The sequence below is a fragment of the Ascaphus truei genome, chromosome 9, assembly GCF_040206685.1.
Source record: "Ascaphus truei isolate aAscTru1 chromosome 9, aAscTru1.hap1, whole genome shotgun sequence".
NCBI classification, from domain to species: Eukaryota; Metazoa; Chordata; class Amphibia; order Anura; family Ascaphidae; genus Ascaphus; species Ascaphus truei.
The window spans coordinates 59,890,778-60,006,371 of record NC_134491.1 but is presented as its reverse complement, the minus strand read 5'-3'; the positions used below and the strand labels follow the sequence as shown (position 1 = coordinate 60,006,371).

The window sequence follows — 115,594 nt, the reverse complement described above, 5'->3', positions numbered from 1 at the left end:
GAGGCGCCGTGCGGACGCGCGCAGCGGGTCCTCAGCCTGACACGAGGCGGCGTGCGGACGCGCGCAGCGGGTCCTCAGCCTGACACAAGGCGGCGTGCGGACGCGCGCAGCGGGTCCTCAGCCTGACACGAGGCGGCGTGCGGACGCGCGCAGCGGGTCCTCAGCCTGACACGAGGCGTCGTGCGGACGCGCGCAGCGGGTCCTCAGCCTGACACAAGGCGGCGTGCGGACGCGTGCAGCGGGTCCTCAGCCTGACACAAGGTGCCGTGCGGACGCGCGCAGCGGGTCCTCAGCCTGACACGAGGCGGCGTGCGGACGCGTGCAGCGGGTCCTCAGCCTGACACGAGGCGTCGTGCGGACGCGCGCAGCGGGTCCTCAGCCTGACACAAGGCGGCGTGCGGACGCGTGCAGCGGGTCCTCAGCCTGACACAAGGCGCCGTGCGGACGCTGCAGCGGGTCCTCAGCCTGACACACGGCGCCGTGCGGACGCGTGCAGCGGGTCCTCAGCCTGACACAAGGAGTCGTGCGGACGCGTGCAGCGGGTCCTCAGCCTGACACAAGGCGCCGTTCGGACGCGCGCAGCGGGTCCTCAGCCTGACACAAGGCGCCGTGCGGACGCGTGCAGCGGGTCCTCAGCCTGACACAAGGCGCCGTGCGGACGCGTGCAGCGGGTCCTCAGCCTGACACAAGGCGCCGTGCGGACGCGTGCAGCGGGTCCTCAGCCTGACACAAGGCGCCGTGCGGACGCGCGCAGCGGGTCCTCAGCCTGACACAAGGCGCCGTGCGGACGCGTGCAGCGGGTCCTCAGCCTGACACAAGGCGTCGTGCGGACGCGTGCAGCGGGTCCTCAGCCTGACACAAGGCGCTGTGCGGACGCGTGCAGCGGGTCCTCAGCCTGACACAAGGCGCCGTGCGGACGCGTGCAGCGGGTCCTCAGCCTGACACAAGGCGCCGTGCGGACGCGTGCAGCGGGTCCTCAGCCTGACACAAGGCGCCGTGCGGACGCGCGCAGCGGGTCCTCAGCCTGACACAAGGCGCCGTGCGGACGCACGCAGCGGGTCCTCAGCCTGACACAAGGCGTCGTGCGGACGCGTGCAGCGGGTCCTCAGCCTGACACAAGGCGGCGTGCGGGCGCGTGCAGCGGGTCCTCAGCCTGACACAAGGCGCCGTGCGGACGCGTGCAGCGGGTCCTCAGCCTGACACAAGGCGCCGTGCGGACGCGTGCAGCGGGTCCTCAGCCTGACACAAGGCGCCGTGCGGACGCGTGCAGCGGGTCCTCAGCCTGACACAAGGCGCCGTGCGGACGCGCGCAGCGGGTCCTCAGCCTGACACAGGGCGTCGTGCGGACGCGTGCAGCGGGTCCTCAGCCTGACACAAGGCGCTGTGCGGACGCGTGCAGCGGGTCCTCAGCCTGACACAAGGCGCCGTGCGTACGCGTGCAGCGGGTCCTCAGCCTGACACACGGCGCCGTGCGGACGCGCGCAGCGGGTCCTCAGCCTGACACACGGCGCCGTGCGGATGCGTGCAGCGGGTCCTCAGCCTGACACGAGGCGCCGTGCGGACGCGCGCAGCGGGTCCTCAGCCTGACACGAGGCGCCGTGCGGACGCGCGCAGCGGGTCCTCAGCCTGACACAAGGCGTCGTGCGGACGCGTGCAGCGGGTCCTCAGCCTGACACAAGGCGCCGTGCGGACGCGCGCAGCGGGTCCTCAGCCTGACACAAGGCGCCGTGCGGACGCGCGCAACGGGTCCTCAGCCTGACACAAGGCGTAGTGCGGACGCGTGCAGCGGGCCCTCAGCCTGACACAAGGCGCCGTGCGGACGCGCGCAGCGGGTCCTCAGCCTGACACAAGGCGTCGTGCGGACGCGTGCAGCGGGTCCTCAGCCTGACACAAGGCGCCGTGCGGACGCGTGCAGCGGGTCCTCAGCCTGACACGAGGCGCCGTGCGGACGCGCGCAGCGGGTCCTCAGCCTGACACGAGGCGTCGTGCGGACGCGCGCAGCGGGTCCTCAGCCTGACACAAGGCGCCGTGCGGACGCGTGCAGCGGGTCCTCAGCCTGACACAAGGCGCCGTGCGGACGCGTGCAGCGGGTCCTCAGCCTGACACAAGGCGTCGTGCGGAAGCGAGCAGCGGGTCCTCAGCCTGACACAAGGCGCCGTGCGGACGCGTGCAGCGGGTCCTCAGCCTGACACAAGGCGCCGTGCGGACGCGCGCAGCGGGTCCTCAGCCTGACACAAGGCGGCGTGCGGACGCGTGCAGCGGGTCCTCAGCCTGACACAAGGCGTCGTGCGGACGCGTGCAGCGGGTCCTCAGCCTGACACAAGGCGTCGTGCGGACGCGTGCAGCGGGTCCTCAGCCTGACACAAGGCGCCGTGCGGACGCGTGCAGCGGGTCCTCAGCCTGACACAAGGCGCCGTGCGGACGCGTGCAGCGGGTCCTCAGCCTGACACAAGGCGTCGTGCGGACGCGTGCAGCGGGTCCTCAGCCTGACACAAGGCGCTGTGCGGACGCGTGCAGCGGGTCCTCAGCCTGACACAAGGCGCCGTGCGGACGCGTGCAGCGGGTCCTCAGCCTGACACAAGGCGCCGTGCGGACGCGTGCAGCGGGTCCTCAGCCTGACACAAGGCGCCGTGCGGACGCACGCAGCGGGTCCTCAGCCTGACACAAGGCGTCGTGCGGACGCGCGCAGCGGGTCCTCAGCCTGACACACGGCGCCATGCGGACGCGTGCAGCGGGTCCTCAGCCTGACACAAGGCGTCGTGCGGACGCGCGCAGCGGGTCCTCAGCCTGACACAAGGCGCCATGCGGACGCGCGCAGCGGGTCCTCAGCCTGACACAAGGCGCCGTGCGGACGCGCGCAGCGGGTCCTCAGCCTGACACAAGGCGCCGTGCGGACGCGCGCAGCGGGTCCTCAGCCTGACACAAGGCGCCGTGCGTACGCGCGCAGCGGGTCCTCAGCCTGACACAAGGCGCTGTGCGGACGCGCGCAGCGGGTCCTCAGCCTGACACAAGGCGCCGTGCGGACGCGCGCAGCGGGTCCTCAGCCTGACACAAGGCGCCGTGCGGACGCGCGCAGCGGGTCCTCAGCCTGACACAAGGCGCCATGCGGACGCGCGCAGCGGGTCCTCAGCCTGACACACGGTGCCGTGCGGACGCGTGCAGCGGGTCCTCAGCCTGACACAAGGCGCCGTGCGGACGCGTGCAGCGGGTCCTCAGCCTGACACAAGGCGCCGTGCGGACGCGCGCAGCGGGTCCTCAGCCTGACACAAGGCGCCGTGCGGACGCGCGCAGCGGGTCCTCAGCCTGACACAAGGCGCCGTGCGGAAGCGAGCAGCGGGTCCTCAGCCTGACACAAGGCGCCGTGCGGACGCGCACAGCGGGTCCTCAGCCTGACACAAGGCGCCGTGCGGACGCGCGCAGCGGGTCCTCAGCCTAACACAAGGCGCCGTGCGGACGTGCGCAGCGGGTCCTCAGCCTGACACGAGGCGCCGTGCGGACGCGCGCAGCGGGTCCTCAGCCTGACACGAGGCGCCGTGCGGACGCGTGCAGCGGGTCCTCAGCCTGACACGAGGCGCCGTGCGGACGCGTGCAGCGGGTCCTCAGCCTGACACAAGGCGCCGTGCGGACGCGTGCAGCGGGTCCTCAGCCTGACACAAGGCGCCGTGCGGACGCGCGCAGCGGGTCCTCAGCCTGACACGAGGTGCCGTGCGGACGCGCGCAGCGGGTCCTCAGCCTGACACAAGGCGCCGTGCGGACGCGTGCAGCGGGTCCTCAGTCTGACACGAGGCGCCGTGCGGACGCGTGCAGCGGGTCCTCAGCCTGACACGAGGCGCCGTGCGGACGCGCGCAGCGGGTCCTCAGCCTGACACAAGGCGCCGTGCGGACGCGCGCAGCGGGTCCTCAGCCTGACACAAGGCGCCGTGCGGACGCGTGCAGCGGGTCCTCAGCCTGACACAAGGCGCCGTGCGGACGCGCGCAGCGGGTCCTCAGCCTGACACAAGGCGCCGTGCGGACGTGCGCAGCGGGTACTCAGCCTGACACGAGGCGCCGTGCGGACGCGTGCAGCGGGTCCTCAGCCTGACACAAGGCGGCCGCTATGTTTTGTCTTCTCCGTCAGCGTTGGACCACAAAGCTCAGACAGACGTCATTAACAAATAACAAAACGTTTGATTGTATTTTTCTTTTAATCGGGTACCAGAAATGTGCCCTCACCAGTCTGCAAGGGGAGTGTAATAGTTTGGCAGGGGCTTGTGTTTGGAGCTTTGTCCCATACCGAAACTCGAAGCTTAACTGGAAATGATAACCGAATTCTACAGAGGTCAGAGGGTAAGGATGATAAACCAGAGCGCTCGTACTGTACGCTGCCCGTCTTTCTGGGCAGACTGCGATGTACCCTGCTTAGGTAACTATATCCCACCCTGGCATATCCAAGAGCTCTTAAACAAGTTGCTTCCTAACAAGGTTTCTGCCCCCCCCACCCCCCGTGTATCCTGTTTCTTATGCTCTTGCGAACAATGAAAGCTAAGGCTGAGTCCATAGAAGGGCCGACAGTGCTGAGCCGTGCGGATGCTCCGCGATGAGCCCCATCATAGTCAATGAGGATGTCTTGAGATGGGGCTCCTGCGAGCTTCCGCAGGCGTGCTGAGGCGCAGGGATTTGCAGCCGACATCAGAAATTGTATCTGAGGGCGCTGTCGGCTGAAAACCTCCAATCACAGCGAATCAGCGTCACAACGTCGGCTCCATGATGTTGGCGCTGTGATGTTGACGTCGGCGCTTCGCGGGCTATTGGCCCCATGACGTCGGTGCTCCGCCTCCCGATCGCGCACGGCGGCTCGCCTGCAAGTCCATACAATCGCTCCTGCGTCAGCGCGGAGGGGCGCTGCCGGTGCTTATATGGACGCAGCCTAACTTGTTAACCAATGTAACCCGGCGCCACGTGCCGTGTGCCACTGTGGCAGCGCCGTAGGGGCGAGGAAAAGAATGATTGGCTGCCCTCCCGGCAGTGAAAGGGTTAATAGCGTGGCATTGCGTTTCGGTGTGTCACTCGGCTGAGACACAAGAGCTCAGTGTCACTGTGTTAAACAAAAAATAAAAATCCCCGTTTCTCTGTTTTCATACCTGTCCCACTGCTAAATCCCATCGTCTGAGGATTATCCTGACACGGACACATTCCAGGTCAGTGAGTCAGGGAGCAGTCCCCAAAACTATCAAGGACCGGAATGGACTGACCTCACTCTGGGGGTTCTCAACCTCAATCCCTGCCCTCCCCCTCACCCAACAGGTCAGGGTTTCAGGATATCCCTGCTTCAGCACAGGTGGCACAAGTAGTGGCTCAGTCTTCGGTGTGTGTGTGTCAGTGTGTCTGTACGTGTGTCAGTGTAATAGTCTGTGCACTGTGTATTAGTGTCCGGGATATATCTTCATGGGAATATTAAAAAGATGGGGGCTATTTAATTTAACAGTTTCACACTTCAGCGATAACACCATGTAACAGCAAAAATGCTATGGGGGGGAGGAGAGGGGGAGGAGAGGGGGAGGAGAGGGGAGGGAGGGGGTGGGGGAGAATCCATTAAGGCTATCAACCCTTTCACCGTCAAAGGATTACAAATAAACAGAGACGGAGGTGCACAATATTTGCTATTCTGATTAATAGGTACTAGTGTGTGCATGAAAGCAATTGAGTATTATTAATGAGTATTAGTGACCTGGTTAACTGCCTCTAAGTAGTTCCTGTTTTTCATATTTAATTCTGTTTTAATTTCTTTACCTTCCATATAAATGAAAAAAAAAGTGAATTAATGATGTTTACTAAAATAAATACCTCTCTAAATGATGGTTTGGAAAAGCAGAGGACTTCTGCTTTCGTTATTGATTAGGCCGGTATCGGTAATTAATAGCTGGGAATCAATGTTATTAATAGGACGTATAATTAATGGCATTTTCCCAGGACCTGGAAATGTTGATGCCCGTGGGTACCCATATTGAAGGAGTTAAGGGGATCTGTCATATAGTTCAGGATAGAAAATAAAAAGGATGTAAATAGATTGTAAGCTCTTCGGGGCAGGGGCTCCTTTACCTATTGTTTTATGTCTGATGCGCTTATTCCCATTGTGTTATAATATGATGTCACGTGTATTGTAAAGCGCCGTGTACCAGGATGGCGCTAAATAAATAAAGTCAAACATACATATGTGGCTCTTTCTGTTTTATGGAGAAGTGGAGAACATTTGTGAATATCAGACTTTGTCACACTAGGGAAATTGAGTGAAAATGTCAATATTTAAAGATAAACTAAATAATAAGTGCCACAATTTAACAACAAGCGTAGGGTAAAAGTGATACATTCAATGCCTAACTAATGGTTAAAAAGGAGTGCAAGCTCTGAGGATCACTCATGTCACTTTTTCAGGCAGATTTTTACATAAATCTGCCTAAACAAAGGAGTCCTGAAAGCTTGCACTCATTTTATCCATTAAAGTATCACTTTGACTTTACAGTTGTTCTGTCTATTCTTCGGGATAATACTGTATCAACCTCTATCTGTCTTCACAATGTATGTATGTATATCTTTATTTATATAGCGCCATTAATGTACATAGCGCTTCACAGCAGTAATACACGTGACAATCATATAAATAACACATAATATAAATAACACATAAAGGGGAGACGTGCTTCAGACATAAAAGTTACATTTAGGAGAAGGAGTCCCTGCCCCGAAGAGCTTACAATCTAATTAGTTGGTAGGAAGAATCTTATATCTTCAATCTTATAAATGGTTTGAAATTGAACCCCAAACCTTTCATTTGCCAAAACTATAAATATGGTACGAGTGAGTCACCACAGGGTTTTAGGCAACCTTTGATGTGACATCAAAGCTGCAGTCCATGCTCACCGCCATTTTTATTGCAATGTATTATTCGCCTACTCTAAGAGATCTCTCCCTGCCTGTTCCAACGCTGTTTTTATTTTTAACATCTGATGCTCCCTTCAGGAGATATAAGTGTTTGGATTATTCAGTGCCTGGGATGTTAAAATGAAGCTCTCCCCAGAGTCCAGTGTGGGCTACAGACAATCAGGATTTCTAACAGGAAATGCTCAGGGGCAATATACTAACAATATATAGTTAACCTCTAATGGTCTTCTTGGGGGGGGGAGGGAGCGATTGCTGCTTTCATCTCTTCCCTGCCTCCCACTACACCCCCACTTCCAACCTCTAGGATTTAGCCCTATCTCGCCCGCAATAGATTCTCCCTGATTGATCTGGGAAGACTGACCAGCATGTATGTATTTATGTATGTATGTATGTCTTTATTTACATAGCGCCAAAAGTGTACTCAGCGCTTCACAAAGCAGACAGCACAGGGAATTATAATAAAATAATAATATAATAAGTGCAGCAAAATCAGACAATAGGAAAGGAAATCCCTGCCCCGAAGAGCTTACAATCTGAACTAAGGTCAACCCCCTTCAAAGGACAGAGTGTCAACCACTTCGCTTCACTGCACAATGCCCCTACTGGGTGTCCTCACTGGGAACGGCTCCTCGCACCATGGCCAGGGAGCTTTCTGTGGGGTCCCCTCACAAACTGTCACAATGACCTCTGTAGGATGCTATAGAAGAGGAAACTCAAGTGTGTCCACAGCTTGGGGAGAGATGGGGGTGGGGGGGGGGGGGGGGAGAGAGAGTTGACAGCACCCCTCTACGCCTTGATCCCAATCCCTAACCCTCTCCCCCCCACCATGGAAGAAATGAAGCAATACAAGCAGCTCTTGCCTGGAGTTCAAGCCTTGGGAAACCTTTGGCTTTCTCAATGTGCTCTATTGTCCCAGGGGGGCGTATTTAGGAAATATCAGAATCAGATCAAGGTAGAAAAGGAAGCAAAGAGAGGGGGGTGGGTGGGGAGGAGGTGAGTTGGGGGGGGGGGAACAAAAAAAGGGCTGTTCTCCCCTCCAACTTCTCTTTAACACCCCCCCCTCCCCTCTTATCAGCCTCTCCTATCTCCTGGATTGAGACCTGCTATACCATTCATAATCACACAGTCAGCCAATCGGTGGCCTCTCTCCCCCCCCCCCCTAGCTGCCACTGTTTATATATGAGTCACTTTGAGATGTGAATAGGAATCATTTGCACTTTTATTTGATTTTTTTTCTCCACTTTCTCAAGTACTTCCACTTAAATCTCCTCTCGCCACGCACCTACAGAGCTGCTAGGGAGATCACGCCTCGGACACCAGGCTGCCAGGTAAGAGCCTAGCCAGGTGCCTTATTGCGCTGTGATAACAATACTCCTATTTGGCAGGGTTCGACCTGTTTATAGAGCCAAAAGCATACTGGCGACAGAGTAGGGGGTCTTTAAACCTGAATCCTGCTGGGGGATATTTGGCCAAGCTTTTCTGCTGTTCCTCCTGTCCTGTTTGTCCTTTTTTTTGTGCAAAGTTGTGCAAACCGTGATTGTCCTGCCTAGTCCAGGACAGTGGCTCTATTACCATATATTAGGATTTTTCAGCATTTTATCCCCGAAAAGGAGCCCTTATTTATTTGAACCGGTTAGTTTATCAACCTGTTCATTAATATATGCGTATTTCATCAAACAACGTAATTTTTAACTTTTTTCCGATTCCGTATACAATGACGGCGTCAGGAACGGTCATATTTGAAAATGTCACTGTAATATTTTCAATGCATTAGCTGTAATATCAGGTCCAAAATGTTTACCGGGGCAGCCTACTGATATCCCATAATGTCCGCCCCTTGGCTGTGCTACCGGCAGCCGCGACCCCCAACTTCTGCGTATGTGTCTGCGGCGTGACAATTAACCCCTTCGTTCCCAGTGCGCCCCGTGCCGCCGAGCGCTGCTTCTCCCTTACGCAGGGGAGTGGTTGAAGACCGACTTCCTGCCACCAATTTGGTAATGTCAGAAACAAATCCCAGATACTTTGCGTTGTGTTTACGCTGCGTCGCCATTTATTTGACTACATTATTGCCGTCCAGTTATACAAAAAAAAGACCATTTCATTTATTTATTTTATTTATTTATAAAAATGTTTTACCAGGAAGTAATACATTGAGAGTTACCTCTCGTTTTCAAGTATGTCCTGGGCATAGAGTTTAAGACAAATAATACATGGTTACAAATACAGTTACATAAGTGATCAGGGTATACATTATATACAAGACATTGCGTGCACAGTTAGAGAAAATATATATTATGAGCGTATGAAACAGTTACAGACCAGATTAAAGTGTGAGACAGCCTTAGATTTGAAAGAACTTAAACTGGTGGTGGCTGTGAGAGTCTCCGGTAGGTTGTTCCAGTTTTGGGGTGCACGGTAAGAGAAGGAGGAGCGGCCGGATACTTTGTTGAGCCTTGGGATTTCATGGAATCATGTACTTATTTTCTCTTTGTGTATCCCAAATGCAGAACTTGCCTTGGGGTGTATAATGCTTGTGTTAGGATACACTACCCTGCAGGTGTGTGTATATATATCATTGTATTACAAGCTTCAACCCTGGCAGTGAAAGGGTTAAGATATGCTGGGCTAAATTGGGAGTTTCTTGGGGGAGTTCGTTGGAATAGATGTCCCCTAAAATGTGGTGGCTAGCGACTTCAAATTGAGGGATTTTTACAGAGGGGTGGCCAGAGAGGAGTGACACGGAAGGGGACACAGTAAGAATTAGAGGGACAATTCTAGGAGATGCTGCCAGACACAGGGACAGGCACGGTGGGTATAAGTGCATAATGGACAGAGACAGGAGATGCCTACAGCTATGGAGTGACAGACTGCTGTGTTGTGCCCCTTAGAATAAAAATTAGATTGTTAGCTCTTGAGAACATTCATTTATTGGACCACCTGGATCCAGATTAAAGGATTCAGCAAATGCTGTTATTTCACACTGGGATAAAGGGATCTAAATTCAGAACTGGCTTAGATGATTAAATCTCCAACCCAGCGTAAACTTCATACTGGCCAAAGTTGCTGCTGTAACCCTTTGGCTGGTAGATGAGCCAAGAACATGTTGCACTGCATGCTCCCTCCTAATACATAGGACACGTACATCTCACCCCCTCCTAATACACAGGATATGTACCTTTCACCTCCTCCTAATACAAAGGACACATACCTCTCACCCTCTCCTAATCCACACACATCAGGACACATACAGTACCTCTCACCCCCTCTGCTAATATACAGACACCAGGGACACATACCTCTCACCTCCTATGCTAATATAGAGACATCAGGGACACATACCTCTCATCTCCTCCTAATACACAGATATGAGGGCCACATATCTCTCACATCCTTCTAATACACAGTAATCAGAGGCACATACCTCTTACCCCCCTCTGCTAATATACAGACATAAGGGACACATGCCTCTAACCTCCTCCTAATACACAGATATGAGGGCCACTTACATCTCACATAACACACAGAGATCAGGGACCCATACCTCTCATCTCTCTACAGAGACCCCCACTCGTCCTAACACAGAGATCAGCGGTGAGTGGGTTAACACACAGTTAGCACAAAGTCTTTCCCCGGAAGGACTGTGAAAGTGACTTCTATACAGGACAGAATCTTATCAAAGAGCAGAACACTCACATTACTGTGGAAAAAACTGATAGGACAGATGTGATAGGGAGCGGTGGCATTAACCCTTTGCTTACCTAGCCAGGGGACATGATGAGGTCATTGCACAAGTATACAGGGAGCAGAGAACGCAGGGTCTACGTGAGTGTCTCCGAGCCCACGCAAACTGCACTGACTGGCACGTGGGAGCCACCCGCGCACTGCGCTGTGAGGGTATAACGTACCTGGTTCTGTTGACCTTGAAGCTTGAAAGGTTAAACTTGTCATAGTTAGGGGGGATCGCGGTGCATCAGCACTAAAGATGTTAACCCCTTCCCTGCCAGGGGGGCCTGCAACGTTTTGCTGCTCAATGTGCCCCAGTCACCTTTTGCTAATTTGCCGTTACATCGTAATAAAGTTGGAAGTTTAAACTCTCACACATACGCGGCATGGTGCTGTCTCCTTTTTGTCCTCGATATTTATCTGTACGGGGCCTTTCCAAACCTCACAGGTCTCTTCTTCACATGTAAAAGATTTCCAAACATTGCAGGTCTCTTCTTCATGTTCACAGATCTTTCCAAACCTCACGTCTCTTCTTCATATGTACAGAGATTTCCAAACCTCACAGGTCTCTTCTTCATATGTACAGAGATTTCCAAACCTCACAGGTCTCTTCATGATATTTAAAGAGATTTCCAAACTTCACTTCTCTTCTTCATGTGTACAGGACTTTTCAAACCTCACAGGTATCTTCTTCACGTGTACAGAGCTTCCCACACCTTGCAGGTCTCTTCTTTACATATTCAGAGCTTTCCAAACCTCACATGTCTCTTCTTCAAATATAGAGATTTCCAAACCTCACAGGTCACTTCTTTATTTGTACTGAGATTTCCAAATCTCACAGGTCTCCCCTTTACGTATACTAAGCTTTCCCAACCTCAGATTTCTATTCTTCAATTGTGTACAGAGATTTTCAAACCTTGCAGGTCTCTTCTTGATGTGTATAGAACTTTCCAAACGTCAATTCTATTCTTCATTTGTACAGAGCTTTCCAAACCTCACAGGTCTCTTCTTCACGTGTACAGAGCTTTGCACACCTCACAGATTTCAGTACACTTGAAGAATATTACTGTGAGCCCATTGCTAAGGAAGGTTTTTTTCAAACTTGTATGGAAGTAGTATTTGGACCCTTTTAAAAATGGATTACTTTATACTGTACTTCTACTTAAAGGGAGGGGTAATTTTTAATGCAAATACATTTTTATTCAAGTGAAAAATGAAAAGTTTGTAAATGATAAAGTAGTGATCGTGCTTATCTGTACCATCTCACAGTAACTGACTGCAGTAAGTCTCTGAGTGTTGTTAATTCAGGTTCTGGTTACGTTGTAATCTGTTTATATCCTAGATCTACTGTACACTCAAGACATGACCTAATAGGATAGTTAACAACTCCTAAACTATGCAATTGTGAGACTTTATGACTCAGATACTGTATACATTAGGGATGGAGCTTGTGGGGGCTAATCACCCCCTTCAGTGCCTGAACACGTAACAGAGGGTTGATATATGTTAGAGTGTAATGTCCCAGAAGTTTAGACAGAGCTATTTTCGGATTGTCACTGTCCTACACTTCTCCGCATCCCTCTCCCTGCAAACCCCTTTTACTTCCTCTATAATAATCCTTTAGTGTCTGTTTCTCTGAAGAAATTGCAGAACCTGGCCATTATAGCACACTTCTAATTACTTGGTTGCATTTTATCCTCCACTTTTCTGTATCTGGGTCTTTTCAAAAACTGTTGCTATAGTAGGAGACCTGTCTTTGCAAAACCATTTTCAGATCGCAAAGTAGTTATAAAGTCTCATTGCAAGAGAAGCAGCCTTTAATACCTAAGACGATCCAACTTTATCTGGAACTGCACAGTGCACGTGAGGAGTTAATATCACAAAGAGTTGGTGAGAAGAGGCACTTGTGTTATATTGGGAAATGTTTCAGTTATCCAGAAATAGGAGCCACTCCCTGGGGAAAGGAAGGACAGGGAAGTGCCCCAAATTGAAAGGTTGGGAAAGGAGCCATTACTTTCAAAGGCAAATTAAGTACCCAGTGCACAAACTCATGTGAAGAGGGTGTCAAATCATATAACCTACAGTTGAATACAGTATATTTATATGTATGTTATATTGGTTGTCGCTAGGTCTATAGATGTTCTGTAAGTCATTTTGTCTCTGCAATGCAGTAATACTCAACTGAAGATAGTCTCACTCATTTGCAGACAGCTTCACTCATTGGAAGGGAGACTCTCTTATTTGGAGAATGTTTCACTCATTATAAAGTACAATTCCAAAGTGCGGGGAAACAGCCTCAGGTGAGGAGAAACCTACTTGTGAAGCCAACACAACACAGACAGACCATTTTGTCAAAGTACAGGTCTCCTCAAAGACAGAGATACCAAGTAGAGGTCTACTCAGAAGTTCATAATGAAGTTCTGCATTTAATGTGACAGCCAAGAACAGTGGAATAACAATGTTTCAGGCCCATGTGGACCTTTCATCAGGGGAAGGAAAGCTAATGAAATGTCCAAATGGGACCTGAAACTTTGTCTTTCCTCTGTTCTTGGCTGTCACTTTAAATGGAGAATTGCATTATGAACGTGTGAGTAGAGCTGCACTTTGTATCTCTGTCTTAGAGGAGACCTGAACTTTGAAGAAATTGTCACTCCTTAGGCCGTGCCTATAGTGCCGTTGATGGCGACGGCGACACAACGGGTGTTGTCACCCGTTGCCGTCGCCACCGGCGAAAGTTATATTTCGCCGGGCGGTGGCGTCGCGTAATTCCGGCAATTTGATTGGTTCAAGGGCCGTCACGTGACGCGACAGCCCTTGAAAAATCTAATTTTGCCGGCTACCAGTTTTTGCTCCGTTGATTTGTCGTCGTCGCGCACACTATAAGCGCACGCGGCAGCGGCAAAGCTTTTGTTTTCGGCACTATAAGCACGGCCTTATAAAGCAATCTTTCTTATTTGTAGTAAGTATTATTCATTGGAGGGCAGTCTAACTCATTAGGAGTGAGTCTCATTCATTGGAAGGCAGTCTAAGTCATTGAAAGGCAGTCTTAATGCAGTGTCAATCATTGAAAGGCAGTCTTCCTCACTAGAAGGCAGTCTCACTCATTGAAAGGTAGTCTCACGTACTGGAAGGCAGTATCACTCATTGAAAGGTAGTCTTACGTACTGGAAGGCAGTCTCACTCATTGAAAGGTAGTCTCACGTACTGGAAGGCAGTCTCACTCATTGAAAGGTAGTCTCACGTACTGGAAGTCAGTCTCACTCATTGAAAGGTAGTCTCACGTACTGGAAGGCAGTCTCACTCATTGAAAGGTAGTCTCACGTACTGGAATGCAGTCTCACTCATTGAAAGGTAGTCTCACGTACTGGAAGGCAGTCTCACTCATTGAAAGGTAGTCTCACGTACTGGAAGGCAGTCTCACTCATTGAAAGGTAGTCTCACGTACTGGAAGGCAGTATCGCTCACTGGATAGCAATCTCCCTCATTGGAAGAGTGTCACTCATTGAAAGGCAGTGTCACTCGCTAGAAGGCAGTGTCACTTACTAGAAGGAGCTCTCACTCATTGGTAGGCAGCCTCACACATTGTTACAGTAATGGTCACGCTAAGTGAGCTCCTTATCTGATTCTGCTGGTGCAAAAATATGTACTCAGTTTACAAAGAGATGATTGCACTGATTATTCTACATGCCCTGTGGGTTGTATAACTCCGCTTTTAGAGCTCAAGATAGGACTGCTTGATCAGTGTTTACTTCTCTCAATGTCTGCACCTTCCACCCTGTGTATGTACGCGGCCGGCGATGGGGTCTGTGTGTGCGGGGAAACCACGAGTTACCACTGACTTAGGTAGCAAAAAAACAGGGTGAGATAAGACATTGAAGTGGCAGTTCCACCTACTTGGCCACTGCAGATACATTTCTTACTAAGTAACACTGTGCTTGTCCATGTCAATGTGCACACAGAAGAGAAAGTGACCCAAATGAAGCACTCTGGCTCACGCGCTGATGGAATGTGGTCACTTTCTCTTCTGTGTCCACATCGCTGTATACTCAACAGCACCGCTCACACACAATTTATAGCAGTAGCGGGGGCTCCCTACTAGTGTTCACTTGTCCATGTTAATCCTGTCAAATCCACTCTGGTTCTGACATAGTTTAGGGCTAGAATTTTCCGGTTAGTATATTTAGAATACGTCACCAACAGGCTGAGAATTTTTGAGGAGGGATAAATAAATATTCTCAATTTTGTCGTGCTCACTATGAGTGAGTGTCCCTCATTGGAAGGCAGTGATGCTCCTTAGGCTGGACTTATAGTGCCGGCGACGCGACATCACGGCAAAACAAATGTATTGGCGCCGTCGCGTGCGCTTATAGTAAGCACGATGTAACGGAGCGACGGGAGCGACGCTGGTGGCGCGAATTTTTGAAGCCGGCAAATTTAATTTTTTTTCAGAGGCTGTCGCCACATGTGACAGCCTCTGAACCAATCAAAGACCTGGTCGCCCGCAAAGTCGCCAGGAAGCGAATTACAACTTTCGCTAGCGGCGATGGGTGACGTCATCCAACGCCGTCGCCATCATGCGCACTATAAGCGCGGCTTTAGCGTGCATAGCAGTGGCTACACTTCTCTAGCATACACAAGTGCAAAAGATTTCCGACAGTCGCACTTTTTCTGTGACTTTAGACAATGAAGAGAGAACCTGAGGAAGGTCCTGTGTGATAAGACCCAAACATGGGCTCTGCTTGGACTATAATATATCTCTTCATATTCACTGAATCCATGTGCTGTTTCATTTCTTCAGACTTCTGGTTTGGGTGATGTATGGCTTAGCCAATGTACGTGCAAACGCATTATTTACTTTTCTTCATTTTAAGGAGTGCTACTGTTCTTGCATTGTGTCTAACCATTAATTATTAGTTGAACACCCCATTTCTTGCATTGTGTGTGTGTGTATATATATATATATATATATATATATATATATATATATATATATATATTTCCTGCAAGTCATCCTTAACCCCTTCACCACGACACAATGCTTAGCATTCACCTCCGGCACTGGAGAGGTTAAGAAGCCCTGGTTGCCTCCGGTTTGGGGTTGTTTTGGGATTAGGGAAGTCTACGTCAGATTATTGCACGGTGTGGAGCTGTGACGTGGTGCAGTGAGATAATCCTCAACAGGATGAGGTCTGGATAACTTGTCAGAACAAGTGTAAATCTGCAACCTGGTGCGTCTGATAGGGCAAATCCTTCTGAAAGCGACCCTCTGTGCTGATCTGGGTCTGCTTAATGATGTCACTTTAACCCATTTGGTACTGGAAGATCGGCAGTGTATAGCATACATAGATACCTGACAAATAGATATAAGTAGATAGGTAGATAGATAGATACCCAGACAGACGTGTGGATGGACAGACAGACAGACAGACAGACAGACAGACAGACAGACAGACAGACAGACAGACAGATAGATAGATAGATAGATAGATAGATAGATAGATCAGGGCTCTTGATGGCGGCCTTGATGTGGCCCTTAGACTCTCTGCTCCTGCTAATTTCATGCTTGCTGCGTAGGCAGCTGAAGTGCAGTTTTTTTTACACTGAAACTCGCTTAAGTTAAATATAAATGTATGTGGTATAACGCTTGCAAAATGTTGAGATATAATAAATTGTATTTAGACTTTAAATACATCTAACATGACTTTACAATGAGCTGGTGGCCCTTCAACTTCTAAATGTTTTCTGATCCGACCCCTTTGGAGAACTGCTTGATGAGGCCTGTTATAGATGATAGATAGAAGACACACAGACAGGTAGATAGGTGATAGATAGTCAGATAGATAATAGCCAGATACACAGATATATATGGATAGATAAATAGACAGACAGACAGACAGACAGAAACTGTGGATAGATAGATAGATAGATAGATAGATAGATAGATAGATAGATAGATAGATAGATAGATAGATAGATACATAAACGATAGGCTGACAGACTGACATACTGATGCAGTAGCTAGATACACTGATATAAAGATACACTGATATAAAGATACACAAAGATAGATAGATAGATAGATAGATAGATAGATAGATAGATAGATAGATAGATAGATAGATACAGTAGACAGATACAGTAGATAGATACAGTAGATAGATAGCTAGATAGATACAGTAGATAGATAGCTAGATAGATACAGTAGATAGATAGATATAGTAGATAGATAGATACACAGATAGATACAGTAGATAGATAGATAGATACACAGATAGATACAGTAGATAGATAGATACACAGATAGATATGTAGATAGACAAAAATAGATAGATAGATAGATAGATAGATAATAGATAGATACACAGATAGATATGTGGATAGACAGAGCTAAACTATAGACAGATAAATAGATATATGGATAGACAGATAGATAATAGATAGACGTGCACAGATCACACTTTCTGTCTCGTGTTGCTGTATACAATGACTTGCGTCTTGCACAGTCTAGAACAAACCTCCCATAAGAGTCGGTGTTTTTGCCCTTATTATCTGCGCTTTGTACGATGACTTCACCTGTTTGCCTAACTTGGAATTTAATTTGCTGCCTTTTATCCCTGTTTGCTCAGAGTGTTTATTTATATTATTTCCCTTTCTGCGCAGGACAGCATTACCCAATGAGACAGAGGGCACGAGCTCTGCTGGGTGTGCAGGTACAGTAGGCTTTAGAATGAGGCCATGAGCTGGGCTAGTGGGTGAGAAGTCATAATGAGGCAAAAAGGCACACTGAGGAAGTGATAGCCCAACTCTTTGAGTGCATCAATGTTCTGTTCATTGGCTACATTGGTTGTAGAGCCACAGAGTGAGGGAATGCACAAAGGACAGAGAGATAAGCAAAGATAACATACATAGAGGGAAAGGGTTATATGTAGAGGGAGAGATAAAGATGGAGACAGAGAGATGGAGATGGAGGAATAGAGATATGGTGATGAGAGAGAGAGAGAGAGAGAGAGAGAGAGAGAGAGAGAGGGAGAGGGAGAGGGAGAGGGAGAGGGAGAGGGAGAGGGAGAGGGAGAGGGAGAGGGAGAGGGAGAGGGAGAGGGAGAGGGAGAGGGAGAGGGAGAGGGAGAGGGAGATTTAAAAATGAAGAGAGGGAGAGAGATGGAGATGGAGAGAGAGAAAAAGAGAGGGAAATTGAGGGAGATTAAAACGGAGAGAGATGGCGAGAAAGAGACATACAGTAGGGGCAGATTTGCTGTGGTCCGTTGCGGGTTAACACACACAAATGGGTGTTAACTGCTGTTTACTTGATTGGGAGTTATCACCCCTGTTCTGTTGTGGTAATAACCAGTAACAAAGCTTGACGAATAACCCATCCGACCTTTATTTAAATAAAAGTTGGCTTTGAAGAACACACTTTTCTTTTAATGCTCTTTTTTTCCGTGGCTGCAATAATTATAAGCAGCTTGTTAATTAGGTATCTTGCTTCTGACTCAGATTGTTAACCAGACAGGTTTTACACCACCTCACACCCGGCTCAGTTATCTGACCCTTATAAGATGGGAATTAGATGATGGAGTGAGATGCCGAATTTGATACATCCCCCTATAATATGTGAACCTCGGAGCTCCTGCTATACCCAGCTCACACGCTGCTGCACAAAGCCAAGGTGCCTGGGCAGATTCATGCACTAATAGTTCGATTGTAAGCTCTTGGGGGCAAGGATTCCCTTGTCCTGCTATGTATAGAACACCCCACGCAATGGTTTAAGCCAAAGTAATGTTGTGGGTGTCATTAACTCCTTCATCAAGGGGGTACATGCCATCATCACTCACATCTGTCAGAATCCGCAGTGTCCCTGCATAGAAACATACAATTTGACAGCAAGAACCACCTGGCTGCCCCCTCAATCAGCCTATTCTCCCATCTGCTGTTCAATCTTAGACACGATTTGATCCTTGGCTTTCTTAGATATTTAGGATAGCCTTGTGTCTCTCCCAAACATTTTTTAAATTCCCTTTCTATATTAGACCATTTCTGTTGGGAGGCTTTTTCTATTGATCTACTACCCATTCCACGAAGAAGTACTTTGTCACATGTCCCCCCAGCCTCCCACTGTCCTGCTTCAGAGAATGAGCTCTTGCTCTAACACTTCTCTTTGTCTAAAATATGCCCCCCTCCTGTACCTAGTTGAAATCCCGTATATATCTGAAATTTTCTTTTTATTTATTTCAATATTTTTTTTATTATTTTTACTTAATTAAATTAACATCTTACTTACATGTGCAATTTTGATAAAGGAACAATATCTATCTTAGTAAAAACAATTATCTTCATAACCATTTTTCTTTACTATTTTCTGTATGTTGCATATCAATATATAAATCTCTTTGGATTCTTTTAATTTCAAATTATTTGTACTTTTTAACATAGAAAAGATAAAGAAAATGTCATCTCCCTGCTATGCCTTCTGTCCTTTAAGCTGTATATATTAAGGTCATTTAGTCTTACCTGATAAGCATTGGGTTGTAGACCAGTGGTGCTCAACTCCAAGACCCCCCCAACAGGTCAGGTTTTAAGGATATCCCAGTTTAGCACAGGTGGCTCAGTCGAAGACTGAACCACTGATTGAGCCACTTGTGCAGAAGCTGGGATGTCCTAAAAGCCTAACCTGTTGGGGGGTCTTGAGGACTGGAGTTGAGCCCCCCTGTTGTTCACCATTTTAGTAGCTCTTCATTGCACAATCTCCAATTTATTTACGTCCTTGGTCTCCAGAACCGAACACTGTACTCTCAGTGAGGTTTCACCAATGATGTGTAACGTGGCATCACCACCTCTCTCTGTTGCTAATGCCTCTCCCTATAGAAGCCACATGTTGCTGGCTCTCCCCATTGCTGTGTTTTTGGCATACTTCTCCTGTGCCAGCCTGAAGCAGAGCTGTTATTTCTGGTGCTCATATCTACCTCTGTACGCAGGGTGCAGAAAACTGAGAGAGACACAACGCTGTCACAGAGCAGACGGATAAAAGGAGAGCGGGTGCCACAAGATGATCATTTCTTGTTTGAAGGGATAGTCGGTGATGGGGCTGTGATAAGGAGCTGGCACTGAGCCTGTTCCAGAGCTTGGCACAATGTGTGTGGAAGGACAATGGTGCTTTGTTTGAAAGGAACAGGAGGGGGGGGGGTTTGGAGAGAGGTAAAGTTCTAGGGTGAGCCCAATTCCTAATGTTACTATAATATAACACAACACAACATAAAAAGCCAGGGAATCTGCATCTTGTATGATACATCATATCTACACTGACCCTGCCCATCTCTGGCACTGCCCTGTTGCAACCTCTGTCCACAATATGAAATTGCCAGTGGTCAATCTGTGTTGGTATTAGAGCAGGGGTGGGCAACTCCAGTCCGCAAGGGCCATGAACGGGTCAGGTTTAAGGATATTCCTGCTTCAGCACAGGTGGCTCAATCAGTGGCTCAGTCTAAGGCCGCGCTTATAGTGCGCACAACGGCGACGCGACAGATGATGTCACCCATCGCTGTCGCTGCTAGCGAAAGTTGTAATTCGCTTTCCGGCGACGTCGCGAGCGATCAGGTCTTTGATTGAAAATCAAATTTGACCGGCTTCAGAAATTCGCGCTACCAGCGTCGCTCCCGTCGCGTCACGCTTACTATAAGCGCACGCAATGGCATCAATACATTTGTTTTGCCGCGACGTCGCGTCACCGGCACTATAAGCGCAGCCTAACACTATCACCTGTGCTGAAGCAAGGATATCCTGCAAACCTGACCTGACGGCGGCCCTTGAAGACTGGAGTTGCGCGCCGGTGTACTAGGGGGTACAGAGCCGGCATGCGAATGTCCCAGGCACCTGGTTGCCGAGTAGTGAAAATGTAACCCCTGCACCTGGGCGAAGCGCCAAGTGTTCTGCGCTCCAGGACTCTGCCCACCCGTGCTCTCTATTCAGACCGTGTGGCAGGGAGGAGGCGTGTGACAGTGTGTGTGTGTCAGTGTGTCACAGATTTACACTGACACACACACTGACACACAAAGCCCCCTCCCACTTACCAAAACGCTGGCTCCTAACATTTCTGCCAGGCTCCTAAGTATTTTATATTTTTGTCGACCCCTGGACTATCACTAATTTAGGATTTACAACCCCAAAATCCCACTCTTTTTTCATCAGCAGACTTACAGCTCCACTTTCTTGTTCAAGAAATCAGGGAATTGATTGTAACGTTCCTGTTTTTTTAAGTCTAAATACTGTATAATTTCTCTCTAGCTCAGTCCCACTGCCTTTTTTTTAACCCCTTCGCTGTCAGAGGGGCTGATTATTCCCCCCACAGCTCTGTCACTGCACCCTATTCTTCCCCTCATTCCAGTTAGAGCAACTATATTCCAGTATTAACGAACCAGGGCTCCGAAATGCGTCTTAATATTGCTCTGAACACACCTATGTATATAAACACACGCTCGTAATCCCACACACACAGACACGCACAGTACCCACGCCACAAAAACAAAAAAAAACCCAAGCAAACACCGTCCCTTATTTATGTCCCTACCACGCTCCGCACGGACATCCGCACAGGATATGGTGCAATCTGAGACACAGCAGGGAATAAAAGTCCTGATGCTTCCTCAAGCCTGTTTGCTGAGGGTGTGCCCAGGGGCACCCTGGGATTCTGCAGGGAGCAGCAGCTCAGGTTCCCAGTGTAACTACCATAACCCACTGAGCGCAGGGATCCAATAACCCCATTAAAAAATCATTATATATATATATATATAATAATTTTTTAATAATATACATACATACATATATATGCACACAAGGCAGAGGACACTCAACGGATATAAGAAAAGCGTAGTTGCCTATAAACAAAGACTACTGTGTCATGGATGGTCACGTTATGCACCAGAACTTTGTTGCTGTCCACTTAGGTCAGGGGTGGCCAACTCCAGTCCTCACGGGCCACCAACACGTCGGGTTTTAAGGATATCCCTGCTTCAGCACAGGTGGCTCAATCAGTGGCTCAGTTGAAAACAGTTGAAAACTGAGCCACTGATTGAGCCACCTGTGCTGAAGCAGGGACTGATTGAGCCACCTGTGCTGAAGCAGGGACTGAATGAAATGTGAAACGGGAAGATGTGCTGCGCTACTAAATAATAAACGTGATCAAGTGATAAATAAACACTAAAAATACATTGACACAGTGTATCGTGATGGCTGTGTAACAAATGTAACTGCCGCAGCACCTCGCGAATATAATGTAACAGTCCACTTCCGGATTTGAAACAAACAAGTTGCCAATACAGCCGTATAGCGTCCCGGATATATTAATTCTGGCCACTCCAATATAGAATAGTGAACGGATGATGGTCACAGCACATGGAATGAGAAAAACATAGAAAACATAGCATAATACTGCGTGGTATCAAAAATTCATATAACCTTGTGCATAAATGGTACTACGCATACTAGAAAATATACAGTGCCTCAGAGGTAGGTGTACTCAGGGAAATAGAGTGAAAAATGTACAATTATTAAAACAATTAAAAACAAAACACATGAAAAAATACACTTCAGATGGCGGTCCAATCCGCAAACGTGGCAACAAAAATTGGAATCCTACTTCCAGGACGTAGGTAGGACATGCGCCTTAAGATCAATATCTGTTCGGAAGCAGTTGTCTCTTCTTGAAGGCTGAAACAGCTGAGGTCCTAGATGTTAAACCGCGTCCCAGACCAGCTGGCACGTGCGGATGTCCTCCGCTGAGGCCGAAGAGATTCCGGTATCTTTTTCCCATCCTACCGACGTCTCACTGACTCACTGCTTCCTTGTCCGAAATCTTGTCCGGATGATTGGGAAGCCGGTTCCGGCGCACCGAAAATCCACGGAGAGTGAGATCCAGAAAGGTGGTATACACTCATGTACAGAGTGAGTTGAGTTGTGTGGGGAATGGTGATCTTTGAACCCTACGCATTTCACTATTACTGTTGCTTCATCAGCGACTGATTGAGCCACCTGTGCTGATGCAGTAACTGATTGAGCCACCTGTGCTGAAGCAGGGATATCCCTAATACCTGGCCCATGTTGAAAGGAGTTGGCCACCCCTGATGTAGGCATTTGTAATAAAAGTAAGCCTATATAAAGCATATACAACTTTATATTTAAGTCTGAACTCAACCTGACATGGTATCATCTTTAGGATAGAGTGTACAAAATCCTGTAGATACAGTTATGATTCTTTTGACCATCCATGTGGGTGAAAACAGTTGATGGGATGGACCGTTACAGTCTGTTGTCTTAGTACGTAGATCGTTTTCTAATAATAACAATAATTTAATAGACCATAAGGTGTCTTTTGGAGCTGGAAGGTGACGTATAAGAGTAAATATTGACCTGTATGTTATTTGACCAGTCCTTATAATTAAATGCTGGTTCCATAACTCCATTATTCTTTAGGTATATATAATGTTATTTGATGGCAATAATGAGTCTACAGAATTTCCTAATTCTCTCCAGGTAATCAGATCTTAAAGGTGAAGGAGCAGCTGTCACTGGGCTCACTCACCCCATACCAACCAAGCTGCACCCAGACATGAGTCAGCCCCGACCTCGGTATATAGTAGATCGCTCCACGTATTCGCTTGAACTCTTCAACGAGGAATATGAGAAGAAGAGCCGCAGTTACCCCGTTGGGGGAAAAGCCAGGAAGCTGTTCAGGTAAATACCCACTTGGCTAACTGTGCCCATATGCAGAAGAAGAAATTGAAATGGGGGGTTTAGGATCATTATTAGGAGTGTTCTACTATCTCACTGTATTGCTAGAGATCTTCCATTGGAACTTAATATCACTAGAACAATTCCATTGTATCTTCGTATCATTACAACTGTCCAGTTGTGTCTTTGTATCATCTGAACTGTCCCACTGAGTCCCTGTGCCACTAAAACGTCTAGAGTATATCTGTCATTAAAAGTGTCTGAATATCTTTAGAAATTATCATTTCATTCCATGTTATTGCCACGGCTACAGTGTCATTTTAACTCCTTATTTGTTCCTTGTGTCAGTGTCATTGTTCCATTGGTACAGGTCCGCCAGCAGCATTACAAGGGCCCAGGTCAGAAGTCTGCACCTGGGTCCCGGCTTGGTTAGCAGGAGCTGAGGGATGTGGGAAGAAAGGGACCGGTAGTCAGGCCCTCCTTGGCCAACTGTCCCGGCGCTCCCCCATTGATGGCGGACCAGATTGTGTCTATGTATCATGACAAGTGTTATATTGGGGATTATGTGTCAAAGTATCCTGGTTACAAAACTGGAGCAAATAAAAACTGCACTAAATATATTAAAGCAATAAAATCCTATTGCCTCTCATGGGAAGTTTTGATTTTTTTAATTCCAACTTTGTCTTGATTTGGCAGACGAGAGACTTATCCCTGTATTATCCAGGGGTTATCAGGAAAGTTATTTTGTTTGTTCTTCCATTCCTCTTATATGCCACTAGAACTGTTCTGTTGTGTCCATGTGTCCCAATGGTTCCATCCATCACTTGGACTGTCCCACTGTTTCAGGTCCGTCATTTCAAGTGTTTCTTTTTTTCAGTTGCTCCCCATCCAAGCTCAAGGCTTTCATCTTCGGGCTCTTTCCCATCCTCACCTGGCTGCCCAAGTATAAACTCAAGGAGTATGCCCTGCCCGATGTCCTTGGGGGGGTCAGTGCTGGCACCATCCAAGTGCCCCAAGGTGAGAGGTAGTTCTGTCACTGAATCAGAGAAAAAAAGAGATTGAGTGAGTAGTAGAGAGACGGGTTGATATTTTTTTATTTCTTGTCACAGGTATGGCCTTCGCCCTTCTTGCGAACCTCCCCCCAGTGAATGGCCTTTACTCCTCATTCTTCCCACTTGTGGTGTATTTCTTCTTGGGAGGAATTCCACAGATGGTACCAGGTAAGGAGACACACTCCCAGGACTCTGCTGTCCACCAGTGTGAGCAAATTGATGTAGACTCCTTTATGTGCTACACAATTGTTGTGTTCATCCTACATTTCAGGATGAAATGAGTCCATCAGTTTGCAATGTAGGTGGTGGTAATCAGGAGAGAGTAAACAGTGCTCATATTAGAATGGGGTGAATTAAACTGGGTGTCACTGTCACTTCTGTCCCTTTCCTAACACCACCCAGTCTGTCTCAATTCTTCTGACTAATTATTTGGTGCTTGTCAAATGTAAGATTCTTTATCAATAGAGTTCTTATATTTTAGATTTTTTTGCATTGCATCTGGACTTCTCAGTAGCTTTATATATGTGGTTTATTCTGTACACACCAAAGCTGTCAGTCTGAGACCTTCTTAGCCGAAATTCCCCAATAAAATCAATGGGGAATTCAATCTAAACGGCCGCTTCGGTGGATATAGAATAAGCCCCATAGGGCTTAAAGTCTGTCAACTCTAGGACTGTAGGTCTCAGGAGATTGAAAATAAACACACAGATACCCAGAAAGCTCTAAGAAACCCCAACAATTACCACATAATATATATATATGTATATAAGTGTCAATTGGAGTGCTACTGGGCATGGCTAAATGTATACAACAACAAAAAAGAAGCCCAAAGCTACATCCAATATGACAAAAATATACAATGAAATACAGGAGGGCCCCGGGCAAGCGGCGGCTTCCGTTCTAAGGACCCGCCGCAAAGCGAAAATTGCCGGAAAGAGGAACCGGCGATTTTCGGCGTGTGTGCATGCGCAAACCGGCAATTCCCCATTTCTGTGCATGCGCTACCTCCGTTCGGCGCACGCAACCTTTGTTCTGCACATGCGCACCCTCGGAAACCACCCGTTCCATGTATGCGTGACCTCTGACTTCCCTGTTCTGCGCATGCGCAGACATGGCGGCCCCATTCTCGATACCGCCGTATCAGCTGAGCGCCGAAAAGCGGGTCGCCGAGAAGCGGGGCCTTGCTGTACCTATATATCTCTTGATAAAAGGGTAATTTAGTTAAACCCTTTGGCGAAAGCATTTTAAGCCTGCAAGCCACTTCAAGGCATGACCAAATATTGCAGGTCCTAACACGAACTTATTAAAATTCTTATTTACCTCTATAGTTAGAGGAAGAATGATCGCATTGGATCTGTCACAACCAGCTGCATGAAAGAGCCTAACATCAATAGGCTAGTATATTTTAGGAGATGCCGGGTGGAGGGACTCTCATCCTCTCACCTGTTGGACAATGCATGATGTTACAAGACTATGCATGATGTTACACACTAAAGGCAGTGGCAGCTGCCACTTTCCATCCTCCCATCATGCTCCTCTCTTTAAAGGGACATTTGCAGTCATCAGCATCATAGTTGGGAATGTGGCCCTGCAGATGGCTCCGGAGTCCAACTTCCAGCATGTGAACGAGACCACGAATAGGAACATCACGGACACAGAGGCAATGAATGCGGCACGGATGCAAATCTCGGCCACACTGGCGTGTCTGACAGCTATCATACAGGTCAGGGGTCAGCAATGTCATTATTGTGCCACGGCCAGGCCGGTTTAACTATTAAGCAAACTAGGCGGCCACCTAGGGTGGAAGAGTTTTAGGGGGCAGCCGCCCCTTAGTTTGCCAAATGCAGTTTCTTAACCAGGCAGGAATACCCAAGCAGGGATGTTCCTAGGGGGCTGGGCAGTGTCTTCTATTCTAATTGGTTTCGATTGGATAATGTAGCCAATTAAGAGGAGGTGTCAGGAGCCTGGGGGCGCGGCCAAGAAGAGCAGACAGAAGCCTGGACTGGGGAGGGAGGATTGAGTGTCAGTGGTGGTGGGGGGGGGGAGAGTGCAGTGGGGGGCAGAGAGAAAGTGTCAGTGTGGGGAGAGAAAGTCTCAGTGGGAGGGGGAGAAAGAGTGTCAGTGTCAGTGGGGGGAGAGAGAGTGTCAGTGTCAGTTGGGGGAGAGAGTCAATGAGGGGAGAGAGTCAGTGGAGGGAGAAAGCGTGTCAGTGGGGGAGAGAGCCAATGGGGGGAGAAAGTGTCAGTGCGGGTAGGGAGAGGGGGAGAAAGTGTGTCAGGAAGAGGGTGGGGGGGGGGAGTGTATGAATGTTAGAAAAAATCTATTAGGTATAATATTGTAATTTGTCAGTTAGAATAAAGAATTCCGAAAGTGAATTGGTTGGGAGGGGGAGCAAGGCCGGCCAGGGCCGTATATCCTTACACCAGCCCTGGTAACGGCGGCCATGAGCTCAGAGTCAGGACACAGACTGGGTAAATACAGGGGGGGGGGGGCAGATACAATATAGGGATAAGAGCAGCAGGATGTGGTAGAAAAGTTTTACAATCTAAGGGATGTGATGGTAATATAAGTAACTGTATGACTCTCACTAGTGAGTTCCCTCACTCTCTCTCACACACCTGTCCTGTCACATTCATCTTTTCCCTTTACTGTTTCTCATTTTACCTCTCTCTCTCTCTCTCTCTCTCTCTCTCTCTCTCTCTCTCTCTCTCTCTCTCTCTCTCTCTCTCTCTCTCTCCTGCCTCTCTCCTTTTCTGCCCCTCTTCCCTCACTCTGCCCATCACCTCTCCCTCTCAGATTGCCCTGAGCTTCGTGCAGTTTGGCTTTGTTGCCATTTACCTGTCTGAGTCCTTCATCCGAGGTTTCATGACAGCCGCTGGCCTGCAGATCCTCATCTCTGTGCTCAAGTACATCTTTGGCCTCAGAGTCCCACCTTACAGCGGCCCCCTGGCCATCATTTATGTGAGTATATGTGATACCAGCCTGCGGCAGCTGGGGAAAAAAGTGGATGCTCCTCCTGTCCATGTGCCATATTTTGTTTTCCCTTCCAGACCTTCATAGACATCTGTAAGAACCTCCCACATACCAATGTGGCATCTCTGATCTTCGCTCTGGTCACCACGGTGCTACTCATCATCGTCAAGGAGCTGAACCTCAAATATATGCACAAGATTCGCTTTCCTATCCCCATGGAGATCATCATTGTACGTTAGCTTCCATCTTTGTTTCCTTCTATGTATCTCTCTCTCTCTCTCTCTCTCTCTCTCTCTCTCTCTCTTTCTCTCTCATTCTTTTTTTATTTCCCTCTCTCTCTCTCTCTCTCTTTCTCTCTCATTCTTTTTTTATTTCCCTCTCTTTTTGGGGATTATTTACAAAAGTCTTCCGGCTGCAAAACTGGAGCAAAATCAGATTTATCAAAGGAAAGACTCTAACTGCTTTCAATGGGATTCGTTTTCTTTAATACACCCTGTGCTGTTTTGCTCTCTTTAACCATTTCTTCCTTCCTTCCTCCTCTATCTTATTTTGCCTTGCAAATTCCTGCAACAAAAACCCAACTTGATTCAGTATAGAAACAGTTGCTGTGCTGTGTAAGCATTACTCTGGCTCTGCCACTGGCCCTTTTGGTGATCACGATCACATTCTGGCTCTGCCACGGGTCCTCTTTGTGACCGCAGACACTGCATCTTATGTATATCCCTACCTTCTTCTTTCAGGTTATAATCGCTACAGCTATTTCTGGCTTCCTAAACCTTCCTGAAAAGTATCACATGAATATAGTAGGGCAGATTCCCCTGGGGTAAGTGCCTTCCAATGATCTTTCAGGAGACATTAAAATATGAAGTAAAGTATTAATGGATGGTAGATTTTATCCCTTCATAGCTCCATGTCTTTAATGCTTCCTAAAGGCCTGTCTAGCAGAGGGTGGCGTATAATTGGGTATGCAGTGGTGTCACCTCCTGTATCCTCCTTCACAGGTTCCCGGCCCCCACATTACCCACTGTAAGTCAGTGGGGTGATATGGTTGGTACTGCTTTCTCTCTGGCTATCGTTGGCTATGTAATTAACCTAGCCATGGGCAGGACGCTGGGAGCCAAACATGGGTATGACATTGACCCAAACCAGGTGAGACCTCCCCTCACTCCCAGTCTGAACACATCGGTCCTCTCTTTTTCGCCAGAATTTAGCACAATGACAGTATATAAAGGGCCACGTACCCTTCCACATTGACATTTAACCATTGCAGTGCCCTACTGACGTACCAGGTCCGTCATGGGCACTTGCTAGTTTTCTTGGGGCAGATCGGGCTGACTGCTCTGATGGGGCACCCATCCTGACCCAAACAGAAGTGGAGCCCAGTCCACATGTTTCCGGCATCCAGGCACCAGCTGCGCCCTGGCATCGCTCCAGGAGTGATCACATGACGTGGTAGTGCCAGTGCTCTGGTGGCACTTTGGTGAAATTATATCTCTACTAAGTTGGACTGGTGCCTTGACCCTTTGGGTACCCAAGGACATAGCTACTACGTGATGCGGTCTGGCACTCCAAGGGTCCCACAATGTAGTACAGATGTAGGAAGACTATTTTTGATGTCGCGATCGCATGCAGCCCATGGACCACACAACAGAAGCTCGCGATCCCGGCACCAAAAACAATAAGTAGTCCAGGAGGTTCAACTTTTCAGATTCCATGCTTCTGAATGGGATCATACAATGTTAATCCTGTTGGGCCATCAAGAAACTGATACTAACCTTGTGGATGAGCTGAGCAGCTGTCTCTGTCTCCGTCCCCTGCAACTCTGAAGGTAAGAAGCAGTGTCTGGTCTGTCCCAAACTCCTGGAAGACATAGATGCCCGAATATGGGTCTCTACATCATGAGGGGATACTATAGGACCATATTCGGTCATCTACATCATCAAGGAGGCTGGACAGTGTTAAATGTCCTGTCAGCCTCCTTGATGATGGAGGTGACAGCATATGGTCCTATAGTATCTCCTCATGATGTAGAGACCCATATTCAGGCATCTACGTCATCCAGGGGGTTGAGACAGACCAGACACTGCTTCATACCTTCAGAGTTGGTGCGGACAGCACACGAAGATGGAGACAGCTGCTTGCTGATCCATAAGGTTAGTATCGGTTTCTTGATGGCCCATCACGTAAAGGCTGAATGCTGCAGGTCCCATTCAGAAGCATGGACCACTGCAGCGGTAACCCTCCCGGGCCGCAAACCTTACTGTTTTTGGTGCCGTGGATTTCATCATGTTGGTCTACGACACCGTAAACAGTAAGTCTTACTACATCTGTAGCTCCGTCATAATCGGATGGCTCGTTTTTGTAGGGGCAATAGCATTCCGTGCTCCACAGAAGGATCCCACAGGAACAGGAATGGAAGAAGAGGACAGCTCCTCTTCCGTTTCATCATCAGTGACAGAGTGATCATGTGATCGCTTCAGCGAAGCAGTCACGTGATCGTGAGTGCTCTTCCGGCACTCAAAGGGTTTAACTTAAGAATCTCTGTAGTTGTGTTGCCTCTGGAGAGATGTAGGTTCTTCTGACTTTTATATATCTCCATAGTGCTTTTATTACGACGTAGTGTCAGCATCCTCCGGTGGTCTGCATGCTTAGACTGTAACGTGTTTGGTGCCAAATCCCAAATAATCCTCTCCCCCGCAGGAAATGCTGGCCCTCGGCTGCAGTAATTTCTTTGGCTCGTTCTTTTTTATCCATGTGATTTGCTGCGCGTTGTCTGTCACGCTGGCGGTGGATGGGGCAGGAGGCAAATCCCAGGTAAGACAGGATGCCCCTCCACGTATTGGTCTCCCTCACTTGTGTTCCGCTGGGTCCTCGCTCCCGGGATCAGAGTAATAAGACCTTCATCAGTAGTCTGTAAACATGTTCCCAATTATACTCCATATCTCAATAATGCTGGGAATAACGCTATGTTAGTTAAATCATAACTAACTGACCTGTCCAGACCCTGTAAAAGCCCTATTTCAGTGTCTGGGGGTGAGTAATGCCACTTTTAGGAAGGCACGCAGACAGGGGGGTGAGAGCCAAGACAACTGTCCTGGGACCACCAGCAGAGGGGAGCCCGAAATTAACATGGGAGTCAGGCACAGCCTCTGCTACCGGCCTGGTCCGGGGTCCCCCCTGCTGAAAAGTCCTTACATACCCCCTGCCATCTGCTCAACAGACCTTAACAACACCCCTCCACCCCCCCTGCTTAACAGCCACAGGAGTGCAGGTCAAGACTTTAGTACTGGTCCCTGGGCAAGTTGCCAGACTTTCTGAATTTAGGTATGACCCAATGTAATGTTAATTCCCTGCGGTAACTAAAACAGACTGTGGTGGATATGGGATGTTAGGATGACACCTCATTTGAATGTTATTATCAGTAACTGCCATTATACTTCATGCAAAGGCTCTGGGCCTGTCCTGGAACAGGAGTGTTTATTTCTCTGTGTTTTTCCTGCCAGCCCTTCCCAGCGAAGTTGCATGTTTCCCCCTGCTCTGAAGCAGCCAGAGCTGTGTATATTGCAACATTATTATTACAAATAATAATCCCCTTTACACAGCCATTAGCCAGTTGTCATGGCAACCTACCAATGCTCATATTTGAGATTGGTTTAGTCCTCTCCCCCTGCCTTTATCTGCATATTGTTATGACCCTTAACTTGTTCCTGTCTGACAGGAAAGAGTGCTTTCTCTTTTCCATCAGCAGACACAGTGAGTAAGACACATCTTCCACTGCTCCCTTAGAAAGGAAATCCTTTTCACCTTCCCTCAGAGAAGCACTTCCCCATAGCAGAACACCTTCCTCTCATAGGTTATTCTCCTGACAAGAGAAATCTGCTCGCACAATCCACATACTAGAAAATTAATATTTCTGTTAACTCCCCTCAATAAAGTTGAAGAAAATAGAAGGACTTTGTGTGCTTTTAAAAGGGGACGAGTTAAGCTACATGGACTTACTCACATGCTACAAGTGAGCCTGGGTGCAGAATAGGGCCTTTATCACTCCACTGATTCAGAGACATTTAGGGAGCGGTTGTATGGAACAGTTGGAGGTGTTATATGGAGCAATAGGAGGAGTTATAACGATCGGTTATATGGAGCAATAATCGGAGTTGTAGGGAGTGGTTATATGGAGCAATAGGAGTTATAAGGGTGGGTTAAATGGGGCAATAGGAGGAGTTATATAGGGTAATAGGAGTTATGGGGATGGATTATATGGGGCAATAGGTTCAGTTATAGGGAGAAGTTATATGGGGCAATAGGAAGAGTTATAGGGAGAGTTTATATAGAGTGATAAAAGGAGCTATAGGAAGCAACTATATAGAGCAATAGGAGGAGTTATATGGAGTGGCTGTATGGGGTAATAGGAAGCATTAAAGGGAGCAAGTATATAGAAGGAGTTTTGCACATCAGATAAGCTGCCTGCTGTGTGCAGGTAGTGACCGTCGCTGTGTTCAGGTAGTGACCGCGGCTGTGTGCAGGTAGTGACCGTGGCTGTGTGCAGGTAGTGACCGCGGCTGTGTGCAGGTAGTGACCGTGGCTGTGTGCAGGTAGTGACCGCGGCTGTGTGCAGGTAGTGACCGCGGCTGTGTGCAGGTAGTGACCGCGGCTGTGTGCAGGTAGTAACCGCGGCTGTGTGCAGGTAGTAACCGCGGCTGTGTGCAGGTAGTGACTGCGGCTGTGTGCAGGTAGTGACCGCGGCTGTGTGCAGGTAGTGACCGTGGCTGTGTGCAGGTAGTGACCGCGGCTGTGTGCAGGTAGTGACCGCGGCTGTGTGCAGGTAGTGACCGCGGCTGTGTGCAGGTAGTGACCGCGGCTGTGTGCAGGTAGTGACCGCGGCTGTGTGCAGGTAGTAACCGCGGCTGTGTGCAGGTAGTGACCGCGGCTGTGTGCAGGTAGTGACCGCGGCTGTGTGCAGGTAGTGACCGCGGCTGTGTGCAGGTAGTGACCGCGGCTGTGTGCAGGTAGTGACCGCGGCTGTGTGCAGGTAGTGACCGCGGCTGTGTGCAGGTAGTGACCGCGGCTGTGTGCAGGTAGTGACCGCGGCTGTGTGCAGGTAGTGACCGCGGCTGTGTGCAGGTAGTGACCGCGGCTGTGTGCAGGTAGTGACCGCGGCTGTGTGCAGGTAGTGACCGCGGCTGTGTGCAGGTAGTGACCGTGGCTGTGTGCAGGTAGTGACCGCGGCTGTGTGCAGGTAGTGACCGCGGCTGTGTGCAGGTAGTGACCGCGGCTGTGTGCAGGTAGTGACCGCGGCTGTGTGCAGGTAGTGACCGCGGCTGTGTGCAGGTAGTGACCGCGGCTGTGTGCAGGTAGTGACCGCGGCTGTGTGCAGGTAGTGACCGCGGCTGTGTGCAGGTAGTGACCGCGGCTGTGTGCAGCTAGTGACCGCAGCTGTGTGCAGGTAGTGACCGCGGCTGTGTGCAGGTAGTGACCGTGGCTGTGTGCAGGTAGTGACCGCGGCTGTGTGCAGGTAGTGACCGCGGCTGTGTGCAGGTAGTGACCGCGGCTGTGTGCAGGTAGTGACCGCGGCTGTGTGCAGGTAGTGACCGCGGCTGTGTGCAGGTAGTGACCGCGGCTGTGTGCAGGTAGTGACCGCGGCTGTGTGCAGGTAGTGACCGCGGCTGTGTGCAGGTAGTGACCGCGGCTGTGTGCAGGTAGTGACCGCGGCTGTGTGCAGGTAGTGACCGCGGCTGTGTGCAGGTAGTGACCGTCGCTGTGTGCAGGTAGTGACCGCGGCTGTGTGCAGGTAGTGACCGCGGCTGTGTGCAGGTAGTGACCGCGGCTGTGTGCAGGTAGTGACCGCGGCTGTGTGCAGGTAGTGACCGCGGCTGTGTGCAGGTAGTGACCGCGGCTGTGTGCAGGTAGTGACCGCGGCTGTGTGCAGGTAGTGACCGCGGCTGTGTGCAGGTAGTGACCGCGGCTGTGTGCAGGTAGTGACCGCGGCTGTGTGCAGGTAGTGACCGCGGCTGTGTGCAGGTAGTGACCGCGGCTGTGTGCAGGTAGTGACCGCGGCTGTGTGCAGGTAGTGACCGCGGCTGTGTGCAGGTAGTGACCGCGGCTGTGTGCAGGTAGTGACCGCGGCTGTGTGCAGGTAGTGACCGCGGCTGTGTGCAGGTAGTGACCGCGGCTGTGTGCAGGTAGTGACCGCGGCTGTGTGCAGGTAGTGACCGCGGCTGTGTGCAGGTAGTGACCGCGGCTGTGTGCAGGTAGTGACCGCGGCTGTGTGCAGGTAGTGACCGCGGCTGTGTGCAGGTAGTGACCGCGGCTGTGTGCAGGTAGTGACCGCGGCTGTGTGCAGGTAGTGACCGCGGCTGTGTGCAGGTAGTGACCGCGGCTGTGTGCAGGTAGTGACCGCGGCTGTGTGCAGGTAGTGACCGCGGCTGTGTGCAGGTAGTGACCGCGGCTGTGTGCAGGTAGTGACCGCGGCTGTGTGCAGGTAGTGACCGCGGCTGTGTGCAGGTAGTGACCGCGGCTGTGTGCAGGTAGTGACCGCGGCTGTGTGCAGGTAGTGACCGCGGCTGTGTGCAGGTAGTGACCGCGGCTGTGTGCAGGTAGTGACCGCGGCTGTGTGCAGGTAGTGACCGCGGCTGTGTGCAGGTAGTGACCGCGGCTGTGTGCAGGTAGTGACCGCGGCTGTGTGCAGGTAGTGACCGCGGCTGTGTGCAGGTAGTGACCGCGGCTGTGTGCAGGTAGTGACCGCGGCTGTGTGCAGGTAGTGACCGCGGCTGTGTGCAGGTAGTGACCGCGGCTGTGTGCAGGTAGTGACCGCGGCTGTGTGCAGGTAGTGACCGCGGCTGTGTGCAGGTAGTGACCGCGGCTGTGTGCAGGTAGTGACCGCGGCTGTGTGCAGGTAGTGACCGCGGCTGTGTGCAGGTAGTGACCGCGGCTGTGTGCAGGTAGTGACCGTCGCTGTGTGCAGGTAGTGACCGCGGCTGTGTGCAGGTAGTGACCGCGGCTGTGTGCAGGTAGTGACCGCGGCTGTGTGCAGGTAGTGACCGCGGCTGTGTGCAGGTAGTGACCGTCGCTGTGTGCAGGTAGTGACCGTGGCTGTGTGCAGGTAGTGACCGTCGCTGTGTGCAGGTAGTGACCGCGGCTGTGTGCAGGTAGTGACCGTCGCTGTGTGCACGTAGTGACCGTCGCTGTGTGCAGGTAGTGACCGCGGCTGTGTGCAGGTAGTGACCGCGGCTGTGTGCAGGTAGTGACCGTGGCTGTGTGCAGGTAGTGACCGCGGCTGTGTGCAGGTAGTGACCGCGGCTGTGTGCAGGTAGTGACCGTGGCTGTGTGCAGGTAGTGACCGCGGCTGTGTGCAGGTAGTGACCGCGGCTGTGTGCAGGTAGTGACCGTGGCTGTGTGCAGGTAGTGACCGCGGCTGTGTGCAGGTAGTGACCGCGGCTGTGTGCAGGTAGTGACCGCGGCTGTGTGCAGGTAGTGACCGTGGCTGTGTGCAGGTAGTGACCGTGGCTGTGTGCAGGTAGTGACCGCGGCTGTGTGCAGGTAGTGACCGCGGCTGTGTGCAGGTAGTGACCGTGGCTGTGTGCAGGTAGTGACCGCGGCTGTGTGCAGGTAGTGACCGCGGCTGTGTGCAGGTAGTGACCGCGGCTGTGTGCAGGTAGTGACCGCGGCTGTGTGCAGGTAGTGACCGCGGCTGTGTGCAGGTAGTGACCGCGGCTGTGTGCAGGTAGTGACCGCGGCTGTGTGCAGGTAGTGACCGCGGCTGTGTGCAGGTAGTGACCGCGGCTGTGTGCAGGTAGTGACCGCGGCTGTGTGCAGGTAGTGACCGCGGCTGTGTGCAGGTAGTGACCGCGGCTGTGTGCAGGTAGTAACCGCGGCTGTGTGCAGGTAGTGACCGCGGCTGTGTGCAGGTAGTGACCGCGGCTGTGTGCAGGTAGTGACCGCGGCTGTGTGCAGGTAGTGACCGCGGCTGTGTGCAGGTAGTGACCGCCGCTGTGTGCAGGTAGTGACCGCGGCTGTGTGCAGGTAGTGACCGTGGCTGTGTGCAGGTAGTGACCGTGGCTGTGTGCCGGTAGTGACCGTGGCTGTGTGCAGGTAGTGACCGCGGCTGTGTGCAGGTAGTGACCGCGGCTGTGTGCAGGTAGTGACCGTGGCTGTGTGCAGGTAGTGATCGTGGCTGTGTGCAGGTAGTGACTGCGGCTGTGTGCAGATAGTGACCGCGGCTGTGTGCAGGTAGTGACCGCGGCTGTGTGCAGGTAGTGACTGCGGCTGTGTGCAGGTAGTGACCGCGGCTGTGTGCAGGTAGTGACCGTGGCTGTGTGCAGGTAGTGACCGTGGCTGTGTGCAGGTAGTGACCGCGGCTGTGTGCAGGTAGTGACCGCGGCTGTGTGCAGGTAGTGACCGCGGCTGTGTGCAGGTAGTGACCGCGGCTGTGTGCAGGTAGTGACCGCGGCTGTGTGCAGGTAGTGACCGCGGCTGTGTGCAGGTAGTGACCGCGGCTGTGTGCAGGTAGTGACCGCGGCTGTGTGCAGGTAGTGACCGCGGCTGTGTGCAGGTAGTGACCGCGGCTGTGTGCAGGTAGTGACCGCGGCTGTGTGCAGGTAGTGACCGCGGCTGTGTGCAGGTAGTGACCGCGGCTGTGTGCAGGTAGTGACCGCGGCTGTGTGCAGGTAGTGACCGCGGCTGTGTGCAGGTAGTGACCGCGGCTGTGTGCAGGTAGTGACCGCGGCTGTGTGCAGGTAGTGACCGTCGCTGTGTGCAGGTAGTGACCGCGGCTGTGTGCAGGTAGTGACCGCGGCTGTGTGCAGGTAGTGACCGCGGCTGTGTGCAGGTAGTGACCGCGGCTGTGTGCAGGTAGTGACCGTCGCTGTGTGCAGGTAGTGACCGTGGCTGTGTGCAGGTAGTGACCGTCGCTGTGTGCAGGTAGTGACCGCGGCTGTGTGCAGGTAGTGACCGTCGCTGTGTGCACGTAGTGACCGTCGCTGTGTGCAGGTAGTGACCGCGGCTGTGTGCAGGTAGTGACCGCGGCTGTGTGCAGGTAGTGACCGTGGCTGTGTGCAGGTAGTGACCGCGGCTGTGTGCAGGTAGTGACCGCGGCTGTGTGCAGGTAGTGACCGTGGCTGTGTGCAGGTAGTGACCGCGGCTGTGTGCAGGTAGTGACCGCGGCTGTGTGCAGGTAGTGACCGTGGCTGTGTGCAGGTAGTGACCGCGGCTGTGTGCAGGTAGTAACCGCGGCTGTGTGCAGGTAGTGACCGCGGCTGTGTGCAGGTAGTGACCGCGGCTGTGTGCAGGTAGTGACCGCGGCTGTGTGCAGGTAGTGACCGCGGCTGTGTGCAGGTAGTGACCGCGGCTGTGTGCAGGTAGTGACCGCGGCTGTGTGCAGGTAGTGACCGCGGCTGTGTGCAGGTAGTGACCGCGGCTGTGTGCAGGTAGTGACCGCGGCTGTGTGCAGGTAGTGACCGCGGCTGTGTGCAGGTAGTGACCGCGGCTGTGTGCAGGTAGTGACCGTCGCTGTGTGCAGGTAGTGACCGTGGCTGTGTGCAGGTAGTGACCGTCGCTGTGTGCAGGTAGTGACCGCGGCTGTGTGCAGGTAGTGACCGTCGCTGTGTGCACGTAGTGACCGTCGCTGTGTGCAGGTAGTGACCGCGGCTGTGTGCAGGTAGTGACCGCGGCTGTGTGCAGGTAGTGACCGTGGCTGTGTGCAGGTAGTGACCGCGGCTGTGTGCAGGTAGTGACCGCGGCTGTGTGCAGGTAGTGACCGTGGCTGTGTGCAGGTAGTGACCGCGGCTGTGTGCAGGTAGTGACCGCGGCTGTGTGCAGGTAGTGACCGTGGCTGTGTGCAGGTAGTGACCGCGGCTGTGTGCAGGTAGTGACCGCGGCTGTGTGCAGGTAGTGACCGCGGCTGTGTGCAGGTAGTGACCGTGGCTGTGTGCAGGTAGTGACCGTGGCTGTGTGCAGGTAGTGACCGCGGCTGTGTGCAGGTAGTGACCGCGGCTGTGTGCAGGTAGTGACCGTGGCTGTGTGCAGGTAGTGACCGCGGCTGTGTGCAGGTAGTGACCGCGGCTGTGTGCAGGTAGTGACCGCGGCTGTGTGCAGGTAGTGACCGCGGCTGTGTGCAGGTAGTGACCGCGGCTGTGTGCAGGTAGTGACCGCGGCTGTGTGCAGGTAGTGACCGCGGCTGTGTGCAGGTAGTGACCGCGGCTGTGTGCAGGTAGTGACCGCGGCTGTGTGCAGGTAGTGACCGCGGCTGTGTGCAGGTAGTGACCGCGGCTGTGTGCAGGTAGTGACCGCGGCTGTGTGCAGGTAGTGACCGCGGCTGTGTGCAGGTAGTGACCGCGGCTGTGTGCAGGTAGTGACCGCGGCTGTGTGCAGGTAGTGACCGCGGCTGTGTGCAGGTAGTGACCGCGGCTGTGTGCAGGTAGTGACCGCGGCTGTGTGCAGGTAGTGACCGCGGCTGTGTGCAGGTAGTGACCGTGGCTGTGTGCAGGTAGTGACCGCGGCTGTGTGCAGGTAGTGACCGCGGCTGTGTGCAGGTAGTGACCGTGGCTGTGTGCAGGTAGTGACCGCGGCTGTGTGCAGGTAGTGACCGCGGCTGTGTGCAGGTAGTGACCGCGGCTGTGTGCAGGTAGTGACCGTGGCTGTGTGCAGGTAGTGACCGTGGCTGTGTGCAGGTAGTGACCGCGGCTGTGTGCAGGTAGTGACCGCGGCTGTGTGCAGGTAGTGACCGTGGCTGTGTGCAGGTAGTGACCGCGGCTGTGTGCAGGTAGTGACCGCGGCTGTGTGCAGGTAGTGACCGCGGCTGTGTGCAGGTAGTGACCGCGGCTGTGTGCAGGTAGTGACCGCGGCTGTGTGCAGGTAGTGACCGCGGCTGTGTGCAGGTAGTGACCGCGGCTGTGTGCAGGTAGTGACCGCGGCTGTGTGCAGGTAGTGACCGCGGCTGTGTGCAGGTAGTGACCGCGGCTGTGTGCAGGTAGTGACCGCGGCTGTGTGCAGGTAGTGACCGCGGCTGTGTGCAGGTAGTGACCGCGGCTGTGTGCAGGTAGTGACCGCGGCTGTGTGCAGGTAGTGACCGCGGCTGTGTGCAGGTAGTGACCGCGGCTGTGTGCAGGTAGTGACCGCCGCTGTGTGCAGGTAGTGACCGCGGCTGTGTGCAGGTAGTGACCGTGGCTGTGTGCAGGTAGTGACCGTGGCTGTGTGCCGGTAGTGACCGTGGCTGTGTGCAGGTAGTGACCGCGGCTGTGTGCAGGTAGTGACCGCGGCTGTGTGCAGGTAGTGACCGTGGCTGTGTGCAGGTAGTGATCGTGGCTGTGTGCAGGTAGTGACTGCGGCTGTGTGCAGATAGTGACCGCGGCTGTGTGCAGGTAGTGACCGCGGCTGTGTGCAGGTAGTGACCGCGGCTGTGTGCAGGTAGTGACCGCGGCTGTGTGCAGGTAGTGACCGTGGCTGTGTGCAGGTAGTGACCGTGGCTGTGTGCAGGTAGTGACCGCGGCTGTGTGCAGGTAGTAACCGCGGCTGTGTGCAGGTAGTGACCGCGGCTGTGTGCAGGTAGTGACCGCGGCTGTGTGCAGGTAGTGACCGCGGCTGTGTGCAGGTAGTGACCGCGGCTGTGTGCAGGTAGTGACCGCGGCTGTGTGCAGGTAGTGACCGCGGCTGTGTGCAGGTAGTGACCGCGGCTGTGTGCAGGTAGTGACCGCGGCTGTGTGCAGGTAGTGACCGCGGCTGTGTGCAGGTAGTGACCGCGGCTGTGTGCAGGTAGTGACCGCGGCTGTGTGCAGGTAGTGACCGCGGCTGTGTGCAGGTAGTGACCGCGGCTGTGTGCAGGTAGTGACCGCGGCTGTGTGCAGGTAGTGACCGCGGCTGTGTGCAGGTAGTGACCGTCGCTGTGTGCAGGTAGTGACCGCGGCTGTGTGCAGGTAGTGACCGCGGCTGTGTGCAGGTAGTGACCGCGGCTGTGTGCAGGTAGTGACCGCGGCTGTGTGCAGGTAGTGACCGTCGCTGTGTGCAGGTAGTGACCGTGGCTGTGTGCAGGTAGTGACCGTCGCTGTGTGCAGGTAGTGACCGCGGCTGTGTGCAGGTAGTGACCGTCGCTGTGTGCACGTAGTGACCGTCGCTGTGTGCAGGTAGTGACCGCGGCTGTGTGCAGGTAGTGACCGCGGCTGTGTGCAGGTAGTGACCGTGGCTGTGTGCAGGTAGTGACCGCGGCTGTGTGCAGGTAGTGACCGCGGCTGTGTGCAGGTAGTGACCGTGGCTGTGTGCAGGTAGTGACCGCGGCTGTGTGCAGGTAGTGACCGCGGCTGTGTGCAGGTAGTGACCGTGGCTGTGTGCAGGTAGTGACCGCGGCTGTGTGCAGGTAGTAACCGCGGCTGTGTGCAGGTAGTGACCGCGGCTGTGTGCAGGTAGTGACCGCGGCTGTGTGCAGGTAGTGACCGCGGCTGTGTGCAGGTAGTGACCGCGGCTGTGTGCAGGTAGTGACCGCGGCTGTGTGCAGGTAGTGACCGCGGCTGTGTGCAGGTAGTGACCGCGGCTGTGTGCAGGTAGTGACCGCGGCTGTGTGCAGGTAGTGACCGCGGCTGTGTGCAGGTAGTGACCGCGGCTGTGTGCAGGTAGTGACCGCGGCTGTGTGCAGGTAGTGACCGCGGCTGTGTGCAGGTAGTGACCGCGGCTGTGTGCAGGTAGTGACCGCGGCTGTGTGCAGGTAGTGACCGCGGCTGTGTGCAGGTAGTGACCGCGGCTGTGTGCAGGTAGTGACCGCGGCTGTGTGCAGGTAGTAACCGCGGCTGTGTGCAGGTAGTGACCGCGGCTGTGTGCAGGTAGTGACCGCGGCTGTGTGCAGGTAGTGACCGCGGCTGTGTGCAGGTAGTGACCGCGGCTGTGTGCAGGTAGTGACCGTGGCTGTGTGCAGGTAGTGACCGCGGCTGTGTGCAGGTAGTGACCGCCGCTGTGTGCAGGTAGTGACCGCGGCTGTGTGCAGGTAGTAACCGCGGCTGTGTGCAGGTAGTGACTGCGGCTGTGTGCAGGTAGTGACCGCGGCTGTTTGCAGGTAGTAACCGCGGCTGTGTGCAGGTAGTGACCGCGGCTGTGTGCAGGTAGTGACTGCGGCTGTGTGCAGGTAGTGACCGCGGCTGTGTGCAGGTAGTGACCGCGGCTGTGTGCAGGTAGTGACCGTGGCTGTGTGCAGGTAGTGACCGTGGCTGTGTGCCGGTAGTGACCGCGGCTGTGTGCAGGTAGTGACCGCGGCTGTGTGCAGGTAGTGACCGCGGCTGTGTGCAGGTAGTGACCGTGGCTGTGTGCAGGTAGTGATCGTGGCTGTGTGCAGGTAGTGACTGCGGCTGTGTGCAGATAGTGACCGCGGCTGTGTGCAGGTAGTGACCGCGGCTGTGTGCAGGTAGTGACTGCGGCTGTGTGCAGGTAGTGACCGCGGCTGTGTGCAGGTAGTGACCGTGGCTGTGTGCAGGTAGTGACCGTGGCTGTGTGCAGGTAGTGACCGCGGCTGTGTGCAGGTAGTAACCGCGGCTGTGTGCAGGTAGTGACTGCGGCTGTGTGCAGGTAGTGACCGCGGCTGTGTGCAGGTAGTGACCGCGGCTGTGTGCAGGTAGTAACCGCGGCTCTGTGCAGGTAGTGACCGCGGCTGTGTGCAGGTAGTGACCGCGGCTGTGTGCAGGTAGTGACCGTGGCTGTGTGCAGGTAGTGACCGCGGCTGTGTGCAGGTAGTGACCGCGGCTGTGTGCAGGTAGTGACTGCGGCTGTGTGCAGGTAGTGACCGCGGCTGTGTGCAGGTAGTGACTGCGGCTGTGTGCAGGTAGTGACCGTCGCTGTGTGCAGGTAGTAACCGCGGCTGTGTGCAGGTAGTGACTGCGGCTGTGTGCAGGTAGTAACCGCGGCTGTGTGCAGGTAGTGACCGCGGCTGTGTGCAGGTAGTGACCGCGGCTGTGTGCAGGTAGTGACCGTCGCTGTGTGCAGGTAGTGACCGTCGCTGTGTGCAGGTAGTGACCGCGGCTGTGTGCAGGTAGTGACCGGCGCTGTGTGCAGGTAGTGACTGCGGCTGTGTGCAGGTAGTGACCGCGGCTGTGTGCAGGTAGTGACCGCGGCTGTGTGCAGGTAGTGACTGCGGCTGTGTGCAGGTAGTGACCGCGGCTGTGTGCAGGTAGTGACCGCGGCTGTGTGCAGGTAGTGACCGCGGCTGTGTGCAGGTAGTGACCGCGGCTGTGTGCAGGTAGTGACCGCGGCTGTGTGCAGGTAGTGACCGCGGCTGTGTGCAGGTAGTGACCGCGGCTGTGTGCAGGTAGTGACCGCGGCTGTGTGCAGGTAGTGACCGCGGCTGTGTGCAGGTAGTGACCGCGGCTGTGTGCAGGTAGTGACCGCGGCTGTGTGCAGGTAGTGACCGCGGCTGTGTGCAGGTAGTGACCGCGGCTGTGTGCAGGTAGTGACCGCGGCTGTGTGCAGGTAGTGACCGCGGCTGTGTGCAGGTAGTGACCGCGGCTGTGTGCAGGTAGTGACCGCGGCTGTGTGCAGGTAGTGACCGCGGCTGTGTGCAGGTAGTGACCGCGGCTGTGTGCAGGTAGTGACCGCGGCTGTGTGCAGGTAGTGACCGTCGCTGTGTGCAGGTAGTGACCGTGGCTGTGTGCAGGTAGTGACCGTCGCTGTGTGCAGGTAGTGACCGTCGCTGTGTGCAGGTAGTGACCGTCGCTGTGTGCAGGTAGTAACCGCGGCTGTGTGCAGGTAGTGACCGTGGCTGTGTGCAGGTAGTGACCGCGGCTGTGTGCAGGTAGTGACCGTGGCTGTGTGCAGGTAGTAACCGCGGCTGTGTGCAGGTAGTGACTGCGGCTGTGTGCAGGTAGTAACCGCGGCTGTGTGCAGGTAGTGACCGCGGCTGTGTGCAGGTAGTGACCGCGGCTGTGTGCAGGTAGTGACCGCGGCTGTGTGCAGGTAGTGACCGTCGCTGTGTGCAGGTAGTGACCGCGGCTGTGTGCAGGTAGTGGCCGTCGCTGTGTGCAGGTAGTGACCGTCGCTGTGTGCAGGTAGTAACCGCGGCTGTGTGCAGGTAGTGACCGTCGCTGTGTGCAGGTAGTGACCGCGGCTGTGTGCAGGTAGTGACCGTGGCTGTGTGCAGGTAGTGACCGCGGCTGTGTGCAGGTAGTGACCGTCGCTGTGTGCAGGTAGTGACCGCGGCTGTGTGCAGGTAGTGACCGCGGCTGTGTGGAGGTAGTGACCGCGGCTGTGTGCAGGTAGTGACCGCGGCTGTGTGCAGGTAGTGACCGCGGCTGTGTGCAGGTAGTGACCGCGGCTGTGTGCAGGTAGTGACCGCGGCTGTGTGCAGGTAGTGACCGCGGCTGTGTGCAGGTAGTAACCGCGGCTTGCGATGTCTTTTTCCTTCCTCAGATATCCAGTTTCTTTGTCATGATGGTGGTTATGGTGACCATGCTGGCACTGGGGACTTACCTGAACCCCCTGCCCAAGGTATGTCCCCTCCCACGACTGACCTCTCCACAGAAATACAGTGTAATGCCCACGACTTTGAAGCTGTTAGTTGTCCTAAGGGGGGAAATATGGTGCCACAATTGAACTTAACCAAAGGTAGAGGTGTGTGTATGAGTGTGTGGGGGGGAGGGGGTGAGGAAAAGTGCTGGTTAACTCATTTGTTGCCAGAGGAGCCAGCAATGCTTTGGTGCATCCCTCCGTTACTAAGTTACTAAGGACAGTGGATGTTGTGTTATGGTATAGCTAATGTTTTCTGCTCTGTCTCTCTCAATCTTTTTCTCTATATATAATTCTCTCCCTCCCTCTCTCTTTATTTCACTATCTCTGTTTTTCCCCCTTTTCTCTCTCCAAACCTCTCTCTCTCTCTCTCTCCCCTTTCTCTGTCTTTCCCGCAGTCTGTCCTAGGAGCCCTGATAGCGGTGAACCTGAAAAACTCCCTGAAGCAGCTCTCGGATCCCTTCTACCTGTGGAAGAAAAGCAAACTGGACTGTGTGAGTCCCTTCAACTCACCTCACGGGGACTTTCAGAGCCGCCCAGGATCCCCTCCCTCAGGATCGATCCCCTCCCTCAGGATCCCCTCCCTCAGGATCCCATGGCTTTTACATGCACAGTCTTTCTGACTTATCAGGGGGGAAGAGATTATCATTTATCATTTATCTATAAGGCGACGGCCCAATTTATTTATTGGGAGAAGGAGCGGCTCAGTGAGTAAAGACACTGACTCTGGCATATCTCAGTTTAACGAGAGTGAACCTTGTTCAATTCCTGGTGTCGGCTCGTTGTGATCTTGGGCAAGTCACTTTATCTCCCAGTGCCTCAGATGCCAAAAACATACATTTTAAGCTCTCCGGGGCAGGGACTGTGTCTGCAAAAGGGCTCTGTAAAGTGCTACGTAAAACTAGCAGCGCTGTACACAAATGTATTATTATTATGGCGCAAACGTATTCCACAGCGCAGTACAAGGGGAATGTAGAGATGATAACAGTATTATTGCAAGTGGCAACATTATCATACACTGATATGAGTAAGGAGGCTGTTGTTCTGAAGAGCTTACAATCTAAAAAAGAAGCCATGTAGCTGGAAGCTGAGATCATAGGTGGCTTGGTAAAGGCCGGAGAGATTCTGCTTTTAATTTAACCCATCGATGCTGAGGAGCCAGCGATGTATTACTCAATTGCCTGTGTCTCGGTCGGAGGTACGTCGCTGACCTCTCAAGGGCTACAGCGGCGTAAAGATGTATTGTACAGAAGGGTTAATGAATGGAAGCCGCAGAATAATGTCTGTACACAAGGACATGCACACTGTTGATAATGGAATTACCCTTGGCACGGGAACCTGAGGTCACATGACCAGAGGGGTGGCAGGCCTGCAGCCTGGACCTGAGCCCTGGCCTTATCAGTCTGGCTTCTTTTATGCTTCCAGACAGAGCCAAGCTGGGTAAATAATGCCAAGGATCCTAGTCAGGAGCTGAGAGAGAGCAGGAGAGGTGGAGGGGTGAGAGAGAGAGATATACAGACAGAGAGAGATACAGAGATGGGGGAGAGATACAGAGAGAGAGAGAGGGGGGGAGAGAGAGAGATATACAGACAGAGAGAGATACAGAGATGGGGGAGAGATACAGAGAGAGAGAGAGAGAGAGAGAGGGGGGGGTGGAGGAAGATACCGAAAGAGAGAAACAAAGAGAGAGGGAGAAGGCGGGGGGGGGGGGGCTACAAGGAGAGGGAGGGATAGGGGGAGAGATACAGAGAGAGAGAGGGGGGAGGTAAAGAGAGAGATACAGAGATGGGGGAGAGATACCGAGAGGGATAGGGGGAGAGATACTGAAAGAGAGATACAGAGAGAGAGGGGGGGGATAAAGAGAGAGAGAGAGAAATAGGGGGTGAGATAGAGAGAGAGAGGGAGGGGCAGGGGGCTACATAGAGTGGGATGGATATATACAGAGAGAGAGGGGATACAGAGCTAAAGAGGGAGAGACACAGAGAGTGAGGAAGAGATACAGAGAAAGAGACAGAGTGCGAGGAATAGAGAGAGAGCGAGAGAGGGGGAGAGAGATACAGAGAGACGGATACAGAGAGAGGGAAAGAGATACAAAGAGAGGAAAAGGGATACAGAGGGAGAGGGATACAGGGAGAGGGAGAATAATACAGAGATGGGGGAGATAGAGAGAAAGGGGGAGAGATACAGAGAGAGAGAGGGGTATGGGGGGGCTACAGAGAGGCAGGGAGAGAAAGATAGAGAGAGAGAGGGGGGAATACAGAGAGAGGGAGCCAGCATAAATAAAGTAAATAAACCTTTCTACTTACCCCTGCCATCATGAAGGGCGTCCTCGTCAGCATACTGCAGGGCCATGTCCTCCGTTGCCAGAAAGAATACAATCTAATGGCCCCTAACCCCATAATCACCTTAGCGGTTAGTAACCGCTATAGTCATTAAGGGGTTAACCCACCCTCCCCCGCTAACCACCCAGGAGGCCTAACCACCCAAACCTAACCAAAATAGGCCCAAAATAAAACACATTAAATATTTAAAAGCAAAGAACCAAAATACATTTAAAAGAAATAAAAGCTAGCATTTGCCCCAAAAAGCATTGCTTGTCACTGTATGCATAGGGCATACATAAATACAATGGCAATCACTGGGCAATGAAAAAATTATAAATAAATAAAAATACAAAGAAAAAACGTGCACAAAAACCAAACCATATATTCAGTGTTTTTTCTTACCTTTAGATGTCTTCGTCCTCCGATTCCAGGTCTCAGGAAGCTCTCGAACAAATCGAGGATCCACAACAGCCTCGGCCCACAGGTAAAGTCTAAAGTCCTTTTCTTCTTTGTTTTCTTCTTTCTTTATCTTCATCTGTTCATTGTAATCCAATTGGGGGTCTTCTTTCTTCTTCTTCATCTTCATCTGTACTGGCATCACACTTCCATTGGGGGGTAGGTGTTACCTCTTCAGCTCTATTCCTTTCAATGAGACTGCATAGGCTTTTATATGCCCTGTGATGTCACATTTGAGTGAGAAATGGGTCCCACGCCATCTGATTGGCTGGGATAACCATGTGCCGTTTTATTAAAAAAAAATTGGTAGTGACGTTATGTAAAGGGAGTGAAGCCAGCCAATCAGAAAGGCTGTGCTTCCTTACCCTTTAAGATTATGTCACCAAAACTAAGATGGCTGCCGTCACGTTACTTCAACCAATCAGATTGTGAGATGTATTTCCACAATCTGATTGGTTGTTTTAAACAATGTGAGTAAATTTTTGGAAAGGATGTGACATCACTCCCTTTACATGACGTCACTACCAAAAAAAAGTCACATGGTTATCTGAGCCAATCAGATGATGTGGGAACCATTTCTCACTCATATGTGACATCACAGGCCATATAAAAGACTGTGCAGTCTCATTTGAAGGCATGGAGCTGAAGAGGCAACACCTGCCCTTCTCCCCCCCCCCCCCCATGGATGTGTGATGCCAGTACAGATGAAGATGAAGGTGAAGATAAAGAAGAAGAAATACGACCCACAATTGGATTACAATTAACAGATGAAGATAAAGGAAGAAGAAAACAAAGAAGAAAAGGACTTTGGACTTTACCTGAGGGCCGAGGCTGTTGTGGATCCTGGATTTGTTCAAGAGCTTCCTGAGGCCCCTGGAATCAGAGGATGAAGACATCTAAAGGTAAGAAAAAATATTGAATTTATGTTATTATTTTTTTGCAGTTTTTTTTCATTGATTTTTATTTATTTATAATTTTTTAATTGCTCATTGATTGCCAATATATGTATGTATGCCCTTTAGGGCTATACATACAGTGACAAGCAATGCTTTTTTTTTGGCAAATGCTAGCTTTTATTTCTTTTAAATGTATTTTGGTTCTTTGCTTTTAAATATTTATGCTATTTATTTTGTGTTTTGATTTTGAATTATGGCATTTTTTGTTGTGTTTTAAATTGTTTATTTCTGGGTTTTTTTGGTGTTTGCTTTTCAAATGCGGTTAATTTTTGGTCTTTTGATTTTTAATAATGGTGTTTATTTTGAGTTTTCTTTTATTTATTGATTTTTTGGGGGTGTTTCAATTTGTAATTCTGGTGCTTATTTGGTAGTTGCTTTATTGATTGATGGTAATTTTGTTGGGTTTATTTGTTTATGGTTGTTTATTTGGTGATATTTTTATTGAATTGGATATTGTTGTTTGTTTATTTTTTAGGTTGACCATTGACAGCCATAGTGTTAAATCATGCCCATAGTATATGGGCATGATGTGCCCCTGTGCCAATCAATTGGTTTGTTTGCATTTCTTATGTGTTGCTTTTTCTATGTAATGTGTTTGACTTTGTGCCTTTTTTTTGCTTCCCCATTTATTGCTCTTGTGGTAAAGTATGCCCATATTATATGGGCATGCTTTAACACTGTGCCAATCAATGGGTAGTGGGGATAGAGGGTGGGGTTGGTGTCCCCGGTTAAGGTGGGAGAGTAGCGGGGGAGGGTGGGTTAACCCCTTAATTATTATAGCGGTTACTAACCGCTAAGGTGATTAAGGGGTATGGGTCTATTAGATTGTCTTTTTTTATTGCATTGTTGCTGGCAATGGAGGACAAGGACGTTTATGAAGATGAGGACGGCTTTCATCGTGGCAGGGGTAAGTGCAAATGTTATTTACTTTATGCTGCTGGTTGATGCTTTATCTGGATAATAGTAATTTTGCCCATTACTGTACTGCATGTGTTGGGGGGGTGTAGGGGGGTCTTTATAGCAGGGTATTGCATATTTTATTTTTTCGGCACAGGATTGGTACTGCAGGCCAGTGGGGACCCCCACAAACCCGCGGGGACCTTCCGAGGACCCCCAAACCCCATGGGGCCCCTGGACACCCGTGAGAATCAACCAAGGACCCCCAGTCACATGCGGGGACCACCTGAGGACTCCCAGACAGCTGTGGGGCCTATGGACACCCACGGGGACCACCAAAGGACCCCTGGACACCTGTGGGGTCCACCAAAGAACCCCCAGACACCCAAGGGACCACCCGAGGACCCCCGGAGGCCCACGTCGGCCTCTAGTATCAATGTTGTGACGAACAAAATACAGCATAAATAAATAATGCTTTTATGCATGTCTCAATCTCTTTTGCCCCAGCCTTTAGCTGGTGAAAAAAGATGGCGAGAGTTTATGCTACGATAAACTTATCACTGTTTTGTGAATAGCAGTTACTGGCAAAAAATGGCGGGTTTGACATTTTTGGGCCTATCGGACGACTTTTTTTGTCTCTGGCTGTTTTAGGGGTGATAAAAAGCCATTATAGCGCGATACTGCACTGTTATCATTGCTTTGTGAATAGCAGAGTAGGCAGTATCACGCTATAAAGGCATTTATCACCCTTTAAACCACTTATCACTGTTTGTGAATAGGCCCCACAGAGAGAGGCCAGAGGGATACAGTGATAGAGGGTGATATGGAGAGGGAGAGGGATACAGAGATAGAGAGGGATATGGAGAGGGATACAGTGATAGAGGGGGATGCAGAGATAGAGAGGGATACAGAGATAGAGAGGGTTATGGAGAGGGAGAGGGATACAGAGATAGAGAGGGTTATGGAGAGGGATACAGAGATAGAGAGGGATATGGAGAGGGAGAGGGATACAGAGATAGAGAGGGATATGGAGAGGGATACAGTGATAGAGGGGGATGCAGAGATAGAGAGGGATACAGAGATAGATAGGGTTATGGAGAGGGAGAGGGATACAGAGATAGAGAGGGTTATGGAGAGGGAGAGGGATACAGAGATAGAGAGGGTTATGGAGAGGTAGAGGGATACAGAGATAGAGAGGGATATGGAGAGGGAGAGGGATACAGAGATAGAGAGGGTTATGGAGAGGGATACAGAGATAGAGAGGGTTATGGAGAGGGAGAGGGATACAGAGATAGAGATGGTTATGGAGAGGGATACAGTGATAGAGGGTGATATGGAGAGGGAGAGGGATACAGAGATAGAGAGGGTTATGGAGAGGGATACAGAGATAGAGAGGGATATGGAGAGGGATACAGTGATAGAGGGGGATGCAGAGATAGAGAGGGTTATGGAGATAGAGAGGGATACAGAGATAGAGAGGGTTATGGAGAGGGATACAGAGATAGAGAGGGATACAGAGATAGAGAGGGATACAGAGATAGAGAGGGATATGGAGAGATATATAGAGGGATACAGAGCTAGAGAGAGATACAGAGCTAGAGAGGGATACAGAGATAGAGAGGGATATGGAGAGGGATACAGAGATAGAGAGGGATATGGAGAGGGATACAGAGACAGAGAGGTTATGGAGAGGGATACAGAGATAGAGAGTGATATGGAGAGGGATACAGAGGGAGTCAGAGGGAGTCAGAGAGATAGACGAATGTTTTGCCATAATTCTAAATCACTGCAAAAATGTTGAGTGGGTTTTTTTTTTGCATTTGTTAATATTTGCAAATTTGCAGGAGTTCGAAAAAAGTCGGAGAATATTCAAAAACTTGCAACCACCCCCCAAATACTGTAAAAATATTCCAAAGTTAGAAAAAAAAATGGAAAGAATATTTGGAAATGAGAGAATATTCAAATATTTTGAAATACTATTCAGAATATTAAGAGAACTTTCAAAAGTTTCCAAATACGGTTAAAAATAAATAAAGATCTAATTGAATTTCACACATTTGCCCATTTCTATTTACATTCTGCCTGTTCCTCCTCTCCGCAGTGTGTTTGGCTGGTCAGCTTCTTCTCGACCTTCATCCTCGGCCTGCCGTACGGACTGGCGGTTGGCGTGGGATTTTCCGTGCTCGTGGTCGTTTTTCACACCCAGTTGTAAGTTCCGTCTCGCGCCCTTTTCATAAGAACGACCTTGCGTTCGCGGCGAAGTCGTCATAGCCCAAAAGGCTGCCAGTGAGCGGCAAAAATGAGACACGATTAACCCTTTCAGTGCTGCAGACACAAAGGGACGGCCTCAGGGCAAGGCGAGCAAGACAGCTGCCTCGGGCCTCACGCCTGTGGGGGCCACGCACTCCCTCCTCTCCCTTCAGTCGGCGCAAGGATCCAACTTTCACCGGGGGGGGGGCGGGAGCTGGAGAAGGGAGCGTGGGGTCCCCCCTCCTCCAGCGCCGACAGGAGGGAGAGGAGGGAGTACGGGGCCTCCGGACCGGCAGAGAGATGTGTGTGCATGAACGTGTGCGCGGGCGCTCTTACCTACTCCGCAGCAGGCTGCCTCCGGCAGCATCATATGACGCTGCATTTCCATGGCAACGTGACGTCACATGGCGCCGTGACGCTGCCGGAGGAGGGCTGCTGTCTAGGTAAGTCCTACTTTTCCTTTTTACAGGGCAGACCGCTCAGATACCAAAGGGGTTAATTAACCTTACATTTCACGTTGCTGATCATACATATCAATTGTCAGATCTTCCAGTAGATTAAAGAAACCCTCCTCCTCCTCCTCCCTCCCCCGGCTCTCCACCCTTTTGTTACCAGGATGGAAACCAGGGATTCCCCGGAGCAGAACAGTTGTAATTGCAGCTCTGGGGACCTCCTGGGTACTTACCGGGGAGGTGCTGTCAGTACTTTCTGGTTATTTAAATCCCCCAGATCACACGGGTGATTTCAACCACCATTTTGTTTCCCGTGGAGGGGGACGCGGCACCTTCCCCGGTAGGTATCTCAAGAACCAAGGGATCCCCAGAGCTAAAATTAAAATAGTTCCGCTCCTGCGACACCCTGCTTCCTATCTATGTAAGAAGAAGATGGATGAGGGGAGGAATGAGCAGGTGGGACTGTAATTCTGGTCAACAATTACCCCTTACTCGCCCGAAGAGACAGCAAGACATTGCAGTGCAGTGACAGGGTTAACATTGAGATTTTGAACTATGAACTGCTTTATCCCTGTTCCCGGATCAGTGCAGCATTGGCATAGCCGCTGCGGTCCTTGCCTGTGTTATATTTATTTCCCGCAGGCCCTCCTGGTCACTGTGAGTTTCCATGTTATACGTTAGGAACTGTATTTGAAAAACCCATGAAACGCATCGGGTGTTTGCGGAGGAAATGCTGCATGTTGGAGGGTCCCCCAACTCCAGTCAATGCTGCTGCAGCAGCCTGGCACTACAAGAGTTCATATTTTCCTCTCCTTCCTGTTACAGTCGGAACGGCTCCGCCCTGGGTCAGGTGATGTCCACTGATATTTACAAAAATCCTAAAGTGTACAGTAAGGTGAGTATACATCCTATAACCCACCTGACTTGCCATATACCCGTGTCTACACTCCTCTTATCCATTCACTGCCTGTCTCTCGCTCACTCACTTGTCCGCCTGCCCAACCTGTTCCCACCATTTCTCCTCCTATTTCTCTTTCTTGCCTTAACATCAGGAGTGCGCAAAGTTTTCTCCCTGCGCCCCCCTGCCTGCTCTCCTCCCCTGATCACGCCCCCCCCCACCTCGGCTCCGGCGTCACATGATGTCGCGGGATCATGTGGCAATGTGACGTCACGTGACCCCGCTGTGTCATTAGACGCCAAGTTCCCATGGCAACGCGTCGCTGAAGACCAGGTAGGAGAAGTTACAGAGGCTTCGCACGGTCCCCCGGCATTTAATTTAAATGCCCTGGAGGAGAGCACGGGGCCTTTGTAACTCTGCGCCCATACCCCCCCCCCTGGAAAATCTTGCCCCCTCCAGTTTGCGCATGCCTGCTTTACCAAGAATGATTTTTGTTACATAGCGCTGACAGTGTATGCAGTGCTGTACATAGAATTTACACAGGCACAATGAAGCCCTGCCCTTTAGAGCTTACAATCTATCGTTAATGCCGGGGGCACAAGGGGTTAAAGTGACTTGCCCAAGGTCATCCCTTAGGAGAGTGGACACTGAGGCTCCTCCAGCCTTTTCCTTTTCTACATCTTGATCAATTTGAAATCCTCCGTTCCCAAACGCAGCGTGTATTGTGCGTTATGTGAAAATATTCAGGGTTGACTTGTTAGATGATATAAGTAAAAATGTGGTCAGAACCTTTGACCCCCTTACTGCCCCAGAAGCCTGCAAGGATGACCCGTGTCATTTGTGATGAAGAGTCCCATGTGGAATTTATTAATTGGGTTATTGATACAGAATAATAACTGCTATCCTCTTACACCCCTCTCTGTCACTGTCTGTGTACCTCTTGTCATGTTGCCCCCCTCCCCTCCCACCCTTGTATGTCTCCTACCCCCTCTAGGTTTCAAAACACTGTACCAGTAGAGTGGACCTCCCACTGGACTGTCCCAAATATCCCTCGTCCCCCTCTGACTGTCCCCGTCTTGTCCCTCACAGGTTGAGCCCATTGATGGCATTAAGATTGTCACCTACTGCTCCCCTCTATATTTTGCCAACTCTGAGATATTCCGGCAGAAAGTTGTTAAGAAGGTAACGTTTTCTCCTCCTCTCTTTGTGATTGGAGATTTATTCTTTTTTAATGGCCCAAAGTCTGCACTAGAGATTCCACTTGGCAAATCCTGCTGCTTATACTCCCCCTCTCCACTCCACCAGCTAGCACAGAACTCTTTTCCATGCAGACTTCAAAGAGCCTATCAGACAAGCTGTCTAATCCTGAGCTCCTCTGATAAGGCAATTTGAAGTCAAGTATTGTCACCGAATAAGGCCGCCATTATAGTGGAGGCACGCATGCGTGCGACGCCAGAACAAATCAATGTAGACCAATGAAGGCACACATAGTGCGCACGACCGCGAGCGCAAGCAAGCGCTACGGAGTGACAGATAACAAATGAGGAGACAAATGAAATAGTTGTTGCAGCGTTAAAGACGCGTGTTGTGAGAGGTTCTGCCAATGAGGGAGAACCAGCCTGGTGACGCGTCCACCACAGCTCTGCATCGCCTCCAGCTTGAGAGCATGTTTCGCACGAGCAAGAGGCGTGTGACTTCACGCGCTCCGTCGCGAGCGCGCACGCCGCCCCTATAATCGCGGCCTAAGAGGGGCTTGGCAGTCGTATTGACTTTGGTTTTGGGCTCATTTTTTAACAACCACCTAGTTAAAAAACAGTGAGCTGGGAAAGAAGCTAGAGAGGTGAAAATAGACACCATACTGTAAAATATGCAGAAGAATTATTTAATACATAAACGTGCAAGGAGAGCTGCATCTTTACATAGAACAACAGCAATATCTGTATATAAAACATTACAGAATTAACCCCTTCACTTCCTGTGTTACATTTTGGGTTAAAATTTGGATGAAACTTTTTTTGAAATTAAGATTTGCATTAAAAATGGATAATAACAATAATAATATTCATCCTCATGGAACGGGAGCTAATTGGTTCTTTCCTTCGCAGACTGGGCTGGACCCCATCAAGGTCTACCTGTCCAAGAAGAAATACCTGAAGAAGCAAGAGAAGGAAGAGCACAAGAGGCAGCGAGGGTCCCTCTTCTTGAAGAGTAAGGTGAGGCTGCTCTACAGGACTTTTGCGCCTCAATGAATGTGAAGGGGATTGGGAAATATGTGTGGAAGATCCTACATAAGATCCTCTTTTGCTGTATTCTCTTTTAGTCCAGAGATAACAAAGTTCTTTAGAACGCAAGGAAAATTGTGAGTTCCCTGAAAGCTCATGGAGAGAGCAGAACATTGTGAACCACTCTAGAATGCAGTAGAAGACTCTAGAATCATATCGACCAGTCTAGAACCTACCAGCTACTAGAGAAGCTAGCATTTCACTCTTGAATGTCCCTGCTAACACTAGTATACCATGGCTAATACTTGGAACCCATATGAACTCTAGAATCTGAAAAAGATCCACCTACCCAGGTTTACAATTCCACTCAAGAATCCAGTAGTCACCTGTAAAATTCCATGGGTCCAATATAAAATTCTATAACGTATTGTAGACCCTTAGTGCACCCGATACGGTATTGTACCCATGTCTAAATCCAATGTCCAGCTCTAGAATCCCAGAACATTATACACAACTCTAGAATGCCTCACCCAACCAAACCAACTCTTGAACCCCCACAGACTTTTGCTAAAGTCCACCCAATCTCTGACCTTTAGGGATACATTATGTCACATCTCCCTTTGTTCTGGTCTCCATGTTGCAGACTTTGTCTTTACAAGAGCTCCAGGAGGACTTTGACGGAGCTTCAGCCACTGACTCCAACAACAACAGCACCGTGAATGGGAACAGCAGCACGATCAGCTACATAGCATCCAATACCCTGACTGTGGAGTCACCGCCGCTAGGGAACATTCCAAATGGGCTGCTCACACCAAAGCAGATAGAAGATCCCATCATCACGGCCCCTCCCATTGTCAATTTCCATACTGTCATCATCGACATGAGCGGGGTGTGCTTCGTAGACCTAATGGGGATCAAAGCCCTGGGGAAGGTACTGGATACAGACTGTCATTTTAATGCATGTATAATTGATATATTGTATTTATCATACAAAACTCCATCCATGGTTTTTGTTTCCAAGTTATGACACATTGTCACAATGTTACAGCTTGTGGGATGTCACATAGCACTTAGGCCCATATTTACTACTCAGTGCTATTCCATAAAACAGGTGTGCGCAAATTTAGTGTCATGCGCCCCCCTTTCTCCTCCCCCCCACCCCCTGCACGGCTCCATCATCAAATGACGTCACATTGCCATGGAGACGCGTCGCACGAACCAAGGTATGTTAAGAAGTTACAGAGGCCTAACGCGTTCCCCTGCATTTATTTTAAATACCTTCGGGGAAGCCCTGGGCCTCTGTAACAGCCACGCCACCCCCCCCCCCCCAGAAAATCTAGCGCGGCGCACTCCCCACTTTGCACACCCCCTGCCATAAGACACCCTATGACTCCAGAATGGACTTTAAGGTGTCTGATGGAATAGCACTGCTTAGTAAAATGGGCCTTAGTAGCAATAAACAGCAGTAGTGCTGACTGAGAAGCATAGAAAGATATAATATTTTTATCCCAGCGAGACAGGACAACAGGCATATCATTTTGAAGTTTCAGTTAAGCCTAGGTACCACGTTTAAGGTACATCAAAGCACGAAAAAAATGTTTTGAGATATAAAAGTGAGTTCAATGTGCATAAAAAATGAAGCCCTGTACTGTACTGTGTCCCGCTGCTGTAATGCCCCCATGCCATGTAATGCCCCGTAGCCATTATGGGAGCATGAAAGCTTCTGTGTGCAGTGTGTGCAGCAGTGCTCCTATCCACATCGCGCATGGAGGCTGTGTTGTGTGGCGCCAAGTGTATAATGAATAATCATTATCAGAGCGTGTCGCTCCTGCAGGCGTCTTATCTCTCTCGATTTCGCAACGCTAGGAGCACTGGTGTGTAGGCGCCTGCAGGAGCGACACGCTCCGCTTATGATTACCCGTTACTGGGCCGCGCCACGTAGGGAAGTCTTTCTCTCTAGTTCCCCAGTGTACTTTTTCTGCTTCTAGCCTTTCCCAGGCAGCACACAGTGCAATCACCCACTTCAGGTTAGAGCGAGGCCACCCAAACTGTACATGCTCCTTCCAAGCAGGAAAAAAAGGCAGCACTCCAGGGGACTTATATTGAATTTATTTAAAGTGAAATCAGATCGACGTTTCGGTCCTAACCATGGACCGAAACGTCGATCTCATTTCACTTTAAATAAATTCAATTTTAGTCCTCCAGAGTGCTGCCTTTATTTCCTGCTTGGAAGGAGAATGCATTGCTTTATGGACTGCGCCGTTTGGCGCATGGCGTACACCACAGGCCGTTCCAAACAAGGAGGTTATGTGAGTGCACGTTTTATCTATACCTATTATACACCTTGTACGATGCCACACAGTCTGTAGTGTCTCACACTGCACAATGTCACACTCACTGTGATGTAATCCTGTGAGTGCTTGCTGCAGCCTCATATCTTCTCTCTCCCAGATGTCTACCAGTTACCAGAGGATCGGGGTGAATTTCCTCCTCGCAGATGTACAAGGTAACTTTTCTCCAGATTAACACAGTTATGCGAGGTGAGTGCAGGTGTATGGGGAGGGTGGATTTGTATACGGGTGAGTGCAGGTTAATGAGGGTGAGTTCAGGTGTCAGAGGGTGAGAACAGGTGTATGAGGGTGAGTGCATGTGCATAAGGGTGAGTGCAGGTTTATGGGGTAAGTGCAAGTGTATCCTGGCAAGTGCAGGTGTATTGGGTACATGCAGGGGTATAAGGGTGAGTGCAGGGGTATAAGGTTGAATGCAGGGGTATGGCGGTGAGTGTAGATGTCTGCGGTGAGTGCAGGTGAATGAGGGTGGATGGAGTGAGTGCAGTTGTATGGGGTGAGTGCAGGTGGATGAGTTGAGTGCAGGTGTATGAGGGTGAATGGGGTGAGTGCATGTGTATGAGGGTGTATGGGGTCAGTGCAGGTGTATGGGATGAGTGCAGGTGAATGAGTGTGTATTGGGTGAGTGCAGGTGTGTGAGGGTGAGTACAGGTGTGTGAGGGTGAGTGCAGGTGTATGGGGGTGAGTGCAGGTGTATGGGGGTGAGTGCAGGTGTATGGGGTGAGTGCAGGTGTATGGGGTGAGTGCAGGTGTGTGGGGTGAGTGCAGGTGTGTGGGGTTGAGCTCCATGGCACATTTGGGGTCTGGGTCTCAGGTGATTCTTTGTATCTATTCCAGCTCAGGTGTATGATGACATTGAGGTTGGGGGAGTGTTTGCTGAGGGGGGTCTGGACAGGAACCATCTCTTCCTCACTGTGCACGACGCTGTGTTATACGCGTTGGCCAACAACACGGGAGCCAGACACACAGCCTGCACCGGGAAGGTATGAACTGACCTTGTGAGGAGAGGGCGCGAATTACACTCATCCTGCACTCACTGTGGACCAACAAATCTCTCTCTCACCCCTTCTATCCCTAGCTCTTCCTCTCTCCTCTCTCTCTCTTTATCGCTCTCTCTCTCCCTCTCTCCATTTCTATTCTTCTTTCCCTGCTTGTCGCTCTATTTTTTTGTCTCCCTCTGTCTTTCACCATTTTTTTCAACTTTCTTTCCCTTCTCGTCTCTTCAGATTCCTCTTACTCCATCTATCACACACTCTCCATCCCTTTTTACCTTTCCCTCTCTCTCCCTCCTTCCTTCTCCCCCTCCCTCCTCACCCCCGCCCGCTTCTCTCTCCCTCCCCCCTCTCCTCTCTCCCTCCCCCTCTCCTCTCTCCCCCCCTTTCCTCTCTCCCTCCCCCCCTTTCCTCTCTCCCTCCCCCCTTTCCTCTCTCCCTCCCCCCTTTCCTCTCTCCCTCCCCCCCTTTCCTCTCTCCCTCCCCCCCTTTCCTCTCTCCCTCCCCCCCTTTCCTCTCTCCCTCCCCCTCTCTTCTCTCTCCCTTCCCCCCTCTTCTCTCTCCCTTCCCCCCTCTTCTGTCCCGTCTTCTCTCTCCCGTCCCGTCTTCTCTCCCCACCCCTCTCTCCCCCTCCCTCCTTCTCTCCCTCCCCCCTCCTCTCTCTGTCTGCTACTCCCTCCTTTTATCTATGTAGGGTGATCAGTGTGCTATAATTGCCCAGATTGCAGCTCAGCTACTTCTAGGTTTATTATCACCAAAGATTTTCCTTTTGGGTTTGAGAACTACCCCTCAGGAATAGGAAATTGCCCTTATCTACAAATACCACTAGTGGTTCTTTGATGACCTTTTAAGGAGACTTTTTTTTAAAAAATAAATAAACAAACAAAGCTCTCTTTTCCAAAACCATACCTGAGATGCCCACTCTCTTACAGCACCTTAAAATGATCCTACAGCGCCTGGTAATGACATCACATACACCAACACAAATACATCAACGCAGCTCTGTCACTGAGTCCTGCCATGTTGCACACTCTGCTATTCCATCCTTTCTGTGATGTGTCTTTCAGGGCTCCGGTGACGCTGAGGTTCGTATCCAGGACACACAGGATGAGATCAGTGAAGAATATCCCAACTTGGAGGAGGTGAGTCTCTCGGCTTCACTTATCTTCACTAACAACACTACAGGCAGTCCTCGTTCTCCAACGTTTCACTTTACAACGAATGGCATAACCAACGCGTTACAATGCAACCCTGAGGGCTGTTTTTCGACGCCGGAATGCGTTATCCACCACTCACCGCCACTGATTAACACGGGACTCACTTTACAACGGTTTCACTATCAGACGCTACTTCCAGAACGGATTCCGTTGGATAACCGAGGACTGCCTGTACTGTCCGGCAGTCCTCCATTTTATCCTGCAGTAGACAAAGAGTCATTGGCATAGAAAGAACAAGCATAGGGTGGCAGAGACATGGGCGAAGTACAGACAGGACACAGTGCTGTAATGTGGGTGTATTAATTAACCCCTTCTTACACATCACTGGCCCTTCCACCACTGAACGGGAATGATATATTTCAGGGTGAAACATCTCTGATGTTTATACATGGCTATTTTTGGAATGTCTGTGTCTCCTTGTCCCTTTGCAAAATCCCAATGCTCCTTCAATTTACATACTGTACGGGGAAGTGTTACTAACAGGAGATAGAAACCATAGCCTTTTATCAGATTGGTGTGCGGCTGGGTAATGATGAATTAACTTGCATTCTGAAGAAGTTTGTTCTCTTCATCACTCACTGCCACGTCCCCACTGCTCACGGCTGGGCACGGTACGGCGTTCGCAGCGCGAACAAGATACAGCCCTCTAGGGGGCCGTCCCCAGTCACTGCCTGCGCGCCTGCAGAAAGCGCGATACGTGACTCGCTTTGCCAAAAGACAAGATTTTTGTCTTTTGGCGCATCGGGCGAGCGATGGCCATGTCACGGCAGCGATTCAGCCAATGAGTGCAAACCAGCCGCGTGATGTCATGGCCGCGCCCCCGCCACGCCTCCCAGTAGCAAGTGATCTGAAGTCCTTCAGAACGCTCGGATGCAGGGAACGAGCGCCGCCAGGCACCCCGTCGCGTGCGCAACACGCGCACTGGGGCCGTAGCTAACAATCTCCGATGATGTGTCTCTGGGATGCTCCTCTCACTCTCCCTTTGTCTCATTTCCCAGGCGATGTTTGGCAGTATGTTTCAGGCTGAAATCCAGACAGCCCTGTGAGGGTCCCACAACCCCAGCAGTGTCCTCCAGACAATCAGATTCCCCCTCACCTCGCCAGCAGATCAGAACTGGCACCAGGACATGTCACTTTGTGATAAGCTCACACCTAACCTCCCATCTCGTTTCCCCTGACCCAATGGGACAATGACACTGGCTGGTGTTCAGCCAACAGCAGAACAAACGGAGTCGGGGAAAAAATGCAGAAGATTCATGTCCAGAGACTTTCAGCCAATAGGAAAGGGGCCTTCCAGCTGGAACCTCAGACCCGCATGTTTCATTCCTGACCCAATGAACGTACTTCCAGCCTGCTCTGTCATTTGGAGTATCACTCTTGGAAGATAACCTCACTCATTTAAATGCATCCCATTGGAAGGTAGCCCAACAAAGAGAAAGGAAGTCACACGTATTTGGACTGAGGCTCACCCGTTAGAAGACAGTGTCTCATTTAGCAGTGACTCTCACTCATTGGAAGGCACGCACTCATTAAGAGTGACTCCCTCACTGAAAGGCAGTCTCGCTTATTAGAAATGTATCTCACTCACTGTAAGGCAGTTTCACTCATTACAAGTGACTCACACTTACTGGAAGAATGTCTCAATCATTGGGAGTGACTCGCTCATTGGAAGGCAGTCTCACTCATTAGAAATGCCTCACTCACTGGAAGGCAGTCTCACTCATTAGTACCTACTCTCACTGGAAGGCAGTCTCGCTCATTAGTAACTACTCCCACTTACTGGAAGGCAGTCTCACTCAGTCTACTGAGCTTCCCTCACTGGACAGCAGACTCACTCACCTCCAACATCAGTTGGAGTTGCAAGCCCCCTTAGCACTGGAGTGGTTACATTGTATCCACTTACAGGACTTGCTGTGCTCTGCTGCTCACTCCAATAAAGACCATAAGTTATTACTGTAGGGTGGCTGAGAGGAACAAATTAGGTGCAACATGTTTATAGTGTACATATACAAAGAAATTAGCTGTTCAATGTTATTTATTTCACCCTGATGTCGATCCCTCTGTATTCCACTCCCTCTGTATTCCACTCCCTCTGTATTCCACTCCCTCTGTATTCCACTCCCTCTGTATTCCACTCCCTCTGTATTCCACTCCCTTCTTTCACACAGTGAAAATTCATACATTTAAGTGTACTGGTCACTAAGCAGTGATAGCCATTTGAATGGTCAGTAATAACCAATAGTAGCCATTGACCTTGATGGACATTATAGTTTGACTCTTGCATTTTTAACTCTACAATGTTAGCAAAGCTGCAGACACAGAGGTTTATGGGCCTTATTCTATAAAGTGTGATAGTACCAATCCGGACCTCCCGCACAAAAAAGCCCAATTGAAGTTAATAGTTTAGTTCAGGGGGGCTCAACTCCAGTCCTCAAGTAACCCCCGCCCCTCCTCCCCCACCAGCAGGTCAGGTTTTCCGGATATCCCAGCTTCAGTTGAAGACAGAGCATCTGATTGAGCCACCTGTGCTGAAGGCAGGGACTGCTTGAGCCATCTGTGCTGAAGCAGGGATATTCTAAAAACCTGACCTGTTGGGAGGAGGGGGGTTGGAGGACTGGAGTTGGCTACGTTTATAGAATAAGGATGTTTGTATCATTCTGACACTATCAAAAGGCAGCGTTAGGGAAACATGGACACAAAAAAGGAGAGAAGAGATTTAGAAACTGGCACACCCCCCACTTAGCTCCTCCTACTGCTCCATTTAACTGCTCCCTACAATGATTCCTCTTGCTTTCTGAAACATCACCAAAATATGGTATCGTAACAATAAGAGACTCAAACTCCACATGAATCAGTTTAGTAATAACTGATGCACACACCCTACTGCATTCAGGCTGCCTCGCAGTGATCAGGGTGATTATTGAGGGAGGTTTAATATATTCATATTCTAATGATAAGATAATGTGCCTGGGAAGCAATATAGCATCACTTTCCTTTGCCATGTGTGTAGAGAGACTCAGGGGAGAGGTGAGGTCAGTCATTGAAGTGGAGGAACAACATCTCACCTTGGACAGGTCATTTTATCTCTCCCATACCTGGGGTACCGGAAATTAGATTGCTAGCTCTTCGGGATGGAGGCAGGCTGTGCATGTACGCTATGCTGTATTATACTATGAAATAAATTATTATTGTCATGGCTGGTTTTATTGTGGTATCTGTCGATATACAGCACACGCTGCCTGTGCTTGTTAACTCCTTCACTGCCAGAGTTGTCAGACAAACTCAGGGTACCGCTACTTTTTATTTACACAGTCCCATGTTCCCTTTTTCTTTCTTTCTTTTTTTTAATGGGGAATTTATTTTACAGTCCTCCTCTTCTCTCTTCCTGTAGCAGCGCTTTGCCCCAATGTGGAATATATTTCGATTTTTATTTTTATTAATCTGGGATAGTGTTACTTTAGAAAGGACAGTGCCTATCAACGTGTGTGTGTGTGTGTGTGTGTGTGTGTGTGTGTGTGTGTGTGTGTGTGTGTGTGTGTATATATTATATATATATATATATATATATATATATATATATATATATATATATATATATATATATATATATCTATATCTATATCTATAACAGGCATACATACATACATACATATGCACACACCATAGTTCTTGTCTGTACCGAACTGCTAATTATGCTGTCACAGTGCTCCCCCTGCTGGCCTCAGGATACAGCACAATCAGGTAGCAACTGCTCTATAAACCAGTGATTATAAAAACATGACAAAAATAATTATTTAAAAATATATATCATTTTGCTGAGTTGCATCCCTGGATGTCACAGCTGCCATTATGTTAAGTGCTTATAGCTGCTTAGCCCAAATACATATATTTATTAAGGGCATAACGCCTTTCAGATAATATCTACATGTCTTATTTACATGTTGCCACTTTATAATTAAACAATAATAAAGGAGGCAAGCTCTGGGTATTCTGTATTAAGGTGTCATGGGGTAATATGAGGTCACATGCAGCTGACAGTGCAGGAAATCAGAACTTCATAGAAACTACATTTCCCGGAGTGCTTTGCGGCGCATGGGTCATCTTGGTGTGCTGTGGCTGTAGGTGGATTATAGTGCTCAGTCCTGGCACAGGGTGTCGCTGCTGCGGGTGACAGGTCGGGATGTCGCGGAGCCGCTGGAGGTGTGCGGGGGGCGCCCTACTCTGGCTGTCACTGGTCGGCCTAGGGGTGCTTGTGAGCGCTCTGCTAATCAGGACATACACCCTGCAGGAGAGGAGGAGAGCCGGACCCTGGCAGGGGGAGGGTGTCCGGGGGGCCGAGCTGGGGGAGCTGGAGAGGGGACAGCTGATAGAGGCACTGAGAGGTGAGATGCAAAGGGGGGAGAGGGGACATCTGAGAGAGGCACTGAGAGGTGAGAGGCAAAGGGGGGAGAGGGGACATCTGAGAGAGGCACTAAGGGGAGGGAGTGGAGAGAGAGGTGAGAGAGGTGAGAGAGAGAGAGAGAGAGAGAGAGAGGTGAGAGAGGTGGGAGAGAGGTGGGAGGGAGAGAGAGAGAGGTGGGAGGGAGAGAGAGAGGGAGAGAGAGAGAGGTGAGAGAGGGGGGGGGAGAGAGGTGGGAGAGGGGGGGGGAGAGAGGTGGGAGAGGGGGGGGGGGAGAGAGGTGGGAGAGGGGGGGGGGGAGAGAGGTGGGAGAGGGGGAGGGGGGAGAGGGGGGGGGAGAGAGGTGGGAGAGGGGGGGGGAAGAGGGGTGGGAGAGGGGGGTGGGAGAGGGTGGGAGAGGGGGAGGTGGGAGAGGAGGTGGGAGAGGGGGGGGGGAGAGAGGTGGGAGAGGGGGAGGTGGGAGAGGGGGGGGGGGAGAGAGGTGGGAGAGGGGGGGGGGGAGAGAGGTGGGAGAGGGGGGGGGGGGAGAGAGGTGGGAGAGGGGGGGGGGGAGAGAGGTGGGAGAGGGGGGGGGGAGAGAGGTGGGAGAGGGGGGGGGAGAGAGGTGGGAGAGGGGGGGGGGAGAGAGGTGGGAGAGGGGGGGGGGGGAGAGAGGTGGGAGAGGGAGGGGGGGTTGGTGGAAAGACTGCAGGTTACCTGTACTGTTACCTTGCACCTTATGTCTTGAACAACCTTTGAGACTCAAAGCCGCCTCCAGTCCTTTCAAGACTTCAGCTCACATTTTATTCTTGTCTGTAACTGTTACATACGCCCATAGCATATATTATCTCTAACTGTCCATGAAATGTCTGTAAATCTAATGTATAACCTCTGCTCAGTTAATGTAACCATGTCTTGTCATCATAACTCTGTGTGTGCCCAGGAGGATACACTTGAAAACAAGAGGCAACTCTCAATGTATTATTTTCTGGTAAAGCATTTTATCAATAAATCTGAGAGATGGACGGGGGGGGGAGGGGGGACAGAGACAGAACAGAAAGTCATGAGACCACCCTTGATGTAATCAGACATTGCTTAATGAGAACAGAGACACTGCTGAGACAGCCTCCGGTGTCATACCACTGACCTTGGTCAGAAAGAGACCCTCATTAGTTACTCCTGTTTTTTTCATTAGGGGCCATTCGTATCCCCACCGTCTCGTTCTCGGAAGAGGAGCAGAACACCACGGCCCTCGCCGAGTTTGGGGAATACATCCGGAAAGGTACAAATCCTGCTCCCAGTCACACCAAACTCAGGGTCTTTGGGTCATGGGAGATATGAGTCTTACGCTTTCTGGCTCATTGCAGGAAACAGGTGCTAATGATGGTGGGATGTTACTGGTATATACTTTTGGGACCTCAATTCTACCTCAGGTTATATATCATTTCCCCCCTCCCCCCCCACCATTAAATTTAAATGGGTTCCCCACCTACACCCCTCCCAGGCCACAGTATTATTAGAATGTACTAACAATCTCATACAGATATATATATTATAATTATTAGAATTTTGCAGTCACACTGTTCATGCCACGTCTGGTTTTGGTGCCCCAAGCATAGGGGGATAAAGTGACTTACCCAAGGTCACCGAGAAAACTGACTGAGATTCCATCCATTTCCATGTCTGTGTTCTTACTACTAAACTACTTCCTCAGCCCTGATGTCTTAATATTCCACCCAGAGGTGTTAATACATAATCTATAGTTGGATTACATTGTATAATTCTATTCCTTGCAGTCTTTCCTGGGGTGTTCTCCTCCAGCTTAATCCAGCATGAGGTTGTGGCAGGTTACAGTCACCTCTTCACCGTACGAGGCTCAGACCCCAGTCTTCTGCCATACATGCTTCTCGCCCACTCCGATGTTGTGCCAGCCACATCCGAAGGCTGGGATGTGCCACCCTTCTCTGCAGAGGAGCACAACGGCTACATCTATGGGCGAGGCACTCTGGATGACAAAAGCTGCGTCATTGTGCGTCTGAAAAACAACCAAAAACCCTAAGTGGATAACTGTAACTTATATTTTGTACAATGCCTCTAGCTCTAGAAGCTGTAAAATTCAGATGAGAATTGAATACCGTGTAACAATTTCAAAGCTAGTGATATTTACCTACTACAGTATAAATGCAATATCAAGGTACCCTGCATCTCTTCTTTTAGAGAGATTCATGCAGCCACCTCTGATGTGGAGTCTGGATCTCATTGTCTGCTCTACAGGGCAGCCTCTGAAGGGAAGACATTGTATGTGACATTGTATATGAATGACAGATTGTTAATAAGGGCACAGGGAGATAGAAATATGCCTGATGTCACATACAATATTGGTGGGCCATGGGCAGCCTGAGCTCCCCTCTCCCCTCTTCTTATCTTTACTGCCCCTCTCATAAGGACATGGTGGTTATAAGGCTGAAGAAAACACTTAATTGACAAACAATCCCCCTTTCTGGTGCCCCTAAAAATTAAATTTGTTATTAATTTCACTCAAAAGAAAAGCAGCCAAATATTGGTTTTTAGCACGGTTAGATTGGCCTGGGGGAAGCCAATTAGATTGTTACATTATATGTGCACCTTTTAAAGTCTCCATTTTCCTGGCCTTGTTCTGCAGGGAATTCTTCAAGCTCTGGAATTCCTTCTGAAGAGAAGCTACAAACCTCGCCGGTCTTTCTACGTGGGAATTGGACACGATGAGGAGGTGGGCACCCCATTTATGATCAATGCTCGGTAACACCAAAATTAGGATTGAAGCAGGGTGTCGCCGGAGCAGAACCCCATTAATTTCAGCTCCGGGACCCCCTGCTTCCAGAGATATAGACCTCCGTAGGGGGTAGCGGTATCTTCTGCAGTTTAAAGCTGCTACGTCACGTGGGCCAATAGGAAGCCGCACCGGATGACATCGCAGCTTGCTATTGGCCCGCAGGGCACGGGAACGTTGAAAAGCGGCCGATACGTGATCCCTGCGAGCTGAGCGGAACTGCTATGGGCACCTAGTACGGAGGTAAGTATCTCCGGAAGCAGGGGGTCCCAGGGGCGGAAATAAATGGGATTCAGCTCCGGAGACCCCCTGCTTCAATCCTAATTAAAAAAATTGCCTCTCTAATAGCTGTCTTCCTGATCAATCTGTTTCCACCTCAGTTTAGTAGCAGGAAGTATTTGGTACCTGACTCCCTTGTGTATAAAAGCGTATTTCTTGTGCGGGTTTTCGTGTCTGTAAATTGGTTGTTGCATCGAGCCCGAGTCCTCATTCTGCTCCCGTTCCAGGTGTCCGGGCACAAAGGAGCCATGAAGATTGTGGCGAAGCTGCAGTCACAGGGTGTGGCGCTGGCCTTTGTACTGGATGAGGGCTTGGCAGTCCTGGACAGGGTTATCCAAGGCGTACGCAGACCCATTGCCCTGTAAGTCGAGTCTTTACAGGGGCATAAGGCACTGTATTAGTACGCAAGCTCTTCTGCATGGTTATTCTACCAAGAGCAATGCATTTCTGGCTCCTCTGGCAGTGAAGAGGTTAATGTGCCCTCTGCCACTTGACCTCTAATGCCAGAACACTGCTGTTCTTTAACCACTGCACATAACGCATACACGCACAGTACAACCACATTAAAGCAGCAATCCCCCCTCCCCCCCAGAAACCTATATGAGTTTAACTAGTATAATGTTGGTGTCGTACCCCCCCCCCCTGTGTCCTGCTCATTTAAAAAATAATAATGTTACAAATCTTTATTACCTTATTTTCCAGCTTCTGAAGTTACTATGGTCACTTTTTTATATTTTGAGACTGCACTGGGCTCTGGGAGAGCTTCATTTTAACCCCCTGTGCACTGTATTTTAAACACTTCTATCTCCTGAGCAAAGCATCAGATTGTAAAAATAGAAACCGTGATGGAAATGGCAAAAAGGTATTATAATAATAAAATTTAAAAAATGGGGGTTAACACAAACCGCTGCTTTAACACCGGTATACACAGTGCAAGGAGTGGGGACTCTTGTATATCACGCTCACATTGTATCCCTGTGCTTTTTTTGCTTATGTGGGTGCTACACTCCTGCTCTGTTACTGTGCAGTGGCCCTCACTGCACCACTTCAGTGACCAGCTCTCCTTGGCTCTGTTTCTGCTCTGGCTGGTGAAGGCCGAAGCCTGCCTGCGGGTAATGGAAGTTTGGGGGTTCTCCGTGTTGGCTGCTGCATCCCGCCGACTTTGACTGTGCACAATTTAAGTGTCTTAAGATAATGTTTAACACTTTTTCCTCCGATGTGCGTTTGTTGCAGGATTTAACTCCTTTGGTGCCAGAGTGGAATACATCGCAGAGCAGTTGAGGAAACATTGCTACCCGTGTAGCTGTATAATCGGTTGACACTGTGTTATAAATAAACCTTTATGCTTAATGATACTCTGTTACCTATTAACATCTTTACTTCATCTTTCTCTATTGTTCAACTGTACTTCTTGATACTCTGTTACCCAGACACCTTAGTGCTTAATGATACTGTTACCCTTTGTTTCATGACAGTTACGCATACACCTTTTGTTCATAATACACTGCTACTCGTATACCTTCGGGCTTTACGATACACTGTTACCCAGACACCTTTCGGGCTTTACGATACACTGTTACCCAGACACCTTTTGGGCTTTAGGATGCACTGTTACCCACAGAAGATCTGTGTTTGGATCAGACCTCCCTCATCACTGCCTATGGTTTGTCTTTAGGGTCGGCACCACTGAGAAAGGCTCCATAACCCTGAAACTGACGGTGAACAGAGCACCCGGTCATTCCTCCATGCCTCCCCCTGAGACCAGCATTGGGATCCTCGCTGCAGCTGTGTCCAGGTGACCAACCATACAGGCCCAAGGACACTGCATCTCTCCCTTCTTCTCATGTGTATTTCTGTATTATTTTTTTTATTATTCTATAGGTGTCTAAGTAAAAGCAGCGGTACTGTGCCTGATTGTAACGAATTGTAAACCTGTTAAACATTGGGGCAAAGCTGTCTTTATGCCCCGTCACCATCACACGCCTTAATCTGTTCTTCTCACCCCGGTAAGGCTGGAGCAGAATCCGATGCCCAATATGTTCGGAGCTGGTCCGGAAGGAGCCATGTTTGAGCAGCTGGCAGGAGAGGTCGGAGTTCAACTTCAGCTTCAATCTCTGCGCACACACACTCCATCCCCAGAGCTTCACAGATATACCCAAGGGGCTTATAAAAAGTAGCAGTACTGTCGTACTACATTTATTTCAAGTTGTGGGAAAGCTAGTCTGACCATATTTTTTTTTATAGATTTATGCTTAGAAAGGGGGAGCCGAGATTAAATCCTACTAAAATAAATCCATTTTTTTCCCCCTTACATAGTGAAAATGGAAGTGTGCATCGCCAATGTGCCGCAGGCCGAAAGGAAGCCAGGACGTTATCTGTCGCAGCTTTCCATTGGCCTGCGTGACACCGGGTGATTTGCAACAGAATTACTGGGGGTACATTTTGTGGCAAGTATCTTGGGAAAGGGGGCGGGGGGATCCCCAGAACTGAAATTTCAGAGTTCAAATGCAGGGACCCCCTTGCGTCCCATCCATGTAACAAAATAAAAAAGGTGTGCATTAAACGTGGAAAGGCCGTACAAAAGGTGTGTGTCTTTCTCTGTTATAGTTCGTCTTCCCTCTTAACGTCATGATGGCAAACCTTTGGCTCTTCTCTCCTCTCATCAGCAGGTCAGTAAATCTTCCCCTCACTGCAGCTCTCAGAGAGGGGCTCGCATGCGGAACATATTTGTTTAAATGTAGCATGAGTTGTTGATTTTCAATGAAAATGAGTTTAAATATGTATATATATTTGGGTTAAATGTACCACTTGTGAGCACATCTGGGTGTCTGGCACAGGGCTAACACCTGTCCCTTTTATTGTACGCATCATACCGTATTTTTGTGTTTAGAATTCTAGAGCTGAAATCTTCCAGCAACGCGATTGTTCGAACAACCACAGCCCTCACACTCTTCAACGCAGGAATTAAGGTGAAATGAGTAGGGGTTATTTTTCCCCATCCCTAAACAGCATCCTTCCCAGGGGCGGAAGACACTTCCCGGCAGCTCGCATTTGTCAGTGTTCGTTATTGATTATCTTATGCATAGAAAATGTGTGTGGGGGGGGGGGGTAATATTGTGGGCATCTAGGCAATTCCAAGTTATCTCCCAAGCCCTGGGACAGGAAGTTGGTTGTGAGCAATGGGTGGGTTGTACTCTCTACTTCAGTGGTGTGTATTTTTGCCATATTTTCTGTCTCCTCGTTTTGTCCTTGTAGATTTGATGCAGGTTGTGATACCTTTTAATGGGCTAGTGTGAGAGATCTGTATAGATGGGATTGAAGTGAACCACGCGTTTCACACCTCACAGGCCTCTTTCTTATGTGTACTTAAGAAGAAGAGACCTGTGAGGTTTTGAAAGCTCTGTAATCTATCGTTTAATTTATAAAGAACTCATATGTTGCTTTATTGAAGGGCACAACAACGTAAAACACTTCTCCTGGACCAACACGACTACTAGCACTTTTAACCTTGTACATTTCACACACCTGCGCCTAAAACACATTGACAATGACTAACTTTTCCCTCCACAGTCCAACGTGATCCCACCCTCTGCCAGCGCAACTGTGGATTTCCGACTTCACCCCGCACAAACCGTGCAGGAGGTAAGAAAGCACATGGGTTACACGTTCTAAGCCCACCGTTCCGGATAGATCGGGGATTCTCCCCTAAATGTTGTCAATTTAGTATCATCACTCACAGGACCGGCTATAAAATAAACTTGTATACAGACAAATTAGAGTTACACAGGTGTCGGCGGCTTACAGGAAGTAGTGTCCGTCGTTCTATCGTGCCCTGTCTCTCTCTCCTAGACCCTTTCCTCTCCCCGCTCATGTTATACACCAATGGAAAACTCCTCCCAAGGAAACACTCTGACCCCAACATCTTACCCAAACGGTGTTCCTCTCCGCTCTCCCCTCACCAGGCTGCCCTCCTTCCACTGCCCCCCTCAGGAAGTCATGAGCATTACTCCCGCGCTTCCTGTTGCACTCTTGGTGATCTTAGACATGAGAAAAGTTAAACCGTTATTCAGTAGGTGCACAGTACAGATCCCCAGCAGAGGTGGGAGATACTTTCTGACATTGCAGGTCCTGGACATTGTGAGGAACACCATCAGGGACGATAGAGTGGAGCTTGCTGTTCTGAAAGCTTTCAATCCTCTGCCTGTCAGCCCCTATGACGAGGGGAACTTTGGGTACCAAGTTCTGCAGCGCACTATCCACGCTGTCTTCTCAGATGCCCCAGTGGCACCGGGTGAGTGAATAATATTAATATAGATTATTAATGTTACATAGAAACTATCAGCAGATGAGACCAAGTCTCCACTCTACTGTGAAACCTCAGACCCTATTACACTGGTTCCCAATCTTTTTGACATTGTGCACCCCCAATCTTGTTACCTACTCAGGCTATTGCTAACAAAACAGTTTCAATGATCCCGGGCAATACAGTGTCCTGAGCTCGTGTGGGGGACACACACTTAATAAGGTCCCAACCTGCACCTCGATGTGTGCAGGCAGCATGGGTGGTTTAGCTGTTGCTCACTGCGGCAGTTTGTACATTCACGCCCCACAATGCCTTGCAGCTGTGGATGCAAAGCATTGTGGGGAGCGACTTTGGACATTCCTGCTGTAATTGAAAGTTATATCACTCACGCTAAGGTGCAGTTGGGGGCCTTAGTAAGTGCGCAGTCCTGACTCGGGCTCAGGACCCCACTATACTGTTTGGGATTCACCATTACAAAAACCATTTTGCCGATCCCATTGGAGATGCCTAACGAACGCCCTGCTGGAAATGAGCGCCCTGTTAGATCCTTTGGTTTCTTCCATATCTAGGATCCCTTTGTGATGCAGTTTTTTGAACTCCCTTACTGTGCTATCCTCTACCACAAGGGTGTGCAAAATTTTGGAGCGCCTCCCCCCCCCCCCCCTGCCTGCCAGCCCCAGTGCTCGCGCCCCCCTTCTCCTGTGACCTGGCATCAAATTACGCTGTGGGTCACATGACCCCGCCACATCATGTACCGCGCGTTATCATGACGCCGCGTCACATCACATGAAATTACTGCGTTGTCATGGCGATGTGACAAGAAGCCGGCTGAATTCCGGTAAATTGAGGTTGCAGAGGCCTCACGCGGTCCCCCGGCATTTAATTTAAATGCCTCATGGAAGAGTGCGGGGCCTCTGCAACCGCCGCGCCCCCCCAAATAAATCCCCCCCCCCCAGTTTGCGCACCCCTGCTCTATCACCTCTGCTGGGAGGCAGCACATTTATCTGAAATACATTGCTGGCCTCTTTTGCACTGAAGGTAGCCACGTGATGACCCTGTGAACCCCGTCTGTATAATGCAGTGGGACCCGAGTCTTCCTTCGCTGAGGGCTGTAGAAATGCGCAAATATCTTCACATTTTTGCTTTGTGCCGTTTTTCACGCTTTTCTCCTTTTAGTCTTGCATTCTTTGCAGAATAATAGACTTTACATGAAACGTTTCCGCCAGTTTACTGCTACATTTAGTGACTTTTTTGCCCGCATCTTTGCGACAATGGTTGAATAAAAAAGGTCCATGTGACCTGATGCTATTTGCTTGTTTGTTGGAACTTCGAGTCAGCAGAATGTCTTTTAAATTCACCAAAGTCTTCGTAAAAAAATTATCTAATTTTACCTAGTTTACGAAATTTCAACGAAACAACCTGCACATCTCTCCCGTTCCCTCTCAGGTGTGTGCATTGGAAACACAGACAGCCGGCACTTTGTCAACCTGACCAACAGCATCTACCGATTCACCCCCGTGGTGCTGAAACCGGAGGACATGAGCAGGTAAGAGAGGTGGTGCTGAAGGGGTTAACTACCCTCTCCTTCCCTCTCCCCCCATTCCAGCACCATATGTTATGTCACTGAACCCTGACTCTTCTCTCCCTCCCTCCTCCTCTCCCCCCCTCCCCTGGTCCTTGTCACTGTGTCACTGTGTCCCTTTGCTCCTCTTCTTGTGCCCCTGTGTCTCATTCCTGCTGCCATCTCTGTGTTGGCACGCAACCCTAAATGTGACCTAAAAAATCCTATTGGAACCTACCTGGAAGATAATATTATTATTATTATTATTATTATTATTTCTCCCCTCACAGAATTCACGGGCTGAACGAGCGCATCGCTCAGGAGGACTTTGAACGACTCGTGCAGTTTTATTACCAGCTGATTCAGAATTCCGACGCAGATAAGGTGCCCACGTCTCACCGCACCGCCCATGAGCTATAGGATTGGATGAATTGAAACCGCCTCGCAATTAAACAAGAGCAAACATGCAGTGGGAATTCTTATTAAAACAGCAGTCTGCGCGGTTTTTATTTTTTTTTAATCTGATGCTTCATTCTGGAGATCTAAGGGTTTGAAATAATATTAAGTGCCCGGGAGTTTAAAATGGAGCTGACTCCACAACCCAATGCTTACCATGGTAACCTCAGCTGCTAGAGATTAAGACAATCGTGAAAAAGTGCAACATTATATGGAGTTAAACCCGCTTGTGCGGGGTTGCGGCTTTACATCCCTTTTTAATCCAATAATTTCATCTAATGCCTAATGTTTTGGAGCAGTCGGGTCCAGTTGTGGTTCTCGGTCCTCTTGCCTCTTGCCTCTTGCACTGAAGGGGTTATTGGGACCTGTGCTGAAGATCTAGGATTGCCATAAAAAAAAACAAAAGACCATCTGTGGATGAGATTTATCTTTATTCAAAGCACCTTGGCACACACGCATTTTTGCCGTTGTGGTGAACACAAGATTTATTTTTTTCACTGACTTGCGATTCTGCTGCTTATTTTATCTGAATGGTTTTTTTTTTTTTATTATAATTGATTTAGGCTAATTATTCTAAAGATTGATTTTTGCACTTTATTTGGTGTTCATTTGACAATTTTTAACCTGGCCTGCACACTGGTGTTTTTTTTGTAGGCCAAAAGGCGACACAAAAACAAAATGGAATTTATATGTAAAGTACAATGATGAATAAATTCCGCTTTTAAATTAAAAAATTGTTTTGGTAACACTGGTATTTATTTCTGTATTCTAGTTTATATTCCACCCTCGTCAGCCCTAATGTCATAATCCCTGTGTGAGATATAACCAAAAATTAAGCTGGCTTCAGCAAAGGTGGCTACTCTTTATAAGGGAGGATTGGGGGGTGCTCCCTATTTTAACCCTTGACGGCTAAAGATGCTGCTTGATGCACTGTCGCAATGAAGACGCGAAAGGGGGAGCTGGCGGATCATGAAACATTTAGCTCTTCGGCTGCCGACGTGTGGCTTCGGGGGATTATTTACTGCAAAAAGGCTGAGTTTATTGTAATGGCGACGTGACCACGTGACGTCGCACGTCGCCATAGCGATTGTTACACTAGGTACAGGACCCCTCGGGAGGGCAACAGGGGGCGTGGCCTGTGACCTCACGCAAGTGGTTCACCCTTATTGGCTGAACCGCTCACGTGACGCTGACATCACGCTGCCGTCGCTGGCCAAAGTAAAAAATCCTTGGCTTCAGCGATTTCAGTTGTCATGTCGCTGCACAGCGCCGTTAAGGTTGCGCCACCTATGGGCACCCGCGACGGACTTCAAGTACTTGTGCCGTGGCCAGTATTTTAAGCGCAACCTTAGATTTATCAAGTGGAAAACTACAGCTGCTGTCAATGAGATGAATTCTGTTTGATACGTGGGGCTGTTTTTTGGGGGGATGGGTTGCATCGCTCTGACCCCCAGTTGGCAGCCGGGATAACTGTCCCGTCCCCCCTCCCCGCGTATGGGGGGGAGTTGGTGTTATTATGTGGTGGTTAAAGAGCATCAGGTGCTGGAATTAGGGGGTCAGCAGCTAGGGTACCATTAACCCTTTCCCTGTCAGATGGAAGCAGCAACATTATTACATCATAACTGTAGCCCTCCCTGCCCGGCGTCCTAGGGAGATTACATCGGTGTGGTGTCCATATGGCTACTTTGCAGGGTCTACCTTGCCTCAGGGGCTGGAATTCAGGCGGCTGGACGATGCGGTAGCAGCAAGGTTGTGAAATAATTAATGGGTGTCAGGAATTTTTGTAGTACAGCTGTTATTTATTCGTGTGCCCAAACACAGGGACCACTCATATATATCTTCTCTTCCATCAGTGCCCACTCTTAACACTCGATTGGAGGTACTCTGACTTAGTTCCTTAGGTAGTTGTGGGACCCAGCCCCCCTTGTCTCTCCGGAACCCTTTAATTAGCGCCTATTCTCTGGCCCCTAGGGGAAATCCTGATGGGTCTCCTATTGCTTGACCCAGTACCTTGCTGTCTGTTTTTGGGAACTGCCACTTCCACACACTGATGCTAGCACTGATCCGCGGCTAGAGCTGATCAACAGGTACCCGGGAGCCCTCTTTCCTAAGGCCCTCTATGGCATGCTGTATTCCTTTTAGAAAACTGTACAGGACTCCATTCTGTCTTTAGGGGGTCCTTACTTAAGGGGTACTATCCCTATCAACAACATAATAAACAGGGGGGCTGGTCTACGTTATTACTTTACCATACCAACATTGCTTGTCTACACTCCCCGAGGCTCCACCCTGGACCTCCAGGAACTCAACCTTCCAGGACAGGCCTTCCTCCTTAAATACCCCTGCATATGTCTGGTCCCCTATAGCAACCAGGGGGGAGCCCAGAATACACCAGTATTGCTAGTAACCCTTTAGGTTTGGTGGACACATAATATTATATTGTTAGATAACTCTGTTTGTTATTATATCGCTCTACATGTTATAATAAGGCTCTGCTGTCTGCAATTTATTAAATCGCTCTGCATGTTATTATATCTCTCATGATGTGAGATAAAAACAAGCGTTTTTTTATCTCGAACTGATATCTTCAAGTGGAACTAGGAGGTGTGCTGCGGTACGTTTCAGATGTCCGTGGTATACATAGTTACATAGTTACATAGTAGATGAGGTTGAAATAAGACATACGTCCATCAAATTCAACCTATGCTAAATTTAGATGACGGATACTTTATCCTATATCCGTACTTACAGTATATTAATCCAGAGGAAAGCAAACAAAAACCCCAGTGAAATATCATCTAATGATATCTCATAAGGGGAAAAATAAATTCCTTCCTGACTCCAAGAATTGGTAATCAGATTACACCCTGGATCAACATCCTTCCCACATTTACTTGTTAGTTATATCCCTGTATACTGTTCTTTTCTAAAAAGATGTCCAACCATTTTTTGAACAAATCTATTGTATCTGCCATCCCAGTCTCCATGGGTAATGAATTCCACATTGTAACTGCCCTTACTGTAAAGAACCATTTCCTTTGTTGCTGGTGAAATTTCCTTTCCTCCAATCTTAAGGGATGCCCCAGAGTCCTTTGTACTGCCCTTGGGATGAATAGTTTTCTTGAAAGCTCCTTGTATTGTCCCCGAATATATTTGTATATAGTTATCATATCCCCTATTAGACGCCTCTTTTCTAATGTAAATAAGTCTAAATTAGCTAGCCTCTCCTCATAACTCAGATTATCCATCCCCTTTATTAATTTGGTGGCTCTTCTCTGCACTTTCTCTAGTTCCATAATGTCTTTTTTTAGGATTGGTGCCCAAAATTGTACTAAATATTCAAGGTGTGTTCTTACTAATGCTTTGTAAAGAGGCATAATTATGTTTACTTCCCTTCCATCCATTGCCCATTTAATGCAAGATAAGATCTTGTTTGCCTTTGCAGCTACTGCATGACTTTGGGCACTATTGCAAAGCCTGCTGTCTACAAGCACTCCTAAATCCTTCTCCATCAAGTATTCCCCCAATCTATCCCCATTTAATTTGTAAGTTGCCTGTTTATTCTTGTTTCCCAATTGCATAACCTTACATTTATCTGTATTAAACCTCATTTGCCATTTACCTGCCCACGTTTCCAGTCTCTCCAAGTCCTTCTGAAGAGAAATTACATCCTGCTCTGATTCTATTACCTTACACAATTTAGTATCATCAGCAAAGATGGAGACTTTGCTCTCGATCCCAACCTCAAGGTCATTAATAAATCAGTTAAAAAGCAGGAGTCCTGCGGGCACGCACGCAGCGTTGGGGTGGATGGGAGCGCTCTGATACAGCTCCATGAACTTTGCTGAGATTGTGGACTAATTAGCCCTCCAAACCGTCGCAAAAGCTCCAAAAACAGCTTCCCCCGTCGGCGGAACCCCCGAGGATGCCCCTCTCACGGAAAGACCGCAAGCCAGCTTCCCCCTCTGTCTCCCGTTACCTGCAAAAAGCTCCTTCTCCAGTTCCCGACACCCAAGATGGCGCTCGTGCAGGCTCGCGCGTGAACGCGCGCTCACAGGCACAGGAGGAACAACAAGAAGGAAACTTTAAAGACAAAGATGAAGAACAAGAAACAGAAGAAGGTAAAACAGAGAAAAGTCGGAGCGCTGCAGCAAAAAAAGACTGAACTGGCAGCGGGTAAAATAAAAATCATTTCATGGGCATAAAGCCAACAGAGCATGAGCAGGTAAATCCTCTGACGCATTTCGTGCTTCTATAGCACTTTATCTCAATGAGGACGAACCAGCTCCGTGACGTCTTGGTCGTCTCCCCCGACACGCCCCCGGTGCGCACCCAGCCAGCCACAAATCGCCCGGTCGAGTGGGGGCGCGTGACGTCATCGTGCATGACCTCGCTCCCTGCCTGGCCGCAGCCTAATGCAGCGAGCATAAGCTTATAAGTGCGAAGGGAGGAAGGAATGAGCACTGCAAAGGTATACACTGGGCTGGAAGCAGGTAAAAATATATTCATTTATTGGCATAATAGCCAAGCTACAAACAACAAAGAGAATCCTCTGACGCGTTTCGCGTCTCTACGGCGCTTTTTGAATATATTTTTTACCTGCTTCCAGTCTATACCTTTGCAGTGCTCATTCCTTCCTCCCTTCCCTGAACTCTTCTTCCGGACTGAAGCACGCGATTTAAAAGGAACAGAAGCCTCTCTTTCCCTGTCGGGACGTGAGTATACTTCACGGATTACTATCAGCTGTTTCACTTTCTTATACATAGCCAGTGTGGTGTTTTCAAAAGGGGTCTACACAGTACAGAGCCACGGGACCGGACAGATCTCCCTCATGGGGGGATACCGCTGACACGGATTCCACGCAGAGACAGATGAGGTCAGCTCTATCCTTCCCTTGCATTCAGGCTTCGGGCAGCTTCAAGATGATTATGTGTTGATTCTATACACCACGCAACACTGGGCTATTGGATTTACATGCTGGAAATGTGGCTTTAAGGACTGTTCTATACTACAAGATTACCTTCAAGTGGGACTGATTCAGATATATGATATCCACGGCTACGCTGTCTGCTATTGGAAGCACCCATCAGGGATTCATTTCCCCTACTTAATCTATAATCTTATAAGGGTTCCATGTAAAAATGGATTTGAGGCAAAAGGTGACACTATGTGCTCATTTGCATGTTATTTCCCATATTTCCTTGCTGCAGTGGAAGCACTGTATGCTAGGTGATAATGGTGAAAGGCAGGGTTGCAGACCTGTCTAAGACATGTGAAGGTGCTCACAAGTGATATTTTTATTTGCTATATGCTAATGTGGAGGTTTATTTTTCACCCACCATAACTTATCTAATGTGTGTTATATATACATAGATTTAGTTTTTATTATTATTATTATTATTATTATTATTATTATTATTATTATTATTATTATTATTATTATTATTATTATTATTATTATTATTATTATTATTATTATTATTATTATTATTATTCATGGGAAATCCAAATATTTCTCTAAATATTCAGCTTTGCTTGTATTTTTTCATTTATGGTCCGTGCACTTAGCACGGCCAGTATTTGCTATAAGACGTTGGTGGCATCTTTTAAGCTCCCAAAAAATAAAATTGGAAAAAGTGGAGCAACATAAAAAAATAAAAAAAATAATGTCAGAATCACTGCTGAAAGGATAAAATTGGAGGTCAGAAGGTGTCACCCAGATGTGATTATTTGATATATAGTATAATTATTTAGCCTTTAAAATGAATAATGTATTAAGTCGGCGTGATCTCCATAATAGCCGCCCCCTTCTCATCCCTCCTTCCTGGTTGGCTGTAGCTGCTGTCCGTCTAATGCCACATAGCTCCAGTCGCCCTGCTTTTTACCTTCGGCCAATAGCGGCGGGCCGGACTCCGGGGCTCGGGCGATGATTGGCCAGAGCGCGTGTGGGTCTCTGACATCACAGGGAAGTTACAGTGTTGCAGATGGGTTGTAAGTGTTGCAGTGTGTGTGAGCAGCAGGGAGGGGAGACTGAGGTGAGCAGTGGGGCGGTTTGTGTTTCTCTGGCGTTACATTGCCCTTCTATAGCATTCTAGGGGGGGGGGGGGGGGGTGCATGTGCTGCATCCTGCGTGGGGTTGTATGGGTTAATGTGTATGTGCTAGCTGTGGCATTATTGGGGTTAATGTGTATGTGCTAGCTGTGGCATTATTGGGGTTAATGTGTATGTGCTAGCCTGTGGCATTATTGGGGTTAATGTGTATGTGCTAGCCTGTGGCATTATTGGGGTTAATGTGTATGTGCTAGCCGGTGGCATTATTGGGGTTAATGTGTATGTGCTAGCCTGTGGCATTATTGGGGTTAATGTGTATGTGCTAGCCGGTGGCATTATTGGGGTTAATGTGTATGTGCTAGCCTGTGGCATTATTGGGGTTAATGTGTATGTGCTAGCCTGTGGCATTATTGGGGTTAATGTGTATGTGCTAGCCTGTGGCATTATTGGGGTTAATGTGTATGTGCTAGCCTGTGGCATTATTGGGGTTAATGTGTATGTGCTAGCCTGTGGCATTATTGGGGTTAATGTGTATGTGCTAGCCTGTGGCATTATTGGGGTTAATGTGTATGTGCTAGCCTGTGGCATTATTGGGGTTAATGTGTATGTGCTAGCCTGTGGCATTATTGGGGTTAATGTTGTTGTGTGTTGCATCCTATCTGCTGGTATATAGTTTAACGTGTATGTGCAATACTATGACATTATAGGGCTTAATGTTTGTCTGTTGTGTGGCATTCTAGAGGTTAATGGATATGTGGAATTCTATGCCCATTATAGGGGTTAATGTGCCTGCAGTATGTTGCTGCTCCTGTAAAGGTTAATGTGTGCTGGCAAGCCCTGTTTGGTGTTACATGGGTTAATGGGCATGAGCAACCTAGTGTTGTGCTTACTCAGGCATTATATGGGTTAGAGTGTTTATCCTAATGTAAGGTGCAGCTTTTTATAGGAGTTAATCGGTCTATGCACTAAGTGGGGTTTTATACATTGGCCATGTGCCGCAGGCCTCTCTGGTCACGAAAAGGTTTGTGTAGGGTGCTTTATGGCATGGATCTGGTTAACGTGTTAATGCTAAGCAACTGGCTAAAGTCTCCCGCTGCTACCAAGAGGTTAAAATTTTGTATGCAGTCCTCTCTGGGACCAAGCAACAGCATCGAAGGGGTTAGATTACTCCTCTTCCCCCCCACCCCCCCTCTCTTAATCTTGGCGTGCAGGGGTTACAGCTGTCTCTTCCATAAACATCCATTATTGCGGTGTTCCACTCTGGCAGTTAAAGGGTTAATCTGTAACTCAGTGGTTCTTAATCTCTCTTTAAACTGGTCCTGTACCCACCTCCCCCTTGACCGCCCCCTCCTCAAATAAGGCGTCCACATAGCAGAATATATTGTGTTTGCAAGGCACCCTGATCTCCCCCACCCCCTTGCAACTCTCCCCAGGTTAGCAAATCCTGCAGTGCCCTCCCCCAGACCGCGGATATACTCTCTGCATGTTTTACTGTATACCCAGAGGGGTACGTGTATAACCCCTGTGTGCGCATTCATTTTCTGTGTCCTTGGAAACTTCTTTCCCCTAACACTGCCAGCGCTGTACCTTCTAATTCTCAAACACAAGGGCCCAGCAAGCATTCGGGGTCTATTATCCTACACCAGAAATTATATTCCTTTATCTGTTCAGTGCAAACAGCCCTGAATATATCACTTTTAGGTCCAAATGTCTGCCCTATAGCGCTCCTATTTAAGAAGATAAAGTGATCGCTATGGAGGCGTTTGGACCCACTTCAGAGGCCATATTACCACCTCCCAGTGTGCGGTTAACCCTCTGTGTGCCAGAAACCCCTTTATTGTGTGTGTTTTGTTTCCCATCCCTAAAAAGGAGGTCGGTTGTTCCTCCCTTTGCTAGAGCATTGCGTTGTTATCCCGTCTGGCAGCGACGGGGTTATACACACTGGGAACATGCTGGACCAGTTGTTTAATGGCCGAGTGCTTTCTTTAATGCATCCACGTAGCTCGTTCGTGGCTGTAGCTTCCACGTCCCGGTGGGTCCCCATCCCTGCCGAGGGCAGGAAGGTTTCCATGGAGTAACCGTGTAACTGAAACTTGGTCTTCCTGTTACTCTAAGGACCTTCCCTGCCACGTGGGGGAAAGGAGGTGACACTTCCAGATCGTAGGTCACTTTAACTCCCACCCCTCTCCCTCCCATGATCCCACCTCTCTCCCTCCCATGATCCCACCTCTGTGTGGGGGGGGGGGGGGAGAAAAAAAAAGTGACAAGACAATATTTGACTTTCCAGTCTCTGCTGGATGAGAGCAAAACACGGGAAAGTGGAAGATCTAGAGCCTGACGTGCCCTGGAGCATGGCGAAGGGGTGGTGGGTGCATGGCGAAGGGGTGGTGGGTGCATGGAGCATGGCGAAGGGGTGGTGGGTGCATGGAGCATGGCGAAGGGGTGGTGGGTGCATGGAGCATGGCGAAGGGGTGGTGGGTGCATGGAGCATGGCGAAGGGGTGGTGGGTGCATGGAGCATGGCGAAGGGGTGGTGGGTGCATGGAGCATGGCGAAGGGGTGGTGGGTGCATGGAGCATGGCGAAGGGGTGGTGGGTGCATGGAGCATCATTCTAGCAAAGATCCGCAATAGGAACTGTTGAGTAAAGTGTTGATGTGTTTTTTTGTTTGTTTTTTAACCCCGAGTGGTAGCAACGCGCTGCCATTGTATTGGGTGATCCTGGTTATAATACCACTATCTGGTCTCTTTTTTAAGATTGTATTTCTTTGTTTTTCAGAGTTGTGAAGTCAGGACGTTTCCTCCACAAGTTTGGATCCTGTTGTTCTAGACTAACCAGCTCTCTGTTGCTGACCTTTTCCGAAGACTCACAACACCTGCTATTCATGCTGATCTTCTCCTGACCTGGGAGTGATTACTGACGAGTCTGTCATTTCATTGTGTTGCCCCTGGCGCTCCTCCCCAATTCAACGTCATCTTTTAAATTAAGTTATTTATTTAATTGGTAGGTGAGAGTACAGTTACCAGGACGAAGTATCACTGCCACAGGCCTTATATAGGTTTTAGGAGAGGGGGTGCTGTCGTGTTCCACGTTATTTGGGGGGGGGGGGGGGGGTGGTGTCACTCGAGTCCCTGTTCCAGTCCCCACTTGGGTGCTTAATGGGGAGAGCTCCTGTCTCTTCAGTCTTCACAGCCAAGAGGGGCTGTTTTACCGGCGGGCTCGCCCCAGATAGCGGGCGAGCATTGCCCTCCAGGGGCAGGTGGTGTGTCCGCCGCAGGGTGTGCTAGAAGCTGCCACCATGCCACCTATTACGGAACTCAGGGACCAGTGTCCCACTAACGGGGTGGCCCACTCAGCTCCGGAGAGCTGTCAGGAGTTGGACACAGATCACGACCATCTGATGGGCATCCCGACGTTCCTGGGGCGAGATGAGGTGGCGGTTATAGAGTCCCGACCCAACACCAAGGGGATTCAGGAGGAGGATGCTCTGCTAGACAACGGGAGCGAGAGCAGCGAGGGTGACGACCTCACCATATACCCAGCGCCTGACACGGTGGTGGCGCTGAAAGAGACAACCTTCTCAATAGGACTTCAGGTTCTCTTCCCCTTCTTACTAGCTGGCTTCGGCATGGTGGCTGCAGGAATGGTGTTGGACATTGTGCAGGTGAGAGGTAACAATGTAACCGTCACAGTTGGCATTGCTGGAGGGTCACAGACTACCAAACGATTACTATATATTGTTTAAAAACTGTCATGTATTTGATATGCATTTTATTTAAAAAAAAAAATAAGCTGGCAAATCTGCTTTTTTCGTAAAGGGGAAAAGTTTTTTTATTTTCATTGCGTTGATTCAGTAAATAATGTGTACTTTGTGTGTGTGTGTGTGTGTTGTACTCTGTACCTTTTTTATATTGTCAAACAATGGGGTTAAGCGCAACATGTTAATGACAACATAAGGCATAGGGAGGCCCTGCCCCCAAGGGCTTACAATCTGGGGATTTTAATGTTGGAATGTGGTGCAATATTCTGCGACCTTAATGCCCAGAATTTGGATTCTGAAAGATTTGGTGTCCAATATCCGAATTTGAGATCAAGAGCTCTTGTAGAATAATTTGCAGGCGTAGAATGTTTGTTTGGGCATGGATAGCTTTAGAGTACCTTGGCTCCTACTTATTCCTCTGTGTGTGGGCTGGACAAACAAGGTTTCCTGTAAGAGGATAAGGCTGCCATTTTTCACCCCCTTCTCACTCCAGGAGGCAGATCTTAAATCTCTACAGTAGGTAAATTAATTTAGCAAATTCCTTGTTCTGACTTTTTGATCTGCATTGACATTGTGTGTGTGTGTGTGTGTGTGTGTGTGTGTGTGTGTGTGTGTGTGTATAGCTTCTGCATTTATCGGTATAAACTTGCCATGTAACTGGTGGAAGTTGGTGTGGGCACGTGCGGGGTCTAATCTGCCCCTTCCCTTCCATAACCTTTTTACCAAACTGCCTCTCTTCCTATGGCGTATTTTTCTGCATGAGAGAGGCCGGTGTGACATGCGGCTACATTACGTGAGATGACGGGGACAGTATGCTCTATCACTTTAGAAATGTGCAGGGGTGGCATTTAATTTTCTTCGAAGGACTAGTGGAATACAAACATTTGTAATACTTTTCTGTGCGCCCTAGACCTACACAGCCAGGAGGGTGCTAAAGTGATTTTGCCGTTAAATAATATAGTTTCAATGTGTTTTCTGTAACCTGATTTATAGGATATCATGCTGCATATACTATTATATCAAATAAGTCTGATGCATTTCAACCTATTAAACATGTGACTGTCCTTGGCCCTTTTTGTCCTAGGAAGGACCAAGTCTATGTTTCAGACACAGACGTGCGTGCGTAACAAGTGGTGCGATTCTGGGGCACGAACCTTGCTCTAGACGTGTGAAAGAGAAAATCCTATTGTTTTCCATGGGGTTTTTCTCGTTGATAAATATGGGGTAGTTCTTTGCACTACTTTTACCTTGATACACATCTCTCCTTGCATGGGAGGGAGGGGAAGGGGGTGTCCTGCTGGTGAGCTGTTTGACACGTATCCTGCCACATGCAGGATCATATCACCTTGATCGGGAGTTTGGACTGCGTGTCCGTTGACCTATTCCATGACACGTGTCTCTGTCATCTTTCCATGGTTGTCCCTGTCATATGTAGCTGTGTGCGTGACACCCCCCACCCAATATACAAGTTTATGTTTTTAATAGGATGTTAGCCCCTTCACCGCCTGGCTGCAGTGCATTGCTCTAAAATTGCCTTCGAGTAGCTGTACTAAAACTAATTACAAGACCTGCTAAGCCAGTATACATTGGGGTGATCTCGGCACACAGAGGTTTATACAATATCTATTTATACTCTAAAAACGGGAACTAAACCGTGAACAGTAATATTATTAATGGAGGGGGTTGTGTTGGTGAAACTCCTGTTCTCCCCCCACCCACCCTTACATCGTACGTTGTGCTAGAATTTTAAAATCTACCGTATTTATGATGTCGAAAGAGATTGGAGTCTGAGTGTATATTTATTTTGCACGCGGCCCTACGGGGGATCTGGAACAGGTGTAGCAGATGTGATTACCCTCATTGACGCTAAATAATTGGTGCGTGACTTCCTAAACCATTGTTTTCAATAGCGCTACTGTAAAATAGCGTGTTACTGGGAGCAGTACTGTTTCTGTAGGTACTTGCTGGTAATTTACAGAAGTGTGAAGTATCGATGTTTTGGTCCTTGCTAGGACGTTTAACAGATAATGGACCCAGCGAGTACCAGAACTTTGGTTCTGTATTGAAGCCTGCCACCCTCTTGAAAGTTACCTGTAAGCGGGGTGCTAAACTCCAGTCCTCAAGCCCCCCCCCCCCCCAACAGACCAGGATGTCCCTGCTTCAGCACAGGTTACTCAGTCTTTGTCTGAGCCTCTGATTGAACCACCTGTGCTGAAGCAGGGATATCCTGAAAACCTGTCCTGATGGGGGGGGTGCTTGATGACTAGAGTTGAGCACCCCTGCTTTACAGAAGAGAACACGGAGCGCGGGGAAGTATTAATATTGGCGGCCTACCATTTTTTAGTCTTTGTTCTTTGTGACTTCAGTTTGCCAGTTTGTGCCCCGTCTCAAAGAGGAAGGGGGTCCAGCCACTTTTAATTTCCATGTGGCCGAATCTCTGTTTTGGCACGAGGCCTCCCGTCCTGAGCCAGGAGAGAGTGGGCGTAGGAGGGGTGCAGGGAGAGGGGGGAAATGAGTCACTGACCCGTGCTGTGCCAGCTCCCGCTGGATCGAATTCCGAGAATGTCATATGGAAAACTTCCCATGCTGCTCCTGGAAGTGGCATTAAAAGGCTTAACCGCTTTGCTGCCAGGAGGGGCCTTCAGCGCATTACAGGCAGCGAAAGGGTTAAAATATATTTTGACATTTTGTTGTTTAGATTGTCATTTTATTTTTTGCACTCGCCGAGAAACAAACACTTGTGGAGCTTGTACGGGGGAACAAGGCGGATCCTTCATTATACAAACGTTACGGGTTTTTCTTGGGACACTTTATCAGGGTTTCATTAACAAGTCCTGCGTGTGCCTGTTTCCTAACCTGTATTGTCTCCATCTGGAAGGGCACCCAGGCAATCCTACAATGCAATATACCGGTTTTCTGTAAAAATCTATGTAGATCACATATTAATAATAATAGCGAGGCCCAAGGCAGCATGCTGGTGGTGGGCCCCACCCCCCTGTAGAAGTAGGTGAGGGTACTTGCTTGCCAGCCCAGGTGATTCATTGAAGTGCGGCCCTCGTGCATCGTCACGGCGGCATGGGATGTTGCGCTATGGCAACGTGTCCTATGGCATCACTATCATGTAACGTTGGGTCTCCATGACAACACAACGCTGCAGGAGGAGACAAACCACAGAAGCCTGTTTTCTGACCTAGCTGCCCCCTGCGATGTTTGGAAGGTGGGCTTTTTCTGACTTTCCTTCCTTTTCAGCACTGGACAGTCTTCAAGGAAGTGACCGAGGTTTTTATCCTGGTGCCGGCTGTGCTGGGGCTGAAGGGGAACCTGGAAATGACTCTGGCTTCTCGGCTGTCAACCGCGGTGAGTCGCTCAGTGCTGCAACGTAACTCGGGGTGTGTGTTACACTGCAGGGGTGTGCAATCTTTTCCCCATGTCTTCTCCCCCTCCCCCCCTTACCTAGGCTTCTGATGTCACGTGACCACGCGGTGTCATTTGACGCCGTGTTGCCATGGCGACGTGTCATCAGAAGTCATCTGAGACAAGGTAAGAGAGAGTTACAGAGGCCTTGACCGCTTCCCCTGCATTTAATTTAAATGCCCTGGAAGAGCGCCCCCTGCAGAGAATCTCGTGCACCCCAGTTTGCGCACCCCTGTTTGGAGGCATTTCAACATGGCAAGTCCAAAGCAAGACCCCTTGTTCTAGGTTTTGCTTTTCTCTGGGAACACTCAATTAGTGTGTTTCTGTTTTGATTAAGGATGGCTTAATAATAAGACAAAGAACCGGGCAAAAGTGTGTGTGTGTGTGTGTGTGTGTGTGTGTGTGTGTGTGTGTCTCTCTACCTTCTAGCTGCTGCATCCCCTTAAAGGGATTCCCTTGAAGTGATGTTCTTGTAGAAATGTAGGGCAGTTGTACATAGAAAAAAGAAAAGTGTAATAATTCAATGCAGCCAGTTGTTTCTCTAAGAAATAAGACCAATTCCACTCTTGAGCTCCTTGTAGGGGCCTTTAAGATTTGGTAACTGCATTTTCATACACCCCATCCGGGGCTGAAATCTCCTCACATGTAATCTTGGTCAGGATTTCCTCCGAGATACTACAGTATATGAGGAGAAGCAGCAGCTAGAAGGTATAGTGACAGGTTTTTTTAATTTTCTTTTTTTTAAATATTTTTTTCACGACTGTTATTGTAGTTTGTTGTATAACTTGGATATTGGTTTGTTTTGCGTTTTTAGCGCCTGGCTTATCTTTTTCACTCTATTATACCAAGAACTGCTTTTATAACCCTGCAATGTTTACAGCCTCTGCAGTTCTGTTTCTCCTGATGAAGGCTTCATGTATTTATTTTCTTATGGTATTGCAATGTACGTAATAGTGTTCTGTAGGCAGAAGAGCTTGCAATCTAAAAAAAAAATTTGGAGGGGTTGCCGGCATAGGCAGATGATGATGATACTGGAAATCGGACCAAGTTGGAAGATGCTGATCACGTCTCATCCAACTAACTGACCTCCGCTTAACTTGGTGGTTTTATTTAGCGCTAAGATTTACTCCTGACACTGAATGATGTATCCCCTTATTCCCAGAGCGCCACAAGCTGGAAGAGTTCGTACCTGTTGGTAGTATCACCGGAGCAGAACGGGCAGCCTCATCGGGGCTGCTCAGACCACTGTAGGCATAAGGGGGCAAGGCTACAGTGCCCAATGTCCCTGCAGCTTATCTTCAATGTTGGGCTATCTGTCGCTTCGTTCTGGTCAGTGTGACCTGGTCATATCTGAGGTTCACCTGACACAGAAGTCCAATATTTAGGACACGGTGACTTAGGACGCTGCAAAACCTGTAAGGGATTAGTTTTGCCAGTATCCACAGAAATTCCATCGGGAAAATGAATATCCGTGAGTGTGAGGTGGAATAATGGTTTCAATTGACTGCACAAGAGCTTACAATTTTTGTCATGGTTTGTGATTTAAATAATCTATATAAGCAGGGCTGTGGGGTGCTAGGAACCATGTCCACGACTCGTACGCTGATGAACGCCCTAGTAGTTCACAGATGGTAAGGGGTTAACTCGTGTTCTGTGCCTGCAGGTAAACCTCGGACAGATGGAAACTGCCAAGGAGAAGTGGGCAATGATCACCGGCAATATAGCACTGGTACAGGTAGGTACTGCCTGCGATACACCCGCCCTGTGTGAGTGGGTGCCACTGAATGGTGGTGGTGGTAGTGGTGGTGGTGGTAGTGGTGGTGTTGGTAGTGGTGGTGTTGGTAGTGGTGGTGTTGGTAGTGGTGGTGTTGGTGGTGTTGGTAGTGGTGGTGTTGGTAGTGGTGGTGTTGGTAGTGGTGGTGTTGGTAGTGGTGGTGTTGGTAGTGGTGGTGTTGGTAGTGGTGGTGTTGGTAGTGGTGGTGTTGGTAGTGGTGGTGTTGGTAGTGGTGGTGTTGGTGGTGGTGGTGGTGGTGGTGTTGGTGGTGTTGGTAGTGGTGGTGTTGGTAGTGGTGGTGTTGGTAGTGGTGGTGTTGGTGGTGTTGGTGGTGTTGGTGGTGGTGGTGTTGGTGGTGGTGGTGTTGGTGGTGTTGGTGGTGGTGTTGGTGGTGGTGGTGTTGGTGGTGTTGGTGGTGTTGGTGGTGGTGGTGTTGGTGTTATTGTGATCTAGATATAAAACGACCTTTTGTTTACTTTGGTGCACGCACTAACTAAGCGCAGTCTCTGAATCGGGGGAGGTTGTGGTTTACCCTAATATGTCAATCCAAAATGATATCCATAGCCAACTGGAGAAGGGAACAGGATAAGGCAGAGATAAACAGTGTATCTTGAATTCTAGCCCTTTTTTTGCAAGCATTAACAAAATTTAAATATTCAGTTACAAACTGGCTTAATTTTAACTCATTTAACATATCTACGACCTTGGATTTAACGGCAGTCCTGGGTGTCATTGTGCTAGTAGCAAAGATTTGACTGCTTTTAGTTTCCTTAATAATTGCAAATACGGGGCGTGTCCAGGACGCCAACAGGAATGGCTGTGTAAGACAGGAGCTCCGTGGACCCTGATAACCAAACCTAGCTAAAAGCGCCTTCCCCCCCAACCCCCAGACCCCCAAAATCCCAGTAACTGCTGCCGGAACAAGCAGGGATGAGTTCCAAACAAAAAACGCAACCCGCACAAGGGGTTACGAAGTTCTTCTCCCCCTCACAGAAACATGCTGAGGGGGCCGGCAAATCACACGATGGCGCCGGCACCTCAAACACACGAGGCACAAGGCCACAGGCCCAGGATCGCGATCAAGGAGAGGACTCGCCTAACCCTGAAGCTACCCTTACCCAAGGCATGATGAAAAACATGCTGGATAGCCTGCACGTGTCCATCCAGAGAGACCTGCGAGCAGCGGTAACGGAACTGCGCCAAGAAATCACTGGCCTAACCGAACGCACGACCGCTCTGGAAGTAAAAATGGGGGAAACACACCAGGCACAATCGGTCGCAGAGAACGAGATATTCAGGCTGGGACGGGAGATAAACACTCTAAAAGACACTCTGGAGGATCACGAAAATCGTGATAGAAGGCAGAATATCAGGCTAAGAGGCATCCCTGAGTCTGTCCTCCCCAGCCAGCTGCAGGCATATCTCACTGACCTGTTCACATCTCTCTGCGCCGATCTGGAAGTAAAAGACCTGGAGATGGACCGGGCCCACCGCACCTTAGGACCGCGTTCAGACGACCCAAACAGGACAAGAGACGTCATAGCGCGTCTCCACAGGTACACGGTCAAAGAAAAGATCATGCAGGCCAGCAGAGCAAAAGAGCCTATAACATTCAGGGACGACCATCTCCAGGTCTATAATGACCTGTCAAAGATAACGGTAGACAAGCGACGAGACCTCCAACCACTAACCAGACTAATGCGGGACCAAGGGATTAAATATAAGTGGGGCTTCCCGTTTAAACTGATCGTGAACCGAAACGGGAAGTTCCTCACAATCAGGCACCCCACAGAGATGACCCGCCTAGCCAAAGCTGTGGGCCTCGACCCCCCCCCGGCGTGGGACTCAGACACATCCGAGACCCAGAGCAGGGACGCTGACGGTCCCACTGTGAGAGCATCGCAGCGCCTGGCAGGCCAACGGCTGCAGCAGAGATAAAAAGCTCAGGACTTACCTTTGTTCCCTTGTTCCCAGTTGTAAGTTCAGCCCTAATCAGACCCTACCCTGCAGTGCGGGCGACGGAGGCCCCGGAGACCCGAAGCCAGACGGACGGAATGGACATACGACCCCAAAGCACCAAACGCCCTTGAAGCAAGCTGTGCGGCCATCTTTGGAAGGATCCATCGGCTCCTGGGGGAGCAACAGAGGAGAGGCAGATGAAAGATGGCCGCCGACGCAGCCGGGATCCCCCCGGCTCCCCGGATCAGCTACCGGGCCCGGTCCTCGGGGCGGGGGGGTTTCGGTGGGCGTGTGGGGGGGGGGGGGAGGCTGGAGGGGGTTGCGCCTGTCCCCCCCCCGTGTTGCGTCCCCACTTGGCCACTTCCCGGATCCCCCTCCTGCCCATGGGGGGGGGGGGGGGAGTCCCTGGAGGCCTAAGGACGGAGGCCGCGGAGCTGTTGCCCGCGGAGGTAAAAGGCCGAAAGGCGGAGACTGAGAACTGATCCCCCCCCGCAATCGTGAGTACAGCGCCCCACAAGCCCCGAAACCAGAGCTCTTAAAGAGACAGGCGCCTGGCATGGTTTGACAGACCCCCACGGCCAATGAGCTGAGGGCCTATTCTGATCACACTGGCGGCCTACCTGCCACTAAACCAGAGCACAGACATGTCTAGCACAACAACTGCTACCGGAGCTAGCCCCCCCTTGTGTTCCCGTGCTCCCCCCCATGTCCCTACCTCCTCCCCCTCCTCCCCCCCCCTTTTTTCCCCCCATACCCAATAAGAAACTATATTCGATAGGGAGCCTACCTAAGGTGTTAGGCTGGGGGACGCCGGGGCTGGCCTGGGAGCCGCAGCGGGGCCCACCCCTTACGGCAAAGCACACAAAATGACAGGTTAAGACTCGCTGTATGCGGAAGATCTATCAAAATGTAACAAGCATGTATACCGCTCTGCCTACCTCACAGTGTATAAGGAGGGAGAGGCTATATTAAAGAAGATGCAGGCACCCCCTCCCCACCTATCCCCCCCCCCTCCCCTCTCCCCTACTCCCCACCCCCCTCCCCTCTCCTTCCCCCCGGCACCTCCCCCCCCCCCACCCCCCCCTTACCTGAAGAAGATGCATGTACCTCTGCCAATTACCAACTCCTCCCTCGAGCTGGCCTGAATCGAAGTCCAGATTATACACAATGTTGTAAACATGCGACACAAAAGCCTAAGAGAGGGGACGCGGCCCCCAAAAAGCAGCGAGAAAAGAATCCCCCCCCCTTCTCCCCCCCCTCTCCCCCCCCACCCCCATCTCCCCCCCCCCTTCTCCCCCCCCTCTCCCCCCCCACCTCCCTCTCCCCCCCCCACCCCCTTCTCCCCCACCCCCTGCCCCCCCTCTCCTCCCCCCCCTCCCTGCCCCACCCTTCCCCTTCTCCTCCCTCCCCCTTCCGCCCCCCCCACCCTCCCTCCCCCTTCCGCCCGAGGCCCCCCTTGCCACCTCACCTACTTCTCCAGCCTGTCCTGACGAAAGGCCTATAAGAAAACAACACGACCTAACCAGAGGGCCCAAGCCACATCAAGCCATCGATAGAGTGTCCACCTAGGAGGTCACAAGGTTGACAGAGAAGGAGATGGGTAATAGATACGACCCCTGGGGGGGCAATAGAGAGTGAACAATGAGAAGCCTCCAAGGCGGAGCATGAAACCGAACAGAAGGGAGCGTCCCTATTTGACCCGCACGGGTGGCGCGCGACCTCCCCCCGTCCCTCCCCACTTCCCCTCCCCATTGCCGTTCCCCCCCCCCTACCCACCTCTCCTCCCCATTTCCCCCTCCCCTCCTCCCTCCACTGCCCACCCTCCCTCACCATTCTGTCCCTCCCCTCCCTCCCACCACCTCCCCCCCTCCCTCCCTCCCACCTCCCCTGCCCCCCTCCCTCCCCCCCTTCCCCGAGCCCGCCCTCCCCCCACCCCACCGCACGCGACTCACAAGGTAGCCTAAGCACTCCGAGAAGGAAACACGAGGGCTGGCAACAGAGCTTAAAGAGGGAGGCAAGAAAGCCTGCTCTACCTAACGCCCAAGGGCGACACTGACCGAGTGCCCCTGGCGAGGGCCCCGTCCTGCGAGCTCGCAGGAACAACATAGCTCGTCACTGCATGATAGGGAAATGAAAATGTTATACATTAATGGTTGTTACAGTGTTTAAGATACCCAAGGGTATTGAAATGGTTCAGTATGGTTGTTTATTTCAGAGCCCAACATTGAGGACCAATGTCACAAGGTTCCTGAACAAGGTTTACCCATCCCTCCCACACGTCTTTAGTCCCCCTGAGGACTTTTCCACTCCCCCCCCCCCCTCCCTCCCCTATCAACCCTGTCCCCGCTCAAAGTTTTATAGGATAGATCGTAGAATTAGAACAAAAGGGTTGAGAGGGGCAAGGCGCATCACGTCAGCAACAAAAGGTCCGGACCTCCCTGTTGCGCACAAGCCACTGTTGCACCGGACCCACCCCAGTAGGGCACGTATTGCCCAAAATGCCGGTCACATTGAGACCTGGCAGCAACATGTTGGGACCCGACAGGGCCCAAATTCTATCTCTTCTTTATCTGCTGGCTCTGTCCCAGCAGATCTATCCCCCTCCCCCCCCCTCTCCCCTCCCCCCTCCTTGACAGGCCTTGCCCACCCTCCAAACGAAGTCTAAAGAGCCCCCACCCCGCCCCTAGGGAAAACAAAAAACTAACTACGACAAACCCCCAACAACCACATGCATGACCCCTCCCAGTGGGAAGGAGGAGGTCCCAAGACCCCACACAGCAAAAAACAAACAACCCACAATGACGACCACGGCCCCCATTAAGGTTCGGTCATTGAACGTCAAAGGGTTACAAAATAATAGAAAGCGCAGACTAGCCTTACAGGACTTAAAAAAATCAGGAGGAGACATCATATTCCTGCAGGAGACCCACTTCACATCACAAGACCCCCCAAATTTATTCAAAAAAGTGTTCCCAACATGCTTTTTTGCATCATTTAGTAGTAAGAAGAGGGGTGTAGCTGTCCTAATCAGGCAGGGCACCCCATTTAATCATACCAAAACGACAGAGGACCCAGAGGGTAGATTCCTAGTGGTATATGGCTCTTTAGCGGGCTCGGCTATTGCTCTGATCAATGTATACGCACCAAACGAGAACCAAACGGAATTCTTACAATCAGTTCTCGGGGGCGTTGACCCAGGATATCTGTCGTCGATGATAGTGGGAGGAGACCTAAACATGGTCTTAAATCCCACCGAGGACAGATCAACTACAAAGGGTCCCCCCCGTACAACCCACTCCCAAATCACAGGGAAAAGGTTCAGGGATATCCTAAGCGAGTTCTCCCTAGTAGATACTTGGAGATCCCAACATCAGGGCCAGCGAGACTACACCTTTTACTCAGCACCCCACCAGACCTACTCCCGGATTGACTACTTCTTGGTCACCAAAAACGTGATGGCGGCAACCATTGAATCAGACATTGGCTCAATCACGTGGTCCGACCATGCCCCAATCACCCTGACGCTCTCAATACCCTTTGAGAAAACAACAAATTACTCTTGGAGACTGAACGATTCCCTATTAAACCATCCCGAAATAGAGAGGGAAATAAGAACCTCACTTAAGGACTATTTCCTTCTCAACACAGGAACAGTCTCCTCTCCAGCAATCCTGTGGGAAGCCCATAAGGCAGCTATCAGAGGGAAATTCATTTCCATCGGATCCCACAGGAAAAAAGCCCGCCAAACCCTAATCAAGGAACTAACGGACAATATTAAAACAATAGAACAGGCCCACAAAACCAACCCCTCGAAAAAACTATACAAAACTTTATTAACAGCCAGAGCAAAACTTAAGCAAACTCAGCTGGAGGATGTTGAAAAGGCCCTCAAATGGACCAATCAACAATACTATGATAAGGGTAACAAGGCCGACAGGCTCTTGGCCAGCAAATTAAGAGGGGTACAAAAAAGATCACAAATAACGGCGATCAAGAGTAGGTCTGGTGAGATTCAGTATAGCGATAACAAAATCGCAACAGAATTTACAAATTATTATACCGCTCTTTATAACTTAAGATCCAAAAATGGGCGACCGGAGCCAATAGCTCCAGAACTCATTAAGCAATATCTAGACAAATGCCACCTCCCCACACTAACAGAGGAGGAAAACACAGTCCTCAATTCCAAGATTACAAAAGAGGAACTGGAAGAGGCGGTCAAAACGCTGAAGGTCACAAAGTCTCCTGGCCCTGACGGGTTCACCAACGTCTATTACAAAAGGTTCTTGCCCATTCTTTCCACGCATCTCCTAAACACCTTTAACCACTTTATGGAAGGGAACCAAATCCCTCAATCAATGTCTCTCGCCAATCTAGCTATAATACATAAGGAAGGTAGAGACCCGATGCAATGTGGAAGCTATCGCCCAATCTCCCTACTCAACTGTGATCTCAAATTGTATAGTAAAATATTAGCAAATCGATTGAACCCCATCTTACCGAGATTAATCAACATAGACCAAGTAGGATTTGTCGCAGGCAGACAAGCCTCAGACAATACTCGGAAGATAATCGATATTATCGATCATGTCCACCTCACAGGGACCAAAGCACTACTGTTAAGCCTGGACGCAGAGAAGGCGTTCGATAGAATAAACTGGCAATTCCTGGACCAAACTATGCGAAAATTTGGCTTCAAAGACGCATATCTAGAGGGGGTCCGTAGATTATATCAAAACCCGTCAGCAACAATAAAATTACCAGGGGGCAATAACCAGAGATTCGAGATTACCAACGGAACTCGACAGGGATGCCCCCTATCTCCTCTCCTTTTTGCACTTACAATAGAGCCACTGGCCTCGGCTATAAGACTCAATAGAGACATCCAGGGAATAGAAATTGGAGACAGGCAGCACAAAATATCCCTATTCGCAGACGATGTCATCCTAACCCTTACCAATCCTCAAATCTCCCTCCCCAATCTACAAAAAGAACTCCGAGACTTTGGAAAAATCTCGGGATATAAAATAAATACTGATAAGTCAGAAGCCCTGAATCTAAGCCTGCCAGAGCCAGAGGTGCAACTCCTCAAACTAAATTTTAACTACCGTTGGAGCTCCTCTTGTATCAAATATTTGGGAGTCAAGATATCGAGGACCTACCAAACATTGTACCAGCATAACTATCCGGCGTTGTTCCAAAAAATAAAGCAAGACCTAGGGAAATGGGGAGGATACCAAATATCATGGATCGGGAGGATGATCTCAGTTAAAATGAATATTCTCCCTAGATTGTTATACTATTTCCAGACCCTCCCGGTCCACATCCCTGGCTCAGAATTGAAAAACATCCAAAAAATAATCTTCCAATTCATTTGGCAGGGTAAAAAACCCAGAGTCCCGAGAACAGTCCTCCTGGCTCCAAGGAGGAGAGGAGGAATGGGTGTCCCGGACATCACAAAGTACTACCTAGCCGCCCAATTGCGACAGGTGGTAGTCTGGAACGCGAGCCCACACCAGTATGGCTGGCTAGACATAGAGACACAATATGCCGGGACGCCTTCACTGCCGGCCTGCCTTTGGTCACTGAGTAGAGAGGACATGCAGAATAGCAAATTCAAATTAGGCCCGATGAGACACACCTGGGAGACCTGGGCGAAATGCAAACTCAAATTTAAGCTCACCACACCCCAATCTCAACTAATACAAATTCACGAAAATCCAAAATTTCCTCCTGGATGTGAGCCCAGGCAATTCGACCAATTCAAAACCAAAAACATCAGGGCGGTAGCCGACCTCCTGAGCTTTGGGAAGTTCCTGAGCTATCAAAATCTTCAAACCAGATATGAAATGGTAGGATTAAATGTTTTTAAGTACCTACAAATTCGGCACTTTATCCAAACATTGTCCCCAACGTTGGAATTTCCCCCTCTCACAGGGTTTGAGCGGCTATGCAGAGAAGCAGGCCACCAACGAGGTCTAATAACACAAATTTGTATAGAACTGGAAAGGGCCACAGACCCCCCCCACTCATGATTATATGCAGCATTGGGCTGCAGAATTGGATATAGTTATAGACCGAGAGGACTGGGAAAGTATTTGGGAAAATGCTCCAGGAACTTCCATATGTACTACAATCAAAGAAAATATATATAAAATACTGTTCCGCTGGTATCTTACTCCAGTTAGAATAAATCAAATCTACCCACTGGCATCCGACCTATGTTGGAGAGGCTGCGGTCAAAAGGGGGACATGGCCCACATATGGTGGTCATGTCCGGAAATTCAGAAATTCTGGGAAACAACACAAAAACTAATAGAGGAGGTCACAGACCTCACAATACCTATTGACCCGCTGACCTACTTGTTGGCCAGGCCCTTAGACTACCTGGACCGGCCAACGAGAAAATTAGTCTCCTTCATCCTAACGGCGGCTAGATGTGCGGTGGCTGCGGCCTGGAAGAAGGTGTCTCCTCCCTCAAAACAAATAATAATACAAAGAGTACAAACAGTAAAGGACATGGAAAGACTGTCAGCCTTCCTGAAAAGGTCTTCCTTCACATTTAATAAAATCTGGGACCCATGGGAAACCCATATGACTCTTTTACGTCGAACTCACCCATAATAACCCAGAAGTAGATAAAATGCCACGACACAGCCAAGAGCCGACAAGGAGTAGGAGAGTAAGACCTGTCTTGGTCGTACCCCTTCCCCCCCCCCCCACTCCCCTCCCCATCCCCTTTTTCTGTTTCTACACTCACGCCGCCCCGATGGACCAACTAAGGCCAGGGGGGACGTTGAGCCTTTCTTCTTTCCCTTCAGTTAAAAAAAGAAAAAAGATGTATTAGGCCCATACTCTGCATTACTGTATTGTCAACACTCTGTAAAAATATGATTGCCTAATAAAATAAAAAATTAAAAAAAAAAAAAAAAAATAATTGCAAATACACTTTTCTTTTTCCCCGGGTCTCCGAATGGGGGGAGTGTTTGTCATTCAAGTGTTTATTACCCTTATCCAATGCAGGTGGCCAATAAAGGTGAGAGGGGGTTTTGCCTGTGCAAACTTGTTGCTAACAAAGTGAAGACAGGCAAAAGGGAGCAGCTAGAGGAAATCAAACTTCTCTCAAGTCTCTGCTCGCCATATAGGTGTCAGATTTGGGTAGAAAAAGCACCGGTCACCCAGATGTGCTGCCTTTAGTACACTGTGGTCCTACGAGAGACTGACTCGGCTAATAGGGTGGCTTTGGTCTGTATAGGTTCAGTGGAAGTATGCACTCCTGCTGCCCACCATTCATAACCCTCTCTTCCCTCCCAGGTACATGCTACCGTGGTGGGGTTCCTGGCCTCCATAGCTGCGGTTATCTTTGGCTGGATCCTGGACGGCCACTTCCTCGTGGGACACGCGGTCTTACTGTGCGCAAGCAGCGTCTCCACTGCATTCATCGCCTCTCTGGTGCTAGGTGAGAACAGAGCCCCCTCTGTGCAGGGTCAGAGAGAGAATATGAGCTTGTATGATGGATTTGGGGCATCTTTAAATAGGGGCACTTCAATATGAAAGGGTAAAAATATATAGATACAGGCATACCCCGCATTAACGTACGCAATGGGTCCCGAGCATGTATGTAACTATGTAACACAGGCATACCCCACATTAACGTACGCAATGGGTCCCGAGCATGTATGTAACACAGACATACCCCACATTAACGTACGCAATGGGTCCCGAGCATGTATGTAACTATGTAACACAGGCATACCCCGCATTAACGTACGCAAAGGGACCGGAGCATGTATGTAACTATGTAACACAGGCATACCCCGCATTAACGTACGCAATGGGACCGGAGCATGTATGTAACTATGTAACACAGGCATACCCCACATTAACGTACGCAATGGGTCCGGAGCATGTATGTAACTATGTAACACAGGCATACCCCGCATTAACGTACGCAATGGGACCGGAGCATGTATGTAACTATGTAACACAGGCATACCCCACATTAACGTACGCAATGGGTCCCGAGCATGTATGTAAAGTGAAAATGTACTTAAAGTGAAGCACTACCTTTTCTCACTTGGGTAGAGGTCGGGAGCCGGTATTGCTGTTCAGGACGCGCCTGTGTCCTACTCACAGGCGCATGCGTCAGCTGGCGTTTTCCAATTGGACAAGGGGAATCCGTGCGTCGCATAACTACGGCGGTCTGTAGGGCTGAATCAGTGTCCGTACCCTAGAGAGTGTGCCCCCGAACAGTGCTTCAGTGGTTGTAAATGTTTTACAATAAAGCAATGAATTCAGTCCAAATTAATAAGTATCATCTCTCCTGCTGGCTGCTTCTTGAAGGAGGGAACCCTGAAACCCTCCACAAAATAATGCCTAAATGTAGTAGAATAGAAACGTATAGGAAGGAAAGCATTGTAAAAAAAAAATGGCCAATATTTAATAATGCATCACTTAAAAATATTTTAATATAAATTGCACTCAATGGGGAGTGTCTAAATGTACTTATCTGTAGATGAAGTCCTATGACAGTGAACATTTTGTAGCCCGCAACTAACGATGACACATAGCCCGCCTGCTGACAGCCTGCTGACAGTCTGCTCCCGCGGCGTCCCTCTGTGATGTGTTTTGGGTTCCTCACCCTCCGGTGCTGGCATCCCACCAGGTCACTTGGTGCTGGTTCAGGTCGGAGTCTGATGTGCACATGTCTTTTATTCGATATTCTAATTACCGCTTTAGAATGTAGGTCTGCGTACTTGTTGTTTGTTCATTAGTGTTCACATGCCACCTCCCTGGGTGCGAAGGTTACTGCTTGTTTCACACACGGAAGCATTATTTATGCATCTAACCATATAGGTGATGTTTTGAAGTAACTGTATGATTGGAGCAGCTCTGGGGTGCAGTGTCTTGTCTCTAACCATGTCTAGTCTTCTATAATGAGGCATCGAGTGCTACACATTGTGGATTAAGGGGTGACTGGCCTAACCTTTTTATATACCATCGTTGGTGAAGGTCTACAAACTTTCAACTACAAGCCTGCGTAGGCACAACAGAGCCTCACAGTGATAGGACTTTATCTACAGATGAGCACAGTTAGACAGTCCCCATTGAGTGCAATTTATATTTTTAAGTGATGAATTCTTAAAGATTGGCTATTTTTTTTAATGATGCTTTTCTTCCTATGCGCTTCTTTTTTTTGTATATATCTCTATCTAGATTTCAGTGTTTTGGTTTATTAGACAGATATATAATCCCCCTATAGTATGTTTTTTACAAGATGGAAATATCCCCTATTTCTCTGAATATTGAATTCAACGTCCTTGGTTACCTATATTTATCTGCCTTGCTAATGATGGCATCATAACTGCTTTGCAAACAAAGGCCGGAGAGAAGCTAATAATTTACCTGGGTCTGTGTCAACTAAATGTGGGGACTATATATACACCAGGGGTGGTTTGGTTGATTTAACCACCTGTGCTGAAGCAGGGATATTGGTGGCCTGTGAGTACTGCAGTAGGCCAGCCCTGGTGTATAATATACTACCCACGCAATGAGATATCACTATACACCTGGACTCTTCTACCAGTTCTCCAAAGGGATTGGATCAGAAAACCTTTAGTAGGAATAGGAGGGCCATATTGTATGTAAAATCACATTACAATAAGTGGAAGTCTTTCAATTTCATGCATAACATCTGTATCATACATGTACATTACCTTAACTTCCAAGTGAGTTTGTGTGAAGAGTATGTAGAAAGCAAGTGCATCAGAAAGAACAAGTCCTGTTTAATATGATAAACTGCAGTTGGAATAAACTCCTTTTCATGTAAGCATATAGCATAACGAAGCCCTAATAGGGTTAGGGGACTAGTACCTAATGCCAACGGCAACATAGATAATTGGTACAGACCAAGGTCCCATTATATAGTAGGAGAAAAAAGGGGTAAAGCGACCCATAAAGTGCACTCACTTAGTTTCTCCTGGAGTATCCAACGTCAGATGTTTTCTTAGGCGTGCAATCTGCTAGGTAAGCAGCAGGAACAGGTAGAAAAATAAGGCAGTGCACTGCCAGAGGTAACAGAAGGAGGCTCGCGGTTTGCAGCAACAAAAATTATTTATTACATAAAAGTGGACAAAAGGTCCCCCCTAAGCCACAGCAGGGGTCCACCAACGCGTTTCGGGCAGTATGCCCTTTCTCAAGGTGTGAGTTTGTGTGAAACCTGCTTTAGCCGCCTCAGCAACTAGTCTGAAATTGGTAGGAGAAGAGAGTCCCAGGGTCACATCAGTTCTCCATGGGCACTAGTTTGAGCCCCATTATTCACTATACACATGTGCTTGCTACCTTCCAACATTTAGGGTATTGGTGTTCAGCTCTGTGCCCCTCTGGCATGCCCGGGGGTAATATTCCTGTCCTTCTCCGCAGGTCTGGTGATGATCGGGGGTGATACTTGGCTCCAAGAAGCTGGGCATCAACCCGGATAATGTGGCCACGCCCATTGCTGCTGGCCACGCCCATTGCTGCCAGTCTGGGAGACCTTGTTACCCTGGCACTGCTATCGGGCATCAGCTGGGGGCTTTATAGGGAGATGAGTAAGTCCAGGAACGATGCTCTGTAGGGGTGTGCAGGGATTATGGGCAGGGAGTGATACTCTGCAGGGAATATTTGGGGGGGAAGGGGGGGCAATTATGGGCCTGGAGTGATACACTGTAGGAATTATGGGGGGGGGAGATATGAAAAGGGAGTGATACTCTGCAGGGAATATTGGGGGTGGGGGGTGTGTGGTGATTACGTGGACCTGGAGTGATACTCTGTAGGTATTATGGGGAGGGGGAAGAGTGTGATCAAGGAGTAATACTCTGCAGGTAATATGAGGGGGAGATTATGGGCAGGGAGTAACACTGCCGCCGGGGGGAGGATTATGGGTAGCGGGGAGTAATGCTCTGCAGGCACCTAAAAGATCATTATAGTTGATCACTGTAAGACGCTCTGCATGGGCAGGGAGTGAGACCTGGTTTGGTCCCAGACTCACACCGCATGTTCCCGCCCCACAGCGCATCGCATCTACTTGAACCTGCTGGTCTGCTTGTTGTTCATGGCTTTGCTGCCCCTCTGGTTTGTGATCGCGAGGAGGAACCCAGCCACGCGGGAGGTGCTGGCAACAGGATGGGAGCCGGTCGTCGTCGCCATGGCGATCAGCAGGTGAGTCAACGGTGGGGGAGCGATGCAGGGAGGTGCAGTGACAGGTGTGTGCGTTCACGCAGAAATAGAGGGAGCAGTGTGTGGGTTTTAGTATTAGGATAGCCGCGTATAGAACGTTCTGTGTGTGGCGATCTGGGTATTAAAATGACTCTATTCTGATTTAACAACAAAAATCAGTATTCTGTATTTTTATTTATTTCTCTCAGTGTGGGGGGGCTGATCTTGGATAAGACGGTGTCTGACCCAAACTTTGCAGGAATTGCCGTGTTCACACCTGTCATCAATGGTAAGCATTTTAATTTTTGTATCCTTCTCTCCCCACCCCCCCTCATTACCTCCCCCCCTTAACCTGCAACCTGCACATCACCCATGGGATCTATAACTTTTTATATAGAGCCAGCCGCATATTCGGCTCTTCATAGAACAGGTGTTGGCAAACCATTATGGATTGGAAGCTCTTCGGGGCAGGAATTTTTAAGATGCTGATTAAAATGTCATTTTGTACAAAGGTCCTAAATTATGTCAAGATTCTGCACAATTATTTTCAAGTTGCAGCCTACAATGTGATAGCAAATGCTGATAACCTGATCCTAGGGATACTGAGCACCAGGCATTTGATTTTTCATTGACCGTTTTTATTTTTAATGTTCTCTCTCACTCCTCCTCTCTCTCTCTCACTCTCTCTCTCTCTCACTCTCTCTCTCTCTCTCCTCACTCTCTCTCTCTCTCTCTCTCTCTCTCTCTCACTCTCTCTCTCTCTCACTCTCTCTCTCTCTCACTCTCTCTCTCTCTCTCTCTCTCTCTCTCTCTCTCTCTCTCTCTCTCTCTCTCTCTCTCTCTCTCTCTCTCTCTCTCTCTCTCTCTCTCTCTCTCTCTCTCTCCTTCTTTTCTCTCTCTCTCTCTCTCTCTCTCTCCTTTTTTTATTTTTTTTTATTATTATATTACAGGGGTCGGTGGTAACCTTGTCGCAGTGCAGGCCAGTCGCATCTCCACATACCTTCACATGTCGGGAACCTGGAGGAAGGTGCTGAATTCGGCCCCAGAAAGTGCCCAACTCCCTGCCGGACCTTCTTCAGCTCAGGTGGGTGGCGCACAGCGTGAGGGAACCCGTGCACGCGATGGCCATTGCGCATTGATACTAAACTTTGATCTGCAAGTTTTACACAGCAACCTCTGTTTGTCCAGACCCCTCGGGGTTGGTGATGGGATTTAGTGGAGGGTCCCTATTTAATGCAACCGAGCGCTCAATTAGTTGTCAAGGAACTTCTGGCTTGTGGATATAAAGTAGATTATCGCTCTTCTCTCCTTGTCCTTCGCTCTCTTGCTCACTGCTGTGTGTTTCTTCATGTCCTTCCTCCCCCCTCTTCTCCTTGCCCTGTTTGGTTCTCCCCTTCTCACTGCCCAGATGTGAACTCCCGCTCTGCCAGGGTCTCTTCCTTCTCGTGGTCCCCGGGCACCTGATTTTCTGTATACGATCAGCTCCATGCAGGGCGGGCACACAACCCTGACGATCATCTTCATGGTCTTCTACATGAGGCTGCGATGCTGCAGGTTGGTGACACTTGGCTCCGTGTCCAACTGTACGGTGCTCTACAGAACCTCCATGAAGGTGTACAATCCGCACACACCTGACCTGCAACACTGCATTTAAACCCTGTAGCTCATGGCATTTGTGAACCCCTTACTGCTACCTAATCCTACAAGAAAGGGTTAATGCTTGCAGTGTTGAGGGTCACAATTTGCACTGGTGGGACATTGCTTTTATTGTAAGAGGCAATCTCACCTACCCTCTTCCCGTGAGGAGCTGAACCACTTTCTAGCTTGGGGCATCCCAAGATACTTACCGGTTTAGTTACTGGCATTTTCCTCCCCATTATGGGGAGAAATGGCCACCAAATCTCACAGGCCAATCAGAAGCCACAATATAATCAGTAGGATGTGGTGACTTCTTCTTGTATGACCGTTTTGTGTCAAGTAATACCAGTAACAAATTGGTGCTAAAAGTAGTATGAACTCCAACGAGTGGAACTGTGAATGGAAATGCTACAGAAATTCCGCTGCATCCAAATGGATGAGCCCGACCTTCTCTAGAGGGGCAAGGCGGCTTCAACGTGAGAGGGACAAGATGAGAATTTAGGCGTAGCCCTTTGATGTGGGATTATGTTTGGCCAAAATCTAAAACTAAAGACCCCCCCCCCCCACCTTTTTGAGTTAAGAAATCTGTCAGGTTTATCTCAATGGACATAGATATATATATATTTTTAAACCATCTCTATGATGTAACTATGAGTGCTATTGTATTGCAGACTTTATTTTACCTTTTCATAGAATTGGATAATAAGAAATGGTTGATACAAATATAACGAAGTGTAAAGCAACCTGGGGATCTAGAGAGCTGTGCAGGGTATTTTATTGTTGCGCTGGCTCCTCTGTGTGTCACTGTCGGTGACTGTCTTCCTCTCTGTGCCACAGGTTCTGGTTCTCCTGTACATCGCAGACTGGATGGTCCACTGGATGTGGGGAAGAGGGATGAATCCCGATAACTTCTCCATCCCTTATCTCACCGCCTTGGGGGACCTTCTGGGGACCGGCCTGCTGGCCCTCAGCTTCCACGTGCTGTGGCTCATAGGGGACCGGGACACTGATGTTGGGGACTGAGTTGGACACTCCTAGTGGATGTCTTCTTGCGTTAGACCCCGGGTTTCCTGGTGAAACCAGCAGGGGGGGCACCACCAGTGACCCTGGAGGAAGCAAAAAAAGAGTCTCCGACTCTGTCTATACGGAACCAAGTGCAATTTCCCTGCTAGAACAATTTGTACGTGCGGATGCAACATTGGCAGCTTTGAGCGACTTTGGGATGCAAAACCCAAACCCAGCGCTTTGTGCAGCTGGAACTGCTTCTGAGCACCAGACTTGTAAATCTCCTCCTCCTAGAGATCTGTTTCTTGTGTCTGAGCTAGTGCATGTTCAGATAACGTGCCATGTCCGGAGAGGCCTGTGTAACACATTGCTCTTGTGAATGCAATTTATTTATTTTCCCATTCACTGCCTTTGTAAGAACCCATCCAATAGTGTGTTTTTTTTTTTTGTTTGTTTTTTCTAAAACTCCCTAGATATAAAGTACAATAATGTGTGGGACCACAAAATTTAATTTTGCTAGTTAGAGACGTTTAAATGAGATGGTGATGGGGAGTGATTGCTGCTCTCGTAAAATAAATCAGTGTTCAGGGTCTCTAGTAACCAACGTGGCTTAGTGTGTGCAAAATGCGCAAAGTGTGAATGACACGCTCGAACTATAGCATTTGGAATCACTTGGTGTTAAAAAGAAACTGACTTTTAAAATCCCTAAATAAGATATAAATTATTACATCGGCTGGAGAGGGCACACGTTTAACCCCCAAAAATGTACTATTTGTAATTTTGCTGCTTTTTATTGATCCAATTCACAAGTGGAGCGTGGCCTTTGTCACGGGGAGTGACACTGCAGGTGCGTGTCGGGTGTCTCTTACGAATCCTGGTGTGTTTCACCCATTTTGTTGCTCTACCTGTTTCACAGGATAGTGTTCTATTTAGGGAAAGCCAATCAGATCGGTATTTGTATCAATGTCAGCCGCTTTGTGAACACTTCCTGCATTATGTGATTTAGAGAAACTCTTAGGGTGGTTGCAGGTTAAAATGAAGTAGCTGTCCCTGAAAATGAATCTGCTGCACTGTAGGATGATATGGAGTATCTACACCACGGGTGGCCAACTTCAGTCTTCAAGAGCCACCAATGGGTCATGTTTTAAGGATATTCCTGCTTCAGCATAGGTGGCTCAGTCAGAATGACTGACAGGTCCTGTGCTGAAGCAGGGATATCCCTAATACCTGTCCTGTTGGTGGCTCTTTGAGGACTGCAGTTGGCCACTCCTGGTCTACACCCTTGTGGCTGCTTCTGCCGTGTGAATTTCACGTGGCGCCCAATATCTTCTACTTAATAGCCGGGTCCGGTATGAGGTTTCTCTTAACCCGGAGAGGCTGCAGATGCTCTGTGCTTCTGAAGTGGCTTTTAAACTATAAAACGTGTGGTCGTACTATTACTACCTGATATCGCAGCGTGTTCATTTTCATGGGGGTGAAGTCCGGGAGTTTTAAGTCTTTAGAATATTTTCAGGTTGGGAAAGCAGCACATATTACACCCACATATGGTCGGTAAGGGGGAGTGTTAAGAGATGATAACCCATCTCCTGAACTTTCTCGGTGCTTGTGCCAAACAACCTGATCCATGCAGAGCTCCTGGTTTGAGAGCAGTTGGTGTAGAAAGCTTGCCGCACTTTGGGATTAAAAGGTTTCATTTATTTGCCAAAGTAGTTAATAGTAGTGGTGTAGATACTCCATATCATCCTACAGGCAGAGCGCGTGGTAACTTATTATTTTATTATTATAAATGAATGGGTTTCGGGCTCCCACACCCGCAGCGATCACATTTTGTGACTCCCTATAAATCCACATAATAGCCGTTATTTCTCTTTGGGGCATAACATTTATTTCAAGCCGTTAACTCGACGAGATTGTGTGATCAAAGTATATTTGTCTAATGAAATAAAGATATTTAATAAAGTTATTTAAATACATCTACAGGTTCTATTTTATATATTTTTTTTGATCCCGAAAATTGGAAGAAATTATTTATTTTGCACGGTCCTTTATTTTCTTAATTCTAATTTGCATTGGGATATTAACCCTGTTCTGTGCCAGCCGGGCCGTGCACGTTTTATTCCTGGCTGTGGAGGGGACGAGACTGGAGGTTTGTGATTTAATCATTCAAAAAGCTCATGTAAAACTCCTTTTTTTTTAAATAAATAAAACGGGCCCTCTGTTGCAGAGCTGTAGATACATTAACTCCTTTTCTGCAAGAGGGGCTGGTAAATCATTGATTTAGAGCCCATCTGGTAGTTAAGGGGTTAATTGCAGTCTCACAATATTTACGCATTGCAAGAAGACCTGTAACCCCAACTCTACCGTCCCCCAGTATCTGACCTTCAGTTTAAAACGGTTGTTCTGAAACACAAAATATATCTGCGCTGCTCTTGTTCGAGACAACTGCTTGGTCAGTCTGCCATATTAATAATAATAATAATAATAATAATAATAAGTTTGCACAGAGCATTAAAGCAGCAAAACACGTAGCACTGTGGGACTTAAACAAAAAAATACAAGTTGTATTAAAGGATTGAAGCAGGAGGGTTGCTGGAGATTAACTGCGTTGATTTCTGCTCCAGGGACCCCCTACTGCCGGAGATATTTACCTCCGAATGAGGCGCCGGCATCTCTGCAGCCAGGGAACTGTGTGCCGAACAACAAAATGGCGGATTAAATGCCACGCGGGCCAATAGGAAGATGTGACGTCATCCCTCGCGGCTTCCTGTTGGCCCGCGTGACCTGGACATTTAAACTCCACAGAGATACCGGCGCCCCCTACGGAGATAAGTATCTGAGGAAGCAGGGGGTCCGCAGAGCTGAAATGAATGCAGTTTGGCTCTGGAGAACGCCTGCTTCAATCCTGTAATAAAAACAGTCGCCCTGTGCTACATGTTTTTGCTTCTTTAATGTCATTGCAGTAAAATGATGATAAATGCACGTGGAAAACCAATAACCCCATCCCTGCCAGGTGGGTCTTGCAACGCATTGCAGGAGGAAGTTAAATGGTTACTTTATAACCATATACGTATAAGGGCTTACCAGCCTGACATAGACAGATTCACGTATTATCGATTACCATTTGTGAAAATTGATGTTGGTTTTTCCATCTGATAATTATCTGGTGGGGTTTTGTTTTTTTTGGTTCTGTCTCTAGCAGCATCATTTGGTCTTTGCAAAACAAGAGAGGAGAAAGCGTAGATAAAGTATGCCAGGTACATAGAGATTAGTCATATCACCAAAGATATTAGGTAAAGGTTATAAATTCTCCAATACCATGGAGACAATAAAAGTGAACCAGTATTTATGCGCGTCTGTAAAAAGGGTCAACCACCCACATTTAAATGTATTTCACATGCCACTGGCAGGAGTTCACTTTGGCCCTACTAGGGTGTCCTTTAGATGGTGGGTATTACCTGGCTGGGACTTTGCAGTACTTGGAGGGGTAGATTTAGAAAGTGAAGCTTTGACACTCACCTCCCACTGTCACCTTGTACTCCTTGCTGAAGATGTCATGAGCATATCTCTGCACCAGAGAAGTTTTCCCAACCCTGGCATCCCCCACTACAAGGACCTTGAACAAGTGATCAAGAACCCCCATAGTGCAACCACCACCCCTAAATGTATCCACACATTGTGTAACACAACTGTTCATTTACAGACTCCGCTTACTGAAGCGCCTGGGGGAGCTCCCCTCACCTCCCAGAGCTGATCATGCACTGGAATCTTTAAAAGGTGAGTCCTGCTGCTGACCCATGCAGGACAATGGCTTGTTACACTGGTGATGCAATGTAACAGGAGGTGCCCAAGCAGCTGCTTCCTCTGCTCTCCCACCACTTTCTCCTCCCCTATCTCTGCAGGATACACATTCACAGCTTGTCACATTGTACGCTGCAAATGTGACGTTTATTCGCACGCACGAATATTCACTGCTTGGTTTCAAAAAGTGACCTTCGCACATTCGATTGGACCTGACATTTGATTCGTTCAGAACTTCCAGACACTGAAATAGTGAGAGACGCACACCTGGGATTTATGCAAATAGGATATGCAAAGTATATTTAAATGATGTCTATTAGCATATATCCCAAGAGTTTTGAAGGTGGGAATCGGGATATATAACCACTTGAGACTTAAGTGAAATAGCGCTCTCTCCCGTGGATGAATTCAATGTGTGAAGGATGGCGGACTGCATATGTTCCCTCGAATGTTTTTACAACCTCATCGCATACTATTATCGCTCTGCGAATCACACCGTCTCAAACTCTGCAGATTCAATGTTGTCTACACTTCCCAGAACGCCGCCTCCTGTCTCCATCCTTTCCCTACATGAATACATAAGGTATACATGTGAGGCTGCGGCCACGCTGCCGCTGACCGCACAGTGCTTGGGGCGGTTACTTCTCGCAATATAAATTTTGACGTCCCCACTCACGCTGTGCGTGGGCACACACGCTCACCCACGCTTGGCGCTTACATAAACAAAAGTGGCTTTGAACCGTGCTCAGCTTGCCTGCCCCGCCTCCCCCCCGCACGCGCTTGCGAAATAGCGCGGACACCCGGCGCTCATGCTTGGAGAGCTGGTGACATCACCGCTCTCCAAGCATGAGCATGGTCAGCGCCAGCGTGCCCACAGCCTATCTGAGACTCCTAATGAATCCCCACGGCCTTTTGAAGCAGTTTATTTTGCACACCATCTCTTCCTGTCCTTTCAAACTCCGTTTTTTATTTGTTTTTTAAAATTTGACGCTTGAGGAGATATAACCCTTTGAAATATGTATTGCCCGAGAGGTTAAAACGGTGCTCAGCCCAGAGCCCAGTGCAGTCTGACGTTACCACGGCAACCTCGGATGCTAGAGATTAGGAAAATCATATATTTTCGAGAGAGACAGACAGACAGACAGACAGACGACAGACAGACAGCCATATTCAGGGTGCAAGATACTAACATTAAGGGAGGTAAACTCATATAGGCTTCTGAGGGGATAGCTACTGTAAGGAGTAAGACCAGTGTTGGAAGTGTGATGATACTGGGCGCCCTGAAGTCCGCTGCTTTTTAATTTATAACACCAAAGCTCCACAACTTTTTGATAAACAAATAGATCTACTTCCTTTTTAAAGACAAATGGATGGGCTTTAGGAAGCCAGCCTTCCTTTCTGCTTTTGAAGCACAAACACTATACAGGCATACCCCGGTTTAAGGACACTCACTTTAAGTACACTCGCGAGTAAGTACATCTCGCTCAATAGGCAAACGGCAGCTCACGCATGCGCCTGTCAGCACGTCCTGAACAGCAATGCCGTCTCCCTAACTGTCCCGAAGCTGTGCGCAAGCGGGGAGACTATAGAGCCTGTTACACATGTGTTATTTACATCAGTTATGCACGTATATGACGATTGCAGTACAGTACATGCATCGATAAGTGGGGAAAAGGTAGTGCTTCACTTTAAGTACATTTTCGCTTTACATACATGCTCCGGTCCCATTACGTACGGTAATGCGGAGTATGCCTGTAAATCTTTCTAAAATACACTTAAAATAGCTTTTCCCCCCATTTTTAACAGTGCCATTTTTTAAAAGTAACCCACAATGATAGTACTTTTTTTTTTTTTTAATCCCCTTGACCACGAAAGATTTATTACTGTACCGGACTGACTGTCCTATAATGAGTGAGTGCTTGCTTTATAATGAGTGACACCCCTAATGAGTCTGTCTCCCTTTGAGTGCGGCTCTTCTCTTAAAGGTCCCACTCTCGCCCTCCTTTCTCTACCTATATATATTCCATGCAGCAGAACTACAGCTGTTTTCTGGATCTAAGGGGTTAATCCACCTAGTCTGAGGGCCGCTGGACAGGTGGGACTACAACTCCCATCACGCATTGCGCGCAGCTGCCGCGCCTGTCTGCCGGGTGAAGGCGTTGCTTCCTGGCGCGTTGCTCGTTGGGAGGTGTAGTTCCCAGATGACTGGAAGACTACGTTGAAAGTGGGAGGGTGTGTTAGTGGAGAGTCGCACGTGACAAGCTGTGGATCTGTGTCCTGCAGAGATTGGGGAGGAAGGAGTGCAGGGAGGAAGCAGCTGCTTGGGCACCACTTGTTACATTGTAACCTGTGTAACAAGCCATTGTCCTGCCGGAGTCTGCAGCAGGACTCCCCGTTTAAAGATCCCACTTCATGCTCAGCTCTAGGAGGAGGGAGCTCCCCTGGGCTCTTCACTAAGGGCAGTCAGTCCTAGAGGTAGTAAATCAACAATTGTGTTACACAATGTGTGGATACATTTAGGGGTGGTGGTTGCACTATGGGGGTTCTTGATCACTTGTTCAAGGTCCTTGTAGTGGGGGATGCCAGGGTTGGGAAAACTTCTCTGGTGCAGAGATATGCTCATGACATCTTCAGCAAGGAGTACAAGGTGACAGTGGGAGGTGAGTGTCAAAGCTTCACTTTCTAAATACCCCTCCAAGTACTGCAAAGTCCCAGCCAGGTAATACCCACCATCAAAAGGACAGACCCTAGTAGGGCCAAAGTGAACTCCTGCCAGTGGCACGTGAAATACATTTAAATGTGGGTGGTTGACCCTTTTTACAGACATGCCTAAGAAGTGTTTAAATAATTTGTGCCACTTTTAACGTGTCCACGGTATTGGAGAATGTACTGCTTTTTGGTGAGAGAGCGGTAATGTCTTCTGTACAGGCAGATTCTTTATACCCACTATTTCTCTCGTTTTGTGGAGAAACGGGAAGCACAAATAGGATCAGAGAGAACAAAAAATGAGGCTGCTTGAATCTTTCTATGGAAAGACTGAGACGTTGTCTGCAAACAAATTCTATTTTATTCCTCCCCCTGTGTTTCTCATTGCAGGCCTCATTGGCAACTATGTGGTTAATGATTTTCCAAATGCATTCTCATCAGTTTAATGCAGTGATTTTATACTCTGGGAAAATTCAGAAAACCATGCGATTCAGCGCCGTATCCAGATAAAAGGCCATGTTTACTAAGCAGCTTTGTGCTGTAAGATTCCTTACACACTATTCGATTCCACTTGTCTGTAAAATGGCTTCAGGTGCCAGAAAGGTGTCTTCTAGCAGAAGACTGCCGAGTTTATATGGCCCAATGTGTATCGCACACAAGTGTGTTTTGAGAAAGCGTGATAGTGCCCAATATGCACAAAACATTGCAAAATACAGAGACTTGTAACACAGAGCAATAAATGCATAAGCACAAGATTGGAAAAGGGATCCCTGCTCTGCAGAGCTTACAATCTAAGTGGCATGTTGGACAACTTACAAAAGCAGTAAGAGTATGTGTGTATATTTGTGGAACATGGGAATTAATATAAATCCAAGATGTGTATTGCACAGTTAATAATAATAATAATAATAATAATAGTGGTTCATTCAGTGAAATCCCAATTCAGGGATCAACTACCCCTAAAAAAATTTTTTTATTATATATACATTTTTTTTTCTTAGTTATGGCCTTTAGTGGTTAATGTACTAGCACTAACTTTGACTGACCCCTTGCATATTCTATAGTACATGCCACATACATTTATAAACCTCCAGGAGAATTAGGATGCCCTTACATGTGACAGTGATTGGCAGGTAATCTGTGTACCTTCATGTTACTGACCCTTCTCTATATTTCCATTTCTCCTTGCACCGGTGACCATTCCTCCAGTGGATTTTGCGTTGAAGGTCGTGCAGTGGTCAGACACTGAGATGGTGAGACTTCAGCTGTGGGATATTGCAGGTGAGGTCTCTGCACCTATCATTGTAACCTTCTGGGATGGTCACATACAAGATTTTAGCTGGCGCTCCTAGCACTGGCTGACACAGTGGAAGAGGGAACATATGACCATAAAGGCTTGTGCTCCTGATCTCAGCATGTGACGAAATAGACACGGGGAAAGTCCCTTCCACTGCAGTGTGACACATGGACGGGAGGCGACTGTGGAGAATGTAAATCGGTCCTCTGCATAAAGTTGACATGGTAGCACAGAGACAGAATGGACCAATGTATCATTCTGTACCTCTCGCCATATTTGAACACTTAAAGGGGACCCATTAATTCAGTTCCTCCCATCAGTGTGACATTGTAAGACAGAAGAGACCTATGTCCCAATGATGTTTCGTATTGGACGATAAATCATGTTCATTTGTAAGGTGAAGGAAACCATTTCTCCCTCTCGTATCGTAACAATTGGATATATTTTGTAGTCATACAGCACGTAGTCTGTCTTCTTTTGTATAGTGACTTGGTGGCAGAAAGAAGAGACAGAGGGTCCATCCATTCCCCAACACAGGGGCCCACGTGGTCTTGGGTTAGGGGCCCTGCTCTTGCAGATCTTGTCTTACATTAGACCCAGAACTGGTTGAACTGGCCACAAATGGGAATGAAAGGCAGAACCAGATGCAAAATAAAAGATTGTAGCAGGAAGTTGTTACTTTTATTCCAGAAATAACTATAGCTGAAGCTTCCCCAAAATAACATGTGACACCGTTTATTTGGTGCTGTTTGGGTGAGAAAATACATTGCAACCTCTTCACTGCCAGAGGAGCACAGAGTTCCTGTGACATTGAAGTCAATAGCGGTTAATGCCGGATCGGGTGCGTTACCCTGCAATGGACCTTAAACTCCCTCTAAGTAGGGAAGCATTGCTGGGCTTCCGCCTGACTTCGTGCAACATTGTAGCATAGAAACATTATTATTTCTTGTCGTTTTATTTGTGAAGCGCCAACATACTTCTCAGAGTGGTACAAAGTTATATATATATATTACATAAACCGTTACATACAGATGAGGACACACATGTACAAAGAGGTAATGAGGGCCCAACTTGTGAGAGCTTACAGGAGCGAAGATAATACCCAACCGTGACACATCATCCAAAAGTAATTATACTGATGCTGCCCACACTGTCTCTACTCCATATACTGTAGGTGTTACTGCATGAATGTGTGTGGTAGGGAAACTGGCACTGCCAATGCCGTATGTAATATTTGTTTAAATTGTGTGGGTGTGTTTTGTATAGAGAGAAGGCTGGCACTGCCTCTGTTTACACCAGTGTTTTTCAACCTGGGTTCCTCGGGCATCCCTAAAGGGCTCCCTGCAATTTTCAGGTCATTTGAAAATTGTAACAAAAACAGAAGAATTTACAATGCACCTGATCTCCGACGCGCGATTAGAGAGGGTTGGGGTTCCTTACAATGCATCTGATCTCAGACACACTATTGGAGATGTTTGTGCTATTAGGAGTGGCTCACTCAGTAATGACACTTGCTGGCACTGAGTTTGAAGCAGGGGAACCTGGTTTAATTGCCACCATCGGCTCTTTATGACCTTGGGCAAGTCACTTTATCTCCCTGTGCCTCAGGCACCAAAAACCATGGATTGTAAGCTCCACGGGGCAGGGAATGTGTCTGCAAAATGTCTCTGTAAAGAGCGACGTATAACTAGCAGCGCTAAAGAACAAACAACTTATTATTATTATTATTATTATTATTATTATTACAAATGCATCTCATCTCAGACGCGCTATTAGAGAGGTTTGGGTTCCTTACATTCCAACGGAGTTATACTGTGTGTTGAGCAGTGTTTTACAACCATTCTTGCATGGTGACAGCCCAAGCTTAGTTTTAAAATACAGGGGACACTCGTGACTTGTAAGAGTAAGATGTAGTATACGTACACACACACAGCATGCTGCTAACAATCTTTTCACCGTCTCAGGACAGGAGCGATTTACCTCCATGACCAGACTCTATTACAAAGAGGCGTCCGCCTGCATCATCATGTTTGATGTCACCAACGCCACCACGTTCAAGAGCAGCCAGAAGTGGAAGGATGACCTGGACAGTAAAGTGACGCTGGCCAGCGGTGACCCCGTGCCGTGTATACTTCTGGCCAACAAGGTGAGTTCCCCTGATCTGCGGCGCTTTGCTGAAACGGTTATCTGTACCACTCCATATAGACCGCATGAAGATGTTACACAACTGTCCGCGCTAATACAACCGTAGTCCAATATATGTGGATATTTACAATACAAAATAAGTTTGAAATGTCCAGAGTCCTGCTGCCCAGAGGACTTTAGAGTTATCCAAGTAATCCTTCTTGTTGGCCTTGTGGAAAAAAAGTCCTCTTTGGCGCTGGTGCTCCGGGCGAGTGCTCAGTGAATCTCGTGAAAATATGAAAAAAACAATAAAACTGCAACTTAAATATATTACTGTGACTTGATTGCTTTTGTGATCACCTCGAAGTGCTTACTAGTGATACGGATATAGCTCTACTTGGAATACCCTTGTGTATAAACATGCAGTGCTGTTACCATGATGTTATTTATGTGTATGTACACTCGCACACCGTGTTAATGTGCTACCTTACTTCCTTAAAGTTTATCTGATGGCGGTCCAATATCATGTAGACCTGTTGGCATACATACAACATATATAGCAAACAGGGAAATACTTCGCTTCTGCCTTTGAGGCGAAGTATTGTTTGTACTTTAGCTGGACACGTTCTAGTTCATATACACATAAGAAAAGACAGAGAATGCCATAGCGTAATACTGTATAAAAATAGTTACTAAAAAAACATACAACAGAGTGTTGGAATTATGCTCACAAACGCCAACGTTAAAATGCGCAGTGTGAGCTTTTTTGGCCGTCACCAGCCTTTTCCGGTCTTGTAGGGGTTTAGTTTGGGTGTTGGAACTTCTCCGGGTATCAGAAGGGACTTCCTTGTGGTTTTTCTCGCTGCTGCTGGCGTGTGCTCCGTGTTGGCGTCCGTCCGGGATAGTGTAGGTGCGCGCCCGTGCTCTTTCCCGCGTCTGATGGGTTGCATTCTGCGTCTCCGTCACTTTTGTGTTGAGGGCCCCGCTCTGTCTGCACTCTGTATGCCCCATGTTGGCTTCCATTCAGTCTGGAATTACGTCAGTGTGCTCACGTGCCTATGTCCACTGGGCTCCGTTCAGTAGTCTGCATCCTTGGTCCCGCTCAGTCTCCACTACAAACTCCAGAACTTTTATTGTTTTTTTTTTTTTTTTCATATTTTCATGAGATTCACCGGAGCACCAGGCACCAAAGAGGACTTTTTTCCATATAGACAGCAAATCTATCATGGGTTTCTCCATCAAATGACCGCTACTTTGGTATGATCGCAGCGTCACTGGTGACGGAACGGAGGTGTCATTGTTGTCCGTTCCTTGATTGACCAGGTCACGTTCAGTGCTCCATATGACTGTCGAGCGCGATCTCTTCTAGAAAATATCACCAACTAGCATGACGTAGCTACTACATCATGGGACCACTGGAGCCCCAGACCTCAGGACGTGGTAGCTACATCAAGGTGCACCCAAAAGCATGTGTGTTGAGAAAACACAGAACCCAAGTAAGCTCTTTTTGGGAACCCCTGAGCCCCCACAAAATATATATATGTAAATGTGTCAAAATGGAGTGCTATTGAGCGTGGCATATGTATACAACAGACGACAGAGAAGCCCAATGCTACATCCAACATGACAGAAATACACAGTAAAATACTTATATATTCTCTTGAAGTAGGGTCATTTAGTTTAACCCTTTGGCCAAAGCGTTGTAAGCTTGCGAGCCACGTCAAGGCAGACACCTGTTCGCAAGTCCTAACACTACCAGATAAAATACTAATATACCTCTATTAGGATTAAAATTCTCATTTACCTCTATTAGGAGCTTACTTGGGTTCTGTGTTTTGTTAACCCATTCTCAGCTGTTCCAGCTGGTGGAGGTTAGTGGCTCCTCCTTCCCAGGTTTTAAGCCCGCCCCTCCCCACTTCCCTAGTTTGCAAGTGCCTCATTCTGCTGGATATAGACTCACTGTGGTCTTTCTCCCTCCTAATAGAGGTAAATGAGAATTTTAATCCTAATAGAGGTATATTAGTATTTTATCTGGTAGTGTTTGGACTTGCGAACAGGTGTCTGCCTTAACGTGGCTCGCAAGCTTACAACGCTTTGGCCAAAGGGTTAAACTAAAGGACCCTACTTCAAGAGAATATATAAGTATTTTACTGTGTATTTCTGTCATGTTGGATGTAGCATTGGGCTTCTCTGTCGTCTGTTGTAAGCATGTGTGTTGAGCCCAGTTGTTTCTTGGTGGTCACAGTTGTCTGTCTTGTCCCTTCCAGTGTGACCTCTCCCCGTGGGCAGTGAGCAGAGAGGAGATTGACTTGTTTAGTAAAGATAAGAATTTCATTGGATGGACAGAGACGTCGGTCAAAGAGAACAAGAACATCAATGAATCCATGAGGTCAGTGCTTGGAGACTGGAGTGAGGGTGGCAGAAACACTTGGATGTAGCGTTGTATTGGGATGAAGCAAATGAGCAGTCCCACCTAAGACCAATGTTGACCACTCACCATGACATGTTTAATACATTAATTGTAGGTAATTTACACTTCTTTAAATAGTTGATCAGACAGAGGTATCTTTACATTATCGTCATTGTAAAAGTGATTTAACTTTGAGTACTGAGGAAAAGGTGATGAATTATTTTTTACATTATTTCAAAATCATACTTAATGAGTTATGTTTTGGTAACTCTGAACTATGACTAAACAGTCACTTAATGAGTTTTTCAATAAAAATATCAAGAAATTCTGAGTGCATTTTAGTGACTTTTTGCTAAAATTGCATCGAATGAGATTTACCTCCTACAACGACGATATTTTCTTTAAAACCTTTAGTCTTTCCATGGTAAGCAAGTGCTTTGGGAACGGTTTATAATATCTGATATTTCTTGATAACTGTTCAGGAGTCTTCCACCTGCAGGGACATTTTCACATATCCGTTGTTGTGAAAGCATCATTACCAATTAAGATTAAAAATGCAGAGGACCCAAAAAGTCTACATTTTTCAGACAACTCAAATAAATCCTTTTTCTTTAAGGGTGATTGCATTTTTATAAGGAAGCTGATTGCACTTATAAGTTATATATTTTGTTGATGAGATTATTATTATTATTATTATTATTATTATTATTATTATTTTCTCCCTGTCCCAGAATCCTCATTGAGAAAATGATGGCGTCGGGTGAGGACCGCGCGTCTCTCACGGGGCATGGGGATTATTTTAACCTAAAGGA

General features: G+C 48.9%; 4 protein-coding genes across 5 annotated transcripts in view; all 4 read left to right on the top strand.

Annotated features, from left to right (window-relative positions):
• Positions 1–8,149: 8,149 nt before the first annotated feature.
• SLC26A9 (solute carrier family 26 member 9) lies at positions 8,150–61,051 on the top strand. Its single transcript, XM_075615151.1, has 21 exons — positions 8,150–8,246; positions 23,164–23,364; positions 24,239–24,378; positions 24,471–24,581; positions 25,961–26,136; positions 27,210–27,374; positions 27,464–27,616; positions 28,127–28,209; positions 28,388–28,535; positions 30,087–30,200; positions 42,759–42,836; positions 43,253–43,348; positions 49,589–49,695; positions 51,015–51,084; positions 52,177–52,269; positions 53,193–53,300; positions 53,953–54,240; positions 55,761–55,815; positions 56,495–56,640; positions 57,717–57,791; positions 58,865–61,051. Exons 2-21 carry the CDS (start codon positions 23,240–23,242, stop codon positions 58,910–58,912), a joined length of 2,379 nt encoding a protein of 792 aa, XP_075471266.1. The 5' UTR covers positions 8,150–8,246; positions 23,164–23,239; the 3' UTR covers positions 58,913–61,051.
• A 916-nt stretch (positions 61,052–61,967) lies between these two features.
• On the top strand, positions 61,968–72,398 carry PM20D1 (peptidase M20 domain containing 1). 2 transcript variants are annotated; one of them, XM_075615149.1, is made up of 13 exons: positions 61,968–62,296; positions 63,440–63,526; positions 64,041–64,273; positions 64,907–64,993; positions 65,560–65,693; positions 67,008–67,127; positions 67,344–67,419; positions 67,940–68,001; positions 68,223–68,301; positions 68,903–68,974; positions 69,458–69,623; positions 71,082–71,181; positions 71,487–72,398. In XM_075615149.1, the coding sequence occupies exons 1-13, from the start codon at positions 62,047–62,049 to the stop codon at positions 71,614–71,616; spliced, it is 1,596 nt and encodes a 531-aa protein (XP_075471264.1). In that variant the 5' UTR covers positions 61,968–62,046; the 3' UTR covers positions 71,617–72,398. The 2 variants fall into 2 exon arrangements, with proteins under 2 accessions (XP_075471264.1, XP_075471265.1); XM_075615150.1 differs by having other exon boundaries at positions 61,969–62,248.
• Positions 72,399–80,806: 8,408 nt separating this feature from the next.
• SLC41A1 (solute carrier family 41 member 1) lies at positions 80,807–104,410 on the top strand. The gene is given in 16 exon segments (XM_075615147.1): positions 80,807–81,365; positions 84,711–84,818; positions 86,539–86,610; positions 95,923–96,067; positions 99,031–99,044; positions 99,046–99,111; positions 99,113–99,197; positions 99,660–99,807; positions 100,014–100,093; positions 100,755–100,820; positions 100,823–100,888; positions 101,213–101,233; positions 101,236–101,265; positions 101,268–101,339; positions 101,342–101,358; positions 102,280–104,410. Coding segments are annotated over 16 exon segments (1,542 nt in total). The 5' UTR covers positions 80,807–80,999; the 3' UTR covers positions 102,466–104,410.
• Positions 104,411–108,466: 4,056 nt separating this feature from the next.
• RAB29 (RAB29, member RAS oncogene family) overlaps positions 108,467–115,594 on the top strand; it is a 9,460-nt gene continuing 2,332 nt past the window's right edge. Inside the window, exons 1-5 of the mRNA XM_075615146.1 lie at positions 108,467–108,905; positions 110,161–110,232; positions 112,213–112,394; positions 114,640–114,761; positions 115,514–115,594. The exon at positions 115,514–115,594 is cut by the window's right edge and continues 2,332 nt beyond it. Of these exons, the coding sequence (XP_075471261.1) occupies positions 108,782–108,905; positions 110,161–110,232; positions 112,213–112,394; positions 114,640–114,761; positions 115,514–115,594 (581 nt within the window). The 5' untranslated portion in view covers positions 108,467–108,781. The remainder of the gene's footprint in view (positions 108,906–110,160; positions 110,233–112,212; positions 112,395–114,639; positions 114,762–115,513) is intronic.

Bases quoted from the DNA above. Each gene is read 5' to 3' on its own strand.
- PM20D1 (XM_075615149.1), top strand. From the start codon at position 62,047: ATGTCGCGGAGCCGCTGGAGGTGTGCGGGGGGCGCCCTACTCTGGCTG. The intron at 62,297-63,439 runs GTGAGAGGCAAA...TTTTTTCATTAG, and splicing joins TCTGAGAGAGGCACTGAGAG to GGGCCATTCGTATCCCCACC. The intron at 68,302-68,902 runs GTGAAATGAGTA...TTCCCTCCACAG, and splicing joins TCTTCAACGCAGGAATTAAG to TCCAACGTGATCCCACCCTC.
- SLC26A9 (XM_075615151.1), top strand. From the start codon at position 23,240: ATGAGTCAGCCCCGACCTCGGTATATAGTAGATCGCTCCACGTATTCG. The intron at 27,617-28,126 runs GTACGTTAGCTT...TTCTTCTTTCAG, and splicing joins TCCCCATGGAGATCATCATT to GTTATAATCGCTACAGCTAT. The intron at 28,210-28,387 runs GTAAGTGCCTTC...CCTCCTTCACAG, and splicing joins GTAGGGCAGATTCCCCTGGG to GTTCCCGGCCCCCACATTAC.